Here is a 144,179-nt window from a genome sequence, read left to right as displayed (position 1 = left end):
GAAGAAGGGTGTCTGCAAAAGGCTCACGGGCTGAAAATAATGTTTCTGGCTTAAAAATTCAGGAGATTTAAAATAAAGTCTACCTTTGGGGTTTTAAGAGTTTTAGGATATGGTCAATTTATATTTTCAGGAGAGCTAGAAACTTACTTTAAGGTAAGTAAATAAAAGAATGAAAGCTAGGATTTTCTCATAATTATTGCCTCTAGCAGCCTGGCCACTAGAAATGAAACTCTGGCTCCGGGACTGGCTGGGATAAAAGGATCACAGCCTGCCAGGAAGGAACAAGGCAGAGAACTCACTTTTGTGAGTCTCTCACCCCACTTGAGTGTTCCTTCAGAGCTTCTGGGGGATGCAGATCCCCAAAGAGAGACTGAGGGCTGCCTGGAAGAGCTGCTCCTGGGACAGAAGAAGGACCACACGAGGTGCTCGAGGTCCTCCAAGGTGTATCAGGCAGCTGGAGCTTCCCAGGCATTTCCTTTTCCTCTCCTCTAGAAGGGTTGTCCATTTGACCAGGAGGACTTCAAATCCCCTAAATCTTCTAAAATGGAAGGACTCTAAATCTTTGTCCAGGGTTTTCAGACCCCTAGTACACCCAGACCCATTGGTCAGGCTTCCTACCTGGATGCACAGCACCACGCTGATGTCCTTCTGCTCAGAAATCTCCAGGAAAAAACAACACTTTCCTAAGGCACCTCCACTCCTCCAGCTGGAGCCAAGTGATGGCAGCGCTGTGCCCCCCATCTGCACGCCTTACCCACTCGAAGCCTGAGGGCTGCAGGTCAGGAGCTGTTTCCTGCTGGGTATTCAAGCCTCTGAGCAGCAATGCCTTCCTCCTCGGTGCTGGCAGGAGCAACGCATTGGCCAGGCTGCAAGTATGTGCAGCAGATGTGAGAAATCAGAATTCACTCACTGGCTACCTCCGCTGGGTCATTTTCCCCCGTAGCAAGGTGCGAGTCCTCATTTCTTCCCTTTATGAATGGGGAACTGAGGCGCAGATGATGAGTTTGACACTGGTGTTGGTTCAAGCTCCTTCCCATCAAGATTTCCTTCCCCTCCTGGGGCAGAAGAAAAGCTCTGGTTTCTGGTCAGGAGAGGACAATGCCTGGGTTGTTATCTTCACCCTTAAATGCTCCCAGATAATCCAAGGTGGTGTCGCCTCCATGACACAAAAGCAAATCCGATGTTGTGGATGGAAATGCTGAAAACCTGAAAAGCAAAGAATTCAAGGCTTTATTCATGAGGAAAGATGAGCATGAGACTAAAAGACATCCCCCTGAGTTCGCAGGTAGCCTGAGGAGATGGGTTTCAGATGTTTCAGCTCACAAGTTGGTCTTGACACCGTGGGTGCTCTTCAGGACTTTGTTCTTCACCTGTAATGCCTGTGTGGGCAGAAGTGATGGAGATTTGACAGGGCCCTGCAGAATATTTGGGGAAAAGGAGAAGGCAGATTGCAGAGTGTCTGCTACTCCAGCCTGCTGAACCCCTCCTGATGCCTCCTCCTCCTCATTACTCCACCATGGACTCCAGTAAATAACAATCAGCTGCTGGGGCTCATCCCTTGCTGGTAGAAAATGGTTAAAAGTACCCAAATGGAGCTTAAAAAAGCATCCTGTAATAATAGCATACCTTCTGTAAGCTGCTTCCCTCAACTGCTTCCAGCATAACCATACAAATCATCCTACAAACACTTCTGAAGCTGCTAGTAAGGCATGCACAGCCTCAACTGATGCCATGTGCTGGAGGGTAATTCATCCTTCCCTGGGCTTCAGCAGGCATCACTGCATCAGGCAGGAGCAGTTGTGGGGGAAAGAGGAGACCCAACAGACTCAAAATCCTGCTGGGATGGGTATTTGAACATCAAACCAAAATCCAAGTGCCTCCAAAAGGGAAGAGAAACCAAGCTCTCAATCCCCCCGCTGCCTTCATACCCATTGAGACGGCTGAGCCCAGAGGACAGGGAGGTGGTTTGGGGTTCTCCCACTTCTCCTAGATGAGGATGTGTTGGCTACGGGATGCTGGGAGGGACTGGGGAGCTGACAGCCAGTGCCACTTCCAACAGCTGCTATTGCATATCATTCCCATGGTCAGGAGCCCAGATCTGGCCCAGATTTACCCCAAAGTAGCTGCAGATGGGCATGATGGAAACCTCATCGGCTAGAGCTGCTGCCCCGATGAAAGAAGCCATTCCACGAGCTGCAGGACACGTGGAAGCTGGTGTTATTTCATGTCTCATAAACCCCAAACTCTGCTGAAAGTTTTCCCATCACAGGCATCTCCAAAATAGCTTTTTTAATGTGGATCCTCTGGGTTCTTGAAATACAGTTGTGCTCAAGTCTTTGCTCTGTTACAGAAACTCTCTTCTACCAGTCTTTTGCAGAATTTGCACAAACTTCACATCTCTGAGCCCTCTTTTGTTCTGCTGGACAAAATGACAAGGGTTTTCAAAGCTCTGCAGGGGGACACAAGTATACCCACACATTGTATGATCAGATAAACATTGTTTCTTTTGGAAAGCAGGCTGAAAATTAAATCCAGAGCTCAGGACCGCTGCATTTCACTTTCCTTCTTCTGCTGCAGATTTCTGAAAATGATAGTTTCTAATAAAGTCTATCCTTAATTAAGCTGTTTAAAATTGTCCATGTGGAAGCTGAGCCTCTGGCTGAAATATTGTTTTCTCATCTTAAGCTTCATCAAGAGAAACGAAATTACAAAATTAGCTGGTTTTACATCAGCACTTCCTAGATCTTGACTTTACAACTGCGAAGTTCCCTGGATGTGGTGTTAGTCGTAATGAACACCAAAGAGAATATGAATTCAGGAATGACCTTACTGGGACAGATCAAAGGGGCTGTCTGTCCCTGCAACTCACTTCTGACACTGGCCCATGCTGAGGAAAAGGGTGTTGGAAATCAGGGGTCCTTCCCCTGGCCATACTTACAGACTTTCTCAGCTTGAGGTTGCATCCAGAATATTGTCTTTAATATCTAACCGTGGACCTGCTCTCCATGGGGTCTTATTCTCACAAAGGCACAGTGAAAACCCATGATTTTTTTTTTATTTTTTTTTTCTGGAAACACATACATCTCCAATCCCAAAAGCGGTTGGTGCAAGACATAATAAATCATCGAGGTTAGACAGCTGGGGCTGGGATTACAAATTATCCGAGGCAAACTTACAAGGTTTTACTTCTCACTCGGCTTTCAGGTTGCAAATATGTTTTCCTTCAACCTACAACGTACAGGCACACTCAGAGTTTTATTGGGAAAGGCTTGAAGTAAATCTCTTTATTATTAAGGAGAGAGTGGGACTCGGGGCTTTGGATGGGGGAGATTTATTTCGGTTCCTGCTCCGCTCCCATCCATCTCTGGAATGCCCCCGCAGTTGCAATGCGAGGAAGAGCAGCTTCATCTCCTATTTCTTCATGACAAATGGCAAATTGCTCCAAGGGCCGAGGAGGTGAAAGAGATGATAAAAGTCCCTGTTTAAAATAAGAAGGGGACTAGGTGATAAATTATTGTTGTTAATAACGCCAGCTCGCAGATCCAAGGCCTCTTCAATCCTACAAAGCTTTAGCAACTTAAATTGACATAGAGAAATCACCCCGTTCAGCAGTGAAGTGCACCTCTAGCGATGCTTATTAGATGAGAACTTATGGAGAGAGGTTGGTGATCCAGGCTGGGGAAGTTTCTCTCCTGGCTTCCTCCTGCCCCGAGGGCTGTATTTGGGTCCAGCTTCTCAAACATGTCCTGAAACTTCTCCTGTGTCTGCTGCAGTCCTGGCTCTTTCTGGAATTTCTCAAAAGTGGTTTTATCTCACCAGAAAGGGCCCACGGGCAGCAGAGCAGAGACCACCAGGGAGAGGGCTGCTCTTCCACACTGTGTAGGACGTACAAGCCATGATCATGACCTGAAGCCTGCCTCCAGCTAGGTCCAGAACAAGCATTTCCAGGGGAAAAAAAAGGCAAGAAATATTGCAATAGTTTGCCCATAACATCTTTCTAAACCACAGTTTATTTCTAGTGTTCTTATATCTGAATATTAATAAGACCAAATTATTTCAGCCACACATCTGGGAACCGGCTATGACTGCTAACTGATTCCAGAAAAAGATAGGCTATGCTGCAAAGCCAGCCCTCAAAAAAAAAAAAAAAAAAAAAAAAAAAAAAAAAAAAAAAAAACAATGTCTCTGCCCCTTTTCTCCCCCTAGGAACATCAATAGCAGGAGGCTCCAGGCACCAAGGGAGCACTGGCCCACCACACCACCGTGGATTCTTCTTGAAGACCTTTTGACAGCTCTCTGCTTATCCCTCACACATCACAGGCACCCACCACCCAGCTGATCTGGTGTTGGTTTTCCTGGCAGGAGCAATTCTGCCTGCAGCTCCAGCTTTGCTGTAGACTTTGCACATGAGCTTCAGCAAGAGATTTAGCTGATGTGTTTTCAGAAAGGAATAACAACACCTACTTGGGCTATTCAGTCCAACACAAGCTATATTTGCTTGCACAGAAGTCAATATAAATGGAGTTTTGTCTGTTCTTCCTGAAGAAGGCTTTACAGAACACAAACGATATGATTAATTTCCTCTTTTTTTTTTTTCTTCTTTTTTTTTGCAATGTTTCAAAACATGAAGAGTAGTGCAGTAGTGCATTTTTGCAAAAAAAAAAAAAAAGGCAAGGGTTTTTTCTTGTTTTGCTTTTTCAAAAGCCTAACAGGCCCTGTTAGACATGAAATCCCAGCACATAAATGAACACCCTTGTCTGAACTCTGCTGTTGGGTCTGCTTTACATTCATCATAAACAGACAGTCTGAGCAAATGCAGTAAGAAGATATGCTCTCAGCACATTAAACTCACTCACTTTTATCACCCACATATGACTGTTTCCCCTGGGAAAATCTCTTTGAATATCTGTAGATTCAGATCTACAAACCGAGCCCTCAGTCTGCATGAATCCACCCTCCATGGCTGTGAATTTTCACCACTCCGAGGTGAGACGTAGGGTCACTTGCGAACAACTCAATTTTCAAAAAGTCTAAATAAAAGTCAGAGACTTCATTTGCAGAGTTCTCAATCAGCCTGAAAGGTTTACACAAATAGAGTAAAAGTTTGGACAAAGTCTCAATCCCAGCCATAAATCAGCGCGATATTAAAGCACCACATGGGTCTTTAGATCTTGCCCCAGGTTGGATGACGTCTTGAAACTGCGTGGAGTCTTCTGTGCCATTAAGGTTGTGTAGCCCAGCTGATCGAGTAGGAGGTGGTGAACATTTCCAAAGGATGCCACCACTGCCCTTACAGCAGTCCTTTCAAGGTTGTGGCTGATGAACCAGAGGATAGGTCAAAGAAATAAGGTAGAGAGTTGTATTAGCAAGAATCTAATTAAGTTCAAGTAAGGAAAATTTGATTCTCTGCATTCGGTATCTGGGGTGGAATAATCCCATGTGGCAGCACAGGTTGGGACCATCTGGGTAGACCTGGGGGTCCTGGTGGACTACAAGGTCCCCACAAGCCAGCAGTGTGCCCTTGCAGCACAGGAAGACCACATCCAGGGCTGGATTAGCAAGGCTGTGGGTTATGGTTCTTCTCTTCTGCTCAGGACCTGAAACCACCTCTGGGTCTAGTCTGAGTCAGGTGAATTGTGACAGGCAGGAATGAACCCAGCAGGGCCACCAAGACGTTGGGAGTGGCGCTCTGCATGAAGACCTAGGGAGATTTTACTGCTGGCTGCAGTAAAATCCTTTCTTAAGGAGGGTGCACAGAGACAGATGAGAGACAGCTCTCGCAGTTACAGCAAGGGAACTTCTAATTCAACAGAAGTGAACAAAAGCTTCCCCAGGAGGGTAGTCAAATCCCCTACACATGAGGTTGCAGAGGTCTCGGGACACACAGGCATCTCAGAAAGCTGTATCTTGAAAAAGCATGTCAAAGGAAGCTTGAATCTGATGAAAGATGGAGATATCAGACCAACCAGTATACAGCCAGTATCTTGCATAAATAGCACTAAAATAAACCATTTATTTAATAGTTCATCTTTTGTTTCTTGGTTACAAAGCAGTACAGCAGCGACTGCTGTAGGACAAATCACACTTCATGTAGGTTAAACTGCAAGGAGGTGAAGTACATCCTATGCTTGATAGTGCAAGTGCCCATCAGCAGCAAGGATGCATCAGAAGCATTAGCTGTCTACCAACCATGACTGGCCTTTTGGAGCAAAAAATATCCTTGTAGCTGCAAACAGACAAGCACAACGTTGTCCAATTCTGCATGATGACTCACGAGGTTTATAAATATCTGAAGCGGCTGCACTAGGGACACAGTGGGCAGTTACCTGTTTGGCTTTATCCTGTGCTTCTCTTAATGAGCATGAAAAAATGAAACATTATCTTGGGTGAGAACCATGTGATATATTCCTGCAGTAAGGAAAAGAACGGAAGCACGCAGAGATAATAACTCTTCCAACATGAAGGAAAGGAAAAACTCCAGCAATGATATACAGCCTTTAACCCCATCGTCCTCTCCCTTGCATAAATGTAGGTTTTGGAATGGTTTCTCCCGCTGAAAGTTGTTTTTCCTCCAGTCCTCTAATCCCCACTCTCTCCTCCACCTCTGCTATCACTTCCTTTGTCTTGGATCATCCGTGGCTGCTGCTATTTAGATGAGCAACGGCGTCCCACCACGTGCAGCGGCAAGGCTCCAGCCAGCACGCAGCTCTGAGATGCTGCAATTAGCTCCCAATCTGCTCCAATTTACCCAAGCTCTGGCATGTCTGACAGGCACGCTTTTATTCACTGTTGTCCATTCTGTTGCCAATGTCAAGCCTGATCCAAAGCCCCAAGTCAACAGGAGTCTCTCGCTGTCAAAATCTGCTTTGATCACCCAGCGCTGCTTACAGGATTTTCAGTCTCTCGAAAAACTTCCTGACATTTATTATTTTAATTTAATGCATTGTAAAAATGAATTATGAATTCCGATATATTTTGGAGAAACTCTGCAAAACATATGAAGTCACCAACTGAGACGTAAATCACGGGTCCTTTGTTGTTGCTTTCAAAATAAGATTTTATCTATGCGCTTATTAGCTTCTTCCAGGCCAAACTGTGCTTTCACAGTGCTTACTCATGTGAGCGATTGGAGAGATGTCAGTCCAGCTCTTTCTGGGAGCAGCAGCTTGCCAGTGCACACCAATCATTTCCAATTGGGCCTTAATTAGTAAAGCATTAGTCTTTTTGTTGTTGGTGGTGTTATTTTTAGTTTTATTTTTAAACACATATACAGATTGTGCAAACCTGAACCATGAGGGTAAAATCCGCTCTTCCAAGACCTGCTTTTGTCTTCAAGACCTGCTCTGAAATGTGAGATGTAGAGCCATGAGGGTCATTTACATGTATAGCTTTGGACAATGTCATGATTGGAGATTGGATGTTCTCTCCCTTTTTCCAGTTTTTCTTATTCTCCTCTCTCCCTTCTCCTTCATCAGCTTCCAATTCTTACCTGTCAGCTTGGACATTTCTCCCTCTCCAGACCAGGACTTCCTCACCATCACTGCTCCCCTACATCTCTTAGCATTTCAGTCCCTTGATGCTTCCCACCTTGGGGAAGCTGTGACCTTTCTAAAACACAGCATTTACAGTGAGTTGGTGGAATAAGGATCCAAATGGGGAGAAAACAGACTGTGGGAGCTTAGAAAACACCAAAGAGCTTTTGTTGGTATTTATTCTCATCCCATGATTGTGTGTCCATGCTCCCCTGCTCCTGAAGATGGATTGCGTTTCCTCTTTGGATGCAAGATGGATCCAGGTGGGGTTGTCTTCAAAAGCCAAAACCTTTCTATGCTCACCACTTCTTCAGTTTGTCTCTGCCTCACTATCTCCACCAGATTTCATTTTCCATTTTTTTTCCCCAAAAGTATGTAAAAATTGCTCCCCTCTCCATGACCATTGGAGGGAAGGCTCTGCTGCATGAGTTCTCCAGACTGAAATATCTCTGGCTCTCCATCAGAGGACTTCAGTGTCCTGCTAATCCAAGTAACTCAAAGTGACTGCCAGCAGTCAGGCACTGCTAGGCTGTGTCTTCCAAGCACTACTGACTTAATCTGTTTCTCCTTGTCCCCAGCCATAACTGATAGGAGAAGACTGTGAGCAGCATCTGGCCCACAAGCAATGGGTTAGGACCACTCAACAGAAAGGTTTGATGTTCATGGTGCTACTAGTAAAGAGGTCCCAACAACTGTTACAGGCAGAATGGCTCCAAGTCATTCTTGGTTGTTTTTGAGAGAATTGCACATGAAACTAATTTGACTCCAGGACTCCAAATCATATGCACTTAATTTTCTTGAGTCAGGTTCTCTTCTATGTCTCCTCTGCAGTCATGGCTCTGACACTGCAGCCAAGTTTCTAAGGCAGGGGAAAGTCCATGTTTTCTCCTGAATTTAACAGACCTGCTTACAGAGTGAAATTTCAGGCATCCATAGTGGGATGTGGGAAATAACAAGGTTTATCTCCAACTCCTTAACAACTGTATGTGTGCATGAACACGTACATACATCTGGAGATTACCCATTTGTTATTTCTTCATTTCAGACCCATAGCTGCACATCACAGTTCATTCACCCCCTTAGTACCTTGCTTCCATTAAATATAGGTGCACGTGTCCACCAAAACATGCTGAGCCCAGGACTGTGTGGTGGTATCTCATGGTATCAACATCAAGCCCCTGAGTTCCAGCCCCTTTCCTAACAATAGTCAGTACCTCTGTGGAGATTATCAAAGCTATAAAGGTAATTCTCTTTATTTGCCATTCAATTAAGACTTCTTGGAGTACTGGTTAATGCTTAGATGTGTCTTCTATAGGTGCTAAAACTCTGGTTTATAAATGCATGCCTACTTTATGTAGTTCTTAAATATTAAGCTTTAACAGAAACATTGGCTGTGGGTAACGTAAGATAATTGTTATTATTTCCTCTGGGGGTGATGTTTTACTGCCTTGGAGACAGTCAGCATTTGCATTAGATATAGATCATAAAGATACACGCACAGCAATTTCTATTGTTTACGGTTACAGCTCAGGCATTTCCTTCAGCATCGTTTCGCAAAGGACCCCGCCACTTTCCCAGCGAGGTGCCTGACGAATTGCAGCCCCACGGAGCCGACGTTAATGGGAATGATGTCACTGCTTACCCGGCTCACCAGACCAGAAAGTGTTCCCTGGACCAACGCTGAGAGCATCCCACTCCGATCCATTCCTGGTGCGCGCCGAGCCAGGCTGAGGGGAACAAGGAGCACTGGGAAAAAAAAAAAAAAAAAAAAAAAAAAAAAAAAAAAAAGAGAGAGAGAGAAAAAAAAGGAAAACCTTCAACCAAAACACTCCTGCATTCCCACCCACTTGACAGCTCCCCGTTTTACACTGATAAGGTAGACAGCCGGCTGTACCCCTGTAGCCATAAAACAACATTTGACAACTGTTTCAAATTTAAGCGTTAGCAGCAGGCGGATGAGAAGGGTGGGGAAGCCTTGCAGGGGCTGCGGGGTAGGGTTCAGCCCACCTATAAATACTCCAAAATGATGCACTGCTCTGCTTGTTGCTCCAGTCCCATGGGACAGGACCCATGTTGCAAAACCAGCCCACCGTTTGGCACTGCCGAGCGGTGTTAATCTCCCCTCCTCTGCAGGGGTCCGGGACTGAGCTAGTGTCTGTCTCTTGGAAAGGAACAAGAGACGTGCTCTGCTTCTGATCCAAACCTAGTTGGGGGTGACAGAACGAGTGGGGCACGTGGAGGGGGTGCAAGAGAGAGGCACATCTTGTCTTTCCATTTAAGAGATCGCTTTTCCCCCTGTGTTGCTGTCCCCTCGTGCTCCTGTGGCTCAGTGCTGAGAGAGTGAGTTTATGATGTTGGGTGCATTCATAAGATTTTATGAGAAATGAGCTGTTGCAATTCCAGGCTAGCAAGCGGAGAGGAGCTGCTTTAGGGATGCATGCAGCCCACTTGTTAGAAAGAAGAGGGCTCATGCTACGACCAAAGCCTTTCAGCATAAGCAAAAGCAAGGCTTATAACCACCACTTGTACCTGGAGAGTAAGCCTGGGGCTTATAAAACCTGCTCATTACTGACCTGTGAGGGTAGAGATGGGCAGAGCAGGCCTTTAGTTGCCATTCCAGGTGTTGCTTAACCAAGAGGTGTTGCTAACCCAGGGGAAAACAAAAAATAAAAGTAGGTTGTTATTACTGAGGTTGGTAAAACAAGCAGGAAAATGACAGAAGCTGCTGCAGCCTGGACAAAGACATCAGCAAAGAGCAGAAACCCTTCCTGCATGCCTTGCATGGGGAGATGAGGTTTTGGTGCACAAAGGGTGAGGGGACAGGATTCAACCTGTGGTTTAGGATGTCCCATCCACCGCTGGAAGGTGAAGTCAGTGAGGCGTTGTCTTTGACAACAGCAGCCACTCCCAATGTGGATGTGCTTCCACCTGGTTGCCTTTACCCCAGAAGCATCCCATCAGTATGGTCATTACACCAGGTGATCCCAACCATGGGACAGCTTCTCCAGTTCGCTGTGCTGCCAGGAGTAGATGTTCCTCCAGCCCATCCATCCATGTCTGCCCATGGAGAAGCTCATCTAGGTGCTCACTAAGCCTTTACCAACTCAAGTTCTGCAGCTCTCTACATCTCCAAGCATGATAGCTCTGCCATCTAAAGGTCGTAGCATAGACACAGCTTCTGAGAGTGCAGGATCTTGGTAAACCTCCAGCCTTGCACATTTAGGTGCACAGGTCCAACACCAAAGGTCTGTGACAGAAAAGCAATTAATGGTTCTTTCTGTAGTATATAAAAACTCTTACTCTCCTCCTCACACACAAGTCCCATGCTGAAGACCACATCCAAAGCATTAAGAAGCTCAATAAAATCTGAAGTCCTGCCCAGTGGGTGAGAAATGGAGTTGATTCTCCACCCCAAGACCACCAGGGGAAGAAGAGGCAACCAGCTCCTGATGACCACAATCTGGCCCCGTGTGCTGGCAGCCCCGAAAGCCAAGTGAGCCCTGGGTTGCAGCAGCAGCAGCGTGGCAGCAGGGCGAGGGAGGGGATTGTCCCTCTGGGCCCCCCCTGCAGCGCTGCGTTCAGCTCTGGGCCCAGCACAAGGACATGGAGCTGCTGGAGCGGGCCTGGAGGAGGCCGCGAGGATGCTCAGGGGCTGGAGCAGCTCTGCTGTGGGGCCAGGATGAGGGGCAGCGGCTGGAGCCTGGCAGGGGGGAGGCTTCGGGAAGAAATTGGGAAGAAATTCTGCCCTCTGAGGGCGCTGAGGCCCTGGCCCAGGCTGCCCGGCGGAGCTGGGGGTGCCCCAGCCCTGGCAGTGCCCAAGGCCAGGCTGGGGGGACATGTCCCTGCCCATTGGGAACTGGGTGGTCTTTAAGGTCCCTTCCAGCCCAAACCATTCAATAATTCTATGATTAGCCGATATGTGGTATATGCATTTTAAAGTGTTACAAGCTTTATACAGAGTCATGCCTTGGAGGGTCAATTTACACCCTTGCAGGTGGCATATTTTTCAGCTGTGCAGGCAGCCTTTCCCCTCTAGCTAACTTTTTCAACAAATTTCCATTTACAGGCCCTGCAGATTTCCAGTTATGAAATCTGCTGCTTCAGGACTTCTGTAAGACAAAAAATAAAAAAATAAAAAAATAAAAATAAAAAAAGTCATCAGCACAGACTTTAAAGTGCAGATTTCATCTCTACCACATGAGGTTATTCCTTCCAGCAGAGAGTAAAGGGGAGCTAAACGCGGTGCTATTAGGATTCCTGATTTGTGCAATGCCTTTCACACACTCTTTCCAGCTGAAAAGCTAATGAGACACTGAAAGCAAAGCACAAAGTCCAGCCCATCCCAGGCCCTGGTTTTAAATGGCTTGCCAGCACCAAGGTTAAAGAGGAGAGATGTGAGCCTCAGCTGTCCCTCTACCTGCAAATAGCATGGGACACGACTTCACAAAATCACAGAATCACAGAATTTCTAGGCCCAAGAGGTCTGTGGAGTAGGAGATATAGGAAATATATTTGACGGGAGGCAGAGAGAAAGCTTTGGTCATGTCAAGGGGACATGTACAAGCAGAGCTAACCCTCACTGTCACACTTGTGACATTAAAAACTCCAGTTAAAAAGCTCAAGAACTGCAAATACTTTGTTCTGTTCAAATTTCATGGAGCCTTTTGTGCAAACTAGCTGGCAACGTGTGAATGGGATAGCTTGGGAGAGCTGGAGTCATCAAATATTTGGGCTGAGGGGTGGTTGATGGTCTGCGGTGCTCCTTGCAAACTAATCTGAGGGATGCCTTAGATCTTCAGACTATCCAGTGCGGGGAAAGCCGTGACCCACTGCCGCTTTCATTTCTGTCCTAATGCACTTTGCATATTTGGCTTTGTCTCACTTGGGTGTGATCCAGGCACACATCCTTCAAATGAAACAAACCCACTCTGTCTGAGGGTCCCTCCGCTCTTGGACGGGAGCTGGAAGCCCACTCCGCTCAGTGTGTCCTTCCAGAAAGAGCGCCCAAGGATTTTTAACTTCTTTACAGCTCAAAGCGGGCATTAAAAAGGAGGCTGGAGCGAGTGGAATCCGTTTGAAGGAGATGCCAGCGTTGCCCCACTCGGCAAACAGGCTGCCCACGAAGACAGCCCGTCCTCCAGCTCCCGCTGAGCGGGGTGGGCCAGGCTCCATCTGCGTGCTCAAGGGGATCTTTCATATAGGCTCCGGGAGAAAAGCAAAGTGTCACCTCCTCTGCGGGGAATTAGTATTCAAATTATACAGGGCTCCTCGCACTGAAGGGGCTGCAACACTGGCTGGCAGCCGTTCCTCCCTCCGTGGTGACCTCTCCGCTGCAAGTATGTGCCCGCCGTGCCAAGTGTTGTCACTTGTGGCTTCCCACTGCTGGAGTCATTCAGACTGCAGGCATCCATCCCTGTTGCACAAACACTGCAGCTGGCATGAGTGCTAATACATGCATTGAGATATAACAGGTCATGGGTGCAGAGCACCCTCCTCAGCCCCTGGGGGGGTTGAGCAGGGCTCCTTCCCATTGCATTTGTGCACAGCAAAGACTCTCTTCTCTCCCTACTGCCAGCACACCTCAGTTCAGGTCCCATCCCTTCTGAATGCACATGGAAAAGCTTGATATTTTGTCTTCCTACTGCAACATCTAAGTATTTGCTGAGGTTTCTCCCAGCAGAAGGCACCAAAAGCCCCTGCGAAGGAGCTAAACTCTTCTTTGTAGTTTGGACCTGCCAGCATTCCTGCCTGACCTCCAGAGGTGGCTCTGAGGACCTAGCAGCAGCTCTCCCACCTTAACCAAATCTTTGACAACTTAACATGGGAAGCCCCAAATTCCCAACTGGCTGGTGGTATCAGGCAGCTGCTGGTCCCTGTGGTGCCAGCCCTGCTCCAGCAGGGCCACCCCTAGCAGGGGGCCCAGCCCCACGTCCAGGCGGCTGCTGGAGATCCCCAAGGAGGAGCCCCCAGCCCCTCTCTGGGCAGCCAGTGCCAGTGCAAGGACCCTTTTCACATCTTAATTAAATCCATAGTGATTGGATTCCCATCCCATACCCTACCCATAGGGTATTCCTCTGACTCCCTTCCCACTACTCTTGTTGGGACAGGCACAGGGGAGCGGGGGGTGAAGAGGAGTTTCGGTATTGGTGAGCAGATGGCCAAGCAGAGTCCCCAAGGACTGATTTCCTTGGACCATGGACCACAGATGCAGTTTTGGGGCACATCTGGCAGAATATCCCAAAATGTTTTCTGCTAAAAAAGGCAGATTGCTGCTGTGAGGCCATGCTTTGTGCTGCTGGAGGAGCCTGATGACTGCAGAAGGAGCTTGAGGAGATGACGTTAGATCCTCACACGCTGGATGAGACCACAGTACATCTTTGAATGATGGACACTGAGGGAGCTGTTTACAGTAGCCAATATGGGCTAGTTCCCTCTCCTTTTTTCTCCCTCTTCTCCTTGGGGTTTTGATTAGGCAATTACCCATGAAGCCTGGAGGAGGCATTTCCCAGCTCTCCTGGTGAAAGCCGAGTTACAAATAGTGAGGGAGAAGCAAAACAGTGTAACGCCTTCTTCAAAAAAGAATAAAATAAAATAAAAAGGAAACCAAGCCAACACCACCCGTTACACAAGGTGATTAAGAGAAATTGTGGACTAACTGCTTATCCTTGTATATTGCTGGTTTATCCATCAGATCACAACACGGAGGGGAAGGCAGCAGGAGGGGAGAGAGATTACTTGTCTCGGCTCCTCTGGCAGCCACCGGCTGCCGTTTACAAAGCCCTGGAAATGTACAATGAGCTTACAAGGCACACATGCTGAAGGCTCTGGGTTTGGGGGGGTCTATGGGTGTGGATCCTACTGCTCTTACACTGCTTTATCTACGGGACACCTGGAAATCAGTCTCAATAGCTGCAGAGCGTACGAGCTGCGGATCACGGACCCATCCCTGCAGCAGAGAGGGAAAGAGTAAAAATGTCAGGAGCTCATTAAAAATATAGAAGCCTAGGGAGTGTGAATGCAAAGAGTCTGTAGGAAGTATTTTAGTTCGAGTTACTGAATCCAAGAGCTGCTCTGTAAGCAAACAATTGCTTCATAACCCATGTTTCAGTGGAGAGAGGTGGAAACCTTCACATCATCAGCTCTGAAACCTTGTATGAGGATGGACTGAGGACCCAGACTGAACATCTGAAGCAGGAGCAAGCTTGTAGGAGATGGTTAACTGCCAAAAGCTCAGGCAAGTTCATGAGCAGGCTGATTTTCACCTTCAGCCTTCAGACTGGAGAAAGCCTACAGGGTGCACACAGCACCCCAGCTAGGACAAAACCTGGAGAGACACCAAGACCAAAAAAAAATAAATAAAAAATAAAAATAAAACATTACCAGAGAAAATATTCCCAATCCCATTCTTCCCAGAGGGGCTGGGGGCTCCTCCTTGGGGATCTCCAGCAGCCGCCTGGACGTGGGGCTGGGCCCCCTGCTCGGGGTGGCCCTGCTGGAGCAGCGCTGCCTCCACAGGGACCCGCAGCTGCCTTTAAATCTAAACCATTCTTCGATTCTGAGTATGCCTCAGGGCCAAGCATAAGACTCAAATCCTTCCCTTTTGAGGCCATTTGGGCATGAAGCTTCCATTCAGGACCCTCGTCTCAGGGTAGGATTTGTCCTTTCCGGCCCTTCCCTCTGCAGAAAACATTTTGGGTTGTGGCTGGCACTGCATCAAACGTTTCCAGCACCTGATCTGAAGTAAAACATTAAGAATCGGATACAACCAGACTTGAAACAACACCAGCATTATTACAAGAAAAAAAAAAAAATCCCCCTGGTGGCATTAATGAGTTCTTTGAAGGGGGCTACCAGCAAGATAATCCCTCCATGCCCTGCAGACAGCAAGCCAGCCAGAGAGGGGAGATGCAAAACGTTGCAGTTTCTCCAAAACTTGCAGCAATTTTCTGCTGAAGAAATGTGACCACAGGCAAGGATGGGGGCTGAACCCACCGCCGCATTTTCCACCCGTCCCTTCTCGTGTGATAATTCACGTTTCCTCAGGCGACGATTTCGACACAGCACATTTTTGTTGTCGCTGGCGTTCAAGGGCCTCCAGAAGAGGGGATTACAGGATGGGATAAGGCCTGCCTGCCCGTCTGATAAAGCCTAACTGGAGATAAGGGCTCCTTACAGGTCTAATTTTAAAACTGGCCCCCATGCCCTTTGCTTCTCTTAATTCAGAGCCGATCAGTGCAGCCTGCATAAAAGCAAAGAAATGGGTGAAGGGGCTGGGGAAGGCAGGGAGTCTGCATCCTTCTGTCCTCTCCCTTCCACCCCAGGCACACAACGACTCCCTGTGGCTTAAAGCATTTGGGATGTCATCCTTTTTCATTTGAAGAGCCAGGGGAGCAGAAAACTCTCCTCCTAACACGATGCCCACCCACAGCACCAATTTCTGGCAAGCTGAAGGAGCTGTGGGCACACACACAAAGCACACAGATGGATGGATGGAGCTGGACTCACCTCCTCTCCTGTCCCAGCATCAGGCTACCAATCCTCCAGGCTTCCCCATGACTTAATTTAGCTCGTGGTGGAGCTCCAGGCTCTGCTCTCCCATCCTAGCACAAGCAAGCAGTGCTTGGCCTTGACCTGGGGTGGACTGGGGCTGCCTCCACCCCAAGCTTGTCTGTGCAAGCCTCCAGGTTTGCCATTTATTTATCCACTCCTCATTTTAAGTGTCCTTAACAGAGGGCCAGCTTGTCATCCTCAGGCAAAGACACGTCCCCAGTGACCAGCTTCAGAGCCAGAAAGGTTCATCCCACCATCTCTGTCCTCACATTTTCACTACCCAGAGGCATTGCATCACTCCTGAGAGTTATTGCACTGAAACGAGAGAGATTGCCACCTGCTGCAAGCCCCACTGATGGCAATGGAAGTCCTGATTTACCCACAGGTGATGACAGTCATCTGGTTTAAAGTTTTTGAGGTCCTCCTGTCTGCTCCATGGTTCTCTTTTGCTTCTCATTTTTGTGAGAAGGGAAGGGAAGGGAAGGGAAGGGAAGGGAAGGGAAAGGTGAAAAGAACAGGGAAAAAAAAAAAAAAAAAAAAAAAAAAAAAAAGAGAGAAAGAAACTTAAAAAGAAAAGTACGTGCAAGCTTAATTGAGGCATAATAAAGCCTGGAGTGCGTATATGGTATAGTCTGGAGAGTGTGTATATGGTGCAGTCTGGAGAACCCAGCAATGAACCCACTGTATATAAATCCCAGTGTGCCTGGCTCCTTGTGCTTTGATCATTGAACAAGATCACTAAAACATGCAAGCCTCAGACACTGACCCCCGGCTACTTCACGCCCCACAATAAAACTGTGTTCTGAAACCAAGTTAATCTCTTGTCTGGAAACAAAGGGAACAGAGGAAACCGTTTACCCTCAGAAGGTGCCAGGGCTGCCCCAGGGACACATCATGGGCTCTCCTGGGTTGTGATGCCTCCTTGGGCTCATGGAGATGGGTGATTGATCTGAAGATGGAGCATGTAGGGGATCAAGGCAATGTTGAGGAGCTGAGATGGAAACCATGAAGGGGCATGGGATAAATCCCATTTCCAAATTTTTGCACAAATCAGGAACAGGGCAAGAGACTTTAACAGGCTGCTGTGCCTTTATAATCACATCCAGCCTTTGTGCCCTGCAGTGGGACACCAAGCCCGCACCCGGCAGCCTGGCACACATGCATTCAATCACCAGCACAGCCACTTGCTGTCCCTGCCAGGAGGGTTTTTATCCCAAGATATGCCGGTCCAAAAAGATCTTTTCAGTCATATTCACACAATTTCACGTAAACTGTCTCCAGAGAAACAGAGAAAATGCATCCACATTAGCAGAGGACACGCAAAGTAATGTATTCACATCGGCAGCAGAAACTCATTGATCTGAAATTATGCCTTCCACTATAACTTTCCCCTGCAAGCTTTTGAAAGGCAGCTGCTGGGCTGCAGAGAACCATAACAAACCTTTCAAGAGCTGACAGGTATCCAAAAATGTGTCTGCCTCTCCAAACGATTCAACCAACTTGGTCTTGAAAAAAAATAAATTAAAAGAAAGGGTATTTCAGCAACAGTTGTGCCACAATTTCCCATCTCTGGGCACAAACACAAGACTCACCCTCCGACAATTTCGGATCCTTCTCTTGTACTGTTTGAAAAGCAAGCCCAAAAATGACTGTCATCTCACGTGGCCCTTTGCAAAGTCGGTCTCAGACTTGTCCTTCAGGGAATAGAGTTTTGCCTCCTCTGGTTCCTGCTGTCAAGTTTTCTTTGTTTCATATTTCAATCAGCCCTCCAAATTCGCTGTGCGGCATTCAACGAGGTCAATAGAAAGTTGCCTTTGACTGGTGAACAAAGTGGCGTTTGTGCACGAGAAAGAAACTCCGTGGGTTGCTGCAGGGTTGAGGAGATTAGAGGAGGCCAAAATTAATTATCAATTAATATGATGGAGCCAAACCCAGGGTCCTTCCATATCCCTCTGGTTTTCCCTTGGCATACCCTTAGGATGGTCATTTTGTCCTCTATCATACTTGCAGAACCTCCTAGGACGATTTCATTTGGCTTTCTTTTTTTGGTTGGCATCCCCATACCTCTTCTACCCCAGCACTCTTTCTGTCAGTGTTCACCACCACAAATTCCCCCTCCTCTGCCCGAATAAGAGCTGGATCCAATTGTCTGGGGGCTAACAGCAAGGAGTGAGGGCTGACACCCCCGTAACCTCAAAGCCAACAGAGCTTGGTACAGCTTTTTATGAGAATGCCATAGATCTGTGACACAGATTTTTATGCAGAGAAGACTTCTTTCCCCAAGCAAAGGCTTTTCATGGTCACCACTGTATCCAGGGTTAGCAGTGGTGGGTGGAACCACGTCAATGGGCACACGTTTGTCTTGTTAACACTAAAAAACAATAAAGTCTGTCTTTGCTTCAGCAGCCTTGACCCTGGGGCGTTCAACGCCAAGCCATAACAGAAGGAAACAGGCAGGGGACCTGGGACAGCTGGACCATGCCCAAAAAGCTAGGGAAAATCACCCGTTTCAAACCCAGGAATGGGATTTGCCCAACGCCTATCCTAACCTACCCAAAAGAAGCAGGCTCGGTATTTCGGATCGGGCATCTGACTTTGAGTTTCTTTCCACACCTAAGGGGCTCGATTGGTTTCCCAGCCATTGACACCACCGTGTTCGTCTGTTTCAAAAGCCACGCATGAAAAGGCAAGCTGAAAAGAATTCCCCAAAAAGCACCTCGGGGAACGTCCCTTTGTTTTTAAAAGATGTCATGGCAGAGAAAGAGAAAATATACCGTAAGGAGCAATCCTGCCTCAGCAAGATAAATGAAACGAAATTCTCATAAGTTCTTTTCAGCTCTCACTGAGGAGAAACTTGAGCCTAGACCCCAGATGCTTTATAGCTCTTGGTGTATTTCATGCCATGGAGACACATAGATCTATTCTGGTTGAAGATTTGAGCCTCATGTTGGAGCCAGAGAGGAGCAAGTGCAGATCCTTGCAGACAGCTGATTGCATTTATTTACACGGAGGCTGGTGTGAGCTCATTGATCCTGAGTTTCACTGATGTGAGCCAGGAGGAGGGGAAAAACACACAAGATATAGAGCTAAATGCCAGCAAAACTGTACTTTGACCCTTATGGGTCCTGTCCTGAATGACTTCCACTGCCCTTATCTCCAATTCAGCTTGACATAAAGGAGCATTTTAAGGATTTTAAGGATATAAGGAAGAAATTATTCACTATGAGGGTGGTGAGGCACTGGAACAGGTTGCCCAGAGAAGCTGTGGATGCCCCATCCCTAGAAGTGTTCAAGGCCAGGTTGGTTGAGGTTTGAGCAACCTGACTTCGTGGGTTGACTTGGAAATAGGTGATATTTAAGGTCCCTTCCAACACAAACCATCCTGTGATTCTGTGATTTTGATGCAAACATGGAACTTCAGACCTGTTTCTCCCTTCATGTGGTTGCCTTCTGTACCAATGTGAAGCTGTGAGGCTGAACTAATCCTGACGTGCCCCACCAGAGGGAAGAATTGCTTCAGGCTCATTGAGTTTATGTGTTTCCCTCTAAAGCAACTCACAACGCACTTGTGTCACGGGTTTGGGACAGCTCTTGTCTTTGGGATGCTGAGCTCCATACCAGACACTTACCAGACACTACCAGACACTTACTGTCCTCAGTAAAATCTTTCTGAGTCTCATTTCCTTCCTTCAATGTGTTAATTATGCATTTCCAGCCCCACCACACTGGAAGGAGGAGGAAGGATATGGCACCTTGTGCAGTCACCTGAAGTGGGAATTTCATTGGCAATCCCCAGAGTTGAAGAGATGGGCAAGCTGAATGTGGTCTGACTCAAATGGCACAAAACTATCCTGAAAGCGGCCAGAGGAGGAAGAGCTCGTTGTGTTTTATTTGAGACACCACAATGCAACATGAGGCCCTGTCTCAAGGAGCTCTGTGACTTCTGCACTACATTTACCTGACCCTGCCTATGCCAGATAGAGCAGTCATTTCTTATCAAGGTCCTCAAATCCAACGTCTTCTCTGGGTCACCAGGTTAAACTGTGTATTTCATTACCACCAAGCACAGGGATGCTAAAAATTACAGGTGTTCAGCTGTAGGACCCTAATTAATACCCCACAACTCAATGTGGTGGACGCATTGCCTTGCATATATGGGCTCAAACCTTGGCCTACATTCATCTCCCCATACCAAGGCTGTATTCGACCTCCCACAGCTGCTATTTACCAATTATCTTCATGGTTTGGGGAGCAGGGGCTTTTTTTCATGTCCAGTCCAGGAACACAAAGAGCTCCGTGGATATGTTTCAGTATGGCTCATTCCATATTTTCTGTGTGCAAGCACAGGAACGACCTGCAGCCCACAGCTAAGCTCCAACCAGCACTCAAACGATGGGAAACAAATCACTCATATGTGTGGGACATGCAATTTCCTCACAGAGAAATTAGCATTGACCTTCTGCAAAACCGTCAGAGGGTCTTTTGTTTAGCTTTCTCCAGATGAAGAGCATTAAGTAAGGGGCATAGGCAGCGGATATTTTTCTCAGAAGAATTTCAAGGTGGGTGTCTCATGCTCATCCTCTGCAGTGAGCTCTCAGGGTGTCCAGTCCACTTCTTTTTCCAACTCGACTTTGTGATTGCACATGTGTTTCTGCTCTGGAGCACCAACAGGATGGAAGAGGATGGTGCTGAAAGATGTGGCAGAAATAGCCCATGAAACTGGGTGTTAGAAATGCTGGATTCCTTTCTGGCAACTGTTTATAAATGCTTGCCTCGAGCTTCTGCTGTGTAGACTTGAGAGCACGCAGATGGGATGAGGTGGTGCCCAGTCCAGCCACTGGCACCAGCCAGGTGGTCTGGCACGAAGCAAATGGGGACAAGATCTCACAATCCATCCATGAGCTCTGTGGATTGAGCACAGCCAGAGCTCTCCTTCACATTTCTACCCACCTTACTCTAGCAGAACCCTGTTTTGGCCTCCTCTCCATGCCGTGCAAAGTGTGTTTAAGCAGGGGGGGCTGCCAGCTTGGACCAGACCCCTGAGCAATCCCGTGTCCTGTCTCAGACTCTGGCAAGGAATAAATATGTCAGAAGAACTGCAAGAAAATCCAGAATAAGCAAACGTGGATCAATAGCAGGAATCTCTTTCTAACTTCCAGCAAATATTGATTTAAACCCCCAGAGCAGACATGGACAAATATTGTCTCATCAAACCTTTTCGGGAGGTTAAAAGTGTCTTTTCAATGGAAAAAGAAAATCTGCACTGTTTTTGTTTGGTTTTATTTCAATGTTCTGCTTTTTTTTTTTTTTTTTTTTTTTTTCTTCTGAAAAGAAAGCTCAAGTATTTTAATTTTTTGGACTCTGTGTTCAGAAATACTCCCACCATTCTCTAAGAAAACCCACCCTGAAACATTAAAAGGAAATCAACATTCCCTGTAGAAAGCAATTGGAGTATTACATCAGAGTTGCACTGGAGAAAGAAGATTAACCTCCCTTAAGAAATTCTAATTTTCTTTGTAACACAAAAACTAATTATTATTTTTTTTTGATGCTTTAGCCACTGTCATGGGAAGAATGTGCCAAAGTCATGGACATTATTAAAGTGTTTTTAATTTCTTCCTGAGGCTGATAATCTCCCAAATAGCCAGTCTTGATGTTTAAGCAGGGAGGTATTCATGGCAAGAAACTGAAACACATCCAACACCAAAGCTAGCTGAATAAACAGAGCAAAGCAAAAACTTCTTGAAGTGCAAGAAGGAAAAGGCTGAAACAGAGAGAGGTGCTGGGAGGAGGTTTCAACCAATAACTTTTACATCTGTGACAACTACCTGTAATACCAGATCGTCCAACTGCAAAAGTGCTATAACAATGCAAAGCCGAGGCTGGCAAAGCCATCATCTCACGGCTATTCAGTTCTCCTATCCCTGGGCTACTGCTAGAAAATGAGTATAGCCTGGTCTTTAACTTGCCTGCATCCACTGTGGGCTCTCAGCACCATGTGGGTATGCTGTTTTCTTCCCCATTCCCTGCTCCATAATGTGCATTTTCGCTCCTTTAAGCAGATTTCCCTCTGCAGGATGTTGTGATGTGAGTGTTGGTCTGGTGGCATAAACCAAAGACTATTCGCCTATGTGTGTCTTGTTGAATTTGATAGCCAAACTCTCGAAGACTTCGATGAGAGAAGTCAGGCCCGGTACACAGGAATGCAAGTTCATATATGTTTATAGAACCACAGGATCATTCAGGTTGTAAAAGGCCTCTAAGATCATCTAGTCCAACCCTTAACTCCCTTCCCCTGCAGCTCCATCGTGCAGGAGGTCTCTGGGTCACAGGGTAGATGAAGTTAATGGCTTACTGGGTGCTGCTGGTCCCGGCTGGAGAAGGGCTCCAGGGTTACTGGTGGGAACTGGTACCATGGTTGCCTGGGTCCACCCTTATCTTTTTAGAGAACAGCAGGGACAGATCCCAGATAATCCCTGTGGGAAAGCAGCTCCTGACCCCAGCCTCTACAGAGTTCACTCTCTCCTATTAAATATCCACTGGTCACAACCAACGACGTGGTCCTGGGGTTTCTCAGGTGCCTCCCTATCAGGGCTTGGGACCATTTAACTGACTTGCACTGATGCTTTGTGAAACACCAGGATGTCAACCTGTTCCAGTTCAGAACATCTACTCCTTCTCCTTTCCTACTCTCCTCTTACCAGTCCTCCTCACCCCTTGCTCATGGTCTGCTGCCTCATTCTCTTCTTCATCAGCACAGGCCACTTCTGTGGGACCCTCTGCCCCAGTCCTTCTCTAAGCACTAAAAGCCTCAGAGGATTTAACCTACGGAATCAAACTTCAGTCACAATATCCTAAATAATCCAAGTAAGAATCTAATCGACAAGTAGCCACAGAGACGTGTCTCTGAGCACCACCCTGGGGGAAGGAATTTCCAAAGATATTTCAAACATTTAAATTCTGCCTCTTTTTTTCCCTTCCCCTCTAATTCCAAGATCTCAACAAAGTTCAGAGGTGAGTGGCTGTCTCCTCAAAGAGATCATCAAGGTTTTGAAACAGATAGAGCTCTTCATGCCTGGGAGCTACAAACCATCTCAGACTTGCTGGGTCTTCATGGAGTGGGTGAGTCCCATACCTATAGGGTTTCTTACATGTTCCTTGGGATTATTCAGTGGTGACCACTGTCAAAGACAATATGTTGTGGGTCAGCGTAACACAGCAATGTCTCCAGTCCTAGATAAGTTTGGCACTGGTTTTGGTCATCTTTTCTAGATCCTCACCTTCTCAGAGATGTAAGTTCTTCTCTCCAGTCTGTGATGATCAAAGATCCCAGTCCCAGAAAACCTCATTCAAGATCTTTTGGGATGATATCACCCAAGCCTCAACTCCCTTCACATAACAGACCCCATAAAGGTTTGCTGCCAGTTCCCAAATAAATCCTGCTTCCAGCTGTGCTCATGGGCTGCTGAATTGCACCTGCAGAGCTGGCAGGGTGACAGGACAGATGGGGTGATGTGCCAGAGAGCATGTGTGACACCCACACATGGGCAGTCATACAACCCTGCAGATGACATTTTTGTATAAAGATGTCATCTTTATAGATATTTTTATATGTATAAAGAGATCATCTTTACAGATATTTTATACATATAAAGATGTCATCTTTATATATATATATTTTATACATTTTTTATACATATTTTGTACTTTTTTTGTACATATACACATTTTTTATACATTTTTTGTACAAAGCAAGATAAAAGCCTTCATACCCAGCTTTGCTGTAAGGTTGTCTCCTGCTGGGGACTGAGATTTGTGCTAGGGAGCTTATCTGCCATCACACCAATCTGGTATTGCTTAGTAGACAAGGTTTCCATCACACCAGGCCTTCTCCAGGTCTGAAATAGAAGCAACAAAATGAAGTGGTGGTTACACTCTGCAAGCAAGTCCTTGGAGTTGAAGTAGGGGAAAAATAAAATAGCATTAGCTGTTTAGTAAGGAAAGGAAGAGGTGGCAATATCTTCAAAGAAGGGCAACAAAGCTGGTGAAGACTCTAGAAAACAAGTTTTGGGAGGAGAAGCTGAGGGAGGAGGTTGTAATGAGGTGGGGATTGGGCTCTTCTCCCAAGCACCAAGTGATGAGACAAAGGGAAATGGCCTCAAGTTGCACCAGGGGAGGTTTATGTTGGATTTTAAGAGAAATTTCTTTACTGAAAGTGTTATACAGAATTGGAATAGGCTGCCCAGGGAAATGGTTGAGTCACCATCCCCGGAGGTCTTCAAGAAATGTGTAGATGTAGAACTTAGAGATACGGTTTTGTGGTGGACTTTAGGGCTAGATAAAGGTTGGACCAGATGATATTAGAGGTCTTTTCCAACCTGAATGATTCTATGATTCTCAATTGTGTGCTTTCTGATACTCTTCCAGATAATTACTCTATTAAAATTAACGTAGTCAGAAGGGATTTCTTTTAACAGCATTTGTAGGACTTATCACATGAATCCCAGGTAGCTGCCAAGGGTCTGGGGGAGCAATACCATCCACCTGCTGCTTCCCCACCCCACTCTGTCTTTATTTATGGTAAACTTCCAGGAGCTGGGCTGAAACCGAGCACCAGGCAGATACCTGACACCAGGACTGAGCCAGACTGTGGCCTGATTTACGTGGGGGAACAAGGCCAAAGCGAAATACAACTGCACGAAGGGAAGGAGTTGGCACTGCGGAGTATGGATGTGTGCGCGCAGCCAACACCTGAGGTAGTCAGAGCAATAATTTTGCTCCTCCTGTACTTTTTTTTGTTTTCCTTATTTTCACATAAAAACCTCCTATGGACACTTAGCCGTTACTTCGCATTTCTTAAGGTCATTTACACCCAAAATGTGAAAGATTAGATCACTGCCTCCAGGCTTGGATCTTGGTTATGCAACTGTAGACCTCGAGCCACACCAGCCATCTCTGCGGGGTTGTCCCCACAGCAGATTCTGGTCCGTGCAGGCATTAAATAGGCCTGTGTGTGGCCAAACAAGATGTAGAGCCCAAATATGTGTAATAGTTTTCAGATTTCATCTCACTCCCACGGAACTCTGTGCCCTGCATCTGTGCCATTAACCCCTGAACTCTCCATGAACGTAACACCCACGCTGGTACAAATACAGCCATGGCCAACCTGGATACCTTGGCATCACCACCACAGTACTGAGGTCTAGGAAAACCTTCAACTATGATTTAAATGGCATAAACTATGATTTAAATGGCATGATTTGTATAGTTAGCTGCCTGATATTTGGCTTTTGCAATAGCTGTAGGCTGTGAAAGGTTTTGACTTTTGCATATGGGGAAGTGTTTAAAAAGCTTGCAGCTCCCATCACTGCTTTTAAAGGATGATAACACAGCTCTGTATAGTTCTGAGAGGTATTTTAATACACTTTTTTATCAGGAACTTCCATTGTTTTGCGTTGCTGGTCGTTGGGGGTAGGAGGTTGGTTGAGGGGAGCTAACATTGCTGGCACAGAAGGCTGCAGCTGTTTGGTCTGGGACTGGAAAGGCTGAATCACTCTTTGGGGTGAAGTCCAAAACTTCCCACGAATTGGTCCCACCCCAGCAGGGGATGGAGCTTCATGTATGAAAAATCCCAAAGACGAGCGGGAGGAGAAACAAATTTGGTTTATCAAAGCTTTTTTCCTTCCACAAACTGGGGGCTAAGAAGAAATAATAAGACGGTGATTATTATGGTCACCAGATGGGTCAGCCACATCAGCCCATCCACTCCTCAGAGGGACCAAGCAAAAAGAAAGGAAGGATTTGATCTGTTGGTATTAACCTGAGGTAATACGGATGCACAGTGGTAACAGGAAATATCTTCCACAATACAGGGACAGGCTGCTGGATGCTCTGCCCAAGCTGCAGGTAAGGCCAACCAGGCAGCAGCAGATATGAAGCCTGGCAGAAAATGCAGATCTCAGCTGTGAAGGTATTTTGAGGTTCCTTGAAGTCATGACAGACTTCACCACTATCTATATAATCTACATTTTCAGAACCATCAGGAGTGCAGGATTGCATTAATGTCAAACTGCATTGGACCTGCTCATCAGCTGGGAAATCAGTGTGGCTCTGTGCTTTGCTTGTGGTGTTCTACACCTAAAATACTCCTCCCATGATCCAGGTGGTTTATATGAAGAAGTCACCTGAGGTATCAAACTGTTGCACTTGCAAAGCACAAGCACTTGCTGGAAAGCCTGAAATGATGCAGGAAGCTAAAGCATCATGGAGTTTATTCTGGTAAGTTAATGTTCAGATGGCCAGAGCATGGTACTGCAGCACCGTCAGGATGGCAAGGTGTATTTGTTGGACCTCCAGATTAATCAATGCGCTGTGAAATGCACGGTGGCGGTGCTGAACACTGATCCTCAGCAGACACAGCGTGATATTCTGTTGGTGAAGCCACTCTAATTTCAGCCTGGCTGAGATGGACAGTCCCTAGTGTCTGCTTCATAGAGTGAAAGCAAAAAGCCATGGGAAAAGAAAAAAAAAAAAAAAGAAGAATAAAAAATGATCAGACCTCTTGCCCACCACCCCTGCAGCCCACCCCACAATCATCTTTTCTGTCTCCAGGGGTGACTTTCAAATTCTGCTGAACCTCTTCCTTTCATTTTAAAAATGATTAATCTCCATTCTTTCCCAACAAAAGGACCTACAGCCAGCCTCGCATTCAGCAAGGAGAACCAAGGAAAAGAGTGAGCAACCTTTCATTTTAGGCACCATCAGTCATGGGTTACTGGGTTTCGGTAGAGGAGCTGACAGGCAATTGTGCCAGGCTCAGAAGGGAACTAGATGTAGGCACAGCTTGTTAGAAATGACCCGGGAGCTGTGAAAACTTGCCTCCTTTGAAACACGCCACGGGTACGAAACAGTTTGATTTTGTGCTCCATTTAATGCGGGCTCAGCATGAGCTGGAGATGGGTGCCAAAGCGAAGCCAAGCAAAAATCACTCAGCCGAGCCTTCCCAATGCCTCTGCTGCCTGCCAGGGCATTTGGTTACAGAAGCGTGAGTTTCTCGTGCTCGTGCCAAATATATTGCTACTGGATGAGTAATTTTACCTTTATAAATTGAGCCGTCACTGGGGGCAGACAGATGGTAACGCAGAATTGAGCACACTTCTCACAGTCCCACCCGGCTATCTCTGGAGCGATCTGAGGTTAGTATTGCTCCAAGCACTTTCATTTTAAAGATGGATCTGGATTCAACAATAGTCCCTAAATTGTGTTTTTCAAGAGTTGGAAATTATTTTGTTTTTAAGCCCAGCTCTTTGCTCTGGGGTGGAGAAATGTGATTTTACAGATTCCAAAACTGGTACTTGACAAAGTCAATTGAGTTGCTCAAGTTTCCCACAGAGATGAATTGGTTGAATAATGGCACTTATGGTTAACTTTTTCTATTCACATTTTAGAACGTGAAAAATGAGTATAAAAAGTGGGAGTCTTTTTTTTTTTTTTCCATAGCATTAAAGACGTTTGCAAAGTAACCAGCATGACTGAGGATTGGTTCCAAAACCATTTCTATTGTATCATATCAGATCTTTTTTACATCTACTTTGTCAGTTCCATCTTCCATCAAATGTGAGGCAGAAGAAACCAGACAGCTCCTAATTTCTGCTCTGTTCTGCTTAAAACTCAAGTTAGGCATGTTTATTACAACTCAGTAATTCACTTCTATTTTCTTAATGGGAAAACCTAAATCTTTCCCTGATTGCTGTTCTGAAAACAGTGCAAAATCAGTTCGAGAATACACAGCTGGGATGGAGAAAGTCTTTTCTTCTTAATCTTAAATGGTAAAAGAAATATTAATACTTTAAATGGTTTAAGTGATCAGAGCAGGTAGAAAAGGAGAATAAGCACTGAAGATATGGGTCATAACTTCAGGGGAATATCAACCGCTGCTCTTTCTCTATGCTGGGATTTTAGTTGGATGATTATCTGTAACTGGACTTTTTCCTCCATCTGCTATTATGCTGTTATGATTATCATTTCAGAGGCCAACAATATTTTAGCAAACATCAGTTTGGCAGTGGGGAGAGGCTAAATACTAACTGTTGTCTTTTTAATGAAGAGTGAATTCGTATGCAATAGGATGCCAAGACTTAGTGATGGAAGGGACCATCCTGGTATTGTACTTCAAGTAAGTGCAAGACACTTTCTTCCTCAGAGATGTATCAGATTTTCAGATAAAGTATTTGAACTCTTCCATGAAAACTGTGTGCCTCTGTGCCTTTTTCATTGCTAATACTAGATATATAAGGAGGATGACGGTGTGCCATTGGGAGGGAAAACCTTTGAGGCTGAGATGGCTCTTCAGGCTGTTCCTGAAGACAAACTGTGCCTCACACAGCTAATATTCCCACTGAAACCCAATAAGATGAGTAAAATGGGATTCAAAAATCCACAGCTTGAATAATACTCCCCTCCTATCAAGCTCTCTGTTTTTACAGCGCTGTTACTGTTATATTTGGACGCAGCAACCCACATTTCCTGCTAAAACTCATTGCCATGATAATTTATAGCCCTGTTTCTACGACGGGTTGAAGGTTCCTTGGACTGCAATAGCAAACATGCTTATCTTGCTGGTGGAGGTCCAGTGGTCATCTGCCTGAGGGGCTGGAGGCTCATCCATCGGGGAGAGCGCGTTGTTCGGCAGAGGACCTGCGATGCTCCTTGCTGATGGATGATTATTTTCATGCAGGAGGCATTCTCCTCTCTGGAGGCTGCTCCACAAGTCAGGGAAGAGGTGCTAAAAGCAGCTTTCACAGGGATGAGCTGGGAGATGTCTGCAGTCTTCACGTGCCCTGTTCTGTCTGTTACAAGGTTTGATTTATTTTCTAGCCCAGACCTGTGAAAACTCCAGGAAACAACTGAATTAGTTATGAGGCTGACTGCGATACACGTTTGAACTTGCATGGAAAAGTCTAAACTGTAATTTGATTTATGCCTGTAACAACACTCGTGTTTATAGTAATAAAGGGAAAACATATATGATAACTGCCCATAAAGAGCGGTTATCTGGCTCTGCTCTGAAAATGGACCGGAGAACCCCAGATAAGACCACGTTCAAAGTGACAGCACCATCTCCCCTTATTTGTCTGTGTCTAAAACACTAACAAATGTGTCCAAGGAATGGAAAATGGACCTCTCATGCAAGTCCTTTCAGAGAGCATTGGATGGAGCAACAAATGGAGTTCAGAGCTGGGATCCCCTTCCAATGAACCCCAAGATCTGCATGTGCACCAGTGCTCACACATCTCAGCTACCTTGGATTAACAAAACTCCTGTCTTACTCTTATAATAAATGTGCTATGGTTTTGTTTTGTTTTCTGTGCAATTTATCTTATTAGCCCAGGAAATAGTCTCCTATTAATGTAATCTTGTTAACAGATGAAATAGAGACCTGAATGCCAACAGAACCCACTTCTAATCTGAGTGCCCTGTCTCCAGTCCTGGTCTCACTAGTGCTCCAGCACCTCAGGACACTGGAACTGGGGAAAATCTGGGTGGAAGTGAGCTGCTGAAAAGCATAGGGAGGCAAAGAGAGGTTCCAGAAATCGAGATCTATTCTGTTGGTCCCTTTTCCATTTTATCGAAAGCTCATAGCTGGCAGGCAGGCAAACTTTTTTCCATTCCCAATTCTGTCAAAAGCTCTCAGTACGGCTGTGAGCAAACCTCTGTGACCCAGCAATGCCTGGCCCATTAGGTGTCTACTGGGCTGGACATGGGGCTGGATGCTGCATGAATGACCTGGTTCTTCTAGGCAGAGTCTGCAAATATTTTTTATTTCAATATGTCTCATATTTTGCAAAACATTTTGGCACATCGAGCCCACAAGATGGGTTTACCACATTATGCAGGTTCCTCAAAATGCAGAGAGGCCTCACAGGATTTTCAAAAGTGTCTAGGCTTTGGCTTAACAGGTTGAAGCATTCTCTGGGAGCTTTAGAAAATCCCAGCATCATCACCCTGAATCTTTAGGCTTGCTTTACTTTCTCCAGGACAGAGCCTGTTTTCTGCTACATTTTCTGATGGCTCAAACCTATTTGTCATTACCAGAAGGTTACCCTGGTAGTTAGAATTTCTTTTTCTAGGCTACGGAGGAGATTGCTTTACACAATGCCTTTCATCTTCCCTAATATGCTCCATACTATCCCCTTGATTTCTTCCATCTGGGCAAATCTTTTGTTGACCTCACCTGAAATCTAAAACCTTTCAAAATAAGCCCTTGCACTTCTCTCCTCTGATCCAGTAATGGTGGATGTGACTGGGAGGTCAGGAGGCTGAGATTAGTTGTGACCTCACTCTTGGGCTCCACGCTGGCAGCAGGTTAGAGGCTTTGAACTTGGCATCCTGACAAATTGTTATTACTCCATAGCAAAAATCAGCTAACCCTCGTGCTGGTGGGAGGGTGGGGGGTGAGAAGACAAGGAGATGGATTCCTTCAGAGAGCAAAGCTGTCCCACCCAGCATGACACCGAGACGGGAAGGTTTAACCCAAGAACCCCAAGGTAAAACCTTGACAGACACTAACTCCTAAAATACAGCCTAGAAATGCTCTTAATTGAATCCTAACCAGTTCAGATGATGTGGGCAGTGAACACGTCTTGAGCTTTTATTTTTAGAAGGTGAGCTGCCAACCCCTCATGAAAACTGAGCAGGGACCAGATTTCTGCACTGAATGACTCTCACATTCTAGAAATCCAAGAATAAATAGAGTCAGACTGACACGAATATTTAGTCTGTAACTTCGAAAGACACGACAAGATCTTTGGAGCCATCTAACTCAATGCCCCACTATCAGAGGCAACCGCTTTGACTAAGGACATTCTTGAGCGTATCCACCTCCATCTTAAGAAACACATTTTAATTTCGTTTAATGCTAACCTTTACTACCCTCTATTTTTAGCCTGAAGAACACGAAGCTATTGCAACATCCTCTCTGCCAGAATGTGGTTGTGTGCGTGCTCATCTGTCCATTCCCTCCATTGGAGCATCTGACTGCGTTGGCCAAACTCAACCACACTTTTTGGAAAGTAGAGGCTGAAGAGACTTTGCTTGGCATCCCCACGAGAGCAAGACTTTCTAGCCAGTCAAGAAAAGAGAGGCAGACCCATAACCACACCAAAGCCAGACAAATTCGGCTTGGAAATAAAGTCTGTGTTTTTAACAGCACGCCTGTTAAATGAGAAAAACTTCAATCATATTTCGTGTCTTCTTAGGCAGCTAAGTCAGTTAGCCTCAAGACACAAATCCAGAGGAAACCTGGCTCCTTTCGATCCAGAACTACCTGTTACATAGATTTTAAAGTCACAGTGGGCCATAAGATCATCTATTCTGAGCTCCATATAATATGGACCATAAAATTGCATACTCCAATAAGGAACCCAATAACTTGTGCTTGGCTAAAACCTCTGTTCCAGCAGGCATCTGCTCACAATTTGAAAATATCTGAAGAGGAAGAATCTACTGCTTTCATTGGTATTTTGTCTCAACACTTAATCATTCCCACTGTTAAAGCACTGGGCCTCATTTTGAAATGAAATATGTCTGCTTTTAGGTTCCAGCCTTGGACCTCTGGTAGACTACAAGGCTCTGTTGCCTCTGGGTGTTTTCTCCTGAGAAAGAACTTCTAACCCTCTTGAGCTTTCTTCTGTCCTTCTCCTGGTGAGGGAAGCAGGTGGAGATCTACTATGAGCCATGTTTTTCCTTGACTTTTGAACTTTTTTGTAACTTTTCACATTTCTTGGGGGGAGTTTTTCAAAAAATGATGACATAACAATAGTTTGGACAACGTACAAACCATGTTTTTATTGGTACAGTCAATGCACTGGAGGGGACCTAAGCAGGGAGAAGGGTGAAGAGGCAAGAATTCAAAGAACCCAAGAGTCTCGTTTCTTAGTCTGATGTGGGCCCTTGACAGTGTTAAAATGTTCATGTTGTTTGATAACATCATCTCATCTCCTGAAACTGTTAAGGCAGGAACTAGCTTTCCAGAGAAAGTCAGAGGAAGAAGCAGGGACACATTCAGGACTCGTAAGAGGCTTCCACTAATGATGGGGAAGGGCTGGTGAAGACACAGAACTGAGAACGTGATATCCTCACGGCTTGCTGCACATGTCTCAGAGACAGCTCTTGGGTGATGCCACACAGACCAAGCGGGCAACAAGACTTCAGGTCAAGGCATATTCAGGCATGGACCTGCTTTGCAGTTTCAGATAATTGTTTGGGGTGTGTGGACATTTCTCTTACAAGGTCCTGGATGGGGTCAGGGAGAGGGGTGTCATCATAATGAACAAGAACACATCCTGTTTCCCTTTTCTTCAGCTGGACAAGAGAACACAATGCATAATTCACTCTTCTCCAAGCTGCAAGAGCAACTTGTCCATTGCCATTGCTGCATTATCCAATACCTAGAAGGAAAGGATGCGTGGATGTGTATTTTCACATATGCACGGGCACCTATGTAACTGGTGGCTCATGCAGTTTCCCTTCTGGGGTTCTTCTGGCACAGCCTGGTCTCATCTCCTGTTCTAAAGAATGTCCAAATATAACTGCAGTAGACAGGCGAGTATGGAGGATGTTCAGTCAACCTGTGAGTTCACAGAGGGTGAAAAGCAGAACTTGCATATCTGTGCAGACTTATTTCAGCTCTGAAGGCTCTCAGTGCTGAGCCCAATGGTAACTCGGCCCATAAATCTCTGCTTACATAGTTCTCATTCTTAAGTTTTCCTTTAAAACAGAAAACTTGCATCTGGTGGAAGAATAAGCCAAGTACAACAATGGCTCGTGGGGCGTGGTGGTAAAGCAAAGTGTCTCAGTGTGGGTGAAGAACCGCACCTTCTTCTGGATTCAGGACACTGACCACCCACAGCTGCCTCCTTGTCGTGGGTCATCAGTGGATGGGTCCTGGACTGCACAAGCCAGTACTGGTGCCTTCAGCTCAGGACCAGCCTGTGGTATCCAGTGATCTTCAGCCCAGCCCTGTGGGAATGCAGCAGCTAATGCGCATGCAGTTACCCATTGTAGTCATCAGCAGAAAGCAAGCTGAACCTTAAAATGGAAAAATGTGAGTCAGAAAAGGGAAATTAGCTAAAATTGCTTTTAGTTGCAGTCTACAAGGATGCAGCATGCCCTTCACTTAACACAATGGTTTTATTTTCCTGTTTTGATTTTTTTTTCCAGAAGAGTTGAAGTGTTGCTGACCTGCCAAGTGCATGTCTATCTTCACGTTTGTTGTTGAGAGGGCAATGTACCTTTTCATATGCAGAGAAAAGAGGGATCTGGCCAGCACTTTGTGGCAGGCAGATATTACTGCCTCACTAACATATACCAAAGGAGGTAGGAGTACTTGTGCTGTAGATACTTTTTTTTTTTTGGATCCTTCTCCACTTCATCGAACCAGAGATTTTGTGGTCATGGGTCTGCTGAGATGAGATACCCACACATCTCCCAGACTTAAAGCATGGGAGATCCAAAAGGAAGAGAAAATTGGATTTTATGGGACTTTGGCCAAGGAACACTCCTGTGTGCAATGGCCCTGAGCTGTGTGAAGTGTGTGAAACAGCACTAACAAGGAGAGGAAGAGGGTTTAACCTTTGTTCCAGAAGCCATAAATCACCATCCAGAGGGTGAAAAATGAGTAGCAACTCTATGGCCGTAAAATCCACGTGCTATGCTGGGCTGAGGAAACAGCAACATTGGAAGTAGCAAATTTCCAGAGCCCGAAAGGAGCTCAACTGCTTTCCAAAGGCATTAAAGTGTCCCCAAAGCCTCTTTGGCAACTTTGGTGAGCTGCCTGAATTTTGTCCCATAGGTTTTCCCCATCGTGTCCCTATTGCTGCGAGCACAGGGGAAGGCGGAGGCTTCAGCCCAGATCCTCTCCATGTGGACAAACTGAGGGACTGGGAGGGCCATGGATTTGCTCCTACCCTAAGGATATGATGCCCATTGTGATCAGCACAATGACACTTTATTCAGAGCTCAGCTAGAGGTCTCTCTTGATTCTTAGTCACAAGACCATGCTGTCATCTTGGGTGTCTCTGCTAAATTTATTAAAGAATCATATAACGGTTTGGGTTGGAAGGGACCTTAGAAGTCATCTAATTCCAGCCCCATGCCAGGTGCCATGCCTGGGCACTGCCATGGCTGGGGCACCCCCAGCTCCTCTGGGCAGCCTGGGCCAGGCCCTCAGTGCCCTCAGAGGGCAGAATTTCTTCCCAGTTTCTTCCCGAAGCCTCCCCCCTGCCAGGCTCCAGCCGCTGCCCCTCGTCGTGGCCCCACAGCAGAGCTGCTCCAGCCCCTGAGCATCCTTGCGGCCTCCTCCGGGCCCGCTCCAGCAGCTCCGTGTCCTTGTGCTGGGCCCAGAGCTGAACGCAGCGCTGCAGGGGGGGCCCAGAGGAACAATCACAGAATCACAGAATTTTCTAGGTTGGAAGAGACCTCAAGGTCATCGAGTCCAACCTCCAACCTAACGCTAACAGCCCTCCACTAAACCATATCCCTAAGCTCTACATCTAAACGTCTTTTGAAGACTTCCAGGGATGGTGACTCCACCACTACAATCCCCTCCCTCACCCTGCTGCCACGCTGCTGCTACTGCAGCCCAGGGCACACTTGGCTTTTGAGACTGCCAGCATCCAGCCAGTCCTTTACCCACTGAGTGACCCATCTGTCAAATCCACGTCTCTCCAATTTAGAGACAAGGATATATGGGACCATGTCTAATGCTTTGCACAAGTCCAGGTAGACAACATCAGTTGCTTTTCCTCTACCCACCAATGCTGTAACCCTCTCACAGAAGGCCACCAGATTTGCCAGGCATGATCTACCCTTAGTGAAGCCATGCTGCCTGTCACCAATTACCTCCTTAATTGAATAGCGGTCCATGATTTAATACCATCACTGGAAACCGCAGTACTTTACCAACCTTGATGCAGTTTTTTTAACAAGGGCCAATGTGGTTCACATTGCAATTCCCAATCTGTTGCTTGAAGCTTGTGTGAAAACAGCAGACCAGCCTTTCCTACAGCAGCAGAGTGCTCTGATAGATCCCCAGATTTTGCTTGACAAGGATGCTTTTGCTGGAGCTGAACTTTGGGCTGGAGCTCAAGAGAGAAGAGAGAAGAATAGTCAGAAGGTGCCGAAACACTTCAGGAGTGGTTTCACTGGGGTGACAAGAAGTTCTTCACTTCATGAACACTTGGATGCTGGCCTGAGGTATGAAGGAGAGGAAGAAACCCTGCTTTACTGGGTTTGTTCCCTGAGATATGGATGAGATATTGCAAAGGTTTGTAAATTGTTCACATCTGGATCATCCTAGATGGAGTTCACTAAAGAAATGAAGGCTTTAAGCTATTCTCGAAGAATGTGCTGTAGAGACATCCAAACTGGGTGCAAAGGGAGCAGACATTTCTTCAGCACCTTCTTCATATGCTACTGCAACACAAAGGCATTGAAACTCTTCAGGCTTCTGCCAAATGTCTCTGGGGCTATCCCATACAGTGTCTCTGGGTCCATCCCAGTTTAACTGGTTGCAGTTAGCAAGCCAGTTCCCTGACAGTGGGACACAGATCTCTCCTGTGCCAGCTGTTTTGTGAGCATCACCACTGTGAGATGGAAGTTTTATCCACTCCAAGTGATGGCACAGCCATCTCACCAAAAAACAACCACCCAACCCAGCTTTTGCTCCACCAAAGGAAGCCAGAAGTTCCCACTCCTGGAAGCAGGAGTATCTCAGCACAACCTTTCCCAGCTGCCTGGGGACAGCATTTTCCCCAGTTCTGGAGACTTTCCTAGGATAAGCAAAGCCTCCAAGAGGTGATAGCACAAGAACCAAGATCTCCAGCAGCTGCCTGGATGTGGGGCTGGGACCCCTGATCGGGGTGGTCCTGCTGGAGCAGGGCTGGCACTACAGGGACCCGCAGCTGCCCGGCACCACCAGACACTCTGTGATCCTGGGATCCTATGAACCAGTCCCCAGGTGCATGTCAAGGACTCAGGAAAAGGATCTCAGCATCAGCCAGGCTCCGCATCTCTCATCTGCACTGATTTAATGACGATTTTGTTCTCCTAGGAAGACACTTGTGCCAGCACCTCCCCGCACATTTCATGCTATGTTTTTATTAGTCAAGGCACGTGCATACATTCTTCTTTTTTTTTTTTTTAAAAAAAAAAAAAAAAAAAAAAAAAAAAAAAAAAAAAAGATCCCTGTCCTACATGTTTTTGAACCTGAAAGGGAAAGACTTCTTGGCTTTACAGGTTTGGATTTGTTCCTCTGGATTTAGGACCGTATCTCGTAACAAAAACAAAATGCTGGAGTCCAATCTGTCAAATTAAAGCAAAGATTTACCAAAGGAAAATATGCTTACAAAGTAAATATAAATTAATTTAATTGGTTCCTATTATCACTTCTATTGGAGCCTGCAAGTATAATCTGGTGCTGAAGTAATTAATTGGGTGTGAAGTAGCTACTGTGCCAAAACTCACTTGTAGGGAATGAAACTCGCAGACTTCTTGGCCTGGCTGTTACCTGCAGCGTCTTGGCTTTGTTATTTTGCAGAGCGGAGCGAATTGCAGTGCAGAGCTTTGCAATCAAATGCTCAGATAAATGCCTGGCTTTATGTTTTTGGAGGGGGATGGTCACGACCACAGGCGTTTTCCCACCTGGGTCAGGTTGAGATGGGTTTCGGGGAGGAAGTCAGCGGACAGGTTGAGCGCGGCTGGGATTGCAGGCACTTATTTTTGTGGTTTTCCATGGCTGAATATAGTCTCGTCTTTAATGGTGCTGTGTTTCCCCTCCCTGCTCTGGCCTTGCAATAAAGGAGCTTTGTCTGGTGCTTTGCGGAGGGGCCGGGACGAGGCTGTGATGGCACAAACCTGCTTCCAGCAGCAGCAGCAGTGATCAGTCACCGCCCCAGGCCTTTCATCCTCCTCTCTCCATTTTCCCAGGCCAGTTGCTTGTGAAACTGAGAAATTAGCTCAGACAGCCCAACTGGATCAAAAATAACCCAGGCTCAGGGAACACAGAGATTTCAACATCCTGAGATGCCCTGAGATGATGCTCTGCTTCCTTCACACTTACATTTCAATGGGATTTTGTCTGATGGGAGCAAGCAGGATTGATGCTTCATCTCACCTCCTTCTTTTCTTTCCTGCCCTTGCTTCTCTGCAGCATCCCAGGGCACTTTCTGGACCCTGCTGCTTCAGGGCAGTCCCTTTTCCTTGTGGCAGCATCAGTGTGTAGGGCTGGGCACTGCTCTCCCCTTTATCACTCACCCCAGCTTGCAGCATCTCTAAGAGGAGGAAACCACATCTCACAATTATTCTTCATTCCCAAAACCCCTTCCTCCCTGCACTGGGGGCTGCTCGCACACACAAACAAAGGCATCAGAGGGGCGAGACAACACCAAAATTGCAAGGACTTTGGGGTCCTCCCTGGGACTGGAAATTGGCTGTGGCAAGTACAAGCCTTTCCATGCTGGGACACCAGTTCTGCTTCCCGGAGTCTGCAGTGAAAACAGCCAAGACAAAAGAAGTGCTGCTATTATTAGAGCGAATAAAAATGTTGATAAAATGCTTCAGACACACATACACAAAAAAAAAAAAAAAAAAGGGCTTTCTGAGCAAGAGCCCAACCTTTGTAGGAACAGCCTGATCACTATTTTCCAACCTTTTCCCTCCAGGAAAAGCACAGAGCAGCCTTATCTTATGTCTTTTTAAAGTAGCATCAGTGTTCTGGTTTTTATTAAAAGATTTGATTTGTTTAAAATTGTGCAGTTTTTGCTTTGTGAAGCTTCTTGCTTTCCACCTCTTTCACTCTCTCGTGCTGTATAAATATTTACATGTGCATTTAACCAAAAATTTATTCTTAAATACAGATTTCAACAAGAGCCAACATTCTCTTAAGGTGTCTGAAGATTTTTGCTCAATTCCCAGCCCTGCCAAGGCCTCATTTGTGCATCCTTGCATTTCTCATTCTCGGTTTTACGGATTTGGCTATCGCAACCCCGCTCTGTTGGCAGGACAGAGTTGCAGCAATTGCTGCCCACCAGCCACGGCGACTCTCTGGATGTCAGTGGCCCAGGACGAGACAGTCCTGTAGGAACCACGATCCTGGTCCTGTCTTATTTTGGGGAAACCCCTTGGGCATGGAGGAGGATCCAAGCCCACCCAGGATGGCGCAGATGGAGGTTGTTTGGCTCTGCACGCCCAGGGTTGCATTAATATTTTTGCAGACTCCATCCCGTGTCTCCCCACAGGTTTGGGGTGCAGCCTGGGTGGCAGAAGGACATCACAGTGATGGGGTGGGGGGCACGAAGCTACCCTGGAGAAATGGTTCTGGACCTGCTAAGCCCCGATGGACCATGGGGTTGGAAAACCCCAGGCAGCCTCGCCATGAACTGCTAGGGCTGGGAATGATTGCAGCCTGGGAACCTCATAAATCATGTGGAAGTGTGGAGTTAGGAGTTTCCTCGGACAAACAGGGCTAATTGCAGAGCTCTGATTGCTGCTGCAAGGCCACGTAACATGCTTAGATGCTGTCAAACCCGGAGCATGGAGGGGGGACATTGGCCTTGGGGGCAGACGGACTAAACCCCAGTAAGGAGCTGGACAGCTCGGATGAACCTAACTCTGCCCCGGGATCCTACCTCATTGTGCAAACCCAGAGCCCTACAAGTTGTCTGGAAGTGCCCAGGTTTGCTCTTTTCCACGTCAGGATTTAGAGAAAAGCAGCTCAAATTGCGAGGGAAGGTGGGCTTGGGGCAGGCATCAGCGGGAGCTCAGTGCTGCGAATGCTCCGGGCTTTGTGGTAGAGCGATCCTTGGGTTCACTCCCTGCCCGAGCCGAGTGACTCAGAGTAAAAATAATTAAATATGTTAATAATTATCAGGGGCCCCTTTGATTAAAACAAATAAAGCTTGTGGTGTGTAAGCAAGGAGGAATGTGGGGGTTTGCAGGGCTCGGCTCGCAACCAGGAGCCAGCAGCAGGCGCGGCTGCGCCGCCTGCATCGGGCAACGGGGAAGGAGCATGGGGAGAAGCTCAAGAGCAACCCAACTGGAGATCCCAAAAGTGCCCAGGGCCCTGCTGTAGCATTCGACCCATCCTTGATCCCAATGGGTAATCCCATTGTGTCTCCAGGCCTCAGCACCCAGCAGGTTTGGGTCCAGGAATTGGCATCACACAAGCCACTGGGGGAAGCTGGCAGGCAACACGGCGAGGCAAAGATATTAAATATCGTTAATTGCAGTCTGAAAGGTGTTCAGTCAGTAGTCCTGGGCACCCAAAGGATGGAGAAGGGCACCCCTGAAGGGCGATTTGGGTCTCATGGGGCTTTAGGTAGGTTGCTACTTAGCACAGAGCCTGTAGGGTGAAGCTGTGCTGCTGAAGGGATTTCTGTGCTTTCCCTTGCCCAAATGCTGGTCCTACTTGAGGTGGGATGTGATGGGAGCTGTGCCGAGCTTGGAGAGCAATTGCAAAAGGAATTTGGAAGAGGTAGGCATGTCCCTTCTCTCCAAAGGCAGCATCTGTACCCGCTGGGCTTTCAGGGCAGTGGCGATCTGCACTTTTGGCTAAGGGAGGAGTGAGTGCTGGCACAGAGCAGCACGAGGCACCTCTCCTGCACTGGAAGAAACCTTTCCCATGGCTCTTTTGATCCCTCAAGCTTACAGGTGATAAGAATCAGGCCCTGACCCCATGGGGAGGGCATTTACAGGCAGAGCGAAACGCCCCTGTGGGGCAGGAGGGGGAGTTGGCACCGTATCGCTCCGGGGATCGGCGATGCTCTAGGGAATTAATACCAAAAACCTCCTGGCAAGGAGTGTGCCCAAAGGGGTGCTTACACACCGTGGCCGTGCTCCCCAGCCTTAGCTTCACTAAAGCATCAAAGGCAAGCTGAATGTGATGCCTCCACCACCCCCCTCTGCCATGCGGTCTGGGTCTGGTATTTTGGATCCTGCCACCCCTCCAGTAAAATAACTGATGTCCTTGTGGTGCTTTCCAGGGGGAAACAGAAAATGCTTTTGATGTTGTTTTTTTTTTCTTTTTCTTTTTCTTTTTCTTTTTAAGCCCTGTATGAAAAAAGGAGAGGGAAGGGATCTCTGCAAGCAACACTCTTGCTAATAGCAGAGCACAGTGTCCTTGGTTGCTCATTTTTGTCCCACATAGCTTCATTTATTCCCTGGGAAGGGGAAAAAAAAAAAAAAAAAAAAAAAAAAGGAGGTTAGGTGATGCAGCTATAGAGTATAAAGCAGCAGCTCCTGAACACACGGTAGTTGTCGTGCAGCTGGGGAGAGGACATGTATTTGGGGAGGATACCTGGCCGGGGTGCAGCCAGCTGTGGGCTGATATTCGGGGTAACTGCGCCACCTCATGGTCCCCAGAGCCAAACGGTGCAGAAATGGGGCTGGGACTTCAAAAGTGGTGTGGGATTCGGCGGAAAGCATCCTTCAAGAGCTGCAGCAGCTTTATTCACCCCTTCTAGTAGAGCCAGGTGGGGATTTTCTCTGCTGGTTACTGCCTTATTTTGACAGTAGCCCCTGTAGTCTCCAAATGAACCACAATTCCTTCGAAAACAATGACCAAAATAAGAGCTAGGGATACAGACTGTATGGGATACAATCCCATACAGACTCTGGGATTGTTCTCTAGAGGGTACGCACCGCTTCTTCCTCTGGTCCTGCTTTTAAAGTCCTGCTCCCTGGGGTTCCTGCTGCCCCCCTGCAGACGTGAGCTTCCATCCCATTACATCGGGTCCTGGAGAAGGGCTGTCCCACATTATCACGTCCTGCTTCCCTTTCCTTTGATCCACTCCACGTAATCTCTCTGGCTTGGCACCCCAGGCAGCCCTTCTTTCAGCCTCCTGTTCTCACCCTGCTCACACTCGCAGCTGATTGTGGCCCTTACGAGCTGTCACTCGGGCAGTCACGCCTGGATTTTCCCCTGTTTTCTTTTTTTTTTTTTCCTCCATTGGAGGGCTGGATTTTTTTTTCACTGACTTGAGACTAGTACAAGATAGTCACCTAGTGCTCTCCCACAGTGAAAAGGGAGAGAGGGGCATCACAGGGGCTAAGCAAGCCCACCCCAGAGGTGGACATCTCCCCATCTCCCCTCTGGATGGATATCTGCCCTCTGGAAATACGTCTCTTGCCATTAGCACAGAGAAGGGCCTGTTCCTATGCCTATTAAAAGCCCTTAGATAGACAAAGCTGACCTGAATCCCAGATTAATGCATCCTATCTGCCTCCTGGTGTCCTCAGTGATGAGCACCCGCACCTTTTCCACTCCCCTTCATCTTTCTGGTGCTTCTTTCATGCTGCAGAGACAGCTTCCACTTGCCAAGCTGATGCAGGAGCAGTCCTTGTCTGCAGGGAGATAACCATAAAGGTCACTGGTTATTTATGACAAAGTTACACACGCTGTGTGCCCATCGCTGGCTCTTCCTGGCATGGGTAGTGCCTGGCACTGTAAAACCCATTTTATTTAAAGTGCAGGCAGAATAACAAACACCTTAGAGATTTACTGCATCCTAAATCCAGATACAGCTATTATTTTGTAAACCTTCCCCTCCAGCATCTGTTCTTAAAAGAAGGGCTTTGGGGAGAAGCTGGGATTTGCACCAGAAGGAATTTTGCAATGGGCTCGGAGCCCTTTATCATCTTTCTGCCTCATTTTCCCCATCCCCTTTCCCCATCTCCCCTTTTTCTGCTGGTGCCTGTCTGCTTTCAGGGAGCACCGTGGCTCAGGGGGAGCTGGATGCTGGGCTCAGATGTGATGCTGCAGATCTCCAGGGGTGCAAGGAAAGGGATTTCCCTTAGGGAAAGGGATTTTTTCCTGTTTTGTCTGGAAATGCTGTCCCAGCAATCAGCAGGTAAGAAGCTCTTCCTAACAGGGCAGATTATTAAAAGATGGGGTGTACTTGTGGTCTGGAAATCTGATCTCTGGCTTGCCCCAAAACGTGGTACAGAACCAGAACAAAATCCTAACAAAGTAGCTTTCCTTCTGTACAAACAGTGTACGAGGAAAAGGATGGATGAGTTGGGGAAACAACTGAAACGCAGCCAAGGGAAATTATTTTGTGCCATTGAAGAAAAATCTCTTTTGCATCCTCGCCTTCAGCATGCACCCTGGGTAGGATCTCCTGCTTTGAGTTCAGCGGTTCTGCCTGGAGCAAAGAATTAGGGAAAATTGTAAAGCAGAGAGGAGTGACTGATGGCTTGGCTGCTGCCAAGCTGCTTGACTTCATGCTTCGGTGAAGCCGTGGGATGCAGGGCGTCTTTGGAAAGCTGCAGACATCAGCCTGGGTGAAAGTGATCCGCTAAAAGCTGCTCTGTTCCCTCCCCATCTCTTGCCCTGCCAGCCCGAGGATCAAGCTTTGTGTGTGACAAGGGACAGAGCTGAATGAACCCACGGAAAGCTAAAATGTTGTGATCTGTGCTACTCATCGTACCAGAACACCTGGAGCAGACACTTCACTATCTCAGCTTTTTCCATGCCAGCAGAACGATCACTGCCAATGCCTCTTCCCTGGCTCCATGGCCAGGCAAGAAGGAAGGGTCTGTACCAAACATCACTCAAAACAAGCAAATAAAAAACAATCAAACCCACAAAACCAGCTTGGTTGCACCCCCTTTTCCCTTTACACTATTATTATTGGCCTTTTTAGAGCAATTATGACTGTCAATGAGCATCAGAGCATCCCACATGGAGTCCACATCTGTCTGCTGTCCGTGGGGGGATGGCAGCTGCTGGATGGGTGACCAACAGGGACAAGTAAAAGGCTGTGACACGTCCCCATTTGGGTCTCAGTGTTCCCCCCTGCCTTAATTTAATGAAGTAACGAGCTAATTTGGTTTCTTTATACCTGTGGCTTTAATACCTGGGCTCCATCCATGATGCAAGTGGTCCAGGCACTGCAGGTTTTGGAGCATCTTCTAAGAACCACTGAATAAAAGCCAGCAATCTGCATGATGAATTAATCAGGCTAGATAATTAAGCTAGACACATCTAGCCTTCAAAAGGAAAAAGTCCCCACATAACACCTTTTAAATTCTAGGGTAATTATCAACTCACAACGGCAAATCCCAGATAATGTCATTAATGTCAGTAGTTACAACCATAAGCTGTCTTTTTTTCTTTTTTCTCTTTTCTCTTTTCTTTTTTTTTTTCTTTTTTTTTTCATTTTTTTTCCATTTTTTCCTTTATTTCTTTCTTTTTTTCTTTTTTCTTCTTTCTTTTTTTTTCATTTTTTTCTTCTTTCTTTCTTCTTTCTTCTTCTTTCTCATTTATTTCTTTTTTTCCTTTTTTTCTTTTTTCTTTTTCATTTTTTTCTTCTTTCTTTTTTCTTTTCTTTTTTTTTTTCTTTTTTTTTTCTGTTTTCTTTTCTCTTTTCTCTCTCTCTCTCTTTTTATTTTATTTTTTGTTGTTGTTGTTGTTATGAGATTGACTATGTAATTTCTGGGAATAGTCTCCATGCTGGCACATGATCTGCACCCACAACCTTACTAGTTCTCTTCTTCAGTGTGCCACAGGACCTCATGCAGCTCAGCATCCCATCCCCCAGGACTTACCACACATTTAAATATCCCAATCCCTTTCAGTCAATATTGATATTCTGTTTTAAGACGGTCGAACAGAAGAACAGGGATGCTAAGTGTGTCCCCTGCATCACATGGCAGCTTGATGGCAGAGTGGAAGTGAACCCTTTTGCAACTCAGAACGGCACTCAATATTATACCTTTTTTTTTCTTTTTTTTTCCTTTTTTTTTTCCTGACTTTAATCATAAAAGGCAAAAGAAGAAAGTGAATTTGGACTCAAAACCACACCAGTTTTAGGTACAGCTTGTCTTTTAGTGGGAGTAGATGAAGAGAAGGAAGAGGCACGCCAGCTCCCTTTCTCAGGTCTGTTATTCAGAGCTATGATATCAGACTCGGGGACCAGCCCAAGCTCTGGATCCCACCTTCTTTTCCTGCAGTCACGGGTTTTAAACTCAGATTTAACGTGTTGTGTCAGCTCAGGAGATACACCGACCACATCTGCCAGCCCCAGAGCTGATATCCCACGGTTGTTTGGCAAAGCCCCACCTATCCCGTGCAGCACTTCCCTTCTGATAACAGCTGCAGATACACGGAGCAAAATAATGGAAAGGGGGCAAAGCTCCCTAATTCTCACCATTATCTCAAGGGCAGCCTGTCAAAACAGGAGTTTGCTGATATCTTCTCCCAAGCTCCTCCCCTGAGATACGCCGCGGAGCATCCTTGGAATTTCCCTGCACTTGGCCACTGTCGTGGGAACAGGGTGAAATTGGGAAGGTGTTGTTTGGGTGGAAAGCTCCCTAGCTTGGTCAGGAAGGAATGGAAATGCAGAGCTGTCAGCTGAAAAAAAAAAAAAAAAAAAAAAAAAAAAAAAAAAAAAAAGAAGGAAAAATGATGAGGATTTGTTGAAGCCCTTTGCTGAGCTTATTGTAATGGTGGAGATTGTAGCCCTGAGACTTCAAGTTCCCCCACAAAGCTTATGCTTTGCATAAGCCTGCTCCTGCCTGTCCTGGGGGGGAGAAGGACTCTTAGGGCAGGAACTAGTCCCTATAGTGATATCAGTGGAGGAAAAAAAGCCATTTTGGACCAGTTTTCAAATCTTGAGCACAGGAGCTTGGAGCCAACACCTTCCCCAGTCATACAAGCAGTTCCTATGACATTCCTTATCTGTTTGCACCTAACAAAAGGGTGCCTTGCTCGGACACCCTGAGCTCTATACGACATCCTACAGCCCTTTGTGCTGGCTACAAGATGCTTTGAAAGAAATGCTGCCCTTAGTCCACAGCACATGTTAAGTGTGCATGAGATCCAAGGAGAACAACCCCCTGGAAAAAAAAAAAAGCCAAGAGACAAACAGGGAAATGGGAAGGGGATGAGAGTCAAAACATCAGAGTAAGCAACAAATGCTCCAAAATAGGAGCAAGGATGGATGCCAGCATGTGTTTTATTCCCACTCTAACAGCTGAAAAAAGGGAGATAGCTGAGAAAGTTCACCTGGACTTACAACACGAGGACTACCTCTGTCTTCCAACAAGACATATTATTAATGAGAACCAAAACCCTACAAACTACAGTGACAAGCAGGTTTGGTCACAGCTTGATTTCCACCTCGGTCTCTCTCCGACTCATGCAGTGCACTGTGAAGCCAGCAGAGACATCTAGTGGCAAAAATAACACAAAGATGTGCAGGGGAAAGTACGGGAGCGCTTGCTTCATCTCACCGACAGCTCGATTATCGCCAGCTTTCCAGGACACATAAAAAAGACCGGTTGAGGGCTGAAGGTTGTATTTTTAACTGATCTGTTGAAAAATGTATTGGAACGATACTTTCCTAATTCTCCCAAACCCCAACTTTATGGAGATAAAACACCTCTACAACTACTGTGCTTCCTGTCTGTCCTCAGTCTCCCAGAACATTGCTCGCCCCCATCCTCTCTTGTTTTTGGAGGAGCTTGGAGCTATGGTGTCTGGTTCTGGTTATGTTCTTTGCTCATGTGTGAAGGTTTCTGTATGCCATTGCTGCTGGGCTGATTGATGTGATCTTGTTATCCCTTCGCAGAACAATTTTTTTTCCATCTGTTCTTCGCAAATATGTTTTTTGTTAAGAGCTTTTCAGATTTTGGCTTTGATGGCACTGGGTTTTGTTTAAAGACTCACATTACCTATTATGTTGAACATCTTTGTGCAGCTGTTCCATTTAGTCCCAGTCTGTTCTGCACTGGACACAAACCAGCCACTATTCAGCTATGGCAACTTAAAAAAAAAAAAATAGGAAAAAAAAAGAACAAAAAGGAACATTATGAGTATAATAAGCAATGGCAAAATTCAACTTCTTAGTGGAACAGGTATTACAGCCAATTTACCTGCACTGAAAATGTGGCCAATCTTCATGAAAGCCTGTGGTCCTTAGTCTAGATTTATTTTACAGGCACAGAAAATGGATTAAAACATAAGGCTGCAAACTAAAGATGAAAGTCATGAATGTAACCTGCCAGTCTAGGTATAAATTTCAAGTTTTATGGTGAATTTGCATATTTCAGGTACATCTCATGAAAGACATTTGGCCAATGACAGGAGATCGTTGCTGTGACAGTAAAACAAGACGAGAAAATCAGGACCCTGATGTTTATGGATATGCAGCCGTGTTCCTACAGTGCCTGGAGGATTTAGGAACATCAGAGAGTGAGGATGTGACTGTAAGCATCCAAGAGCTAAAGGAATCAACCTAGCAGCTTGCTTAGCAAACCCCTGCTCATCACCTGGGCTCCAGCACCCAACCATGCGTGTGGTCCTTCCCCGACCCATGTACAGAGTTTCAGGTCTTAGCTCATCGAATGCCAATCACCTGCAGGCTCTCCCACGAGTAAATCAGTTTTGAAAAGCAAATTCAGGCTCTGAAGTCAATTAGGCATCACGAAGTCAGACTCTGCAACACCTAATCTCCTGCTGGTTGGGCCAAAGGGGGAGTTAGGGATCTCCAAAGTAGTTGAGACCAGATATTTGATTTGATTCCATACCAGCTGTGAAACATTAGAAGGTTTGGAGGATTCAGTGGAAAATGAAGGCAAAATGAGATTTTTTATTTTTTTTTGAGTTACCCTTTCAACTTTGGTAGCAATTTTTTTGGAGGCTGGGGTGGCTATTTTTGGTAGTGGTTGCTGACACGTTAAGTTTCAAAGAAAAGCATCACTTTTACAAGTAGCATCCACATCAAATCCACAAAGCAAATGATGGAGACCATTTTAAAATCACTTGAAAGCTTTCAGCCACGCTCACAGGTATTCTATCAAATATTCTGATCTAGTAAACCACTGCATGGACACTGCTGCCTTCCCCATCAAGTCCTTGTCCCCAAGCCTGCTAATTCCAGCAGCATTTCTCCGTAGGCTGTAATCCAAGAACAGGGTCTCTGCAGCTCAGAGCCACACACTATTGATGCCTACATCTCTTCTAGTAGCTGAGATGATTCAGCAACTGTTTTCTGGCCTGGAAAAGCATTTACACAGCACAGTCCATCTCCAAGCACCCAAATACTCACCAAAACACGGTGGTTTCAACTATGCCAGCCTAGAAAGTGTCAGAAAGTAGAGACAAAACCACACTGCCCTCCATCCCAGGAGCAGAGACCCTGCTTGTACAAGTTTTTTCCCACTCTGAGCCTGCTTGCATCTCATCATGCCAGCCTGCCTCCAGCTGCTTGCTGTATTTCTTTGCATTTAGAGACTGTTTGCACAGCAAAAACAAGGGTTGGTTTGTTATTGTGGGTCTTTTGTTTGTTTGGTTTGGTTTGTTAAGCTACCTTTGGGTTAGGCACGTGCCAAAAATACAAATAAAGAACCAGTGTCACAACCCTTTCTAATGCTAAGCTGTAAAATTGCCATTCAGGGACAAATTTAGAGAAATTCAGTGCTATTCCTAATGCATTAATCTGGAACCAGCTTTAGCAATCAATCCCTAAAGACAGGCAAAGAGAGAACCGACAGACAATCTCTGAACCTTCAAAATCAGGACATTTCTCTAAGGATTTAGATTTGGGTACCAAAGCACACAATCACTCATTGAACAGCGAGAAAGCGATAATTTTATTCTCATTTCTAACCCAGTAAACCCCACTACTACTATCCTTAAGCCCCTTTGGGGGTGTCCCAGTGCTGTGATTTCTCAGAATGGCTGGAATCCTCAGAAATCTGAAAACACATGAAAACAAAACAAAACAAAAAAAAACAAACAAACAAACAAAAAAAAACACATTTTGATGGCAAACAATTTCAAAGGCAGTAGCCACGAACGTCTAGAGAGAAAACCTTTCTGCAAGGGCTGCAGAACAACCAGCTGAAATCCGAGGCATCCACGATCAGCAGGCTCATTAGAAAATCTGGATGCATTTGCCTGTGGCAGATGCTGTCCTTCCTGGCTTGCCGAGAGCATCCCCACTGCTGCTGAGCACATTTCGATTAATGCAAAGAAGGTGAATGTGTGTAACTGCAGGTGGCTCTCTGTGGTAGGCAGACAGCTCCGCGGAGCCACGCTGAAGGCTGCCAAGGAGGAATTCGGAGTTGTCTCTGTTTGCACAGAAGGCCCTCAGTGACTTGGAAAGTGTAGTAGAAGGAAATGTTTTCCCCGTGACATACAAGGGGCTGCCTACGAGCAGCATCCTTCCAGCAGCTGGGCTTGAGACACGTTGTCAGCAGCCTGGGAGTCCTGTTGGGCTCCCAGCATCCAGAGTGAATTTGGAGCAAGAAGGCAGGGACAAAGAGCCCTGTACCTCTGGTCATGCCTCAGTGAGTCCTCGTGTAACTGGGTTGGATGACTGAATCCTTTAGAATATATTTAATTTGAGCTGCTTATTGCAAATAATAATGCTACTTTCGGAGAAATATAGTGAGAGAAGACAGCGCTGGGTTCCCAGGTTGACATTTCCACCGTGCTGGGACATTGGGAATGAATTTGCTTTTCAGTATTGCCACGTTCAGGCAACATGAAGGGGTGGCTTGGAGGTGCTGCAGGACACACGAGGCTCTTTCCAGTGTTCCCATCGTTCACAAAACCCACCTAAGGGGGGATCTGAGCCTTCTTTTTGAACCAAAGCTTTAAAAGCAGTTTGTTTTGGCCTCCTCAAGAGCCGCAGGCCAAGCGAGCTACAGGCGTTTGTTCCGAATCCATAAATCTCACAAGCCATAAAGTGGTTTCCTAATCCTTTTATTTTACAGGGCACACATTTTCCCCGCGAGCTGTGCCCCTTCTTAGCTGCGATTTGGGGGAAATCTGCAGAAGGAAACCGTTCCAGCTGTTGGAGCTGGCTTTCTCCAGCTGCTGCATTTTCCTCGTTTTCTGGGCAGCCTGCTTGCACAAATGAGGTGCTCCAACCTGTCACAGCTACCCTGCAGGGGGAAAAAAAAAAAAAAAAAAAAAAAAAAAAAAGCATCAGCAGCACCACAATTGAGTCAATATTGGAGCCAAATAAAACCTGCTGTGGAAATTCATTTGACAAATCTTTCTCCTTAAAAAAAAAAAAAAAAAAAAAAAAAAAAGTCTGAGAAATGAAGCGTTTTGTGGAGAAAAAAAAAGGGGGAGAGGGGACACACCTGAGCAAACAGCTTTTAAGATCCGTGGGTCATCTTCCCAGTAGGCAGGATCAAAGTGACTCTGTTGGAGTGCCTGATGGAAAAGCCACACATAAAATGGGATCCTGGAGGTTTAGGAAATAAAAAAAGAGAAAAACAGGGAAGGGCTCTGCTGAAGTTCCCTGTGACCATCACTACTGCAGCAAAATCTTGCCCTTACCCAACTAACTAAAGCCCTATCTCCCTTCCCATTTCTTCCCCTGACCCCGTGTGATGACACTTTGTAAAGAAAAAGGGACCCACCAGTAATTCTTATCCACAAGGGGATACGGGGAACACTTACTCCATGAAGTAAAAGCAAACAGATCCAAGAAAGAGCTGGAAAGGAGCCTGCTAAACACAGCACTGCCTGCTTTGCCCTCGATTGCCACAGCTGTGTAGTGCCCGGAGTACTTTAAAGCACTGCAAAACTTTAAAAGTTGCTGCAAAATTGGTGTCCTTTTGAAACATTTGTAGAAGCAAACGGTCTTGATCACTACAACGTCTTTTGTAACGCAGTGAGGGCTTTATTTTAATAATTCCCTACCCTGCAGTGTGAGTTTGCATGTTCAGGAACAGCCAAATCTTTGAGCTGAATCATCTATTAGGAAGTGGCAATGAAATAACACCACACAATGAAGATACGCACATCGTTTTTATGCAGCAGACACGAGCATAGCAAAGTGCTGAGAGCACAGAAAAAAAGTTGCCGTTTCCCACCCGGCTCTGCTGATTTGCATCCCCTTGTACAGAACCCGAAACGTGGTGTAACTTTACAGAAAGACTTTCAGGGTTTAATTGCAGCATCTGGAATGTCTGTGCAGAAACACGTTCGTTTCAAGGACTCCAGGAAATCTGCACACACAACCACTTGGTGTTTACCTTGGACCTCACCTGCGTGGGAAGCAAAGCTCATTCGCCCGTTGCACTCCTACTGAGAAATTGTTGTTGCCCTCTTTTTTCCTAATACACAATTTTCCTTCTTTGCTTTTTTAATATAGGAACGAAATATAAGAATGTCAGGTCTAAGGTGACTGCTCTGTAATAAAACACGTGCTTTTATTCCACGTGGAAAAGGAAGGCCAAGTTGTCCAAGTACCAACAAATGGTCTTCCCCGCACCCTGATGCAGTAACATTCAGAACTGTAGGATCACAGAAAGGTTTGGGTTGGAAGGGACCTTAAAGAAGGGACTTTCAAACTAATTCCAACCCCCTGCCACGGGCAGGGACATGTCCCCTCAGCGCAGGCCCTTGGGCACTGCCAGGGTTGGGGCACCCCCAGCTCCTCTGGGCAGCCTGGGCCAGGCCCTCAGAGGGCAGAATTTCTTCCCAAGGCCTCCCTGAAGCCTCCCCCCTGCAAGGCTCCAGCCGCTGCCCCTCGTCCTGTCCCCCCAGCCCTGACCAAGAGTCCCTCAATCCCACTGGCCATGTCTCTGACAAAGATATTAAACAGCGCCAGTTCCAACACCAACCCCTGAGGAACAGCACTTGTCACTGGTCTCCACTTGGACATCAAGCCATCAACTCTTTGAGTGCACCTGTCCAGCCAATTCCTTATCCAACAAGTGCCCCATCCATCATTTGTAACATATTTATGAATAAACTACGCCAAAAGAAAAGAAAAACCCAACCTCAGACAAAAGATTTGCTCACTGCTCTGCCATGCACTGCCTCTAATAAGATGAGCAGTCTAATAAGTTGAAAAGGAAAACAACATGAAAGTAAGCTTGTCTTCATCTTTACAAACATCTTTAATTTTTTTTTTGGGCCCCTCACTCCCAGAAGGACATAGAGGCCCTGGAGCATGGCCAGAGAAGGGCTCCGAAGCTGGGGAAGGGCCTGGGACACAAGTCCTGTGAGGAGCAGCTGAGGGACCTGGGGGGGTTTGGGCTGGAGAAGAGGAGGCTCAGGGCAGAGCTTATTGCTCTCTGCAACTGCCTGAAAGGAAGGGGTGGGGAGCTGGGGGGCGGCCTCTGCTCACAGGGAACCAGGGCCAGGAGCAGAGGGAACGGCCTCGAGTTGTGCCAGGGGAGGCTCAGGTTGGCAATGAGGAGACATTTCTGCTCAGCAAGAGCGGTCAGGCCTTGGGACGGGTTGCCCAGGGAGGTGGGGGAGTCCCCGTCCCTGGGGGTGTTCAAGGAGAGCTTGGACGTGGTGCCTGGGGAGAGGGCTTGGTGGTGACATTGGTGGTAGGGGGGTGGTTGGAGCAGGTGATCCTGGAGGGCTCTTCCAACCTTCATGATTCTGTGGTTTCATTATCATGTGATTTCATTTCTTTCTCATTATGAAAATGAGGTGGATTTGGGCAGTACAGACATGATTTTACACCATATTCATCCAAGGTTTTCAGCTGAAACTTTCAGTGAACTTGGAAAATGATCTGTGAACTGCTGTGTTTTCCTGAACGGTTCACGTATAAATGAAACTCAATGCTTTTAAGCTGAATTATTTTATTTTGATTATATCCAACCACACAAGTTTGTTCTAATATGCCTTCAATTTAATCTTGATAGAGCTAAAAATTATAAAATGATGTTTCACACTAGATTACGACTGTTTATTTAAAAGACAGCATTTTTAATTATTCAGGGTTATTCTAGAATCAGAAGTATGGATTATGTTATAGCTTTGTTCTTAAACTTTCTGTCAGCCCAGAAGACATCACTCTGTGATGGCTATGATAAAGTCAGATACCCCTAAATAATAAAAATAAAAAATAAAAAAAAAAAAGAGAGAGAAGAAACTGCAGACTTGTAACTCTTTGTGTCTTTAGCACATTCAAACATCTACCATGCAGCAGCTCTGGGACGAGCAAGGAATGCAAGACATATTTTTATCTAACCTAGCACAACTCTTACATGTAATAAGATATTACCAGCATGTCTGTAAATGAAAATCCTTGTGGAGTTACGCTTAGCTCAAGGAAAGTATCACAATACTTCAGGAAATGCTGATTTGCTGAAAATGAAGAAAAGACCATATTAATTTTTTTGTAATTAGATAAACACAGGAGGTAGGTTTCTGAGGCAGCTGTGGATATTGAGTGTTTTGAATGGATTTTACCAACCCGTGCTCCTTTCCTACACACATTTTCCTGTCTCTAACCTGTTCCCACCTTCATTTTGGCAGAGATGCTCAGTTTTAGGATGAGAGTGTCAGTGCAGTGAGGAAGATGTGAAGTGGAAACATTCATAAACCGCTGTCACTGTAAGAGGAGACAGTCACAGGAGGCAAAGATGCTTACGTAACCAAAACCACATGGAGAAAGTTTGAAAGATTCATCCTCTGCTGGTGATCCTTCCTTGTCCTACACTGAGTGTGAATCCAAAATGATACTCATGTTAGAAGGGATTGTCATCTTTTATGAATAACATGGATTGTACGTTCATTTACCCCAAACTAATTCCCCTGCTGCGCTTTCTGCTTTATACTTCATGTCTTGTTTTCACTGTCTCTCATCATGTCATATCTGTAAGCCTCCTGGACTAGAGACATTTATTATGGCACTAGTCAGGACTTAGGGAAACCTTAATTTCATGTCCTGATTCACTGACATTTTTTCACGTGACAAAGATGTAGACAATAATAACTTCAGGTATCTGATAATTGGGCTTTATATCCTAGGGATTTTATGCAAATAAATAGCTCAATGAAATTAAAAATATTTCAGGAATGGAAGTTGCATGAATATCCATGACTATGTGCATATGGCTTTTTGTACACAAAAGAAAATGAGTTCACCTGTGTCTCCAGCCAACCAGCAGTCCTGGAGCTTCCTGATTTCCAGTTTGCTCGGAGCGTGGGCAGAGCACGGGGTGAAACCTGCCCACAAAGACCAGAGACCTGCACAAGACTGCAGGCCAAGCACTGTGAGATTCACAATTTATGCAGATGAGTAGGAGGAGGAATGTGATGACAAATCAACATTGTAGAAGTTGAGAGTCAGCATGGACATGACGACGTGCAAAAAGCAAAGTGTATGGATCCATAGGATCTGATATGTAACCCAAATCCTCATTGCTGGAATACCACGTTGACTGTGTGACCAGAGTGGTCAATACTCTGCAACACCTCATAACATTGTTGATCTTTGAGCAAAGAAGCAGAGAAATGGAGCAACTAAAATGTTGCTAAATGGCTAAAAAGACATTTGTGAGGGTTTGCTATGTCTTTAATTTAAACAACAGGTAATTACAAACAACATGGTGGTAAACCCAAGAAGCAGCAAACAAAATAACTAAGTGCTCCATGTACATCCAGGCTGAACAGGTTGCCACAGTCAGTGGGCAAAGCATTCCTTGGGTTTATACCATTTAGGATTGTAGTTTACTAATTAACATATAATACTTTCCTGTACTCACAGCAGAGGATTCACACAGGACACATTCCAGTGTAAAGCCTAGAAGCTTTATTCATCAGTCCTGGTTGTTTGAAGGGCACCTTCTCCCATAGGACTGTAAGAGTTATTCTCTTGGCTGGCTTCCCTGCATAGCCAAGGTACAGAAGGAAAGCACAAATCTTTACAGCTGGTATTGGAAGAAGAATGAAGAGGAACTTGCTGCTTTTCTAAAAGCGTGATCTGTAAAAGCAGTGGTTTAGGATGGGGAAAAAACAGGAGGCTAAGTGAGAAAATAGGTTATTTTGTTTGTTTAAAAAGTGACTCTAACCAGAATTTTCACAACTGGAAAGAAATGAGAGCACATTCAAGCACTAAAGATGAGGAGTACTAAATGCCTGCCTCTTCTGGGAAGTCTATAACATCTCATAAAGCCAAGCTGAAAGGACATAATAGCACTTACTAAAAGCCAGCACTAGAAATATGTAGTGTTTTCAACAAGCAGTGCAATTCCCAGCTACACAACTTAAGAGTTGACCACAAGACTTGTTCTGACAGGGCTGAACATGGTTGCTGTGGAGAGAGACACAACAGGACCTGGAGCAAGGGAGTTTTCTTGTAGATTTTGGTCATATCACTTCCTCTTGAAGTTGCATGTACATTTTTAAGGATACTGTTTGTTGGAGATTCAACTACTTTTTCATCTCCCTTCCTAGTTACCAGCCATATCCAAGAGATCCAAGAAATGTGTTTATATCTCTTTAGTTGTTAGCAGCTCATCTAGCAACCATCATGAAGTAAATACACCCTCTATATAAAAAAAAAAAAACTACAAAAACTTATTGATTGCTCATCAACTTGCAATTTTATCATGGTTAGAATAAAAGAGTTCAGTAAAGATCAGAAGCAACTTGAATTAGAATTGAGAAGAGAATGCAACTTTGTGGACAAAAAGCATGAAGGACTGTTGGGCTGCATTTGGGAAGGACAAAGTAATTGAAGTAAGAATAAAAGAAATAACTGAAGAAAAGTAAATATAGTAAATGAAGAAAAAAATAGCACATTCAATATTTAATATCAAAAATGGAATTCAGTGGAGTTCTTCTATTCTCCAAACCATAATTAAAATGGGAAGATGTATTAAAAAATATCAAATTTTGGGGGAAAGATATTGTCTACTTTATTATCTACTGAAAACCACATGGGAAATCCAACATAATACCAAGATAGCAAAACAAATACAGACCCAGCGCTCTCCTCAGCTGTTGAATTTTCTTCCTATACCAAGATTCTCAAAATCTGTGCGTTTCGGTGCCTTGAACTGCATCTGGCCAGCTTGAAGCTTTAAAGCTTCTTTTCACAGAGCAGGGTAATGCTAACCACATTCTAAAAATCACAGCCTCGAGTTGAGAAATCTAAAGCACAGGCATGCAAGAACTCACTTTTGAAAAGCATGGCTTTAAAGGATAGCAGTGGAGGCCTAAAACCACGGGCTACATGGGCAGAAAAATTGCAGCTGGCTCTGGAGAGACCTGTCCTCCTTGCAGCTCTTTGCATATCAGTGTTGGGAGGAAAGAAGCGTGGTACCTTAAGCATTCCTTGCAGAAGCAAATAATGCAGGAAATGGCTGTGTCAGCATTCGTCTTGCCCTTGAAGAGCTTCGCAGGAGCAATGGTGTGCTCCCAGCTGGGCCGTTACATCCAGGTTCTTTTTTGTCCTGCCTGAAAGGTGCAAAGACTCAGGATCAGAGCTGCGAATCTGCTCCATTATTCCCTTTTTTTTTTACAAGGAGAACGTGAAATACTCTGGAAAGTGCAGGAATACCTGAAGTCAAATTATACATGTTACAAGTACTTTCCAAATCCAACTTTTATAGTACTGTAGAAGGGCACTTTTACGTACATTAAAAACCACACTGAAACCACGGGTTTCTCAATAAACACATCTACAGTGATGATACACTTGTGGGATTAAAGTTTATACCAACAGCTAAATGGGGAGAGCTCTGCTCACCTGCCAAGGAGCAATTCCTTCAAGCTTACTGCCGTCTCTGCTGACATTGAACAGAGCAACCTGCCTTAGGCATGACATTTGGAAGGTGTAGCTCTGCATGGCGTACCTGAAAACATAGTCATTGCTCACTTCATCTCTTCCATCAGCGCGGAAACTATGTGATAATTAACGTTTAGGTTCATGTGTTTTGCTAATTGTTGTCTGCTCAGCTCTTAGGGTACAGGGTTCAGGAGGAGCTGTGCAGTGTGGACAAAGCCTTGCAGGAATGAGGTGTGAGCACTTCACTGTGGGCTTGCTTCTTCTTAATCATAGCTGCTCAACAACGTTGACATCTGCAAGACAAATGAGTAACTTCTTTACATCTGGCTTTGTATATTTTAGATACATATATATATAGAGAGACAAAAATGAACCCAAAAATGACTTAGAAGTGCTTATTCATTAGGCAAAGTTCTCCAGGGTGCAAAGACTCTTTTCTCAGCGAGGTTCCTGGCACTCTGTGGCTTTCTGTTACTTTTTTATTATTAAAAAAAAGGAATTAAAACCATATTTTTCTCATTTCAATAAGTACCTTTATGATGTCCAAGCAACTCCAACAATGATATCATCTGTCTCTTTCCTCAGGAGAGGAATTCAGGCCAGACCGTGATATTCCTGCTTATTTCTGGAGCACAGAGCCTTACACCGAAGCAAAGGCAGCAAGCCTCAATCCTTGGAGGGGAAATGCATGTCACAGCACCGTCCGCTTAATACCGTGCCTCCTAGAGATCCCTCCCTCTTCTGGAGAGCTGTTCAACGCTATAAATTAAGAGCTAAGGCCTGAATCCTGTTAAGCTGATCTGTGCGGGCAGATACCCAAGGCTGTTCTTCAGCGGGACGTGCTTACCAGTAAGGATCAGCCCATATGGATCCCATTTCTCCACGAATATTCCTTTCAGGATATGTACAACATGTGGCATAATTGGGCTGCGGTCCTTGAAGTGGCCTCCGAGTTAATAAAACAGATGATTCACCTTCAACTTGTTAAGTCCCCCAGCTTAGGTCAAGTGTGCCTTCGGCTGGCTGCCTGCACGATGGTGGATCCACGGGGATGTAGTAAGGGTTTAAGTTCTCCAGGTTTAACTGCTCCAGCACCGTCAGCCTCCTCATGGCCGCTTGCCTCCAGCGTGCTTTGTGTGAGGGAGCTTTCCAAAGCTCTCCGGCCCAGTTCTGGGCTGCCTGATGCCACTGTGGGCTGGTGGATGGGGATGGAGAAGGCCAGGACCTCATCTGGCCTTGTGTAGTGCTCCAAGCCTGCGTGGCATACACCAACTAACCCATACCCTTGATCAGCTCTCCCACGTACTAACCCCTCTCCTGCTTTCTCCACGACCCAAAACCAATTCTCCCTCCTCCCCAATAGCTCATAAACATCTTTCCTCACCACCAGCAGTCCACCTCCCTTTACACTAGAAGGTAAGGGACTGCAAAGCCAGTTTCCCAAGCAGCTTCTCTTTCCTGAAGGCACTGCCTGTTTAGCTGTGGTCCCTTCCTCCTGCCCTTTCCCCTCTAGACATGCTGTCTTGAGGATGCCCTTGCACGCTGAATCCTGGATTAGGCTGAATTTTGCCCATGCCCATTGTTGTTCCTGGTGTATGGCTTCTGTGTAGGGGAGAGAAAGCAGAAAAAGCCACCAAGAACCTTCAAGATACAAATCAGAGCTTCCAGCATCAACACGGCAAGTAGTTTTGCCATCCCATCTCCCAAATTTGGTAAATGTAAAGATGATATAAAAAGAAAGTAACAAGGATGCCTGCAAGAACATTCGCCTGATGGGGTACAAGAAAGACATGGTTTCCCCATTTCCCTCCTCATTACATGCTCCCACCCATCGTTACGCTAATCACAGCCTCGGCTGCTGTCTGAGAGGCTCCAGACTGGGAATTTGACCAAATAACCACCAAATGAGGGCTTGAGCCAACTCATCCCTGATCCCTCCTACCCCTGGATGTCCCTAAGGACGTCTCTCAGGCCCAGCCACTTTGGCCAAGAGCTCTTCCTTAATCCCCCTTGGGTGTCGTTACAGGCCTGATGCTTCGGGGTCTGGTGAGCGCTGCCGTCAGCCTCCGAGCAGCCAGAGCTGGGCTTTTTCTACCAGGTTTTAACTGTGGGAGAAAAGACAGGGGTCGGTTCTGCCTGGAGCCTCAAGACACAGTGTCCTATTCCCCAAACCAGCCCTTCCCAAAGAGAGACAGAAGAAACGTACCTTCAGACCACTGACCTGAAGAGGTTTTTGATAGGAACCAGCTCCTGGATGCATCCTGCAAGCATCTGACGCTGGATTTGAGGGATACAGAATAAAAATTGAGGTGACTCAATTACACAAGGAGCATTTTCTATCAGGTGTGCCTCCACCAGGTGATGAGGGGAAGAGACCACTGGGGGGTGACCTTGTATTGGTACCTCCCATCTTTATTTCTCAGAAATAAATGCCTCCTTGGAGATGTTGGAAAGCCACCTAGACACAGCCCTGGACAACCTGCTCTAGGCAGGATGGATCAGATGGACCCAGAGGTGCCTTCCCATCCCAACCATTCTGTGATAATGATCATCTGGGAAATCTTTACATACAAATAAAGATGTTTCCTTGTTCCTCCAGCCTCCTTCCAACATCCTTATCAGTCTGAGCACGGTACTAAGGGAGATGGGTCAGTGCAGCCAGTTGTATGCCAAGAAGTAGGCAGTCTCCATCTGACAGATTTTGGGGAAGAATTCAGGAAAAAGTACGCAGGGCTCTGAGACGTGTCCTTAAAGGGCAAGGTGTGCCTGACAAAGATGAAATTCACCTGAAGGCGAAGTGCAGTCCACAGTCATGACAGAAAGCACCCCAAGTAGCTGTTAGGGAGAAAGACAATGATAGAAATTCTCACTGGATGGAAGAATCCTGTTGCTCCACCAGGATCCAGCCATGAAGCTTGAAATTCCTCGGTGCTGGAAATCAGAGGGGACAAAAAAGCAAGCTGCTGGTGTTACATTCTTCACCCTCAAATGCCACGTCCCATCGATGGTAGATGCTGAGGTCTCCTAGCAGCCAGAATCTACCTACCAGAAAATCTCACTGAGGTTCTGGGGCCGTGCCAGGGGTCTCATCTCACCGAGCTGCCCTTCTGGGTGTTCTGCCAGGAGAATTTAAGTCCTTTCAATTAAGTCCTTTCCCAGATCCGGAGATATTTGCTGGCTGAAGCAGCAGTGATAGAAGTTGGGTTTTTAGTAAAAAACAACCTTTGCCATCCCTGCAAATTTTTATGTGGCTCATGGAGCATATGGCAGCTCTGAGACCATCCTGCAGTCCATACCCCAAGTACCATGAAGTGGCTGGGAACCTTTTGCAGAACAGTTGCCTCTGCAACACAAGAGCATCGACATTTACTGTCAGACCACTTGGGCATTCACACTGCCAGCTTACTCAATGACTCGTTTAACTTTGGGACACAGCAAAAGAGAGGAATAGGGTGCTATCACCCAATAAATCCTACTAGCACCTTCCTACGAGGGCACTTCCAGAGGTCACCATGTTATCAGCTAAAACAGAAGACGCACAAGCTTGCTACATGAAAATAAATAATAGAAGAAACGGACAACTAGGGCAATAAAGCAGCAAACAATTACTGTGCTGTGGAACAAGCCCATAGACTTCCCTTTGATTAACACAACCTTATTGCGCACAACAAGGGCAGCTTACAATGAACACACACGTATTTTATAACTGCTGTAGGTGTCTCCAGTAATTTCCAGCTCTATTATTTGTGCTGATGCCTCACTGCATATGTACACGCACAACAGCGGGGAGAATGCTATTCTGTATGTTGTTTTTTTTTTTTTTTTCTTAGGGAAGCTAGGGAGCATTAAAGGCCTGGCTATTATTGAATGCTAAGCCTACTTTGGGATAACACCTATTGTTATGCTAGGTTAGGAACCGTTTCCTGAAAGCGATCCAGCAAGGAGATTTATTTTCATCTTTTCAGGGTAATTTGGATGTTTCTGGCAACGCTGAGATTTGCAGGGTTTCACAGAAACAGGGTGCAGGGGGAACAGGATAGCTGCATCCAGAATCATTAAGCGGTTCTGGTCCTCTGCTTCCTCCCAGCAAAACCTTGGCAGCCAGACAAGAAGTTACAGGGTTTCTACAGCCAGCAATAGAAAAAGCACTGCAGGAGACAAAGCTACATGCGACTTTTCAAAGCTATAGTACAGGAATTTTGTGCATGGGAAAAGGAAAGAATGTATAGTCTTAAGACAAGCGTTGCTTTCACAAAACACCATCAGCTGAGGAAAATCCACTTTCACTAAAACCTATCAGTCTCTGAGGAAGGATACTTAAAATAATTTAAAGCAGACACACTGCCTCATCACATGGAATATTCCAAAAAGCAAGGTCAAAGCAAAGTAAGTACCTCGGGTGCATCTTGGAAATACACACTGCCCTGTATTGGTAGGATTATTTAAGAGGACAATTCCATCTGTCTCAAAAATCTGTTACAAAATGGAACCAAAAATTACTTTCAGTGATTATTTTTCCCATTTGCAGATACATCTCTATCAACCTCTGGCCTCTTCTAGCATCAATGTTGTCTTTCAAATCATTAGTGGATTCTCGTTGGGTCATAACCTTTATTTGCACCCTCAGCAATAAGGTGGGAGCCACTGTATTTTTGGTAGATGGTTTTCTTCCACGCAATTCTCCTAAATAAGGGGGGGTACCTACCACTGCAATCTGCTAGCCCTGTGCACCATGCAAAGCCATCACTATTCAGACTTCCTGCTACAGGTTAACTGATGCACTGAAATGCCTAAAAAAAAAGGAAAAAGAGAAAAAAAGAGGCATTCTACAGCAAAGGGACAATTCAAACAGCCTAAGTAAGGAGCTTTTGATTGATTACAGCAGGATCTCTGTGAAAGGCAGTGCAATGATCAAGCACAGCAAGCAATCGAGGCGCTCGGAGCCAGCTAATTAGCAAAGCTAGCCACAATTCAGCTCCAGAAGATTCTGGTAGCTAAAGGGGCATTTTACAGCATTTCTCTTCAATTTGTCTCAGTGCATCAGTCAAAAGATCCCATTTACATAGAGTCTTCAGCTCCTTTGGCCGAGTAGATGGCACTGGGTATCAATTTTCCTTCTCTGACTACACCTAAATCTGAACTCATCCAACCTAACTGTGCCAGCTGCACTGCAGTATTTGTTCTCTCTGCATCATCAGCGATGAAAAGTAGACAAACTGGAACAAACAATCAGAACAAACCAGAGAGCACCCTTAGAGAGGGCTGATGAGGCTCACCATCTCGTATCTCAGAGGCCACCACCATCTCACATTGCTGTGTTCATTCAGCAGAGGAACTCAAACACTCCCAGGGTGGAAAAGCTTTTTTTTTTTTTTTCATAATTTTAATTAAAATTGTAATTGAGATGTTCTTTAAAATAAAATTAAAAAAAAAAAAACACATATTTGTCTGAATTCTAATATTAAATTTTCTTTTTAATAGAAAAAGATTTTGTCTATTTTCATATAGCCAAAGGAAAAGAACAAGCTATTAGTTAGGACACTATTTACTGGTTGAGGCAACAATTGCATTAGCAGGAAAGCATGGTAGTTAGAAAGCAAATACAAATAGCAGGGGAAGAAAAGATAAACGTTTTAAAAGAGTAATTTTTAACTACTCCCATGTAAATAAAAGCTCCTGAAAGCATTAAGACGCACACAGCCACTTTAATATCTAAGTCTGTTGTAACTCAAGTGTTTTGTTTTCTTTTCTTCAAATTTATTCTTATTGTTTGACTGTGCTAAAACCCTGAGAGTTGTATTTTATCCAAGTCTCTACAAGCAGTTTTCTGTTGCTGGAGTTTTTCTCCACTGTAACAGGAAAGCGAGTACATAAAAGGACAACTAAGTGATAAAATTGGCATGCATCAGGATAGCTGCAAAACTGCTAACTTCTCAGCCATTTCAAACGTAAGCCATTTCCACCTGTCAGTGTTTCAGTTGGACAAAGTTTCCACAATTAAAAGCTCTGTATTTAGAACCATCTCAAAATAGTTTAAAAAAAAACCTTCAGCAGAACCAACAGACCATAAGCACTATTACACATTTTTTTCTCGTGTCTTAAGACAATGCCACTCACTAGGATTGTGAAAACAACAATAAAAACTAAAAGGTACCTTACAAAAGCGTAGGCATTCTTAAAGAGGCACTACTTTACTAATAAATTCAATACTACATAAAAAGCAATTCACATTTTATTTAAATTGCATTAAACTGTACAAAAATGTTTTATTCTTGCCAAAAATATCAGCAGTATTTTCAATCTTACTTCTAGACAAACAGCAAACTTTTATTTTATTCTTTCCAGGGTGAGTTTACAAGTAAACAAATAATAAGATGCAAATTTTTTGCGTTGAACAAACAGACTTCAATGTGGGTTTTTTTTGGAATAATCTTGATTTTTAGTGTCTTTAAGGAATTTCATTACTCCTGCCATGCCTGTTAAAAGCCTAAAGAAAAAGGTTGTGTGTCTCACACAAAGGAATGTAAACAGTCAAGAGATTAAAGAGGTTGACTCTTCCAGTGAAACCTTAAACGTACCTCTGTACCACCAACATTCGCTTTACGCAAAGACCAGTCCACAGCATGAGGCTTGTGCGGTTGCTGGATTCACTCTCCAAAATGCCAACTGAATGCACATCAGTTAAAGACAAGTTTACGAAAAAAAATCTCTAAGTAACAGAAGTGAAATGGATTATACCCTTAACATTTTCAGTTTTTTTTCTTACCCTAATTCATGAGCAAATATGTAACAGCCCCATCAGATCTACATCACCACAACGTTCTTTTGCCAAGATGCAACAAAGTAAGTACCTAGTTAAGTCGATCAGATGCAGAAAGCACTTCTGCTAAGAGCATGGGCTTATTTTCAGGCTTGTTTGTTCACATCACATATTTAATGCAGACTAACAAAACGTGATTTGGGTCACGGACCACACCTTCTTAAATCTGAGACCTAAAATGGAAATACATTTGCAGTAATTTATTTATTTGTGTGTTTATTTATTGGGATTTCAAAGTCATTTTTTCCTTCAGCCTTGAAACCCAGCGAGCAAAAAGCTGTTTCACCAGGCTGGCTAGAGCTTAAAAAATTAAGCATCTTTTGTTACTTCGGAGTTGTTTGAGGGAATAAAGTCTTCTTGAAATTCAACTTTATCTGGATAGAGTTTAATGTAGGTGTCCACCATTAAATCTAGGTCGTGTTTTATATCAAAGTTTATGTTTAACAAAGCTAGGTTGCTGGACCTTTGCTCTGTCAAGGTGTTTTTCAGGTACGCCTTTAAGCGCTTCCGTCCTACTTCGTATTTCTCGTTCTCCACCTTCATCACTGGAAGTATGGACAAGACTTTAAGCAACGCGTAAACGTTAGGGAAAAACTTTATGTCAGGCAGGTGAAGTGCTTCATAAATAGTAGATGGAAGTTCAATATCTTTCCCTCGGTGCTTCCACTTGATTCTCCAACAATGAAGCTCAGCAGAGAGAGTGTCCGGATTAGGCAAGTCATTTTTGTACATGTCAGCGTGATGCTCCTCAGACGTATTGAATTTGAGCTGACCCATGACTGAGGGCACTAATGATAAACATTTAAGAGCTTTTAAATGTTGTTCTGAGAATATATCTTTTAATTCTTGAATTATATGTTCCAACGTGGGGATACTAAGGACCTCCTTGTAGTAATTCTCTGATGTTATCTCAGAGTCCAAGTTACCCTGTTGTGCTCTGCGAAATTTTCCAGGGAGTTTAATTTGTACATCCAGTTTTGTAGCCAAATTTGTTGCTTCCTCAAACCAAAACTCATGGTAAACGTCAACATTCTCCACCACTTCGTTCAGAGAATGCAACACCGCCGTTAGGCTGCTAGCTGCAAAGAACACATCTGACGTTTGCCCCTGGAGATTTCTTCCAAATGCTCTCGTAAAAGACAGAGCATGTTTCAGAATTACAATAGTCACAATGAAGTCAAAATCCGTTATTGCGCTTGAAAGTACAAATGCTCGACCGGCAATGAAGTTGTTCCACCTCACAGACGTGTCACTGTTTACCGCATCCAAACACAGCACCAAGGCTTGTATGAGGTCCACTAACACCTCAAAAGTATCGTGCCTGCCTGTCCAGTGAGAACGGCAGATCTCCTTCAGCTCATTGCTCTTCTCCTTATTGTTCTGAAAAAGAACAGAAATTGTATTGTCCAGTTCTTCCAACAACTGCGGGGACTGCCGAAAAAGACAGCAAACTTCCTCGATTGTTCCCAGTGCCGTGGAAACTCCAACAACAGGAACGGATTTTGCCAACCAGACGTTTAAGGCACAAGAGGAACACAGCGTATAAACGGCTTGCGGATACTTCTCCAAGAGTCTTGTAGCCACAACTTTCATTTTAGAAGCAAACCCGCTGGAGACAATGTAGGCTTGACCTCGACAGTACTCCATGTTTAGTCCCCATTTTTCAGTAATAGTCGTATGGAACTTAACAGCTAAAATGTCAGGATCAGCCTCATAAGGTAAAAACCCAATGAATTCTTCTCGTAGATTGTGAGAATCATCAACAAATCTCACCAAGACTGGCAAGTGTTCCTCTCCTGCTATGTCTACCACTTCGTCAGTAACAATAGAAAAGAAGTGCGAGTCTCTTACTTCCCTCAGTGTCTCTTCTCTGATACAGCTCTCACAGATCTCAAGCATTTGTTTCTGCTGAGTTTTTGAACAATACTCCAGATTGACCGCAGTCATCTCAAACCGTTTCCTCAGAACTTCATCTCCAGAATTTATTCTACATTCCAGCAGAGCCTGAAAGTTATCTGAGGCAAAAATACCTTCTGGAAGCTCATCAGCATTATGGCCATCCAGGGGAATATTTTGTTTCCCCATTAGGATCAAAATTTCAAACAAAGATTTAAGGTAGTCTTTGTTTTCTCTTTCTTCCAGTGTTAAAGGAGTGGCTTCTTCTTCTTGCTCTTCCCCGCCTTCCTCTGAGACAGTGTTTTGTGCATTGCTTTCATTCAGCTCTTGGGTTGCCTGTTCCCGTTCAAAAGCTTCATCAACTACAAAACGTAAAATACTGTGTTAAGATAACATGACTAAAACATAATATTTGCTTTTCCCTACTATCCCCATTACCATTAAGTTACTGGAGTTGAGACAATGTTTCCACTTGAAAAGTGAATGAGTTGGAATGAGTTTAGACTGGCTACTTGAATCAAGCAGCAACTCAATTATCCTCCTGCTATACATCAACTTAAAGTTACATTTTTTACGTTACCTTATTAGCCTTAAATTTTTCAACATAAAGTTTTTCAAACAATTATTTTGCCCACTTACTCTTTTGCTGCTTCAGTGTTCTTATTTCATCTTCACTCTTAAAAAAAATAAAATAAAATTGATGTCAATGTCTACCACATGACCTTAAGATACTAAAACACATCAAAGATACGAATATTGTAGATGAAACCATATTGAGATTTTTAATAGTTAAAAAGTGCTAGAAGGTCTAAGAGAAGGAGGTTCTTTAGGTAGTTTATTGCTGTCACAACATAACTACTAACAACAAAGGAATACTTTGTTGCTACTACTAAGGTTCCCATACTTGTATTAGGAGTTTGTTGAATCTGAATTATGAGCAAATTCATTTCATTAAGGAATTCTGTTTCAGTAGGAACACGCACTATGCCAACAGAAAGAACTGTCTTAATCGTTTCCTAAGATTCAGTTAAACAACAGACTTATTAAACTCATGAAGAAATATTTAAAAATCATATTTCTGACATACAAGCTGAGTTTAGGAGTTGAATTCCTCATAATTTTCAATATACTTAAATCCAGAGATCCATAGACATTTTGTGTAAATGACACAAAAGAGCCATTGACAAGTCACAATTACACGAGAAACTGCTTGATCTTGGTTTTACACATGATCATCTTTTGAAAACAATAAGCTAAAACATGCACATCTGAATTACTGCAGACTTCAGAGGAGAATCAGGTGAATTGAAGATGAGAGTCATCACATAGCCAGAATTTCAGGGTAGCATGCCTAAGTTGTATTCAGTTAGCGCTGCATTAACAAGTAAAAGGAAGTTATACGCTTGCTTTCGAAGACAGGATCAGTTCTCATCTTCCAAATTATTTTATTAAATTTTTCTGAGTAGGTAAGAGTTCTACCAGTGCAATACTTGGGTATTTAACTTACTATCAGCAAAATTACACCAGAATAGCAGCACAGAAACTGCAAACACCCAAGTGCTACGTATTATTAGACATTATATAGTTTCATATGAACTTCCTTGCCTTCACTTTTATAACATAAAACAAAAAACCTTACATAAAAAAACTTACCAGCTCTTTTATCCTTTTTCTGTGTCTGCTGTGGGGATTGTTCAGGTGACTTGTAAGATCAAATATAGTTGGCACGGCATTATCCCGTAAAACTGTTCTGTAAGGACTCTGTGAAGAGACATCTAGATTAGCGATGCCTTTAGGAAATGAGCATGGCCTCTGAAATTGTGTTTTTCAGGCAGCATGGACAAAAAAATCCATGGCCTCTGTGTAATTTCATGTTTTTTGTGATGTGCGTACAAAGAGCCTATAAAATTTGGTCGGTACACAGAATTTTTTTCCTGTTTATTATTTTCACTTTCTGATGCATCAGAACAAATAGGAAGTTGTGCTATGCAATTCGCATTTCAGGGATTTCATGGGAACACTGAAAACTAGAAGAGATTTAAAAAAAATGAAGACAAAGCACTACTACTTTTTCTTCCCCTTTATATTCACATCACAGATTCCCAGTGCCATAATTCCAATTTACATGAATATTAAGACTTTCTAAAAAAATAAATATTCTGGACATACAGACACCTATGCCTCAGAAAGCAAACTGTTTCTTACTAGTGCTTTGTTTATCATCACTTGTTTCACAGTTCTAGAAACAATCACACAAACATTTTCACAATGAAAATGTTCATCTCCTTTACGTCAAATTATGCATATCCACAAGAAACTCCAGTGAATGACCATACTGAAGGAAAACACATCTGTCAAATGAGTAGGAGGAAGGCTTCTATGTGGTCATGTAAATGTTTCTAGCAGTTAAAAGTGTTTTAAATAACATGTATTTGAATATGCTGTGAACTTGTGTCATCTAAACTGGACCATTTCCGTCAAGCACAGACCTTTGACTGATCGTGTTTCTACATGTCATTAGACTGAAGTGGGTTTCAAACAGAGTTTCACAAAGCTTCATTTCACATTCAGAATTTCTTCCAATATTCATCTGTTGGTTTGTTTCTGGGAAGCTGCCTAATCAGAGACCCTGTCACGTGTAATACCAACGGGGGCTCCAAGTTTGACCTACGTATTTTAATTACCCCACAGAACCGACTTTGTGTCTTTCAGCCTAGAAATCAAGACTTGGTACAAAGCCACAAATCCATCGGTTCCTACTGCTAAGCAAATTATTAAAATCAGCATCAGTTTAACAAGAAGAATTGAAAGCTATTATTTCATTAACAGGAAACAGTAACATGATTTAACTGGATAGAATACAGCAGGAACCAGAAGCCTGACAAACATACAGTGTGTGTAAACCTCATGGTCACAGCCGAGTGCAATTTAACTGAATTACACCACATACTCACTTCGGTAACAGCACATTAGTGATTTTAAGTAATTAGGGGTATGCAAGCTTACATTCTTACACGGAATACATTATATAATGTTGTAACGTCTAGTGACAGTAAACAAAATAAGCATGGTTTTGCAAGAGGAAAGAACTGCAATGAAGGCCACAAACAGATTAAATCAGCTGAAGCAGTTTCTCTTCCCAAACTGCTCATTTCCACCTCATCCTTTGTGCCAGTACAAACATCTGTGAGTCTGTGCGGTGCCCTGGACCATGACAAGGATGTCAATTAAGACAAGGAGATTCATTTTCCCAGGGACCACGTACCCAAGGGACCAAAGATTAAAATGCAGCATACTGATTAAAAACCTTAATTACATTTTGCAAGGTGCAATAAACAAATGCTTGGTTTTACTCACACTTCTGCATATCATAGAAGTCTCAAAATGTTTAGCGCACAGTCTGTAGTGCTTGTTGAGTTGATCTGGAGTTTTATCTTCCAAATCTGCCCTTCGACAGTTCTCCACCCATCTTTGACATCTGCAAGTAAGCAAAAAGAAAAAATTAGTTTTCAGTTTAAATAAAATCCCTTTCAATTTCAAAACTTACTCACAACTGGAGTGCAGCAATCCCTGCCCTCCACGCAGGGCTGAGGAAAGCTCTGTGCACCTTCTCCTGGAAAGTACCATGACATCTTTTTTAAAATCTGTTTTTCTCCTTTTGTTCACCATTTAACAGCAAAGTCATGAATCTTTTCCCTCTTGCCTTTGTCTCATACATACAACATGGCAATGCAATTGCTCACAAAGCCCAACCATCTAATTCTGAACAAGAATTATATTCAAAAAAAAGCTTGTAGACTACAAACAGCCATGGATACAGCCATGGTTTTTCAAACCACTATGAAAATAGTAATATTCTCTGCCTACCTTTAAAAAAAAAAAAAAGAATTTTTCCTTATCTATTCTGATCACCTGGGAATTTAGAGTTGAATTTCAGAAGGTGAAATAATAAAAATTCAAAAGCTACCATTCCACAGACAGCGAAGCCTGAAGTAAGTTTTCATTAGATTTTTATGACATTTATTTCTGCTTTAGATTAGTTCTCCGAGATAACAACACAAAGCTAAAGAAACATTTTACCAAGTAATAGCGTTCCTTTTAGATATCCAAGATAATTTTTCCTCTGGTGAGTAAACGACTTTCAGTAATTGATGCAAGTGTATTAGCCAGCTTGTATTGCCCCCAAGGGGGTCTGCACAGTTACCTCTGAGCAACACCACGCACAGACTGACTCTGTACAGCTACTCCAGTACAACCCATCTATTTTATCTGTGCAGTAAATATACACATATAAATTAACGAGATTCCAGCAGCCATTAATATCTCAGTATTTAAAAGATAAACCCAATCACTTCCGTCCTGCAAAAATCATTCCCTGAAGCATTATTGTCATGTACACGCACCTTGTGGCATCACAGATCGACCACAACAGCACATGAGGAAATACAGCTGAAAACACAGATGATTAAAACCTTCACATGAATGTAGCTGATGATTTGATCATTGTTCTAACTACGTAATGAGGTTGCAGAAGCTCCCGGTCCTTCTAGGCTAAATCTCCCCCCTGTCAAACACAAGAAGGCCAGGGACAGCTACATGGTAAGGAATCCTGATGCTATCACAGTAATGCTACATGAAAAGTGAGGAATTTTCATTATATTCTTACTGTACTTTACAACACATCTCTCAGCTACATACTTTTCAGCTTTTCAACTCAAATTTCTTAGCTAATAAATTGCTAGAAGCTATAAGTAAATCTATTATTCTTTTTCACTACAAAAATGAAATTATTGCTCACAGGAGCAAGGAAGGAGAACAATAATGAGCGATTTTTCAATAATTTAGGGATGACAGTTGTTTCTCCAGGTGTTTTGGTGGGCGACCTAAATGAAGAAACCCACAGCTCTGTGTGGATTCCCCACCACATCTACTTTAACTGAGTACCTAAAGGACAACTGTGCAAGTGAAAAAGGAATCTTGGATCCTGCTCCCTGCACTGTCTGTGCATTGTAACTTTAGCTCATGCAAAACGTAAAAATAACACTGGCAACAAGTACCATAAAACAGGGATAACTTCTACCCGATTGTTATTGTAGATCTATACATAATATCCTGAATTATGGCTTAAAAGAAAAATATCTTCTCTTGCTCAGCCTTTTGGCAGCACGGACCTTGCACTCTTGCGTTCTTCGTTTCACCAAGCAGCATAAACACAGACCTCTCACATGGGACACCTTTAATGTGCAGATTATACTGAATCTGGCTTTAGTACTTTGAGCAGTTGCTCCAGTTACGAGCCAGTTAATTAAAAGTAATCACATCGGGCTGCCACACAGGCTGATGAACCTTCCTATTGCGGTGAGGGCTTCAGTCCAGAGCAAGAGCTTGACCTTGGCAGATTTTTTACCTGCCTCTCTCCAAGGACTCAAGGAAGCTGTCGAAGACCACCACGGAGGAAAGTCAAAGCTCCTCATGTTACTACTCCTCTGAATCACCTCCTGGCAAACCCACGGCAACAAACTGGTGGCAGCAATAATGTGTCTGCAGCACACGTCCCAGAACTACCCCATAGTTGTTGTGGACAAAGTCAGCCTGAATCCCTTTACCTCTGATGTTGCCATCCAGAAAACAAGTTAAGAAGATGGTAGCAGCAGCTAGGCACCAGATCAAGAAAGATACCAAAAGCTCCTCAGAGGGGTCTCAGGAAATGAGTTTCACAAAGATAAAATCAACCTCCAAATACACCTCTCCCTTCCTGACTTCTCTCCCAGTTATATTAGAGCAGCTGCTGCCTTCTGGGCTGGTCAACTCTGAGCACAGAGTCCCAAAGAAGCCTTAGCACGTACAGCCTGAGTTTGTGGATCCTGATCAGGCACAGGCACCAGGCTCCTCAACCTGCTGGAGCAGAAGATCAGTAAATGGAGCTCCAGATGTCTAGGAAACTTTACTGGCAAAGGCTGGAGTGCTGATGTTTTCTCAGGTAGCCACAGGATAAAAGGGAGATGGTGGAGGTTAAATGACTGGACCCAAGCTCTTGGATACAAACTCCATCTGAGACTGCAATTGGCACCTCAGTCCATCTATGAGTTTGGCTCCTCAACAAATTCACTCCAAAGAATGAGCAGAAGAACAAAGAAAAAAGAGGTCAGATGCCTGAAAACACACAGCGTAGCTGTGCTGCTTGGATAACACCATGCAATTAGAAAGATTTTAGAATAAAATTAGGTACAAAACTTTCTTTGCTGTTTAAGCGTTCAACTAACTCACACTGTACACTGTGGTGCAAGTGCTTCAGTTGCAAAATATTCAGCAAAAATTAAAACGCATTGCAGTACAGTATTTTGCACCACTGTTTAGATGCCATTCATCAAGTTTTAAGGAGGTTTCCTTCAATCACAGATTTAACATTTTATTCAGAGATCTGCTGACACCTGATAGAAGCTCAAATGGCATTTTATTTAGGTGCCGATAGAGAAAATCACTTCTATTACCTCAGCATTGGTCAACGAAAGAACAGTATCTCTGTTGTGTTAAAGTATCTTACATTTTGTTCCAAATACACCTCACCCTGCCACCATGAAGAGTCAGAAGCACAGGTGGTGGTTAAACACACAGATCCTACTGTCTGCCTGGGCTGCATGAAATGATAAAATACCCTTCCTTACTGGCATAACAGAGGCTGCTTACTTACTTACACTCATGTTTGATGTGAAAATGCTAGACACAATCCATTACATTCGATTGGTTCTTTTCCAAAGCCTAACCTGTGCACCTGCTCTTGCTTTTCTCAGATAGCAACAAGCAGTGAAGCCAGTCTTAAAGTTGTGCCAGGGGAGGCTCAGGTTGGCAATGAGGAGACATTTCTGCTCAGCAAGAGCGGTCAGGCCTTGGGACGGGTTGCCCAGGGAGGTGGGGGAGTCCCCGTCCCTGGGGGTGTTCAAGGAGAGGTTGGACGTGGTGCTTGGGGACAGGGCTTGGTGGTGACATTGGTGGTAGGGGGTGGTTGGAGCAAGTGATCTTGGAGGGCTTTTCCAACCTTAATGACTCTAAGATTAGAGCTCTTAGCACTGAATTGGAAAAAAGTAAAGGCAATTACTCAGTTATTGTAGAAAACCTGAAAGCAGTAAGGTTGTACAGACAATTCACCTAGAATTATGTATTTCTCAATGATTTTTTTTAATTAAAAGTTTCCAAGACTCACTCTAATTCTGTTAGCTGCCAAGAACAAACCACATTTTTGGCACGAACAACTTTGCTCCCCATTCCCATTTGACCTACGAGGGTAAGAGGTCTCTATGACAGCAAGCAGCACTGCAAGGCCACAGCAGTAACATCGCCTGACATCTACAGTTACTTGCAGAGCAGTGCTGCAGTTCATGTTATATTTATTAAATTGAATATACAATCATTTTGGACATTTTGCTACAGGTTTGGATATAAAAAGTAGAAGGTATTAGGGAAAAAAACATAGCTAGCATTGTAACTGCATGTTTTTAAGAGCACAGCAGACAAAAAACGCTAGAAAGAGCTCAGGTATAGGCTCTCCTTCCTCTGGAAAGAAACTGCCTAGATCATCCTTCAGGGTTGATTTTACCTATTTTCTGCTACTCCCTTAGAGGAATGTTAATCATTTTAGCCTGAACTACTTCACGGGGATTATGAAGTAGTCATGAAAAGAAAAAGCTCGCCTACCAGTGCCTTTGTAGACACGTAAGCCAGTACACCCTGCCTAAAACCACGTCCTTGATCTACTTCTATGGATGTTTCAGTAATTTATGTTGTTTAACTTAATGTAGATGATGCACGTTTTTGGATATATTTCTGTCATATATTTCTGTGTATTTCTTTCAGATATGTCAAGCACCTGGAGGAAACCAGCAGGTGTCACGTGTCCATCGCTGGAAGTTCAGCCTTAACTGCCTGCTGTTAGAACTGCCACTGCTCTAGGGATGACACCTTCGAAAAGTGCGAGGAGCGAGTGAAGTCAAGAGGTGGCAGCTAGACACGGTGAGCTTCTACATAGGAATTTCTACACCTAAACGCAGGATTTATTTCTTGCACATGTCCCACTCCTCACCCATTGTCCCAGCCCACCTCACGTGGACTGTCCAAGGGGCTTCCACCACCTGACGCAGTGCTGGCCCTGTTCCTGCACCCCTTCGCACCCCCCCACACACGTGCGTCCCCCCAGACCCCATGTCCAGGCACCCCCTGACACCCTCAGCCCCCCCAAATCCCAGCTTCCCCCTACACCTCCCCACAGAGCCTCAGCTCCCCCCAGACAACCCCCCTCACACTCTCAGGTCCCACCCCCCAGCCTCAGCTCCCCCCAAGACCTACACACACACACACACACCCTCTGCTCTCCCCCCAAAAAAACAACTCAGCTCCCCCTACACCCCCACACACACCCTCAGCTCCCCCCTCACACTCTCAACTCCTCCCAGGCCCCCCCTTCAACACCATCAGCCTCCCCCAAATCCCAGCTCCCCTACACTCCCCTCACAGAGACTCAACTCCTCCCAGACCTCCCCCTTCACAACCTCAGCTCCCCCCAGGACCCCTCCTCATCCTCTCAGCTCCCCCCCAACACCCTCATCTCCCCCAGGACCCCCCCCTCACAGCCTCAGCTCCCTCCATGCCCCCCCCCACCCACACCCTCAACTCCCTCCCCCAGCCTCACCTCCCCCTTATACCTCAGCTCCCCCTACACCCCCCCCTCACAGCCTCAGCTTCCTCCCAGCCCCCCCCAGCCTCAGCTCCCCCTGGACCCTCCCCTTTACACACTCAGCTCCCCCCCAGGCCCCCACCTCATCCTCTCAGCTCCCCCTCCAACACCCTCATCTCCCCCAGGCCCCCCCTCATAACCTCAGCACCCCCCAAGCCCCCTCCTCATACCCTCAGCTGCCCCCTACACATACACAGAGCCTCAACTCTCCCCCAGACACCCCCTCATACCCTCAGCTCCCCCCTAGGCCCCCTCCTTATACTCTCAGCTCCCCCCCAACACCCTCAGCTTCCCCCAGACCCCTCCTCAAACCCTCAGCTCCCTCCCCCTGCCTCAGTGTCCCCCACACCCCCCTCACAACCTCAGCTCCCCCCTGAGGCCCCCACCTCATACTCTCAGCTCCCCCCAACACCCTCATCTCCCCCAGACCTCCCCCCACAGCCTCAGCTCCCTCCACGTCTCCCTCCTCACACCCTTAGCTCCCCCCAACCCCCCCCCCCCATACCCTCAGTTCGCCCCACACACACAGAGCCTCAACTCTCCCCCAGACCCCCCCTTCACACCCTCATCTCCCCCCAAAACCCCTCCTCATACTCTCAGCTCCACCCAACAACCTCATCTCCCCCCAGACCCCCACACACACCCTCAGCTCCCCCAGGCCCCCCCTCACATCCTCAGCTCCCCCTAGACCCCCCCCAAAGACCCTCAGCTCCCTCTCCGGTCCCTCATCTCCCCCACACACCCCCTCACCCCCTCCAAATCCCCTCTCCCCCATCTCCCCCCTCACCCCTTTATCTCCCCTCATCCCCTCACTGCGGGGGGGGGGGCACCCAACGGCCGTCCCGGCGCATGCGCAGCCGCCCTCCCCCTTCCCCCCCTCAGGCCGGGGGGTCCCGCAGCGCCCCGCCCCGGGCACCACACGGCGGGCGGCCTCCACCGGGAGCCCACAGCTGCTCACAACCCCTTTTATTTTTTTATTTATTCCCTTAACGTTCCCCCTTCCCCATTTTTCCCCCTTTTAGGATGAGGCCGAGCTGCTAGCGAGGTGTGGGGGTAAAAAAATAAGAAAATAAAGGAGGTGAAGCCGCCCCCCCCCCCCCCACTTCAAATCCCCATCCCCTCACCTGACGGGGTCGCGGGGGAAGCGGAAGAAGGCGAGGTCGGACTGCGTGCTCTTGCGGGTGCAGTTGGGGGCCGCGCAGAAGTTCGGCATGGCCACAAAAAATTAAAAAAATAATTAAAAAATAAAATAAATAAAGCCCTCCCCCTCCCCCCACGCCGATAGAGGAGGAGGAGGAGGAGGGAAGCGGCCCCTTTAAATCCGAAAGGGGGGGGGGGACAGGGGGGGCGGAGGAGGAAGAGGAGGAGGAGGAAGATGAAGAGGGGGGCGGTTGGGGGGGGGGGGGGGAGCGGCTCCACAGTGCTGTGAGCGGCCGGGAGGATTCACCGCCGGGACGGGGCGCGCGCCGGGGCCGCCTCCTTCCCACAAGGCGCCGCGCGCCGGCGGGGGCGCTTCCCGCCGAGCCGCGCGCCTGCGCGGTAATGGGTAAAGGGGGGGGATGTTGCGCGGGAAGATGCGCGGCGCATGCGCGGAGAGGAAGGGTGAAGGCAAAGTGGGGGTGGGGGGGTGAGGGCAAGGCCTAGGGGTGTTAATAAGGGGTTAAATCCCTAATTAAATCCCTTCGTTAATCAATAATTAAGGCTTTAGGCTGCTTGTAGATGCTCTGTAGGCTGAGGAAGAGCAAAGACTAACGTGGCAACCCCCTCCAATGGGTTAATTCCTCATGGCCAATAAATTCAGGCTCCTGAGGTTTTATCACCGAATCACAGAATTTCTAGGTTGGAAGAGACCTCAAGATCATCGAGTCCAACCTCTGACCTAACGCTAGCAGTCCCCACTAAACCATATCCCTAAGCTCTACATCTAAACGTCTTTTGAAGACTTCCAGGGATGGTGACTCCACCACTTCCCTGGGCAGCCTGTTCCAGTGCCTCACAACCCTTTCGGTAAAGAAGTTCTTCCTAACATCTAACCTAAAACTCCCCTGGCACAACTTAAACCCATTCCCCCTCGTCCTGTCCCCAGGCACGTGGGAGAACAGACCAACCCCCACCTCGCTACAGCCTCCCTTGAGGTACCTATAGAGAGCGATAAGGTCGCCCCTGAGCCTCCTTTTCTCCAGGCTCATCACGCCCTGAAGTTTATCTCACTAATGAAACTCATCCATTAAAGCCATAAAAATTACTCTTAATACCTTTTTTTTAATAAAAAATAAGTATTGCTGGTGGTCAGTTAGTTAATCCTGGTCACTCTTGGTTCCCAGCTCCTTCCATTGGCTGGCACAGCCTGCTTTCCCTGGGAGGCAATTTAATTAATTAATTTCTCTATCCACTTAATTGTGGTGCCTTCAAGAATCACAGTGCTTAAAATCAATAAATTGATACTAGATAAACTTGATACTAGATAAACAAGCTGATTTATTATAGTTTTAGCTTGTTTATAGTTTGCAAACACAAACTGTACAGACAATATAATAAACAATATGAATAATGTTCAAGTATGTGTTATATTGATTAAGTTTACCCTAAAAAATGAACTTAAGTTGCAGAATGAGGTCATGACCTTTTTATCTGGTGTATCCTGTTTACTCTTTTAGGGAAGTGTTAATTCACAGCCTGGACAGATATCGAGACAAGCCAAGGGCTGAAAAAGAGTATTATAAGTAATAGGGTAAATAAAGCAGGGAGTATACCTACTGTGAAGACTTCATCAGCTCTATCATAGGCAAAAATAAAACAGAGCTTAGAGGGAAAAAATAATAATAATAATACATAAAAAAAATAGGAAATAGAAAAGTAGATAGTTAGAAGAAGAGGCTCATTCACCAAGAATGGCCTGCTGGTAATTTGAGGAATTAGACCCAGCAGCTCTGAAATGTATAAATGGTGATGTCAAACAAGAATTGTTTCAGATACAGTAGCACTGTTGTGCAAGAGTTTAGCTTTGATGTAGACATCTCTTACATACCTTTAAAGTCATGGGAGAAGAATCCTGACAAGGAGACTTAGCGGGATTATGGAAACATAATCTATATATATGAAACGGGCAAAGAATGTGTCTTTCAAAACAGTGAATAAAGTTGTTTGTTTGTTTGTTTTTTAAAGAAAAAAAATGTGGAAAAAAAAATTGATTCCTTTTGGACAGCTTCAAAACTTTTCAGCTTATTTTGTTAGTGTGAGTTGGAGGAAAATTGTCTTTTAGGTAAGGAAACCTTCAAAATGCCCTTCAAACTAGTAATATAAAAACATATCTTGTTGGACTCATTTCAGTAGCATGAATTTATTGGCATGTTAATTCTTTGCCAGAATTCTAGCTCAGCTCTGATCATTCCTTTTGAGTAGTTTTGAGTAGTCAATTTAAACTGATGCTAAAGATACATTTAGCTGCAACTAATTGCTCTTGCTTCTCTAGACGATCACAATATGCATATACATTGAACATTGTTAAGAGAGTTAATCAGGTGAGAAGTAACTTTTTAAAATACACTAATTTATCTTTGAAAGGTCAGTTCTAATTCAGGTAAATTTGTTCTTTGATTTCCTATGCAGATTGCATGAATGTTCATGCTCATGCAGGAGAGAGCAGGATCATTTTTGGTTGAAGAAATAGTTGAGGAGCATGAATGTATAATGTTAAGGTGAAGCTCCGTAATTTAAAAACACTTTTGAAACCTGATTCAGCGTGAAAAAATAATTCTTCACCCTTAATTAATAACAAAATTGTTAGTTTATTTTATCCAAGAGCAAAGGGCCTTTTTCCCTCCAAATTGATTCATCAAACAGAGGAATTGTGTGTAGAACCTACTTCTGAGGATTCTGAAAAGCTGAACAAGAAGATTATAATGGCTGCATTAAAAAGAAATTAATCCTGGCACGTATTTCTAAATGGCTACTTCTCGTCAAAACTTCAGTTCATATTCTATCGTTTCAATCACCATAGAAGCATGTTGTAGCTGTTACGTTCTGGATGTGTATATATATGTATATAGGATTTCCTAATTAAGTGGGTGGAATGGCTTATGCTTAAAGTTAATTTACTGAAGTTTGCTGGATGGTACTTTTATAAGGAGAGCAATTTTTTAAATGATTTCCATTGAACGGAAACAAAAATCAATTGTTTTAAAAAAAAATATTACTCAAAGTATGTTCTCTTAAAATCAAATTAGTTTACATTACTACTTAGACGGAAGTTCCAAAAATTAGCTTCTGTTGTGGAGTACAGACATCATTGACACCTTTTCTGTGTAGCCTCTGAAAACTGCATGCATAATTTGTATGTTGATTTAAAAAAAAAAAAAAAAAACTTTAGATTATTCAAGTATTGTTCACAATTACATTTCCAAACTTATCTCTATATTCTCTTCACATTTAATAGAGATTACGTACTGTAGTAGTAGTGTTGTGCAAGTCATCTGTATAAATTATTAAAGGAATTGTGTGTGTTCATACAGATTTTTAATTGCTTCATTTCTCCCCTCTTAAAGTTATCTGTCTCTTAAATCCTGGACTCTGTGTAACATTACAGTGGTTGCAAAAGAATCTCTTTAATGTATTTCTGGAAATGAGCTGGGTGTCTCTTTGACAAGGCGAAGCTTAGTATGCCTTCATTTTCTAATAATACCATTCAAGTGTGATTGTGGTGTTCTGGAGGCTTCCTGTTAATAAAACTTTAAAAATGCTTTACAACAGAATATTTGTAGTCTAATTTGCTGTAATGATTCTTTGTTACATAATCTGTCACAAGCCCTACAGCCGCATTGTTGGTGGGATGACCTGTGTGTAGGAACTGAAGAGACATCAGGTTTATCCCACAGATGTATCTGTGCTCCCCTTCGAGACAGGCTGAAATTTGTGATGGCAGGATGAAAAACAAGATCCTCGTGTCTAGGGCTTGCTTATGATTTTGGAGAACTGGAAGGCAAAGGTGGGGAATAACCAATTCTTACGTACAAGAGGACCTCTGAGACCATGCTGGTGATGTACACACAACATAACTGCAACTGTAAATTGGAGTAATGCAGAATCCTGGCACCATCATCACAGTTAGCTTTTTGCAAATGATAGTTACAATATCTAGGATGACATTTTAGGTCATCAGACCCATCTCCCATCGCATTTTCCCTGTTTTACTGGAATCTGTTTCATGGAAGTCGTGGCTGATTCAAAGAACACTGGGTTTTGAAGGTTTAGTATCACGTCTTCGATACAGGAAAACACAGAGGGTGATTGGCTTTGTGCCACTCAACTTTTAAGCAAGGGTGCAGTCTGTCAGTGAGGGTCTGCCAAAATAATGTGATTTTGTGTGCTGCCATAGGTTTCCAGATGACCTGTACTGAGCTATTTACTCCAAGCTGCCTGTATTCTGGACTACAGCTCTTCATCCCCACGTAGGATGCAGCCTTCTCAGTTATGCTCTGTGCTCAGTCTTCACTTCCACCTCAGCTGCTGCAATTTCTGAAGCGTTCCTCCAGCCAAAGCAGATGATTGCAACGTTCTGTGCTGCTCTGTGGGCAGCGCATGCTGGCGGAGCCGTATCTAGCTTCCTGGCAGAGATGCACAAAGCAGCAACCAAGCAAATTCCTGCCCATCTGCCCCTGTGTGCAGGCGTTCATTTTTAATTGTTGATGCTAACCTTAATTTACAGCCCTTTATTTTCCTCAATACCTTGTCTTTATTGCACAATATATTGATATGAGTACATAGAGACAGAAAAACTTCCAAAACAAATAGTAGCTAATCAGGCACTGTTGGATGTGTGTTTAATACGTGTGCCACAAGGTATGTTGCCATTTGGCCAAGTTCTTTTCTATATCTTCATCAATCCATTCTGCAGACTCTGCACCAATGTGTTTTTCTTTTCCATGGGTGTTTTCATCTTGCCTCAATACCGTGTGTTTAAGTAAATTTTCACTTGGAAGGTGTTCTGGCATGGAATCCTCCAAAATCAGCTGGACGTAAACAGTTTATAAGTGATCATATTGCTAGGAAAAATACGGACAGTGGCTGTCCAGATAGGGAAATGCCTGGTGTCATCAGCCATTAGGTATTGCAGTCTTTAACCATTTCTCCTACGGTCAATGGAGCTGCTTTAGTTGTGCAGTCTCTGTAACGTGATCGAATATATCCTTTACAGTGGATACAATCCCTTGCTTCTCCAGAATTCATTTTTAGTGCATCCAGCCTTGTAAAAATATTTATGTCTAAACTGGGAACAAGTCATTCAATCACGAGTTGACTTCAGCTTAGAAGCAATGCCAAGTGTGCTGGGTGAAAAGTGCAGCTGGAGAGAAGGTGCAAGCTTACCTAAAATACAACACGGATCAGTTGCTATAGTGGCTAAATTCTGCTGCATGCTAATCTGGGTTAAATGCCCTAAATTGCAGCCGTGTTACCCACAGTTTGCAGTACATGTATGTGGCCACAGGAAAGGACATGAGTTACAGTGTACCAATATCTTTAATTATTTTATTTTTTCCATGCTTTCTCTCTTGAGAAGTGCCTTTGCTCCTTTATACATTCTTAACACATATTGAATGCTACAATGAGAATGGAAATAAGCATCCATCTCTCTAGATTGCAGAGGGCACTGACTTTAATCTGCTCTTCGACATGCTGCAGAGTGACACGATGAAGTTTTTTTTTAATATTATTTTAGGTTATATAATCAAGTTTTTTGCCTCAGTGTAGCGAAGTGTTTAAATGGGTGCTTAACTTGACGCAAGGTGGCGTTTGGATGGGTTTAAATCTTGCTGAATTTGGCTGCTTTCAGCACTGAAGTTCTTAAGATTTGCAAAATAAACATATGCATTGAATACAGCGTGTCTTGCTCAAAACAGGCAAAAACCTCTATTAACTGGCAATGCACAACTACCTTCAGGGAAAGAAGGTGAAATACTGTTATGGATTTAAGTACATCTAGTCCTGGGCCCACAGTGACAATCCCTGCATCTGACAAGGCTGTGTATAAAAGGGCTCCTCTGGCAAGCTGCCAGCGCCTGAATGTTGCTGAGGCTTCTGTTCTTATCTTAGCCGGGAGAAAAATGTGACAGGAAAGGGTTTAGGGAAGAAGAAAGAGCTTAGGAGTCTAAGGGTGGCAGAATAAAACTAAAATGGAGATGCTTATGTCAGGAAAATGTATCGAGCCACTGAATAATCTCTTAAGAGAAGTGTGAACTGTTGGCTAGGCCAAGAAAATTGACCAAGAAAGGATTTCACTTTTGTTAGAACCTGGGCTGACTGTTCCTCTCCTATACAAAATATAGAAGATATTTTAATAATAAATTTTAATAATAATATTTTAAAATATCTTTAAATTCCCTAAAATTTTAAATTGTCCATGATGTTGCATTTATCTTAATATAAGAGTGTAGTGGGAATTTGGTTGCTAGCAGTCTGATAAAACCATTTTCTTGATTTTCCAATTTTACTTTTGAACTTACCAGTGTGAAACTGGAAAGTTGAAAATTTACAATTTACAGCAGAAAAGCAGCAGCTGCAATAGCTGCGCATGTTCGCCCTGTAGTAGCGAGCTGATTTTATTTCTGCTCTACCCTCAGAAGACTGTTCTGAAGAAAAGGGGTATTTCGGGGTTTGTAGCAGTCCAGTTCTAGCTTGGATCAATGCAAGTCTGTCAGCTGGGTGCCACAACGAGAATGGAGTTCGTAGTGGCGTGAGTCGAGGTGTAGTTAATAATCCAGCATGAGCTGCAGTGAGGCTGCTGTGCTCGTTTCGTACGAGCCCCCAAAGAGCTGAGAGGAACAGCTTTGCTGCTGGTGACCTGGGCTGCATACAAATTGCATTCTCCAAGTGAAAATCACCGCTTCTCCCCTGAGCTGTGCCATCTCACTGCTGGGTCCGAAACTACAGCGCGTTGTCTTCTCCCTTCCATCGCCTTGCATGCTAGAGGGAAGCGTAGTGAAACACGGATTATTATGTAGGCTCCCAGAAAGTCTGTAATTAATTAGAGCAGTGCCTGTAATTGATGAGAATCAAATTTGTTAAACTAATAGGGGATCTGAGGTTGGAGAATATGAAACAAAGTAGGAGTTGTTGGTGGTCACTATATTTCTTACTGGGACTGTTTCTTCACGGGGAAAAATTATCCTTAAGTACATATAATTGTGCAATTTCTTTAAAAGATGAGCAGTTTGCTGTTATCAATGATAATGCATGGCTCTTGTATATCAGTCTGCCATTAGGCTTTTAAATTCTTTATAATAGTGGGAAACAGAGGCACAAGAAAGGTGAAACAACTTGTCGGTGGGTCCCCGTCAGATGAAGAATCCTCCAGGTCCCAATGAGCTCCAGTTTTATCTGTGTCAGTCGGCTGTAATAGGAAAGAAAACAGCAAGCTGTTGTTGACACGTTTATACCTAAGGAACCAGTTTGTATGACCAGCTCCTGAGTCACTTGTTGAATTTGGTTGGACTGTCAGTAGATTTACTGCTTATCCTGGGGCAGAACTGGCAGGCAGCACAGTTGCATGAGCCTTGCTCATGGAAATAAGGTGAAACGGAGCTGCTGTCAACAAGTTTCTCTCTTGTTTTCCTTTTGGAAAAGTCAGAAAGCGCACTGTAATTTTGGGTCTCCTTAACTGGTGACTCAGTCAGTAACGGAGGATGTAGGTAATGAGAGCTAAGCAAGTGATTCATGGAACAGATCATCTTTATGGAACAGGTCATCTTGAGTGCAATCACACAACGTGTGCAAGATAACCAAGGGATCCAGCCCAGCCAGCAGGGGTTCATGAAAGGCAAGTCCTCCCTGACCAACATCATCTCCTTCTGTGAACGGGTGACTCTTCTATGAACAATGAGGGAAAGGCTGTTGATGTAGTCTACCTAGACTTCAGCAAGGCCTTTGACACAGTCTCCTACAGTATTCTCCTGGAGAAGCCGGCAGCCCATGGCTTGGACAGGTACACGCTTGGCTGGGTTAAAAATTGGCTGGACAGCTGGGCCCAGGGAGTGGTGGTGAACAGAGTGAAATCCAGCTGGTGACAGGTCACCAGTGGTGTTCTCCAGGGGTTGGTGTTGGGGCCCAGCCTTTTTAATATCTTTATTGATGACTTGCATGAGGGAATTGAGTGCACCCTCAGTAAGTTTACAGATGACACCAGGTTGGTGGGACATGTTGATCTGCCAGAGTGTAGGAAGACCCTGCAGAGAGAGCTGGACAGGATGGGTTGATGGGTAGAGGGCTGAGGTCCAACATGGCCAAGTGATGGGTCCTGCATTACTGATTGATGATCTCCTGAACATGAGCCAGCAGGGTGCCCAGGTGGCCAAGAAGGCCAACAGCATCCTGGCTTGTGTCAGGAGCAGTGGGGCCAGCAGGGCCAGGGAGGTGCTCGTCCCCCTGGGCTCTGCTCTCTGAGGCCGCCCCTCGAGTGCTGGGTTCAGCTTTGGGCCCCTCACTGCCAGAAGGACATCGAGGCCCTGGAGCCTCTGCTCACAGGGAAGCAGGGCCAGGAGCAGAGGGAACGGCCTCGAGTTGTGCCAGGGGAGGCTCAGGTTGGCAATGAGGAGACATTTCTGCTCAGCAAGAGCGGTCAGGCCTTGGGACGGGTTGCCCAGGGAGGTGGGGGAGTCCCCGTCCCTGGGGGTGTTCAAGGAGAGGTTGGACATAGTGCTTGGGGACAGGGCTTGGTGGTGACATTGGTGGTAGGGGGTGGTTGGAGCAGGTGATCTTGGAGGGCTTTTCCAAACCTAATAGTTCTATGATTAACCTTTGGAAGGCAACTAAGAATATATATATAAAAAAAGCTAGCATTTTCACATTCTGCATTTTCTTCTTTTACCCACAATGAATCAGTCTATTTCATATGAATTTGCTGAGAAAATTTCACCCATGAGACATTTAGCCATGTTTCTGTGCTAATGAAGTCTAAACCACCCTGTCTTTATTTTCATTTTTTTAGTATATAATTGGAAGACTCTTGACATTTTGTTCATCGGACGTAAAGAAATTCTGTCAAGTATTGGCCTCATTTGGGCAGCCTCCCTGGATTGCTAAAATACCCTATGCAGTCATTCTGAGTCAGGGTAGCCTCTTATGCTTTTCAGGATTCATTATTTATGTTTTCTTTTCTTCCTTGTCCACAGTATCTCGGCCTCCCCATTGTTACAGGTAATGGACAATTGATTGTAGCTGAGTAGGTGGGTCTGAAGTAAATGGCAACTGTGCTGCTGTAACTACAGGCAGAATTTGGCCTTCAGACTTTCTGGACCTCTCCTGCATACTTCTCTGTCTGGGTCTTTATTCTTAATGAAAATAAGAAGTATTCTTGGAAATCGTGTTATGACATCTGCGAAAACACGGCAGTCACAGCTTCAAGCAGTTCATACATAACTGGCTCAGCTTTTACCTCTCTTTTGTTCTGTGCACAGAAGGAAATGAAGCGTGTATGATTTTCCTGAGCACATACATATGTATTCATGTGAGTGTTGCTGTGCATTTGTCATACCTCGCCTGGAATAACCTGATCCCATTGGCCAGTTTAGTCCTCATCTGGAAGAAAATCAAAGATCTAAAAAAAAAAAAAAAAAAAATTACCTAAGCAATCTCATTAAGTTTAATGAAACTGCTGATCCAGGCTGAGAAAACACATTATTAATGCTTTCTCTGAGAAAAGGTGAGCTGTGTTGTTAGCAGAGATTTCACTGGAGAGTGTGTATGAGGACAGAGTGCATTCATCAACACACAAACTTCAAGAAAACATTCATCTTACAACTTAGATATATTTTGTTTCTAAAAAAAAAAAAAAAAAGTTGAAGTAGTTTCTTGCTCAGGGAACAATTTACTCTACAAACTTAAGGGACAGCTGTTAAACACCTCATGCAATAAAAATGATTCTCTGCTAGAGCATCACAGTTATGACTGATGACTAGACCTCAAAAGGGCTATATTATTCTGTTAAGCACTGCTCATATTGAACAGGATAATTGTACTAAAAGTCACATTTCCAGGCAGGTTTGCAGTGGAGCCTCTGATCTGCAAAGGAAAGGTGCAAGTTCTGGCACCATCCTTGTCTGCCTCTTCCTCAGCTCTGTGCAAAGCTTATGGCATTTGGTTTTGTTAGGCAATATTATGCAGGGATGATACTATTTGCCCTCAGCCACTTCTTATTTAAGAAGGCATTGAAAAAGAAAAAAAAAGGAAAATTGTGCTAGCTCTTCTGTACCATTCAGCATAATTATTTTCAGGTACTTGAGATTTATACCGCTGTGGAGAACAATAGGAAATTGCAAGTGAGAAAACATTCATCAATGATCACAGGGAAGAAACATTTTTATTTTTTTTTCTGTAGTTAGGTGGAAATAATAGCACTTGCAGATCTGAAAATAGGTGTTGCTGATCAAAGCGCACCATTCGCCTTGTCTTCACCTCAAAAAGCTTCCAGCTGTTTCTGGCCTTCTGAAAGGAAACTATAAAATGAGATTTTATTTCCTCGCTGCAAATTGTGGGCAAAATTTAGATTTGGGCTGCGCCTTAGAGATTGCTCATTTCTAAGATTTTTTTTTTTATTATTATTTATTTTTTCCTGGAGAACTATGGAAGACACCGTAGCCAGCATTTACCTTGTGGCCACTGACATCGAGAATCCTTCCTTGCAGTGCTGTGAAGCATATCAATGAGCCCTCTCTCGAGCAAGCCACCAGCTTCCCGAGCACTGCATTATACACTTCCCCAGTAAAACGTCTAGACGGGAACAAAGGGAGTTTCTCCTGCTAGCATTTCCAGCAGAAGCCTCCGCACACTGGAGCTTTCAAATTATATAGGTGGAAAAAAAAGAAAAAAAGGCTCGATTCCTTTCGTTTTATGTGATTTCCTGTTAAAAGACACGCCGCGGGTGAGGCAGCTGGTAATGAATTTCCGTAAGGCAATCAGGGCACGGGTGTGTTTAGTGCAGGTGTGGACCCAAAAGCAGGAGATTTATGCAAGCTGGAACACCCATGGGATGGGTGCCACGAGGCGGGACACCTTCCCTCCTCTTCATCCAGCCCCAGGGTGCACATTTCCTTCGTAAAATCAGAAAAGCCGCGAGACGAAGGGCGGAAAAAACAAGTGCACATGGCAAAAATGAAGCCCTGGGGGCCAAAGCTTGTCCCGGTGGTGTGTTTTTTCAGCAATTGCTTCACAGAAAGTTTTGTGACCAGGCTTTTTTTGTTTGTTTTCTTGTTGTTTTACCAATAGGCTTTTTTTCTTCTTTCTTGCCGTGACACGGCAGCCACAAACTGACACCACATCACCTTCAAGCCTCAGCTGTACCCCGGAGATGGTTTCTTTTCCTATTTCTAATCTGATCTAAGGACTGTTTAGAAGATATAATTTATTGTGTTTTGTTTTGTTTTATTTTGTTTTGTTTTTCTGTGAAAACCACGGATGAACCACCCGTGGGTGCTACCAAGCCCAGACCTCCGGATCCATCCCTCACAGCTTTTGGGCTGCGGGGCGGGTGAAACGAAGCCGTGTTTTGGGTGCTTTTGGGGCACGCACTTTATTACCACTTTATTACCACTTTATTTGCACAGAATCGGGCTGACTGATCGCCACAGCGAACCGGTGGCGATTTTACGCCAGAAAACGGCCGGACAGCCTCCACCTCGCCACATTTCCTCGCACAAACAGCGGTCGGCGGTTAAAACCCGAGCTCTGCGGGGCGTGACGAGCCCGCAGCCCGCCGCCTCGGGCTCCCTCAGCGCCTCAGCAACGCGCGCGGGCTTTTTGTCCCCTCTCGCCACCCGTCCCCAGCCGCCGGGCAATGGCGGGACGGCCAGCAGCGCGTCCACAACAGCGTGTGTGCGGCGAAAGACTACAACTCCCATGAACACCCCGCGGCGGAGCGCATGCGCACAAACACCCTGTGTCCATCTCACACCCCGCGCTTCTCCCATCTCAGCCGGGGAAGGGAGGGGAGCGAGGGGACTACAACTCCCAGCGTGCCCCGCGGCGGTAGCGCATGAGCAGTGCGGCGCGCCGCCATCTTGGTCCTGTGAAGCGGTGCTGCCGCCGCCGCCGCCAAACAAACCGGAGCGCGGCACCGGGAGGAGGGGGAGGGGAAGGGAGGAAGAGGAGGAGGAGGAGGAGGAGGAGGAGGCAGCCGAGGCCGGGCCCTGCCTCTGAGGAGCCCCCTTCGATGTACCGGGCACGGCCGGGCAGGTGGGTCCTGCTCGCCGAGGCTTCGCGCTCCCCGCGGCTCCCGGTGCCTTCCTCCGCCGCCTCACCTCAGGGCCCGGCCCGGCGGCAGCGCCACGGTCCCAGGCCGCCCGTTGCTCGCTGAGGGGGTCCCCTCAGGGCTCTTTTGCCCTTTTTCCCTTCCTAACCCTCTTTTTCCAGCCCCTCCGGTTCTCCTCCACCACCCCCCGGTACCGGGGAAAGGTGGGCGGGGGGCTCCCGGTGGCGGCTGCCCCCTGAGGGGAGCCAGCAAGGCGCTGGGAGCTGCGGTGGAGCCGGGGCTTTTGTTCCCGGTGCCCGCCTCCCGCCGTGCTGGCAGCTTCCCCCCCCCCTTCCCTTCCTCCCGCTCTCCTCCGGTCCTTTTTTCCCGTTTATTTTCCCCGTTATAACGAGGAGATGCCCCCCCTTTCCTTCCCCTTTCCTTCCCCGAAACCTCGCCGCCATGCAGTGGGGAAAGGGGGTGTTCCCGTTTTGGGGGGGAAGGCGAATTTCACCGTGTTTTTGCTTTGCTGGCATAGGAGAGGCTCGTGCTAAATGTGTTCCCCGAGGGGAAAGGTGGTGGTGGTGGTGTGGGGGGGGCGTGCGGTTAGCTGGAAGAGTTCCTATAATAGGTGCTCTGTGCATAAAGGGAGGGAGGAGACTGGAGAGCATCGATTCGGGGAGCGTTTCGGCGTGAAAAAAAAAAAAAAAAAAGGGCTTGAGGAGGAGATGGGAAACTCGGGAGAAAGGCTCAGCTGGTGGATCAGAGGAAGGGAGGATAAGAAGCCCGTGCCCTTGCAGAGCCGCTGGATTCCTGCACGGTAACACATGCCAGCACAAAAGCTGGAGCCGGAATGGCAGCGAATGTGTTGGTGGAGTTGTGAGCAGACAGTGGAGTTTGCGTTCATCAGCCTGGGAGCTGGATAAATGGTGGCCTCGCGCTGACTGCATTTCTGTTCCTTTTCAGCCAGGCCGAGCTCTGGGGGAGCACAGAGGCGAGGGAAAGATGCCTGTGGTGTGGCCAACTCTCCTGGATCTCAGCAGAGATGAATGCAAGAGGATCCTTCGCAAACTGGGTACAGTAAGATAACAGTCTGTGGGTCTGTATGTTTGCCCTTCCCAGATCTGCCTGCCCGCTGCTTTCGTGAAACACTTTAATGCGTCTACAGGCAACTTACAAGTCATTTCCTGCCTTTTGCATGTGTCATTGGTTTGACAGCCTGGGCTTAAAATGATGGTTGGCAGATGCTCTGCCTGAGCAAAAGGAGTAGAACGGAATTGGTTTGGTTTGGGTGAATCTCTCACGGACGTCCTGGTCCATCTCTGCCTTGAAGTTGCAGTGCTGTATTTTTCATGGCTATTAAGGTGTGAGAGGTCTTCGTTTGCTTTTCAATTCTTTATTTGTACCCCAAAATCATGGAATCCTACTTTGTTTGATGCAGCGAGATTGAGCACAAGTAGCAAAGGTTCTGGTGTAAAGATCTGAAACAAGAACCCAACAACCCGTGTGATAAGTTGTGATTTTTCAGTCTTCGGGTACATGGATTGTCAGGGAAATGTGAAAACAGCGTTATCACCTCACTACAATAAGCAGCAGGAGCTTTTGGCATTGTTTCAAATCTAGCTCAACATCTGGGTACCTTGCCCAACAGGAAAATAAATATATTGTGAGATTTTTCACGTTCCATTGTTGTAAATATATGAGTACAAGGAGATACAGCACTGTCTATATAATAAAAATATTTGCTGTTTCCAACACACACACACACACACACACCTTTGGGTGTCACAGGGGAGGAGATCTTTTGTTAGATCAATGATCTGACAAAGCAACGTGCTTCTTGTATTCTTCAGGAACTGAATTTTTGTATTTAGTTAGTTTTTTTTCCCCCAGTTAAATGATGCATAGGATTAGAAGGAAAGGCTGTCCTCTGAGGAGCATAATGTAGGAGATGATGTCAGGAAGAAAGCTGAGACTGCCACAAACTTCCTGTGACAGTTGAGTCACTTAGCTCCTTGTTTGTATTTTACTTGGAACTTAAAAGCTTGTGTGCTGTGCTCCTTGGCTGTGCAAAGGTTCTCAGACGTTATGAAGCCACTGACTTTATTTTCTGAGAACTGAGAAGTTATTTTTTCTTGATTTCCTCTTTATTTCTCTTCTCGGGAATCTGGGATTCGCGTTCTGTTGAAACAGACAGTGTCACAGACGTTGTGCACAGCACCAAAACGAAGCTGTACGTCCGTTGAGGTGACAGCTCTATGTCTTAAGCAAGGCTCAAGAAGTACAAAAACTAGGAGAAAGTGCGGGATGCCAAAAAATTCAGACCGGATCTGTGCTACTGAATTATGTTCACGTAGATCTGCTGGCTAGAAGCGTGGAAAAAGGAGAAAAAAAAAAACAAAAAAAACAAAAAAAACAACTTCCACCCCAGCTGATGGCGGTGTGCTGGCAGAACCCTGCTGGTGCAGCTGAGCCAAACAGAACTGCAGCTACACCTCCTTCAATGACATAACCTAGGCTGACAGGAAAAAAAAAAATAAAAAAAAAAAAGCTTTTTTTTTTTTTTTTTCTTTGCTGGCATGAGCTGTGTCCCCACAAGGGGGCCCTGCCAGCGTAACAGAGGATCGCAGCTTGTAGCAGCCGTGGCTCTTGGAGGGTAGGTAGGAAAGCTCTGGGTTTATCCAGACACAGCAGGAGGCTGCAGGGGGAAGGAGCAGGGGCAGGGGGAGCGAAGATCTGTCTGCCAGCCGTGCACCAGATCGATATTGCTGGATGCAGAGCCCTGCCTCGCCAGCTCCACACAGCTCCACGAGTGAAATGCCACGGTGTAGGTGAGGCTGAAACGCATCTCCCAGGCGTGCAGTACCTAGCGGTGTCCTGGGTTCGTAACCTTGCACCTGAAATAATGCTATTTACTTGTAAAAGCCAATTTTTGAAGCTTTTTTTTTTGCCTCTTTGACGTGTTTCATCTTGAAAAGAGAGCTCACCGGTTCGTGACCCCTATATAAGACAGAAGGGTGAGGAAGCTGGTCGTAGCTGCTCTGTAATTTACTTAGCTTACCAACTTCCCAAAAGCTGCAATGTGCATTTAAAAACCTTCGTGTGAAGCATCTCCATTGAAATTGCAAAAAGGAGAAGAAAAAAAAAAATCTGTCCTTGCTAAGTAATTATATGGTTGTATGTGGGGATTACTTTACGTTGTTAACAGAGGAAAATAATTAGTTTCTTAAATATTGTAACACGGTTGTCTAAATAAATGTTGATATTAGTAATAACCATTGCGTTAATTAGCAAATGTTTTATAACCGAAGCTGTAAATGCTTCTCTAGGTCACTCGGCATCCCTGTGCAGGCTGCTTAGCCAAAGCGACTCTGCTTTGGGTTTTGTCTGCTTAATCAGGACAGGAGAGCAGGGCTTCTTTTCAACACAATTCCTCAATTTGATTTGTAAATGAGCCCTTTGGAATCCTAATCTGGAAGCTTTTCAGAGCAGCATCCTCTTCTTTATTGTGCAGGAAAGTTCCAATGTGGTTTTGGGCCCTTGTTAGCTTGTGGCCTGCCCCTTTGATTTGTGTTTTTGGTTAACCTGGGATCTGTTGTGGGGTTGGGTCGGTTTGCTGCAGAAAAGGGGTGCTGAATGAAAGTCATCTGCAGAAGCAGTGAAAGAATTTGTCCTGCTGGCTCACAGCGTGGTTCCCAGGAACATTTTCTTAAAACATTAACGCTAAGCCTAGAACAGCAAGTCATTCTTTGGGAATCTGGCAGGCTCCAACATCACTTGCACTAGGTGTGTTTTCACCCTTCCCAATAGGACAAAATCCAGAAATTCCAGTAGGCTTTAGAACTATTATTTTTTTGAAAACACTGATGGAATATTTCCATGAATCACCTGGTGTAATCGATTTGTTCCGTCAGAGTTATGTTTTTGCGTGCTGATCCTCACGATGCTTCTACGTTTAAGAGTAGCTGGATTGTTTCTTTCATGCTCTGGACAGGTTTAATTCACTCGCAGTGCATTGTTTTCAGATTCGAGCTGTTGTACGTATCAAATAAATGGGCATAAAAGATAATGGTGAGCATATTTAACAAAGCAGAGCTTATGTTCTCCATGCTAATGAAGGAACAGTGTTAGGAAAAAATCATTTGCTCTCTTGGTAGTGTATTTCCTCTGCAAGCCAGGCACTTCATGGAACTGTTAATAATAAGTTAATTCATTAAGTTTCTTCTTCTATTGTTTCTAGAGAATTCTAAGGTACCGTCCGGGTTCAGGGACTGTTTCTTCAAGGTCCCTGACTTGAACTGCCAGCTCAGAGCTCGAGATGTTCAGTTGGGTGTATAAACTAGATAATCCTCTGTGATGATAGAATTGTTTCATAGAAAAGCTGTCCACTGCGGCGTAATTGACTGAGAGAGTTCTAAACCATCAATCTCTTTTGAAAAGCACTAAATAATTGAAAGACGTGTTCCTTTTAATGACTTTGAAAATTAATGGAAAACTGTCAGTAATACTGAAAATAATGTTCTTCCTTTGCTGCGAGCGTTAAATAGAAATACCATTTGCTCTAATTCCTCAGAACTGGAGGCATATGCAGGTGTCATCAGTGCCTTACGTGCACAAGGAGACCTTACGAAAGAGAAGAAGGATCTTCTTGGAGAGCTCTCGAAAGTGCTTAGGTAATCCTGACCTTTTTAAAATAAGAACAAGCGGCCCGTTCTCTTTGAAGGTAGTACGTGCTTTTTCTATCACTCACATCCTAAAGCAAATCTTCATTTAGAGAAGTAATTCTCCATCTTGTGGAGCTTTGATTCCAGTTTGGCTTTGAATAAAGAAAACAACTGTTCCTCTCTAGTTGAAGATTTGCTGTTTGTTGATGGTTTTGGAGATATCTAGCATTAGAAGCATCACAGCTAGCTCGTGAGTGCATGCTGGCTCGGATTTTATTACAGGTAGGATTTGAAGATCTTCAGGCTCAGGATGCAGCAAGGAAGAACGCTGCATGTTTGCTGCAATTTTTTCTACCATGTACTTTAAATTTATTGCACTGTTTTGCAGTGGTACCCAGTGAACAGTAATGTTCTCTTCATTCTTCAGTAATACTTTGTGAACAATAACACATTCATTCTTTCTCTCTATGATAGCAAAAATTAAGTGACAATCTCTTAAATGTAACTGCCTGTTCCCTTTCGTCTCCCTGACTGGATTATTCATAAGTTTCATTTTAGCTGGAAGTTTTAGATAAATGTTCATGTCTCCCTCTGACTAAAATATATTGACTTTTTTTTTTTTCTTTTTAACAGTATCTCAACGGAGAGACATCGCGCTGAAGTTCGGAGAGCAGTAAATGATGAACGACTCACGACTATTGCACACAAGTAAGTTCTAGGTTATTTTCTACATGATTTCCAAAGGTGCCCATTATGCTATTAGCTGAATGATACAACTTTCAAAATTGATGGCAGTTTAAAGAACAGTAGTTAAAACAGTATATGGCCAAAGGAGTTACTGTATCTGATTGAGATCAGGGTGCTGGAAAGGATTATTTTAGTACTCGTTACTCTCATTTGCTGCACAAGCACAACTTAGGAGACAGTCCTTTGTCATGAGGAGCTTTCCATAAAATAAACAGAAGAAACAGAATAGAGGGAAAACAAACAGCATGAACAGCTTCTTGTGTACAAATTTCATCTTTGTTTTATAGTTGTTTTTAAAATTTAATTTTATTTATATCCATTCGAAAACGTTATTTTAAAAGAGACTTAACTGTAGAAAGACAAAGGGAAGGGAAGAGGTGGGAGAGAGCAGTGGAAAACAGTCATATCAGCATAGAGGGGGGAAAAATGGTCAGAGTGGAGAGAAAAAAAAAAAAAAAACAACACCCTGCAGCAAGCTGTCTGATGACATCAGTGTCCACTGTTCCCGGCTTGATGCAGCTGCTCTGCTAGCATCAGCTGGGCTCGTTCCTCCTTGCGTTTGCTTTCCCAAGCTTCATGTGATTTTGAGAGGTGGAGAGGAGCAAGGGGGCAAGAGCTTACGTATCTCTGGAGGTAGTTAATAACCTGACCTTTAAGAAACATGCTTGAAAAGTGATGGATTTTAAGTGTGTTTTTTTTTTTTTTTTTCCCATATTTTTTTCTGTGTTATAACCATCGATTTTGAATTTGACTCATGTAGCTTAGGTGTTATGGGGAGGGGAAAAAAGGAAATTGGGCAGGTAGCAGGCTGCTTGGAGTTAGCAGTTGTCAGAACTGAGACTTGCCAAAATCAGCATGCCTCTGTAGCGCTACAGAAGGACATTTTAGTATTTTAATGCTTATGTTTAAAGAGTTACAACTTGCTGTTTACCAAACAAAATCCCACCAACTTCTTTAGCGAAAGAGAAAAAATAATAACTCAGTATTTAATTGTCAAATCTGGATTATTTTCTTGAACCAAGTATCCTTTTTAAGTAGTAGTTCTGTTTTTAGCATTTTACAGAACAAGCGTACAGTTTGTCCTGATGTATCGAACTTCAAACGGATGAGATATTATAATCCAGACAAGGTGCAACTATAAAGTGCTGCATCTCTTTATTTTTCCTCTGGTAAATTCTTTGTAAGTGATGGTTGGTAATACAGTATTTGATTTAAATAATTCGCTAACTCACTAGGAAAGCAGTCTTTGCTAGCTTTGCTATGTGCAACATTTGTAGTCTTGTTTTTGATTTAAAAAAATGTATTTTTACCTCAGCTGATGCAGCTCTGCTTATACGATGTGAATATGTATGAAGAATGCTGAAGCATATCAGAATTTAACAATGGAGCAGATCCTCTGCATTTTACGAACTAATTTGTGGTAGATTTTGCTGCAACTTGCTTGCAATAGTTCATGTGGGAAGTTGGTTTTCAGAATATATTAATACATTAAACGGGTTGGTTTGTTTAAGAACGACATAACAGCATTGAAAAATAATCTGTAATTCGAGTTTTGCTGATTTAACAAATGACTGGTGTAAAACAGTCGGAAACAAACACCTCTCGATCTAGATGAGAACAGCATTTTTGGGAAGCATTCTAGTTTGTGTGTAAGTACTCAGGTTAAGAGAAAATCAGAGCAGCAGGTTGGTTTCTCTTGAAGAAGTCGCACAGGTACCTAAGTCATTTCATGTCCTTTTACTTTGGGACTACATGAATAAGTCTGAGAAACTTCTGCTGAGGTAAAACAAGATCTGCATTAGAAGCTGAGGGTTTTCTCCTGTAATGTGATCAGTTTGTGTAAAATTTTATGAAATCTATTGGATATCTATGTATTGTCATTTAGAAATAGTATATTAATTCTACCTGAATAGTAGATAATCTGGTGTGGGGGGGGTTTGAACATGACATCCACAGATCTCTGGCCCGTTAAGGGCTGTTTGTAAAACAACATTACAAATAAAAGAAGCAGCAGCCCTCAGGTTTGCTATGGGAGGATTTTGACAAATGGGGAAAAATGTATAAGTGCTTTCAAGAAATGAGGAAGGTTTTAGATGATTTCTCTAGTATGGCTTTAGTAACAGCCTTTTAAGTTTTCATTGTTGCAAAAAGGAAGTTAAATAAGAGTACTTAAGCGTTTTGGAAAGTCAGCAGAATACTTAAAGAATGTGCATTTCTGTTTAGTATGTCTGGACCAAATAGCTCTTCGGAATGGTCTATAGAAGGTCGTCGACTGGTGCCGCTGATGCCACGACTCGTTCCGCAAACAGCTTTTACTGTTACTGCCAATGCTGTTGCCAATGCAGCTGTTCAGCACAACGCATCTCTTCCAGTTCCTGCAGAAACTGGAAACAAAGAAGGTGAGAGAACGCCGAGATTCTAGCACAAACTGTGGGAATATAAAAATAATGTCACAGTATAAATTGTTTTCTTAGTGTTAGGTACTGAAGAAAAAAATGAATCTTTTTTATTGCACAATGTTTGTAGAAATATATATATATTTTTCTTTTAAATATACCTTTGTAGTGTGTGTAGTGTAAATCTGAGAGCTTTGTGTTAGTAGTGAGTATACAAGGAACTGGAAGTGGAAAAAAAAAAAATGGAAAAAAGCCACGAAGTGAGGAAATTCACTGCTTAACTTGTTAAGTTCTGTAAAGTATAAAACCTTAGATTGATGGTTGAAGGCTCTGTAAAGTTCTGTAAGTCCAGAGTATTTTGTTTTAAGAAGGTAGGTATAGATCTCTGTAGGTCTTGATGCAAGTCAAGGAAATTTTGTTGGCTTTCTTTTTATTTTTTAAAAATGGATCAAGTTAAAAGATTGATTTCCACTTTTCCTGTGGCTTGAAATAATGCTAGTACACATTCCATCTGATTTGGCTGGATGGGCTTGAAAGCAACTAGCGAGTGTGTAACACTTCTTGAAATAGGCTGCTTTTTTTCCTGTTTTTCTGAGAACTGTTGGACCACTGTGCTATTACTTGTAAGCAACATTTAAAAAAAAAAAAAAAGCCAATTGTTCATTATTCAAGGAATGTTTTAGTTCCTTAATGGTACATCAGTTGAAGAAGAGGAACAAACTATTTTCTATCAGTTAACAGTCTAGATAAGCATTGTAGGTCATTTATAGAAAAGCAGATACTGAGTTAAGAATAATTTTTAAAATACATCAAGCTGGAAAGTAAAACATCTGATTATGATAAAGAAAAAGAAGAAAGCATACCATAGAATTGGCAGCACAAATTTCTGGGCATGGGAGAAGAGAAGGTTAGATTTCTACCTTTGAAGGCAGTTAATTCCATGGCCATGCTGAAGTCAAACCCAGGACTTTCAGCAGTAACAGGATTGCAGAGGCAGAGATGTGGATAATGACACAGTAAGTCTTTGGCTTCTGTTTCAGTTGCTAAGCTAGTGATAGAATTACAGGATCCTGCACTTCAGTTATATGGAAGGTGTCTTTTCTCCTCTTCAGTGGTGGTTTGCTATTCCTACACAAGTACCACTTCAACCCCAACATCTACCCCTGTTCCAAGTGGCAGTGTAGCAACAGTGAAGTCCCCCAGACCCGCCAGTCCAGCCTCCAATGTAGTCGCCTTGCCAAGTGGAAGTACTCTTTACGTCAAAAGTAAGTGATGCTAGTAACTGATTAACAAAAGGGAAAGAAAAGGACAACCTTGTGGCTGAAGCATGGAGCGAGTTAGATGCTCTGGCCTGTGGCGAGTCATTTAATGCCTTTATGCCTTAGTTCAGTCTCAGGACTGAATAAATTGATTCCCTTTCTCGGAGAAATTGTGTTCAGGATAAATCCACTGACTGTAAAATGCTGCAGGGAGCAGTAGTGGCAAGGATAGCAAGACTGGAAAGTATTTTGAAAGTAAAACATAGTCGTTGCTATATTTTCAGTGGATTTCTAATCCAGCTTGGTCAGGAGTTGCCTCCAAGGTGGCACTGCATGCTGTTCTTCAGAGGACTCCCTTCTTCCCTCTCCTGCTTAAGTAATGCATGGTTGTCATTTAGTTGAGTTAGAAAAGATCCCTCCTTCCCCCTTTCACTGTTGACCTAGACCTTTTCAGAACACAGTAGTTTGGAAACTATGCATGCCCTTATTTTAATTAGAGATTCAGGTATTGCGCTGTTCCCCAGGTGGTCAAATCTAGCCTTGTGCTGGGTAAGGATTTGGCTCTTTGCATACTATATGCAGCTAGAAGCTTGAGAGAATACAGAGATTTCTGAGTTGTGTTTGAACAAATTACAATATTTATAAGTCGAGTCATTTTGTGATTTATTTTGAAGCGGATTTTAGTGAAGTTTGCATACCTAGGCAATTATGAAAATCCCATCAGATATGAAATCCCATCAGTTACCCATCTTCACATATTTTTTATTTACTAGGTTTGGAAACCCAGGGTGTAATGTTTAGAATCAGTCTTTCTTCACGTTGTTTTGTTTGATTTTTTTTTTAATTTCTTGTCTAATAAATCAGCTAGTTCCAAAAGCAGAGTATGTCCTCATAAATATGTTCAGCTCATCCAAGATAGTTTTATCTAATAATTAAAAATGCATTAATCTGTCCTTATTTGAATTTTGGTGCCTATTAAAATGCAAATGATTTTTAAAAAGATTAATAGTGAAGTTGATCAGAAGTGCTATTTGCTGTTTTTGTGGATGTTGAAGACAGTTAATATTTAAAATTATAAATATTATTATTATTAAAATTATAAATATTATTATTATTATTATTATTAAATATATCTTAGTGCTATATGTGCATGTTTGTATAAACTTCTGGCTAGCCAGAAGTGTCAAATTGAACATAAACCCAATGTTAACTGCAAGCCATCATCTGTATCGGCTGTATCAACCCACAGAAGCCATTACGTTCAGATTTTTCATTTTTCTGATTTATTGCACTAATCACTTTGGCTTTAGTTTGAAGATTCGGGGGAAAATGTTCTTAACCTCTTAAAAATTTAATTTAGACTTCTGTTGAATGATTACATGGTAATGAGTATAAAACCAGTCTAGACGCACAATAGAGGGATGAAAGGTTCTCATTTTTATTCCATCCATTCCTAGATTTTTATCCCTCCCCACACACACTTGAAGTGCTTTATTCTATTTTTTTTAACGTAATTGTGCATCTTCCAGAGCATGTTGTTACCAGTCACATTTTAACCGATTTGGTTAAGAGCAAACCCAGGAGGCCTGAGTTAGGTTTAGGTTTGTTGTTTTACCTCATTCATGTCACAGTCTGATGGAGCTATTAACCCCTCCGTGCCTCTGCTTCCTTGCAGCGTGAGTTACAGCCCAGCTCTGTTACCTTTTAGCTAAGGGCTTGTGAAATATTTGGCTCAAGCACAATTTCTGCCATGAAATTACAGGAACAGCATCCTTACAAAACCCCAGCAGTGAAAACAAGGAATGAAACGAGCTGTACCTAAGAACAAAAGATAAATATTCAGCTAGCTTAATTTGCTGCTCCTTTCCTTTTGTGGAAGGGGACGCCTACAAATACTTCTTACCTCCAGTATTTCTTTGTAACCCACCGAAGTACCAGCCAAGTTGCACGTGGATTTGTGATTCAGGTGGATACTTGGATGCTTTTTGAAGCTGAAAGCAAGCTCAAAGTAGAGCCTTGGCTTTTCTGTAGTTCAGTTTCATGATGCAACCTCCAGCCTCTGAAGTGTACCTGCAGATGAGCTGTTCCTAGACTAACGCAGAACGCCAAGTTATAAAATTGTCATTTTTCACATGCTGTGCCACTAGGCCTTCTCTTGTCCATATTAATTCCTGCACTTTTACTTTCTGAATACCAGAATATTTAGTTATTTTAATTAGAGATTGACCGTAATTAGATCCTGACCCTAATTAGAAGCTGACTGCCAACCAAGTTTGCTTGGGTTACCAGCAAGACTGTTTTTTACCATCATTTTCTGTCTGTAAGCCACAGGCATACAAAAGGAGGTCTTCAGTCTTGTTCTGTATAGGGGAACTGAGTCTTTCCTGCATATCTTTTGTGTTTGTTTTTTTTTTTTAATTGTTTATCCCTAGGTGATGGTAAACATAATGCTTCCTTAATAATTGTAAGAGATTTTCAAGGTAGCTATACTGTGTCTTTTTCTAATGCATAACAATTAATGAACCCCTTGCTTGCTTAGGAAAGTTTAGTAGGAATTTAAGATCCCTAGATCGTGCTTTCTAAAGAGGTGTCTGTTGCTCAGCTGAGTGTTAAAACAGATTTGTTTCTACATGTGCAGAAGTTGATTGTGGGGATGAATGAACTACTTAAAGGCCAGACTCGCCTTGTTTTCCACAATTTGATGTTAGGTGATGTCTTACTGCTCCACACAATGCACCAAACAAAGCAGAAGCTTATAAAGTGAGGCTTGACCTTCACAGCTGTATGTTATGAAAAAAAATTAGATCTCAAGATGCTGCATTGAGGTGAAAAGGAGGTTACTGTAACAATAAGCACGGCATGGAAGTAGGTGCAAAGGTTGAAATCAGAGAAAACTGTAGGAGGATAAACTTTAGTTGTCCAGTAAAACATAATCAATAACTGCAGGGTAGGGTAAAGTTTTAAACTGAAACATGCATGACATTATGCCAAATGTAGTGTTTAGTTTCATTAGACAAACTTCTGGGGACAGAATGAAACTCGTGTGCTGGCTCTAGTGTTCTTTTAATATCTTAAAAAGAACAAAGTAACCCAGTGGCTGACTAGCTTGGGTTCTGAGGGGTTGTTTCTTTGCTTTCTGGCACTGTAAGTGTGGTCTATATTAAGGACTAAGACCATCTGTGGTGTGTTATGGGTTAGTTGTGACCATAAGATGTAATTTATATATTTTTTTTTTCTCTTACTTTAAAGTGTGTGCAGGACTCAGCAAGTCTGAAGTGTTTTAGAAAGCACTGGGAACTGCAGAGGGGGAAAATATAATTTAGCAAAGCACTTCTCTTCCAGGTGTCAGCTGCTCGGACGATGACGAAAAGCCCCGCAAAAGACGGCGAACTAATTCTTCTAGTTCTTCCCCTGTTCTCCTGAAAGAAGTCCCGAAGGCAGTAACTCCTGTCACTAAAACTATCACAGTGCCTGTAAGTGGCAGCCCCAAGATGAGTAATATAATGCAGAGCATTGCCAACTCCTTACCACCACACATGTCGCCTGTGAAAATAACCTTCACTAAGCCCTCAACACAGACAACAAACACGACAACACAGAAGGTATGTGGGGGAAGCTGCCAAATGTTCCTTTATTCTGGTTTTATCAATGAATAAGATGTGATGTTTGACTCTTCCTTTCTGTGAACTGTCTAGCTGTTTTTTTAAGGATTGCGCTGGGGATAAGGTAATCCCTCTGTAAAAAGAACAAAGAGAAAACCGAAGTCTTGTATGAATTTAGTTCACCTGTGTGTGAAGGGACCTGGATTGACAGCCGTGGAGACTGAAGCCCTCTTTTTATCCACAGAACAGGTACAGCACAGGCAGCGGGAGTGCAAGCTTCCCCCAGACTGCCCCACCAATGTGCCTCAACCCTGACCTGAAGGGACCACTTCTAGGGATGAGAGGGGATTCAGTCTCCATGCTCATTCAATTCTTGGCCTCTCTGGTGAGACTGCCAACAAGGTTGCCAGTTAGTACCATTTGTGGTGTTGGGTTTTGTGATATGGACACTAGTCCACTGAGAACTGGATCACATAGGCCACTGAACAGCCTTCAGATGGTAACAACTATTGGTCAAAGGTAATCTTTCTTATTTCTATTTTCCTTATTTATAATTATTCTTTGCAGTAGTAGAATTCCAGGAGAGGTGGCATGGACCTTCCCTTGTCATTCCTTTTGTCTAGAGACTACTTCCTGGGGGTCTGTAAGGCTTATTCTCGGAGCTGATCAAAGACAGGGGGTGGGTTTTATTTTCCTTTCAGTTCTAGTGTGCCATTTCTCATTCTACATCAACAGTATTATTGTGGTCAAAATCAACTTCATGAGCTCAGTGTGCCCAGGCTTCATGAGAATGCAGAGTACAGTTTGTGGAAGAGGTTTTCCATAGTGAAATTTTGTTCTGGACTCGGATTTTATGTGCCTGATCTATGGCACGGCTGTTTTCCCATGCTTTACAATGCACTTCAGATGTCTCTGCTTTTTTGTCCTTGAGGTTTAAAAAAGATTAATGCGTCAGACCAAGTTAGTTCTTGGGGCAGTTATTAATTAAGGCAGACTTGGGAGAGGAAAAAAAATGAATTTGGCGTTGATACCGACAGACTGATTGTAGGCTGGCTGCTAACAAGCATTTTTTCCCAACCGTGAGAGTTAGACTCTTGAGCTCAAACCTTCACACACTGTTTGTTCTATTAGTCTTGTTAATTGTTTTATGGCTCTGTTTGGATCAGCGGAGTTCCAATGTCCTGATTTGGGAAAGTTGAAAGACAAGGAGAGGATTTACCTGAAGTAATGTGCAACAAAGAGGTTGCTTTCTGGCCTCTTCCCACTTCAGAGCTCTTTGTTTTCATTTGATTCACTGTGCTTTAACAGAGTCCTTAATCAAAACTCAGAACACACGCATAGAGGTTTGTCATGGAGCACACATCATCAACTAAAATGTCCTGCAAACACACAGCTGGGTTAGAGTTTCACCTCCCTAGCCTGTTGCTCTTCGTAGCCTCATCTTCTGTGCAAGAAGACTTTTTTTTGCCTTAAATGTCTGTAGTGTTATACTAACTATGCATGTTGTATATTGTGGTAGTTAAAGGTGGAGAGTGCTAAAGCTGTAAAAGGAAGAGAATGGAGTGTTAGTAGGGCCTTCTGCAGTTGTGCCTCTGCTTGTTCTGATATGGAGATTTTAGGTTTTGGTTTGTGTAGTATTTGACTCTCTTGCTAATCTCCTGATAGGAAAATCGTTTTGTTTCATTAGGGAGCCATAATAGCGTTTGTCTGAACTTGTCACACTGCCCTCTTTCGTTGTATTTAGGTATGGTAAAATACGTCACCGGATAATTTTGGTGAGCAAGATCCCTCTTAGGAGTTTCAAATTAAATGACAGACTTGTTAGACTCAAATTGGAAACGTACTATTTTAAAGAAGTGCAGTTGGGTATGAGTGAAGATCTTGGATGTGAATGTAATTCTTAGTTTCTGCATGCCAGCTTTCAGAATTGTTTTGACATCTCAGTAGGCTGGAGGAAGATTTGTCGTAACAACTAATAATGTCACAGCTCCAATTTCTGGATCCTCCTAAAATAAAGCCCTCTGTCTGGGACTCAGAAGGAAACTAATTGAAGCTTCTGGCCATGTAGTGTGTTTATTTCTCCAGAAACTAGGTTTTGATATTTCTCAAAATAGAGTTGGTGGGACAAACCTCAGTGTATGTAAGGGATTTATTTTTTTATTTATTTTTTATTTTTAACTTAACAGTTAAAATCAACAACAAAAAAGACAACTTGCTATTAAGACACTAGCCAGTCTTTTTGCTGTGGAAAGGTGTGATGCAGTTTTCGTACCTCTGACAAGTTCACTTCTAATTTTTTTGACTTGAAAATAGTATTTCAAAAATGTAATTGTGACTTGAGCTTAAATGTTTGTAAATTTTTCATCAGAAAATTCTGCTTTCTGGATATGCTTCACATGTGAAGATCACTAATTTTTATTCCATTTCTTCTCTAAAAATGAATATAACAGATCATACCGATCCCAACCTGCTCAGTCACAGGATAGCAATCAGTGTTGAACTATAATTCTTTACCAGCTTTTCTCCTTAAGTGGTTAAACAAAGTGTTATTAAGTGATAATTTCAAACTGGATGGTTTACCTCTGGCTTTGAATGAAGAACAAAGCTGGTCAGGAGCTGTGATGATGCCCAGAGGCATCCTGCGTATCTGTACTTAGGGGAGATGCTGAAGTTGTCCTGTTGCACTGAGTTTTGTAGGAAGGTTGGCGTGAGTAATCTGCCTTTTTTACAGTAAACTGCAACTCGTCCTTTGTATTCCTCAATCACTGATCCCAGGTGGAATGGAGCTGGCCCTAAAATTCAAAAACTTGGAAGTATTTCTAGTGTTAAGTGACCATGTAAGACACAGAATGAAACTTCAGAGGCACATCCCAGGATCTTTTCACCTGCAGGATTAGTACCAGATTGGAGCTGTGCACTGCTCAGCTTGTGTGTTTGGCCATAGCCTAAGAGCAATTTCGGAAGTGTTTTGATTAAATCAAGCTTAGGCAGGAGGCAAAAAGAAGAGTGACACAGCAGAAATGTTCTCCCAGGAGAAAGCAATAAAGTGGTAGAGCAGCAGCTACGGAAACCTTGTCCTTCAGGCAGTGGTGAGGTGTGGTCAGCCTCCTGTTATTCATGGAGGTAATAAAGTTTTGGTTTTCCTCAGATCAAGATGTGAAAGGCTCAGCTAAGTGGCAGGTCCATAAAACTGGGCACAGCAGGAAGAAAGGGGAGACACAGGCAACCATGGTGGTGAAATTTGCTGCTTTTATTCCATCCATGTGGTTATCTTTTTTTTTTAATTTTATTTTTTTAAACAAAACTTAAACTCCTAATCTCTTCCTGTTTGGTTTATCACTTAAGTCTATTTCTGGTCCCATTATCACATTATTTCTTTTCTGTGTCAGGCAGCATTTCTGTAGTCCTGGGTAGTAGTGTAAGATTTTCAATTGGAGCTGACCAAGCTTTTCTTTCTTCCTTATGTAATCTTTTTTTTTTTTCTCTATTTGATTTTGTTATGTGGAATCGTGAATAGGTTTTGAAGTTCTAGGATTTTACTAAACGACACTTTTATTGGGATAATCGCATTACTGAAACCATTTCTTCAAGTTCTTGCGTGGTAAACTGAATGTGTTGTATTTCTCTCCAGTGTCCTTTTCATTTTAACTGTGTTTGTAAGTACGAGGAGGTACGTGTAAACAGAATAAAGCAAACCTCCTTACATAAGCAGTCCCTGTATTAAAAATGTAGGAAATGGTTAGCTTTCTAGGTCAGTTGTGTAAGAGCAGACTTGTTCCAACGTTATAATGGATTCTATGTATTTCAATGTCAAATCAGATTCATGGGGTTGGAATTGTAACTCGCACTAGGAGTAACGTTCATTGTCTTCAGACAAATGTTTCTCAGACAGATAGGAAAGAATTTCTGTTACTGAGAGCACTAATTGAAGCAGAAATTGTTTCTGAGCCTAAACCAGGCTTTTCGCTGATGAAATATTGTTGTTTACAGCATTATGGATCAAAAATATTGCCCATTACTGACTCAGCAACTGTTTGTTAAAGAGAAAAAGACATCTCTATTCTCTTCATTGCTGTTTCTTGATATAAGTGCAGGGTTTGGGAGAATGGTGTTTAAAACTTGCTTTAAACCCCTGCTGTGCTGTTGTTGTTGGTTTTGTTTTCAAAATGGGCTTCAGGCTACCTGGCCCAGTTAAATGAATCCAAGCAGTTCATTCCTGTCTGTTTGTCTTCGAACATGAGATAATTCTACTTTAATTAATAGCAATTGTGTTTTTAAAAAGACTTGTAATTTTATGGAAATGTTTATTAGCTTTTTTCAAACCAAGGGAATTTTTTTATTGCCAGCAAACATTTGCCAGTCTCAAATGGTCATGAAAAGCATATATCCGTAAAACTAAACACTCATACACCGATATGTTGCTGCAATTTTATGCTTTGAAACAAGTGCAAAGAACAAATGAATTTCTTGTTGTTTTTCTTTTCTCCTTTCAGGTGATAATAGTAACCACCTCTCCAAGCTCAACTTTTGTACCCAACATCCTTTCCAAGTCCCACAACTATGCAGCGGTTACGAAACTTGTCCCGACGTCAGTCATTGCCTCAACTACTCAGAAGCAACCGGTGGTTATAACTGCTTCTCAGTCCTCTTTGGTCAGTAGCAGCAGCAGTAGCAGCAGCTGTTCCACTCCCTCCTGTACTGCAAGTACTATTGCAGTGACTGCTGTAGTATCATCAACGCCATCTGTCGTTATGTCAACAGTAGCACAAGGTATGGCAGTAACTGTGTGTGTGTAAAAGCTCTTTCACTGCTGAGTTAGACTTGGAGAACAGCGTAGAGACGTGCTTTGTGTTTACATGTGCTGAGTAAAGAACAGGATACATGAAAAAAGTCTGAGGAAATAAATCCAAAGTACTCCACAAAACGTGTTGTTGGACACGGCTCTTTCCCTCCTCAACAACTGATGTGCAAATCCAGTTCTTAAAGAGAATCTGAGATAGCGTGGCACAGCTTTTTGTTTAGTTTGAAAAAAAAAAAAAAAAAAAAACCTTCTTGTGGCATTAAAACATTAAAAAAATGGCTTTTGAGAACTTTATCTGATGCACAAAGGATGATCATTTCCAATATCATTTGGAAATTATTGTTTCCCTCAATGCCCAATTTATAGAAATATACAAAATTAACACCAGCTCACTGAAACTAACACTTGACATGCCTAATCTTAGGATACTTCTTGTGGTAACTAGTCTTGATGACAATTCTGAAATGTAGAGAAGTACTTACACCTTTTTATCTGTGTATTTTCTCAGCATCTTAACTTTCAGGTCCTTAAAATTAATACCTGAGTGAGCCTGAATTTAAAATTCCTGGTTTTCTAATTTCTAACTTCATCTATGTGCTAGCTTGACTGATTCAGCTGTAGAACCTCCAGCTGTTTGGCTGGGAAACTGTGGAAAAATGAAAGGACCTCAGCGACCAGCACTTACTGTGCCTAAAAATGACAAGTGTTACACACCAATTTTTCCTGGTCCGTTATTTTCTATTCTTGTTCCATTCCACAAAAAATTGGGCAACTCAGGAGGTATTCCACATTCCCTATTACTTTTACTTATTAGGTCCCAAAGGTAGCCCATCAGTTTACAGAGCATAAAAGCATACAATAGAACTTCAAATAATATGAACTGTGGATTTTTAGTTGGATTTAATCTTGGAAGAGACAGCTACAGTTCTAAAGTAACCCATGCAGTTAAAGATTCAATGTCATTACAGAAAATACTGATGAACCATTGTAACAAACGAATAATCATTTCCCCTGTGAAGCAAGTGAAATTTGTGAATGTAAACAGCTGAGCAAGAAAATTGAGAATCTGTCTTAAGTGATGTAGTGAGAAGAAGGCTGCTTATTTAGATTGCCAGAATTGTAGCTTATTATGGCTGTTAGCAGTGTCACTGCCATCTATAAATATAGAGAAGTAAAAGAGGAGATTTTCTTTCAATGTTCCCCTTAGGCAGTTTTTAACCAAGCCCTTGCCAGTGTAAGACATACTTTGTCTTTTTTGGTGCTTATGGATGGGAAGCTTAGATAAAGCCAAAATTAGTTGGAAATGTTGTGACAACAGTGCAAGACCTAAGTATTTATGTATGTGGGAGCTTTGTTTTTGTATCCTATTGCTTTTCTTTATTACTTGTAAGATTGTTTAACCTATCAGCATAAAAAAGTGTTCCACAATTTTCTACGTAACATGATTACTTGATTCATTCCTGTATGGTAACATTGTGTTCACTAAGGGATACTCCCTTATATTGATGGATTTGACATTTGTCATCCCTAAGCTTGTTGCAGTCTTCGTTGTTTTTTTTCTTACTATAAATATTTTGCTTTATTGAAGATTAAAGTCTGGCTTTGCAAAGATTAGTGGAGTTATTTGTATTACAAAAAGTGCAGGAAGGAGACTAAGACTATTGAGTCTTTGCATTAGCTGCCGTAATATGTTTTACTGTCACGCTGAAAATCTGCATAAAGCTCCCTTGACTCTGTACAGAGCGTTTCTGATACAAGTAGGAGCTTTTTTAAGTAGGAGTTTTTTTTTAATGTATATTTATTTGCACCTTTCAATAGTAGAGGCAGTTTAAATGCAAAAGTATACAAGAAATTGTAATTTTATATCACATAATTCAATCTTAAACTATTTGCTCTTTTACAGGTGTGTCTACGTCGGCGATTAAAGTTGCCTCTACCAGACTACCTTCCCCCAAAGGTTTGGTTGGGAATCCAACACAGATCTTAGCACAGTTCCCCAAACAGCATCAGCAGTCCCCCAAACAGCAGCTGCACCAAATACAGCAGGCTCAGCAGCAGCAGCAACAGCAGCAGCAACAACAACAGCAGCAGCAGCAGCAGCAACAGCAGCAGCAGCAGCTGGCACAGTCTTCTGTAGCTCAACAGCAGCCACAGCAATCTCAGTTGCCACCTGGCATCAAGCCCACCATTCAGATCAAGCAGGAATCAGGTAGTTGGAGTTAATCTTTGGTTGTATTGCTGATTGATGAGGTCTAACCCCACACCTCAAGAAAGCAGGGCTGAATTCTGTCGTGAATGTACATGGGGAGCTGTCATTAAGGCACAAGTACCTGTGTACTGGATTGTGCATTAAACACAAAAATAGGTAGTAAAGGATATCTTAATGTTTTCAGCTAAAAATAACTGAAGAATTAGGTTCTGTCATTCTTCTTGCTTGACTCAGGTATTGCAGACTATGCTTTAGGAATTAATGTTTTTATCTTTAGACATTTAAAGGTATGTAAATATCTTCAAAAGTAACTTGGTTGGCAACTTGAAGACACCAGTTTCCTGAAGATCCAAGAGCTGTTCAACTGTATCGACTGGAAAAAAAAAAAAAAAGTTAATCTGCGCTTTAATTATTTTCTTGTGTCCAGAAATTGAAATCTATTTCTGAGATATTTGTCACAGCAAAAATGCAATTAGATCTGAGACTGGGAGTTGGACTTGATTCTTTTTATAACATTGATCCGTTCAGTTGGCTTTGGGCAAGTCGCGTAATCTTTCTGCCTTGGCTTTACTCTGCTGTAAAGTGCAGTTCTTAGTGAGATGTGGTAAGAACTGATGCTTGCAAAGTTACCAAATTCTAAAGCAAGAAGTGCTATAAAAGTGCAAAGTATTTTTATGTCCATATTTTTAGATTAGTCATGTGGTCAGTATTTGATTATTTTGTTTGTATTATCAGGCCATAGAATGGGGAAAAAAACAACAAAGCAAAGCAAAACAAACAAACAAAGAAAACAACCTTACCCCTATCCTTTAATAAACTTCCTCTTGGATTATAGCACCATTGCCTGGGAAAAAAATATCCACTAATGAGGAAACATAGGAGGCCTCCATCCTCCTGTTACTGGTCAATACTTGAGCAATAAGAGCTTCACTCTGTGCATTCTACTATAGTTTTAGGCTCAGAGTGTTTTTTAGTTAAAGTATCTTTGGAAATAACCATTTGATACCTACTCTGTGAAAGATGTGAGCTGATTTTCATGGAGACTTGGCTTTTTGCACTGTTCAGACAAACTGGATAAAGGCTTTGGTCTTCCCAGCTTCATTATGACACTTAAGTTTGGAGCTTACTTGCTTTGTACTGCTTTTATGGTCAACGTAGAAAGAAGCAAATATCTCTGGAAGATGTTTCATGTCCTGAATGGACAAAATTGTTCGCCTAGAAATAATTGTACAAATATAAATGTCTGCATTTAGATGGGCTTATTTCAGCCTGGGTGTTTCATGACATTTGCCCAACACAATTCAATTCATTTATCTCAACATGAAACACCGCTTGAGATGCAAGTGGCCTGGGGGTACTTCTGAAAAGTCAACGTGAATTGTGGTTTGCAACTGAGAAGTGAATCTCCCACGTACACTACTCCTCTACACAAACTGAGAGAAAGCGAGCAGAATCCTTGCCATAATAAGGTGTCCCCATCCTTTTGTTCTTGCTGCTTCTACTTAGTTTATTTCATCCCAATTCCTTTGCAACTTCAAGATAACCAATAAATCAAGAGGAGAGATGATAGTTCACTGAAAGCAACCTTGTGTAGCCAGTGTCACAGTTGCTTCCTTATGCACATCAGTACTCGGTGTGCAGGAAGCTTTTGGTTTCACAGGGATGAAATTCAACTATGCTCTTAAAGGCGTATTAAAATTTACAGGCTAAATATGTGAAGAACTACTTCATTTTTAGATCCTTCACTGTATACAATCCAATTTGGTATTGGTTGTAACCTGTTGGTTCCTGGGAAATGTGTTGTTCTACTTTTTGAGTCATGAAAAAAATTGATATCCAGAAAAGATCAATAAAACAAATCAATGATGGAATGGAATCCCATGCCTCAGTGGGAGTAGCTAGGAATTGAAACAGGCACGTGAAAGGCAAAGATGATGATTGTCTTGTTATTTGCAAAGAAATCTGAAAAGAAAAAAAAAAAAACAACAACAACAAAAACCATTTTTTTCAGGATCAAGAATACTTGGTCTCAGAATAAAAGCCTCGTGAGGCTACTTGCCCACTAGGGCTTGGTCTGAGAAAACATTTCAGAAAGTAACTTTTCGTGCCTGTATTTTAACAGTGACCTTTCTCCTTTCCTAGGTGTTAAAATAATCACTCAACAGGTGCAGCCCAGTAAAATCCTTCCCAAACCAGTTACAGCGACCTTGCCCAGCAGTAGCAATTCACCTATTATGGTGGTTAGCAGTAATGGGACTATCATGACAACTAAACTGGTCACTACTCCCACTGGTAAGTTATGGTTCTGAGAAGGGAAGGGAGGGTAAACCCAGACATGCAAATAATAAAAAACAAGGTTTACTAGGGTTAAAAAAAAAAAAAAAAAAAGCACTTCTCTCTTGTAAACAGTGAGCACAACAGTGCATTCACAAACGTTGATAATTGTTCTAGATTAGGATTTGTAGCATTGAGTGCTCTTTTATTCCCTTATGATCCCTTTAAATTGATTCACAAAAGCATGAAAATTCCATCGCCATTGAGTTTGTTTTAAAGGAAGTTTTCTTGCAATTTACACCAATACTTTGCACTTCTGTAGTATCTTGTATTACATAATTTACATTAATTATTTTTTTTTTTAGGTGCCTTAAGTAGATAGGTCATCGTCATTCCTAGTTTACATATGTGGAGTTTAGAAGACAGATGACTTGCTCATAGTCTCGCAGTGAACTTAAAAAAAAAAAAAAAAAAAAAAAAGCCTATAAATTGAATTTTAAACTCAGTGTTTTTCTGGGGATCTAATTGTATTTGTGTCTTATTGATTGAGGATCAGAAATAATACAGAAATAAATAAGTAAAACTTGTGTGAGGAAAATTTGCAAGGCAGCTTTATCCCAGTTTTCTGAAAACTCAAATTAATTTGCATGCTGAATTTTTACCATGAGTTGGGGATAGTAGTATAAACTAACAGTTAATGTTCTTTTTTTAAACTTTACCTCTTAAAATACTTCACACAGGCATTTCAAAGCATATAAAAGTTGTAGCAGTTCTGTAGTTCATTTAATTGGTAAAACCTGTATTCTGCTCCGTTGGATCTGAACATGTGGTTTTCCTGTTGAAGCAAGTTGTTTTGCTGTGTGATTGGTAGCAATTAATATCTGTAGAGAGTTATCTGCAGCCGTACAAGCAGAATGGAATTGCAGTGTTAGTGTAAGTGTTGACTCCTGTTATTATTTTGAGCAAGTTTTTTTTGTGGACTCAAATCTCTTTCCATTCTGAGGAACAGAGATTTAAAAAAAATAGTAGGTAGGACTTATACAACTACTAAACCTGTAAAATTACGTTGTCATTGTAAAATTGCACTTTTCACTTAGAGATATATTTAGATCAGTCATTGTCAGCGTTCTTAAATGATTTGTCTCATGGGTAAAGTGAGAGTATAGGTATCCTTTGAGAGAGAGGGATCCATTCTGGTAGTTTCATCAGAGAATTCTTGGGCATCTGACAGAGCAAGAGGCAAACATACAGGTAGAATCTATGTAGCTATTGAACAGTTTTAAAAAAAAGCACAAAGCCTTTGGGACAAGGATATGAATTAAAAAGTAGCAGTTATAAAATACAATATAATATTTTACAAAACTCTTAGACTATTTTAAAGCAGGCATATACTTGAATATTTCTCTGCAGGTTTAAAAACTGCCTGTGGGATCGTAAGGGGTAGTGATAAATTTCAGCGTAGGAGCTCTTGGAATAAATTCTAGTGCTTTGTCTAGACTAACTTATTTTTCTCCATAAATACTAGTGGGGAATTATGTTCTAACAACAAACTTTATTGTTTTCTCTTCCAAACAGGAACTCAAGCAACATATACGCGGCCAACAGTTAGCCCCTCCATAGGGGCCCGGATGGCTGGAACCCCAGGGGCTGCAACATATGTGAAAACCACAAGTGGCAGCATCATTACGGTAGTGCCAAAATCACTGGCTACGCTGGGAGGCAAGATTATCAGCAGTAATATTGTTTCTGGTAGGCATATGTGTTGTTTGATATTTAAAGTTTTGTCACAAGCAAGTTTTTACTTGCTTTAATTGGACTTTTCTGTGGGTTACGTGCTTAAATAAATTTTAGGGCTTTATTGGAGAAGTTAACTCAGAAGAAAAATAGCTGAGGATAAAAATGAAAATAGCAGGTGGAAGGTATGGAAGAAAAGTACTCCTGTGGATTGCAGTGATTCTCATATTTAACATGGAAGCATCTAATGTGAGGGAAGCCTGAAAGAAAAGAGAAATGTGGAGAAAAACTGCTATATTGTCTCTTGTTAGAGGGCTGGAAGGTCATAAAACTGTCCAGTTCAAAACATTCGGTAATGTGGATGGTGCTATTTTTCTTCCACTGCACAGCCAAAAAAAAAAAAGAATAAAATTTAATTTCGTAGCTTGTAGAGTTAGCTACGCAGTCTCCTCTTTCCCTCTCTTTTTTAATAGTGTCAGCCTGTCTTTCCCTTACCATCCTTACATCTTCCTTCCCAGCTTTGTGCAGATCCAGCTGCTTGTCTTTGTCAGTCTGCTGACCACCCTCTACGTTCTCTGTCCATGTAACCACAGTACATAGGGTCTCCTTAGGGTCAGGACCAAGCATACTTGCACCAGTTGCAGTTCTCAGTGTCTGTTTTGGACTTTGACAGTGCTTATGAAGAGAAGGTCTGCCTCATTTTCCTAGCTGGGTGCAGGTGTGAAGCAGGATTTGCTGGGTCTGTGCTTCCTGTCTCCGAATTACTCAGAACTCCCACTGTTGCTGATTAACAGAGACCCAGCCTGCCACCAGCCAGCTCCTGGCACAGGCAGTTTGGTAAACCCACCCTGGAGCGTAGTCTGGTCGAGAGACTTCAATTTTTCACATCCTAATTTCTACAAAATAGTGTCTGGGATTAATAGAGTGGCTTTGTTGGGAACAAGGGACTTTTTCAGCCTGTTGCAGGTATGGTGAGTGGTGGGGTGATTTCCAACACAAGTTTGGAAAGGATATCTGCTTTTTTTTTAACTGCTGTTGATTCATACTCTTTTTTTTTTTTTTTTTTCCCAGCTGTGGGTGCAGTTTCCTAGCCATCTAGATAATTCCTGTCACTAAAACTTGATGATGGTCTTGTCCAAACAAATCTTCCCTTTCTCAGAATTAATACAACTATTAATCAGAAATACCTAATGAAGTATCAGCAGATATGACTAGTGGGTAGAAGGTAGTGAGAGGAATCCTTGGGATTGCAGCTATATTGACAGAGGAGTACATTCTGCAGGGAGAAAGTGAAAGGGATGGTAAAAAGCTGCCTGAGTACATCTTTGGAATGGCAGTCTGATAACATTAATTACTTAAATGTGAGCATGTGTACTCTTGTAGATTGTGGAAGGTTGTCTAAATTTATCTCTTGCTGTAGGTAGATAACCTGATGCGGGGAATGGAATTTAATAAAAATTGGGAAAGGAAGAGAAATATTCAACACAGCACTTAAAAACAAATAAAAATAAAAACACTTACATACTCAACTTTCAAGAACTGCTTTTTAAAACAATAGCTTTTTTTTTTTTTTTTTTTCCAGTACACTGTTGGTCATTTATATTGCAACAGTTCAGTTCTGGAAAGTGAAGGCTTTTCTCTATCTCAGTACATAAGCTCTCCTGCAGAGGTTATCTGTGTGCTCTGAAGTCATCTCAGTCAACTTATCTGTGCAAATAGGACCTTGACTTGAGTATTAGTGTTGCCCTTATCTCTCCTAACACGAGCCTTTGAAAAGTTAGACGTGTTAGATTGAGAAACTTGCATTAGTCTGGTCTGTAATTCATGAGAAGGGGCAGACTGCACTAACACAGAATGAATTACTCCTGTCCTGCACATGCGTTTTGACTGTAGAAGAAAGGTTCTTAAACTGATCTTTATATGTTGAGTTGGCAACACGTACAACAGGAATGTATGCTACCCTTTGTTTTGTTGTGCTGTCACATTTAAATACCCTTGTGCAGCTCACCAACTTCTGAAATGAAAGGAAATATACACGTGAGAAACTTCACACTGCTTCTTTTCCCTTTAAAATTAAGGAACTACAACCAAAATCACTACGATTCCAATGACATCCAAACCCAATGTGATTGTTGTGCAAAAGACTACTGGGAAAGGAACTACAATTCAAGGGCTTCCAGGCAAAAATGTTGTCACAACGTTGTTGAATGCTGGGGTAAGTAAGAATTTTGAGTTTAAAGTCTATGGCCAAGTGACAGGATGTGTTAGCTGCTGTGTTCTTTATGCTAACATGCCAATTAAAAGCAAATTGTGCATGAGCTCAGTAACAGATACAGCATGCTTTAATGTTTGGGGTGTTTGGAGAGTGAGTATGTTTTATAGGATATGAAAGATCTTTAAAACAAGCTGGAAGTGTTCCCAGAGTTAAATGAAAATAAAAACTTTTGTGCTTACCCTTCTTCCACTATTAAATGTTTTGTAATCTTGAAGGGGTTAAGCACAAGAAAATAAGTAAAATTTTACCCTGTTAGTGGTCTAATGAGAACCCCAGTCCTGTTATAAGCTTGCATATCCACCTGTGTATCTTTTGGGCAGAAATAAGCTGTCCCTTCACACCTTTGATTGCCTGTTCAAGAGTCCTGTATAATGCTAAATTAGTTTTTGAATAACGTGATGTGTAGAAAGAACAAAGTCAAGTTTCCAGCTTCAGCTGGGTTTTCCTTCAAATGCTAGCAAAAATGATGAACCTGCTTTACATTCCTAGCTAAAACTGTGAGATGTAATGCTTTAATCATGGAATCTTTTAAAGTCTACTTGGCTAGCAGAGCTCAGTAGGATTTTTTTTTTTGAAACCTGATAGGAAACTTTTTTTTGAAAATTTCTGCTTTTGTAGTTTAAATAAGAAAAAAAACTAAAGCCATGCTTTCACAAAAATGGGAATCTTGTGATGTTACACAGTAAGAAACATGAGAATGTGATGATATTTCTGAAACAACTATGGCTCTTGGGATTTCCAGCTACTTGACGGGAATTAGTAGGAGTGCTGTGAGAACTGCCAACTAACGTAGTTCCTCGTATGGTTTGTTACTGTGCAGAACTAAAAAAGCATGCTCAATTTCTTTGCTCTTCTTAAGCTATCAAGAGTCTAGTCATGTGTCAGAACTATTCCAGAATCAAATGTTTCCCATGAAACAGCTGTGAATCTGCATTTTCTTTTTAATAAATGAAATTTTACTTAGGAAAAAGAAGTCCAGACATAATTAATGTCTTGGTCATGAGGATAATACAAAGATCTCTAATTTATTTTTAGAATCTCAATTCAGGTTTTATAGATGTTGTGCCAAAATTAGCGTAAATAGAAACAAGAAGTTTTAAAACAACATTCGCAAAGGATTTGAAGAAAGTTCCAATTTAGGTGAATTCTTTGAAGCAATTTCAAAAACTTCTCAGTGTCATTTAGTTATTCTTTTTACTGAGTCTTTCAGAGCAGCTCAAAAGGTAAAGCAATGGAAAAGGGGATTTTGGTAGCTTTTCCATTCAAAGCCATAGGGTTTTTTGTTCTTGGTCTTTAAATGTTCTTTGTGTTAAATACATCTAGTTCTAACAGCAGCAGGTTGATTTTGTGGTACACACACTCACCAATAACTGTGTATTTTTGTAGAGAAGTGGGTCTCGCTGAACAATTTCACTCAGTTAACTTGTAAACTTTGGCTTCTCTACAGGGGGAGAAAACTATTCAGGCAGTGCCAGCAGGAGCAAAACCTGCTATCATCACTGCCACAAGACCCATCACAAAAATGATTGTTACACAGCCAAAAGGAATAGGGTCCACGGTCCAGCCAGCCACCAAAATCATCCCAACTAAAATTGTTTATGGTCAGCAAGGGAAAACGCAGGTACAGTGAGGACCCATTTCTGTTTTGAAATGTACCCCTAAATTTTAACGGGAAATAGATCATTTTTTCACTGTGTTGCCACATCTGTTGCAAGATGAATATATGCAGAATGTGTCTCTGGGGAACGAGACTTAGGGAGGTATTGAGGTGGCCTTGATTCTGGCTTCTTGAGCGCCGTGTTGGTGTTCGTTAGCTGTTCTTGGAGGCCTCGACCAAGCCGAAAGGAATTGCTAAATCTGTTACATAGCTGAAATTTAAGCTATCTGGCAATGGCTCTGGATGCCTCTTAAATGTTAAAGCTAATGATCAGATTGTTAAAGGTAAAGATGTGGAGACTGGACGTAGGCCATGCGTCAAATGTGAGAGCCTTATTGGAGCTGCTCTATCACTGATGTATGTTCAGGTTGTCCCTGTAGCCTTGTATTGTTGGTGGGGCTATAGATAGAGAATCTGGCTTGTTTCTGGACACTGTCAGTTAAGACTTTTTTTTCTGGTTGCACTTTGTATGTAAAAAAAACCTAAAGTTACATCAGGTATAATATTTCATGTCTTGATCATTCGAGACTATTGTGGGCTAAGGAAGAGAGGTGCTTGTCTTTATCAATCCAGTGCATGTTCCAGCTCACTCGTGTAGCTTTTCCCTTGTCCACGCCATTGTGTCAAGCCATGAGGAATGACTGTTTAGTGCTTCATTGTGTTAAGTGCTCCAAATTACTGAGATGTGCATTCTTGTGCACTGCCGTTTACTGGTTTCATAATCAGAGCTGCTGAATTTACAGGTAGATTTCTTTTATCGAGTTACCACTATTATACGAGTCTTGCACCTTGATCTTTTTGTGGCACGCTGTTCTCTGATTGCTCGGATCTGTTTTCTTGAGTCCTCTTACTGTACGCAATCTGTCTTTCTAACTAGGTCCTCATAAAACCAAAGCCAGTGACATTTCAAGCGACAGTTGTGAGTGAACAAACTAGGCAGTTGGTAACTGAAACGTTGCAGCAGGCATCAAGGGTAGCAGACACAGGAAATTCGTCTCTCCCAGAAGTGAAAGAAGAACCACAAAGTTACACTGATAGCAGTTCTTCTTCCACAGAGTCCTCCCAGAGCTCTCAAGGTATGTATTCGTGTTTCATAGCATATGAATGGTCTTTCTCTCAAACATGCCAGCAAGATTCATATATTTCAGTGCATCTCTTTAGCACAGTTCTTCACCCAGTCTTTTAGCAGTGAGCGTCAGCATTTGCTGCCCTTGTGAGCTTATTTAACTTCTATGAGTTGTTTACTACACGCAACATTTTCCTGTGCAAAAAGTGGGAATAATGTTTTCTTCCCGGCTTCCAGCTTGCTCGTCTGTGCAACTTCTCATGTGATAGAGGAGAATAAATAGATTTATCTATAAATTAACACCCAGCCTTTGGTCAGGAGTGGCCATAAGGTATATCACTGTGTTTAAAAACAAAACAAACAAAAAAGCAAACAAGCAAATGACTCTCAGTAAAACACGTGCACTTATTTATGTGCTATCAGTCACTTTCTATAATAATTCCTATCTGTTGGTCTGTACTACCATTTTAAGTAGCTTTTAAAAAATGTCAAAGATTCAGCAAACTTAACAAAATATATGATGTGTAAATTGAGAATGCTGAATACATGTTGATGATCTGAACCACTAAAACTTGTTGAAAAGCTTCAAGGTGAATTCAGCATACAAAGAAACCTACTGAACTTTGACTGTTCAAACCAAAGCTTTTATAAAGAACTGAAAAACAGGATCTTTTTGTTGGAAACCTGATAACATTAGCTGTGTTTTACTTCGAATCACTTATAATTAAAACTAAACAAGAGAACTGAAGAATGAGATGATGCATCCTTGTCAAAGTTCAACCTGATTTAATTTTGAACCCTACCTCTGCTTTGAGCACGAGGTTGGATGAGAGACCTCCAACCCAATTGATTCTATGTCAACCTGATATGCTGTTGTTCTCTTTTGAACAGATTCTCAGCCTGTAGTCCATGTGATTGCGTCAAGAAGTCAAGATTGGTCAGAACACGAAATAGCCGTGGACACAAGCCCTACAATAATTTACCAGGATGTATCCAACGAGTCTCAGTCAGCTACTTCCACGATAAAAGCTTTGCTAGAACTTCAGCAGACAACAGGTGTGAAAACGCATGTGGTTGTTTAAGATCACTTCAAAGCACTCAGCTGCCACCTGTTTTAGCAGCAATTTATGATATCTTCTATAATCACCTTAATTCCTGTAAAAGTCCATCTGAAACAATTACATAATATTCACAGTGTATTTAATTAAGCCATTGCATTTGTGTCGGAGATGTGTTTTAATGAATTCTGCTTTTCTTCTAAAGCAGTGAAGGAGAAGTTAGAATCGAAGCCAAGGCAGCCCACCATCGACTTGAGCCAAATGGCTGTCCCAATCCAGATGACCCAAGAAAAGAGGCATTCTCCAGAAAGCCCTTCAATTGCTGTAGTGGAGTCGGAATTAGTTGCCGAATATATCACAACTGGTAAGTGACTTAAGGTAGCATGATTGTGGGTTTGCAGTTGAAGTCTGGGGACTTCATTTGAAGTTTTCTTACTCTGGAGTTGTCTTTCACTTATTTCCTCTATTAAGGATTAGAGTGAAACGAATTCTCTTCCATTCCTGAATGGAATTGAATTTTCTTCCATTCTTGAAGTCCTGTGCAGAAAGGGGCAGAAACTGCATCTGCTTTTCTAGGGCATGCTGGAGAACGTCTCAAACTGAAACAATTGGTTGTTGCTTTAGGGCATCCTAGTGGAACAGATATTCTGTCCTCTGATCTGTTGGTGAGGAAAGGCAGCTCCACTTGTCCTTAGGGAAAATGTCTAGTAAGGAAAAAGTAAAAATGAAGTTCATAGAATCATAGAATATCCCGAGCTGGAAGGGACCCGTAAGGATCATTGAGTCCAAGTTACAGGAACTGCACCAATTGTTTTGAGAGAAGGCAGATTTTGAGTTATTTTCATCCATAATTGCAAAATGTTACTTGAGTGCAAGCATTAACTAGGTTGTTCAGACAGGTGGGCATTTAGTGTGGTAGCGTAGATCTCAGCTTCATTGTTTGCTGAGAGGATCTGCTAAATTTGCACTTTTAAAACAATTATTTAAACTGGAATTATGGTTGGGAATCAACCCTTTTTTTTTTTTTTTTTTAAACTCTTGAATTCTCCTATCTGGTTATCCTTTTTTGTCTCACCCAATGAATCCCTTCCACTGGACAGCTCTCTAATTGTATCATGCATCTCTGATGCTCTCTGCTACCCCCAGAACTCCAGTTATGAGCTACCTTTCATATATACTTGAAAGGATCAAATTATGTGTTTCCTGTTTTAATTTCTTAACTCCACATTATTGGTCTCCCGATTTACTTTATTAGGAAAAAAGTGTGTTGAAAATATGCATTGAAAAAGAGGAATAAGTACCTGTCCATAACTTCAGTGTTCTCAGTGTTAAATGTCCAATCTGATCTTTTTCTTTTTTTTTCATTTTACTGTTCTCACCTCCTCCCCTTGCTCTCATCCCTTGTATAATCTAATTTTAAGCACTGTGGAACTGGGGGTGGAGGACTAGTGTTATTCTAAATAGCACTTACTGTATCTGGCTTCAGCTTTGAATGTTTGAGTCATGCTCCCTTGGATCCCTGTTTAAAGAGACTCCAAAGTACCATAAATAATGTTAAACTGATCTTCAATTAACAAGTCAGTCATGTTCACTGACATTCAAGGTTCTAGTTTTTGCCAGATCTTCTTGTAAAAGCTCATGCAAACTAGGGGGAGAAGAAGGAATTCCAGGCAGTATCTCTGTAGGTTTGAGTCTTTTCCTGCAGCCCAGAAGCCATACGGAGTATAAAAGTTGAAAGCTTCCCCAAACTGTGATTACTGCTTGAAATGGTGTTTTGGTTTTTTATTTTTTTAAACTTTGAGGTGATTTAGAGGAATCTACCAGGGAAGTGCAGGCTACTGTGGGTTGACTAACAACAGTCTCTGTTAGAGCACAAAACTGGTTATTTTGCTCTCAGGTTTCTGCCCCTTCCCTTTCACTCAGGTTAAGTGCACCCTGGCAGGGCATGCAGGTAATGCAGTGTTTCCTTTTGTTTTAATTTGTGCTTCCCAGGATTCATCAGTAATCCACGGAGGTGTATTTTCTGCTAAAATTCAGTCGTGAGATAGCCTACAAGCTAGAATCTGTTGTGAAATCTCCTGCATGTGCTTAGACCGAAGGATTTAGATACCTTTGAATCTGTTTGGGAGCTGGGATTCAACATGTGCTTCCGAGTGAGATGAGGGGAGCAGTTCACACGTCTTAGTGTCACTATTTTTGTCTGTCTGCAGACTCAGGAAGACAACACTGTATTGGTTCACATTCGGAAGAATATCTACACAACCATATAGGTTAGAAACTTTACTTCTAAATGAAGCTTTAAATTGTGCAGGAACTGTTGCGGGATATCCACGACGGACCTGGCACAGCATGCAGGCTGGTACTGATATAATCCAACTCCTCTCCTGGAGTGGGAAAGTAAAATTGTCATATTAATTCAAAAATAGACCTTTCTTAACACTCTCAGCAAGGTCTTTAGTATCTTCTAACTTTCAGTTATTTTGTATCTGGGTATAAACTACTACTTATCCTTTGTTTTTTCAGTATTGTATGACTAAAAAGTTAATTAAAGCAAATATTTACATATTGGTATGGCCAGGCGTATAATTTGGATTCTTATCTTATCAGTGACTGCAATATAGAATGGTTGTTTTTTTTTCTCACCAGAATATCATTACTCTGTCAATCCACTGTTTAATTAACAGAGCCCTAACTGTAGCTCCAGAACTTAGCTGTAACTGCTCTAACAAGAGTCACAGACCCAAGACAAGGTCTCCACTTTTTGCCTGTGATTTCTTATCAACCTTGCTCGTTTTCTTTAATACCAGAGCATTTTCCAATTGCTAATCTTGCAAATTTAGCCTATGCTCTGGAGCATTTCTTGTGATTTATCAGTGATAGAAATTCAGTGAGCAAGGCTTGCTGTTCTTAATTGCAGTCAATTGTGCAGGTGCTTTTAGCACCTGTAAAGATTACAGAATAATTTGTAGTAATTGTACACTGTAATTTGCTGTGTGCTGTTGTGCTGGTTATATAAAATGAACCTAGCTGAAATTATAGATCCTGTATGCAAGGTTGTTGTGTTGGGAGAGGGAAACCAGAGAGATTTGGACCAAGCATGATTACTTAGGAATTAAAGACAAAAGCAAAACCCCTGAGATGCTATTTTAAGAGGCTTCTCAGAATAGCTGTGCACTTAAAGGTTGAAGCTAGCATGCAGTAAAAGATGCATTTCAAACGCACATTTTTATTTCACTCATGCTTTCAGCTGAAGGTTAAATAGAAAGCAAGTAATTAAGTTCTTCAGTCAGTTCTGGAGAAGTGCCACTCACCTCTTTACTTTCAGTTAGCCATCGGTCCCAGCCCCACCAGCAGTCATCCCAGCCCCAGAGGACTCTGCTGCAGCACGTGGCGCAGTCACAGACAGCAACGCAGACTTCTGTTGTGGTGAAATCTATCCCCGCATCCTCCACAGGCGCAATTACCCATATCATGCAGCAGGTTGTACCCTTTCTTTTCCGAGCAGTCTATAAACAGTGAATTTTGTATGGGACCAGGGCTTGTTGAGCATGAGCATGTTGGTGCCACTGAAAATGCCGAGTCTGAGGGCAAATTCATAACTTCAGTTTAACGTTGCCTGTTTTGGTGGGGAAGGTGGTGATTATTTTCCCTATTAAAAGGGAAGCAGTTAATGAGATGACTTGAGAGTGTTAAGCAAGAGGTATCCACAGCCACCATGGAAAAGACTTTCCTAGCTCAGTTCTTGCTGTCTGTGTGACACCTCTTTGACAGCAACAAGCTATTTCTTTCTAAATGTTGTGTTTTAGGGGTTTGTGTTCGTCAGATTACATTGGTGTTAGTGTAGGGAAAGAGGAAGCAGAATCTGAGCAGTCCACAGAGCACAAGCGGCTTTTGGATTCAAGGTCTTTAGTTTATGAATTATATGAAAATTTCTCTTCTTGCTGAATCAAAAAACAAGATTATATTTAGACATTTATGGTAAGGATCCCAAACAATTGTGTAGCTTATCCCAAGCTGGGGAGCTTCTGGAGAAATATTACTGAAGCCATGCTGCTGCCTTCATTCAAAAACTGATGGTTTTTGTCAGTCAAGTACAATCGATTCCCACCCAGTGAATGCATGCTGCTCAACTCCGTGATGCTTTAACCTCTGGCAGCCTCAGCTGTGGCCCAGGGCAGTGCCACGTTAGGGTTATAAACCCCCCCTGCAAAGAGGACGTTGTCACTGATGTTTGTGTAGGCTGCTTCTTCCTGCTGGAGTCACTAACTAGTATGTCTGTACCATGGTTTACAAAGCACAGTAACTCTTGCTCCATCAGAAAAATTAAACAATGTTTGTGTGATGCCCAAGAAAAATTGTAATAAAATTTTGAGGAGGGAAAGAAAAAGCAGGACTTGTACTGAAATAGAAAGGATAGATAGATAGGTACATGGTGAGCTGCAGCAGAAATCATGGAGTAGGTAGCAAGGCTTTCAAGAGGCATAGTAAGAATTTGTGTAGATGTTCTGGTTTTGTGTAGATGTTCTGGTTGTGAGTAGCTACTGATTCAACCACCTGCTAATCCCTGTGCCTTCCTGCTCAACTGCCATGCAGTTCTAGTGGTTTTGAACCTTTGTCTGATGCAAGCAAGGGCTACCCAATCTCCATTGAGGATTAGTTATGTAGTTAATGTTGTCACTTGGGGACTTGCCACGTTTTAAGGTGTTAAAAAATAGCTGTTGATTGCATAGAAACAATGAATTCTGCATAAGGGTATACATGAGTTGTTAAATAAGTTGAAGTAGTACAGCTGAAGAATTAAAATTGTTCTTAGATTGTGTGGCCTTATAATTTGGATTTCTCTTTACTAACTCACTCTTCACTTCTTCTTCCTAAGGCCTTAAGCAGTCACACTGCGTTCACCAAACACAGTGAACAACTTGGAACGGAGGAGGGAGAAGTGGAAGAGATGGACACCTTAGATCCTCAGACCGGCCTGTTCTACAGATCTGCCCTGACACAATCGCAGGCACAAAAACAGCAAAAACTGAGTCAGCCGCAGCTGGAACAGACTCAACTGCAAGTGAAAACTCTGCAGTGTTTCCAGACTAAACAGAAGCAGACAATCCACCTGCAGGCCGATCAAATCCAGCACAAACTCCCACAAATGCCCCAGCTTTCCATAAGGCATCAAAAGCTAACCCCCCTGCAGCAAGAGCAAGCACAGACCAAACCAGATGCACAGCACCCCCCCCACCACATGATGGCCAAAGAAAGGCAACTCCCTACCTTAGTGGCACAGCCACAGCAAACTGTAGTACAGGTGCTTGCAGTAAAAACCACGCAGCAGCTGCCCAAACTGCAACAGGCACCAACGGCACAAAAAATCTACGTGCAACCCCAACCCCCCCAGAGTCAAATGCAGCTACCTGCCTCTTCAGAGAAACAGCCAGCGAGCCAGGTAACGGAATATTGATAGCATGCAAAATACACGTCGCTATTCAAGGAAAAAATCAAAACACCAACCCTGTCGCTGTAGCAGTGTTTTGTCCTGGCAAGAGAGAACTCCTCATTCCGCTGGTGTTAATTACCCCCATCAGAAGGTTGACACTAGGAAAGAGAAGCACATGTTATAGGGGAAAAAAAATCCATAGAGCTCACAAACGTGTTTTGTTGGACAGTTTTTATGAATTTCTGCCACCATTGGTGCATGGAATTTGTCCCTAATTATTTTCTTTTATTTTTTTAGATATGACACGTTATTAATTTCCGTTCCCGTAGCACTTTTTATTTCTGTGGAAATAAAGATGAATACACTGCAGTCTCCTAAGGCTCCATTGTACGTCTTCCTTTGTAGTTTACATCTTCCTGAAGTTAAATGTCTTTCATGTACAGGAGTAATTTGATTTTCCTTGGGAGGGGAAAACAAAAAGACTAAGAAACATGGAGAAAAAAATTAACTCCAGAATTTTTTTTAGCCCTTTCAGGAGTACATGTGAAAACAACAGGGTTAACAAACATCACAAGGGGATGTAAATCCCAAAGGAAAACGAGGCTGCTGTGGTATTATACTGCTACAATCCTTATGTAGCAGCCCAAAGAGCTGCTTTCCCCCAGGCTTCAATTATCTGTTACCATATCATTGCTAATTCCTTTGTTAAAACACTGAGTTTCAACTGTCTTCCTAAGAGCAAGTATGTTGTTTGTGCCATACTGTCCTTGGAAATGATGATTAGATTTTTCAATAAAAAAAAAAAAAGTCTAGCTGTAACATGCACAACAAAAATTTGATTTTCAGGTGCAGCATCCAATTATAACGCAAGGATCCACAGTTACAAAGATAACTTTTGAGGGGCATCAGCCTCCTTCTGTTTCAAAGGTAGCAGGTGGCAGTTCCGTGCCCCAGCTGGCACTGCCGGTCACGAGCCTATTTCCCACGCAGGCATCCACGAAGACAGCAGTAGCAGACGTTTTGAGAATGTCTGTGGTGGAAGGTGATACAAACGTAGAAACTGTGATAGTGGAGCCCCCCAGCAAGGCCACGTCCACTAGCACACCTGCTAGCGAAGCAGAGGCGTCACCTTGTACCCAGGTGCCGAGGGTGGCTGCAGTAGGGATGACGGCAACTTCCACCCCCCAGCAACAGCCGTGTAAAGAATCCAGTTCAAGTCCTCCTGCTGCTGGTCCTTCTGTAACAGAGAGGAAACTCGATGCACAAGGAATGCCTACAACAAAGCAATTTATACACATTCAGAATATATCACAAAAGAAAGCCGAAGAGAGCTCATCAGAAATTGTTATCCAGGTAAGCGAAGACCAGAGCAAATGAGACAAAGGTTGAGCAGAGCAAACTCGCTTTGTCTAATGTGATGATAGCAACTGAACAATGTTCGAGTATTTTTTTTCTTCAGTTTTTGTGTTTTTTCACTCCTATGCTTGCAATGGATTGCTACTTCAAAGCAGGTAGCTCTTGTTAAAATGAGTTTCTCCGGCACTATGTCATTCACGGTGTTCCTAGTGTCTTCCTTTGTTTTTCTGTTGAGAAAACAAAACAAGCTCATCTCTTACAAACCTCCCTTTGAAACGGTTAAAAGTGTGACCATCACCGCTTACTATGGAACTGTCATCTAGAATTTTTTGATACCTTTTAGAATTACCTCCGAGTATAATAATTAGGGCAAAAAAAAATGAAGTAGTGGGTTTTGGTTTATGTGGGTGGGAGAGTTCAGCAAATATGGTCTGGATTCACAAGAAAGTTTGTTAACTTTGCATATGAAATCTTGCCACTTTGGAGATAAAATGACTATAAATGCTTTGAATCGTTGCCTACCTGATGAATATTTTTAATTGGTTCTGTTGTCTTTGATATGATGTTTTATGATGTAATACGTGGTCAAAATGTCAACTGGTGAAGTATTTAAGTCATCTGAGGACTCGGTGTTATAGGATGAATCTTTGTAGACAAGTTGGCACTGTATATGTTTACAGAAATGGTGTGGATTGAAATGGTTTTGTTGTGTATCGTGTTACAGTGAAATGCTTTTGACGGGGAAAAAATAATTGTGTACAGAACTTTCAAATTTTTCATATTACTTTGTCAAAATCTTTATTGCAGCTAACTTTTTGCTTTTGTAGAAATCGTTTTTGTACTAATTCTTAGTCCTCATTTCCCTAAATAGACGAAGGTAGATTTCTATTTTACTTCAAAACTGTGTATTTTGAGAATCTGTATCGTTTACCGTTGTGGCATGCTACAAGCTTTTCCAAACCAAAATACTGCCCAGAACCTTGAATTGTATAAAGATGTAGAGTTAATTCCTAGAACCAACAACAGCATAAGCAGAAATAAATAGCTTAGATCCATTTTGTTTCCTCAGCCTCTGTGCTACTGCAGCTCTGAAGCAGGGTCAGAGCTGGTATCGTATCATGTACAGGAAATACAGCTAGTCCTTAAAACTGAAAGTCAAGTCTGAAACAAAATTAGAAAAAGTTAAGACCGATGAGAGTATTCTCTCTGCTTTGCATGTGGGGAGTGATGGGTGGTGGATATCGGTAGTTTAGCTGCTGGAAATCTGTCACAGACCTGTAGTGAAGATCCAAGCCCAAGAGCAGTGCCTTACCAGCAAGAGCATTCAGGTTTTTATCTTTTTATCCTGTGAAAGGGTGCTCTGAAGCTTTGGCTAATGTAGTGTGAGATGCAACGGGCCTTAGCTAGGGAGGAGTGCTCTTGGAAACCAAATTGCCCCTTTCCATGAGTACCTGCACTTGCACAGACGCCTTTACCTGCAAAAGCTGTGCAAATTAAAACTTAAATCTCTTTCTTTCTTTCAGACCATCCCACAATATTCCATCCCTTGTCACTCCAGCTCCAATGTGGTAGTGGAACCCAGCGGGCTCCTTGAACTCAACAACTTCACCAGTCAGCGCCTCGACGACGAGGAGACGGCGATGGAGCAAGATGTGGACAGTAGCACCGAGGACGGCACCGAGCCCAGCCCCTCACAAAGTTCTGCTGAACAATCCTAAGGAATTGGGACACGGGAGTGCACTTTAAAATATCTTGGGATTCGAGTCTCCAAGATGCCCTCGTATTGTGATGTCTTAGAGCACTTTGCCTATTAGAGTCGTTCATTGGACCCTTGAAGCATCAGTGTGTTTTAACAAGACAGTATTGCAAAAGCTGCATCTTAAAAATCGTTTCCAAAAAAAAAAAAAAAAAGAAAAAAAAAGATGTAGTTACTGAGATATAGTAAACCTGTGACAGTGGAATGTACTCCTGTTAACAAGCAAATCTGCAGCGAAATCTACAGCTCGTGCTATCGAAGCCTTTGCCCAGGTACTGAAAGAGCTTTCAGTGAAAAGGGATCCTTATTTTGCTGTGTCTTTTTGTTAGCTGTTGAGCAAAACACCATCAAAAAAAAAAAAAAAAAAAAGATGTTTAATAAATATTTGTATTTTTAAATAGCATGTGAGAGAAAAAGTGTCTCTGACAGTGCTGGAAAAGCCCCAGGAATTTTGGAATTGGTTAGCTTTCTTGCACTTGTGCTCACTTAGAGTTAAGATTTTTTCATAAGCCGAAAAATATAGTTTATTTTTTTAAAATTCTTGTTGGTGAATGTTTGGAAATAAGCAAAATCAATAACTGATAGCAATGTGGCTTTGCTAGTGGATTTTTGTTTTCATGCTTTACAAGAATTAGGGTAACAGTGTATGAGGTGTTTCTCTGTGCCATAAGCACGTGAAATGCTCATCTACTCTAGTTAATCTGTGATTATTTATTTAAATATGAAACTTAAAGTGAGGCCAAGTTGTTTAAAAAGTTCCTGTTAAACAGGCAGGTGTGTAAATTCTAGTACAAAAGAGGTGCGGGGGATGTATTTTGTTATAAATCCATTTTTCAAAATTGGGGGATAAGCGGTTCAGCATCTTTCAAAGCTGAACCCCCGAATTTAGAAGTGAGCTAAGGCTTTTACAAATCTGTATTTTACTCTTACATGCTGTTTTTAAAGTGACCATTTTGGGGAGTTTAAAAGCTGAAATCGGTGATGCAGCGGTAGGTTTCGGAAATTAGCCTTATGACTTGGCTTGTCGAAGCAATACATTGGGTTTTTTGTGATAGTTACAAGCCGCAGAGAGAGGTTTGGGTTCGGATGGGATAACAGAACCGATTTTAATACATTCTGCTAATGAAGACGATACTTTTTTTTTTTTTTTTCTCAAATGTATATAAAAACACGTTTTTAACTGTTTTGTATAGATTTCATTATAAATAACTAAGCATTTTAAGACTTTGACATATCATTTAATTGTATATACATCTATCAGCCTAACTGCCCACTTTTTGGTGCTGAAGTACTACTGTAAGTAGATTTCATCCAAAGTCTAATACAGTTTTTGCGTCAGTCTTTTTTTAAGCTGTGATTTTACTGTTGATCTTGTAGTTAGACTAAATTCCACCTTGAGTAACTCTCCAACTAAAAATACAAAACCTAAAAAAAAAAATATTCATCTTACTTGTGCTGAGTATCCAGCTGCATAAGAGCATGCAGTATCCCCTAGATGGTGCTGTTCCTTTATAAAATAACCCAAGTTAGATGAAAAAGCAAGCTCCTGTGACTTTCATGCAGATTTTTTTCCTTCTGTTTTCTCTTCCATTAATATCACAGAGTCATCTAGGTTGGAAGAGACCTCCAAGATCACCTAGTCCAACCTCTGACCTAATGCTAACAAGTCCTCCACTAAAACATATCACTTAGCTCTACATCTAAACGTCTTTTAAAGACCTTTTAAAGATTAGTTCTAAAATCATGCAGTTTATTATGTGGAGAGGTATCCTGATAAATACAACATGAGGAAATGGTGGAGTGGGAAACTATTTTTTGTATTACCTTTATGTTGGAATAGGTACTGATTTGATTTCTGTGCTACTTAGGATGGAAGAGGATATATATGAAGTGAAACACAGCTTAGGTATTCACCTAGTTAAAACAAAATCACCCTACCTGTATGCTGCTGTAGGTGGGTCAGGTTGTGGTAGCTATTTGGGAGCTGTTACCCTTGTTTTAGGGAAATAAGCAACAAGAGGGACTAAGTTTTGATCCAAAAGTTCCCTGATACTATAGAATGACAAAAAGCTATTAAATACAGATTCGGCTGCCAGTGAGATTGGGCAAGTAGCCTGTTAGGCTTTGCAGGTGCCAGCATAAGGCATCCTCTGTAGTTTTCCATACACGGTTCCTCTGGCTTGGATCAAGTTTTCATCGTCACCTTGGATCTTGTTCCATTTTGAGCATGATGTTTTATGCAAGGATTTTGTTTGCACCTTTAACGATGACTTTACAGCAAAGGCACGAGCGGATCTGCAGTGGAATATTTGACAGTTCCTTGAAGACAGCAAAATCCTGAAAAACAAGTAGGCTTTTAGCGTTGCCATGAGAGGTAATTGTTGTGTAAATTGGCAAATTGAAGCACTCTGGGGGGGGTATCTAAGGATTGTGTAAGGCATTCAGGAAAAGGACTGTTGAAATCAATGTATTCATGTTACCTTGAAATTCCTCTCTCCATTCTTTCACAGAGGAGATGTTTCAGATTCCCTTACTTTGTTGTTCTAGCACTTAAAACCACATAAATAACTTTAGTAATGAGGAATGTATGAGATGAGCTAAGCGTTAGGGTCAAGTTGTTAATTTTTTCCTAGTTACTTGATTTCTGAGAACAGCTGTAACAAGACATGATGATGCTCGGGGCTTTTGGCCTTCTCTGCATGGATTTCGGGCACTCATCCTGCCCTGCAGATGTGCAGAGTTTTCATACCTGTCCCTGAAGTCCTTCCTTCATCCCCCTGCAGCCTTGCATCCGTTCTCCACAGCCTCATAAATATCACCGAGCTGCTAAAAATAAAAGATCAGCGCGCACAGTAACATTTGCATATCCCTTATCCCTAATAAGCCGCATCGTCCTTCCTGAAATAAATTTGATGACCGTCCTTGGAACAGAATAAAGGTGAGCTACGATGATGATCATAGTCGGTGCTCCTGGGAATTGGCAGGTAATAGGCTTGTAGCTCAGCGGGAAGCTGGGGGTGAGTTGGAGAGCAAGTGAAAAAGGACTGAAGAGTTGCCTTGAATTCAACATTTTAACAAATGTGCCCTGGCACTGCAATAGTACATATGTAAATCAATAAAATCTGATGCAGTAAAAGTTGGAGGAAGTAGTGAAATAAGGGAGAGGTTTAAGGATGTCATGGAGAGCTATGTTTCCTGGAAAGATTTGACCATCGGGATAAATGCATGTTCAGTCTTTCTACTGACAAAATGGGATTTTGAAATTTGAGAGCAAAATGGAAAACCAGAAGCTGCTTGAAGAAGTAAGGAATGTCATCTTACGTGTGGAGGACCCTTTGAACAGAATGCTTGAGTAAATAGGATTTAAAAACAAAACAAAACCAAAGATCTTTAGAAAAATCAAAGTCAGGAAAATTTGAGACTGTACTTTTTTCCCTGGGTGTGTGAATAGCTGTGAAATCTAAGACGTGTTTCAGAGATGAAACACCAGTTTTGGATTCCCCACAGGGGCACAGAAAAGGCAGACAGTTTCAGCTTGGCAGTGTTCAATCCTGAAAAGGCCGTTCACAATTTTTAGGGTGCTGAGCTAGAAGAATCACACTACTCAAAGGTTTGTCTGTGTTGGCCGTGGTCTGTTTAGTGCCCATCTGGCCATACCAGGCTTGGGACTTGCTCCCTTCCCTAGGTTCAAGGTAAGCCATTAGTGCTAAAGAACAGCCTCTGCAGTTTTCTCCAGGCCACGGGACTTTGTTTTCCCCTCCACCAAAGCCTGTCCTAAAGCCATACCGCAATTTGTGAGTCTCGTTTCTTCACGTAGGAATGCAAGACTTAGCTTATGGTAAGTTCAGAGGTCGATATGATGAGCTTAACAAAGAGAAAGCTAGGCAAGAAGTGCTTTGAGATGTATTTGTGGGTTCCCGAAAGAAGAGAAAGAAAGAGAAAAAAAGAAGAAATTTTCTGCAGTGGCTCCTTAGTCTGGTAGGCATGCATGGAGATAGAAACCTGCAAAAATCGTTTGGGCTCTCCCAGCAAACACGGGCTGCAGGCTGAAATCCAGAGACCTCTTCTGGACATCTGCACTGGCATCCTGAAGCTTTAAACGATGGAAATTCATTGTTGGGTGACACGTTTTGGAACTCAAGGCATGTGTGGCTGGAAATGAAGGTAATTGGTGAGTTTGGGTGGGTTGTGGCAGAGGTGGTCGTTCCTATGGCACTGGGCTGGAGTGTTGGAAATGAGTACCTGAGAACTTGGTGGTTGTCCAGCAGAGCATTTCTAGAGAAAAGAGTCTGAATTATTTGGGGTTGGGACGATATAAGCACTGGAGGCTATTTGAAGAACAGTAGTGTAGCCTCGAATCATTTTTGGAGAATGAGACTCTTAGTTGTCAATAAATATTAGATCAGTTCCTACTTAAAATTGCATACAACTTTGGCTTTGCACAGTAGTTGGCCACTTCTGATAAATCTGATCATTTCTTTAATGACAAATATCTCAATATTTTTCTCAGCTTTTTGTTTGTCCGTAAACTTCCCTTAGTATTGTGGAAATTTCCTGGGATCCCATTTTCTGTAGCCACGTTTAAGTTGGGTTTTGTTGTTTAAGAAATAAAAGAAAACCTCATATTGCTTAACTGGGGTGAGTAATTAGGACTTTGGGGTTACCAAAAAACCCTTCAGAGGGCAGCAGGGCACATCAGCACGTCTCTCATGGATATTGTGTGGGACTTAGAAGAGGTTTTGTCAGTCGGGTGCCCAAATTACATTGCCTCCTCTCTGATGGAGCCTTGGCTAAAACTTTGACAGTTCTTAGTGGGCAAACCTGCCTCATTTACTGCTCGTTACAGCAAATCCTGTTCAGGAACTGCTGTGCCTCGTTACAAGCCCAGCTTTTTGCAGCTGTTGGCCAGAACAGTCCTGGATGCTCGTAGGGCCCCAGGACTTTGGGACTTCACATCAGTCTCTACCAGAGACCAATTGAAGGCTCTGAAAGTCTCTTTGCAGAGGCGTTTATTTGCTATTAAGGATTTATTATTTATTTTTAATGCATACACAGTGCAGAACAGGCTGGTTTTCTCTACGTATGATAGTGTCATTGCCACACTGAAGTTGTCACCATGGCCACTGTCTCCAGCAGTGTAAACCCTTTGAGACGAATGTTTCATCCGGCCAGGCTTTCCCAGCAGATTAATTAATCCTTAAACGTCAATAATTAATCCTTAAAATGCTATTTGGCATTGCAGCCTTTTCTCAAAGCAAAGCAAGCCAACACATAAATGTCTTCTGGTTGCTTCAGGTCTCTCCTAATTCTCTGAGTTTGTTTGTAGGTAGATGCTCTCCCTCCAAGTTTAGTTCACAGCAGTGATTTGTGCCAGCTCCTCTTTTTGCAGGAAAATCAACTTCTTGCAAGTTTATCTGCTCCAGCCCTGTGCTCAAAGCAGGGCCAGCTGGGGCAGGCTGCTCAGGACCAGAGCCAAGCTGGGTTTTGGAAGTTTCCAAGGATCCAAACTTGATGACTTGCTCCAGTGCTCAGCCACCCTTACGTGACACGATGGGAGGATTTCAACTGCGTGATACAAAATCCCCTGCTCTCAGGGCTCTGGGAAATAAAGGCAGTTATAACCTGGAGGGATGATAGCCATGGGTTTTGGGAAGTGTGAAAATGATACCAGGGAATAGTTTGAAATTATACTGAGAAATGATGGAATAAATTTTTCCTGCCATGTGTCATATGGAGAAAGTCTGCCTCCTCCAGCATCAGGCTCAGGCAGTTTCTACAGGGTATGTACATGTCCCAAGGGCTGGAAACCAGGACTTTGTTCAAGGCTACGAATTTATCCAGAAATGATTTTCTCCCAGAGATACCAGAACTCATTATCTTTTTTTTTTCTTTTTTTTTTTTTTTCTTTGTATCTTTTTTGTTTGTTTGTTTCCTGTCAAGATTTCTTTCTTTGTTTGAACTAAATGTCACAGCGAGATGTTGTAGCGAGCTGGGGCTATTTATAGTGGAAAGCAGCAGTACCTCGACTTTCAAAGTCTCTAGCGCTGAATTAAAAGCACAGCTTTTCTGGTCAGGAAATGGCAAAGGTTTGTTTTGAAATCAGCAGTAAAAACAGAGCCCGTAGGATAAACAGCTACTTTGGGGTACTGTGAGGGAGGGAAGAGCCTTTTTGGACAGCGGGACTGTGTAAAGAAGTAAGGATCCTGAGCCAAAAGCGAGGAACTGCTGTTGGGATTGCCCTTCTGCTTGTCCTGTGACTGAAGAAAGTGCTCTTCCCATGCTAGTGGCACCTTTTGGGATCTCTTCTCTTTTTCTCAGTTTTAAACCCTTCTCGTGGTCCTGCAGGAGGATATCACCATGGATGACATGGGAATCCAACACAAGGGGTCAAGAAGAAGCTCCTCAATAGCTCTTAAAATCTTTACTCTTCACACCTTGCTTCACAAGTTCTCAAAGCACATAGGATGCAACCCCCTTCTCATCCCATCTGGGCATTTTTCTTAATATGAGGTTGTAGTAACAAGGTAGGAAAAGTCACCTTTAAAACAGCGAGAAATTCAGCTGATTTTTTTTTTTCCAAAGCTGTCCGTTTTGTTATTTAACAGGAAAATAGAGCCTACGCTTTATTTAGAGGCACCACAGTGCTGCTTTTGTAATAAGCTAAAATAGGAACATGTGAACTCATTAGGGGGGAAAAAAAAAAAAAGACCTAAATTGTGGTTAAAATCCTTTTGGGAATGAAAAGGTTTCTGTTCAATTGTTTTTCATATGTGCTGTGTTTTCTGTTTTTTCCTTAGTTTGTTTTGGACATGAAATAGAAATACTATATTGGGTTGAGAAGAGGTTAAAAACAGCCTGAGAACAAACCACAAGAAGTAGGAAGTAGCACAAGTTTAGTGAGAACAAAGTTTTGTAGCTCCAGCGTTCCCAGAAATAGGGATATTTGTTTTCCTCTCCAGACTCTTACTTGTGCATACACCCTGCAGTCACATTTGGACTACGGTGACGCAAGGAACTAATGCAGCTTTGTAGTGATCTCCTACTTTCTAGCATCCTTAATATTAAAAAATAAGTGTCCGGACAAGGATTTGGGCCCTCAGAAATGTGTTCTCAATTGCATCAATCTACAACCGGGTGCAGCAGTTGTTAGCGAGCACCACACATCTTCCTCTTTTTATGTGAAAATACAAAATATAGATCCACGGGTGACCACAACATGGTTTTATGGCATGATTTATGGCTTTTGCGCTACCCTACTATGTAAACGCACAACACGCAAGCCTGTATGTGTGAATTTGAGAGTGCCTCCCCTGTAAAGCAGTGATTTTGGTCAAAGTGAAGCCTGGCTGGCTTTGTCTTGAGGCCATATGAACTCATTTGGTTGCTGATACTGCTTCAGTGCCTCCTGTGAATTCATCCTGAGGGATAGACAAGTTTTCCTCCAATAGATGGGGTTGCAGAGACCAAAATCATGATAAAGATCTGCAAAAGTGTCTAAAGACAAAGAACTACAAAACAGAGTTGGTTGAGTACAGAGAGCACATAATAGGGCTTAATGACAAATTATTATTGAGTTGGAGATCAATTTCCTAATCTGATCAGATGCTCTACTCTGTATGTACCGTGGGGCTTAGAGTTGCTTCTGTTACTATAAATGTCGGTACAGATGCTCTATAGAACAATATTGTGGGCGAGTCTCGAAATAAAATAGGAATAAAATAAGAATAAAATAGGAACCTGAAGCTGAAATAAACTGGGGCTGGGAGCCAGGCAGTTGCAGACATTGAATCTGAGGGTAAACATAACCTTGGCCATTTGAATCTTCTCAAGCAAGGTACAAGAAGACACACGGACAACTCTGACCCCAAAGCTTTGCAAGAGTTGAGCAGAAAGAGTGATCTGGACACTTGCTTGCCTTGTGGTGCTTGCCAAGTGGCGAGTGGGATGTGGGAAACAATGGAGTGAAGATGCCAGCAGGACAACTGGAGGGGAATGGCTAAAATCCCTGTTATAGTGAGACACGGTTAGTCCTGGTTTGTACTCAGATGGGCAACTTGGTGGTGGCACGCTTGTTTGCAAAGCTTACAGTAGCTCTCAAAGTAAAACAAAGATATCAAATTCCTGACTGAGGTGAGCTAAGCACTCCATTACCTCATTCCTCCTCACCTTCCACCCCTAGAAAATAAATTTTCTGAAGTTTTTAAAGCCACTGAGAATCACTTTTCCTGTCTGACAACTTTCTTAAGAGAGTGAGCTTTATTTTCATCCTGAATCACACCCTGGTTCTTGGTTCTGGCAGAAAGGATGTCCTTTGTGTGCCTGCCAAGGGACTTCACAGTTACCTTTTTCCCTTCTTCTCTCCATTTTCTTCCTGGACGTCATGTTCATGCTGCAATAATTTCTACAGCACAGAGATTAGCACAGAGATTATGTAATGAATGGAGGTTTTCAGGTTGAGTCTGGGTGAGATTCCCATTGGAAATCACCAAAAAGTTTTGTAGACTGCTAAGATGGCTGCAGAAAAGCATGAGGCCACCTCCTCACCAGAGGTCAAACAGACCTGGACCCAATGCCTCAGAGAAGAGAGGCTGCTCTGGGATGGGATTTTAGGCAGGAGTGTGCGTGGCACACTGCTTGCACAGCTCAAAGCAAGACATTGTGTTGCACACGTGCATTGTCTTTGGAGACATAAACTGTCCCACAGGTAGGTAAAGGCCCCCAAATGGGGCTGGTGAGAGACAGAGGAGTCATCTACGGACCTCTTTTTGTAGCCCAGGACTGGTGAGCTCAGCAGGTCAATGCCACCAAGAGGTGTGATGACACCAACTTTGCAATTACTGCCACAAACTTAGAGTCTCCTGCAAGCAACCTAAGATCCCTTCTTCCTTTGCTTCACGTTTTTGTGGCTCTTTGTCAATACCATACAGTTCCCTGCAAATGAATGAGCCCATCCTACAAAAATATTCACCTTCCCTGGACAGCCTAGTGGCTACAATGTCCCATGGATATGTTCATTAAAGTAATGACAGCTTCTTTGTTGTTTTTTGAGATCATTGGTGATCCCTGGAAGACAACAAGCAGTGAGGAAGTAGGGATGCACTTGGGTAGCCCAAGTTCTGTTTCTGTGGAAAATGATGATTGTTTCTCCTGGAGACTTAGAATTTTTGTCCTTTTTTTTTTCTTTTTTTTTTTTTTTTTTTTAATTTTCTTTTATTTATTTATTTTTTTTTCTTTTGGTTGATTTATCAAAATTCAAATGCTTGTAATTTGAGTCCTCCATTTATTATGTTCCGCTCATTTTATCGTACTCATTCTTCTAGAGAGTTCATCCCTCATTGTCAAGAAAATACTGAAAAAAAAAGTCAAGCGAAATGGGGCAGCCTTGTTCCTGCAATTCACGCTGTCTGGTGTGTCTTGTCGAGCAGACTTGTCTTCTGCTTCCCTTGGCCAGACACGTTGCGTATTGCAGTGCAGTAAGTAGTAACTTATGTTAACATAACACTATTGCTGCCGTTGGAGTCCTGCCAAAAATATTGTTAGGTTTATTTGTCAGATTTTAATACCAAAACATAAATAATCCAACCCAAGAGGACTTAGTGTAGATACCTTCTGGTTGGCTTGGCAGGGACCCAGCGGAGCTGTGTTGTTGCAACAAGCTCCATGCTGAGCATGGTGTCCCGGCTACGGCCTTGCTCCTCCCAATTTGTGACCGTGGTGTCCTGACTGTGGTGTCGTGGTGTGTACAAATTCATCCTGTCCTTCCACACACTATTTGTTTTTGAAAAGTTTTTTTTTGTAATGTCATGTGCTGATCCGTCTTCATGGATGGATCAAACCTCATGAGGTTCACCAAGGCCCAGTGCAAGGACCTGAAGTAGGGCCAGGGCAATGCCAAGCCCAAATCTGGGATGGGCAGAGGATGGCTGGAGAGCAGCCCTGAGGAGAAGGAGCTGGGGGTGGTGGGGGGTGAGAAGCTGGACCCTGCTGTGCGGCCAGGCTGAGAGAGCTGGGGGTGGTGGGCCTGGGGAAGAGAAGGCCCCAGGGGCAGGAAAGCTGGGGAGGGACTCTTGGTCAGGGCTGGGGGGCCAGGACGAGGGGCAGCGGCTGGAGCCTGTCAGGGGGGAGGCTTCGGGGAGAAATTGGGAAGAAATTCTGCCCTCTGAGGGCGCTGAGGGCCTGGCCCAGGCTGCCCAGAGGAGCTGGGGGTACCCCAGCCCTGGCAGTGCCCAAGGCCAGCTGGAAGAGGCTCTGGGCAACCTGACCTAGTGGCAGGGGTTGGAATAAGATGACCTTTAAGGCCCATTCCAACCCAAACCATTCTGTGCTTCTGTGAGGAGTGACCATGGTGAGTTCTTCAGTGATGGGGCAGGACTGCAAATTGTCCAGAGAGTGTATCATCTGGTAGGCATCAAAGAAGGTGCAAAATGACCCAAGGAATTATCAGAAGCTGCCTGCAGAAGAACATGGGGGAGAATCCATGTGCTGAATGAGCAGAGTTCAGACAATGAGCACAGGATATTTCTGGTAGAAGGGCTTGGTTTTAGGAAGCTCGGTGTCTGGGATATCGGTGGCATCATTCCTGGCAGACTCTCCAAATCTGAAGCATCAAGGTTTTTTGGATGTTTACCAAAGGATGCTCTAGTTTCTCCTCACCTTGGGTTGTGGTGGAGCAGTGGGGAGGGCTGAAATAGGATGGGAAATAGTCATGGGGAGAATGACTCTGGGACTTGTTCCTGTTTCTTCTCCCTTACAGCCTTGTACTAGCACACAATTTTAATTTCCGTTACTATTTAGGTGATGCCACTCTCTTCCGAATTATGTAGGATACTGCTGGATTGTGGTAAGAAGAAAGTAAGGAGTCCACGAGATTTCTGACGTCCCTGACAGTGAGGAACATGTAATATGAATGGGTTAATCTGAGGAACTAAAGGCCAGTGTTACTTTAGATTGTCATGGGCTTATGTGACATTGCTCCAAGTTCTGTTTTCTTTTAGATTCAGCTGCTGAGCATTTATTGTTCCATTGAAAATAAAATTGTTTTCTCAAAATAATAGAACTTGATTATAATGGGAGAGGAGAAAGGTTGCTACTTGGGAAAGACTGACTCGTTTAATTGGATGCTTCAATTCTGAAACATGAGCACATAATTATTTTTTTCTTTCTACTATGGCCTTGTATTTGGATGCTGAAGGGCTGAGCTGGCAGATGACTTACGTGAGTTTTGTCTCAAACATATGATTCGGGGGGAAGGACGGACCTAAGAGCATATACTTATTGACGTAAAAGACAAATCAAAGGCTCAGGTGTCTCTATCAGATGCCACCTGCATGAAGCCCTGTAGGAATCAAGCCATGTTTGTCCAGCCATGCTGTGAGCTCTCTGCTGTTTTGCAGGAGCATAAACAACCCTATGCAGATGTTTCACATTGAACTCAAACCAGAACAGCACAAGCTGTTTACAGTGGGATGCAGAGTTTCCTGCAAAGAACAATAATATTTAATCACTCTTTTATTTTGCACTTTGAGCTTGGTAGCAGGCTGGTCTCCTTCATGATCACATGACAAAGGAAATGGCTCTAAAACGAAACAATACAAATTACTACCAGAAAAACCCCAAATCCTCTACTCTGGTCATGCCATGTACCATGGCATTATGGACATGAATCCTTCACTTCTTTCCCAGACTCAGCTGGAAGAGAAGTGATGCTTTTTACCAATCTGCCTTTATTTTCTCATCCTTCTCTTCATTCCTTGACATTTGAAATGATGTCTAAGAGTGACTGAAAGGTGCAGGCCCAGTTTAGTTCTTTATGTGTTTTCTGCAACTCTTAATGGGTGACATTATATAAGCGATTTACATAAGAATAGAAAAGCTATTAGTTGAAAAGAAGCATCTTGAACAGAATGTTCTCAGAAGTCCAGAACTGAAGAAACTGTGATGGATTAAAATATTTGTGGGAAATCCTCCGTTATTTGTCCTTTTGAGAAGGAGGAAGGATAGCTGTTTCCTGTAATGGAATAATGTGCTTATGTTAACCACTAAAGGCTGTGTGGAAAACACGTGTAAGAGAAACAAATGAGGGTTGGAGAGAATGAGAGCAGTAATTTATTCTCTGAAATCATAATTAAATTTTGTCTCTATACAGCCATCATGCAAGTAAACTTTGCTTAGGATGGCAGCTCTCCTGGAGAACCTTACAGGATTTTCTTTGAGAAATGGAACTGAGCAAAGATGATATTTCTGGATATGTCCAATGCTTTTTTCTGTTATGTTCTCATGGTCTCTAGGAACAGGTGGTGGAAACTGTAATGGAGTCTTGGAGATGGCAAAACTGGAGCATCCATCAGGGTCCCAAACACCAACTTACTGTGAGTCACAGAGCTGACACGGTTGGTGCCTTGGTGTTCATGACATTTCCAGGGCTTCAACCCAGCTTCCATTTCAGAGGGCAATGTAGAAACCTCATGGAAGAGAAAATTAACAGCTCCCAGTTCTGGAGAAGCAGAGATGAACACACAGCTGGAGTGGAGGAAGAGAAATTCTGATTTGTGCAGAGATGACCTGTCTCCTGGACTCTGCTCATCCAAGTGGACTTTCATATGAGAGCCTCTGAGCAAGAAAACTGTTTGTTGAAGCAAGGAAGACCATATTGGATCCAAATGACTAGGAGACCATCCAGCACTGAGTGATTTTACAAGTACTGAGTATTAAACAAGGAGTGCTTTTGCACTGGGGAAGATGCATCGCTATCACCACGCTGTTCAGATGGTGGAAGGGACAGCTTGGAAACCTGCAGCCTCCATGTCGGAAAGGATGCAAAAGTCCCTTTTATACAGACTTTGGAAAAATAGATCCATGGTTGTCCATAATCCTTTACCAGGACTTTACCAGGACTTTACCAGCTCTTTCATGAGCTGACCCAAAGGTGCTGTGCAAGGTTAGCTTTTCTCCAGTGTGTGGGCATAGATGGAAATGACACACATGTAATTTTTACCAGTGGAAAAATTCTATAATACTACGGTGATTTGCACGTGTGTGAGAGAAATTGCTGTCCCTTCTCTCTCAGTGTTTTTCTTGTCCTCAGGCCTCTCTTCTCAAATAAACCCCAGCAGGTTGCTGACCAGCTTCCCTCCTTTGGGCAGAGCAAGCCTTTGTGGTGAAAATGGGGCTCTTATCATCTAGGTTAGAGAGTCTCTATGACCCCAGGCAAATAAATCATTTGTTCTGCTCTTTTCTTTCTCTCAAAGAAAAAAAGAAAGAGAGAAATGCATCTTCTGGAGTCTTCCCTCTGGTCCCCAGCCTTCTTCATGTAATTAACCAACTGCTGTGTCTTTCCTCGGGCTAGTTTGCCATCCTGAGCTGCCGATCTCACTGCTCATCTGGTGTCCTCGTTCAGCAGCTTCCCTGCAGGGCCCTGCAACTTCTTTCCTTAATTGGCAACTTTTAATTGACAACTCATCACTTTCTTCTTGCCTGCTGCCTCTCTGCCCTGCAACATCCCCGGGTGGTGCCCGAACAATAAAACACGAATGCTGTCCTCATCCAGAGCTCTCCCCGTGTTATCTGCTCCCCAGAGGAAGCCTGTACCATCGGTGACCAGCAGTGCTCATTTTCAGCCTTATTTTGCTATTATGGATATATGATCTTCATTACCTAAAATCGTTATAGATACATCATCTTTATTACCTAATGTAGTTATAGATATTTCATCTTTACTACCTAATTCCAGGCCAAGAAGATGAGTCTGACTGCAGAGAGCTACACACTCTCGATCAACAATATCTTAGGGGCTGCCAAAATGAACTGCCAAAGCTAGGTGGGTAAATTCTGGACTGTAGCATCCAACTCACCTTCTCCACTGCTGGTTTCAGCTGGGAAGATAGCTCTGCGTGCCATAAATGTTACTGTTTATGGGCTGCATAGCTGACCCAGTGAAATATATTGTTTCTTCCAGAGAGAACCTGTTTCCTGTGCATCCTTAGAGGTCATAGCTGCAACTTTACAAGTATTAATATGTGATGTCCGAGGCTGGTTAGGTTTTCGTGGTTCTGATAGGAGATAAAGTGGTTTTCAGGGCAGAGTTAAGAGCATTTGGCTGGGTTCATATGGTGTGTACATTGATCAGCCCATACTGATGGCAAGAGAGCTACACTACTAGATCTTACCTGCTCAGAAGCCTCAATTCCCATGAATTAGATGTTGATATTCATTTTTCAAATGTAAAGAAAATTACTTGTTGCCTTACATTTTATTGTGCATGTGTATACTCTCTAGGATAATCTGGACTTTTCAAGAAGCCAGAAGCTAGGTAGGCAGCACTCAGAATCACAGAATCATTCAGGTTGGAAAAGACCTTTAAGATCACCTGGTCCAACCTTCAACCTAGTCCTAAAGTCCACCATTAAAACATGTCACCAAGTTCCACATCCACAATTTTCTTGAAGACCTCCAGGGCTGGTGACTCAACCGCTTCCCTGGGCAGCCCGTTCCAATGTCTAACAACCCTTAAAGAAATTTCTCCTAAAATCCAACCTAAATTTCGAGTAACATGCTCATGGAGTACACATCTGCTGGAGGCTGGGTAAGTGTGCTGCTTTCCAAAAGCAAATGTCAGCACGTCCTTCTCCACTGGAACCACCGTGGTTTGTGCAGGTCAGCAACAGATGACGCTGAGGTGCTCTGGGAGCTTTTGCAGCAGTTGTGCTTTGTTAGATGCCAATAGCATTAATTTTCCTTCCTCCTGGCCTCAGCATCAAGGCCATGCTTACACACGCAGCAGGTCAGCCAGAGTCACTCTGCCGAGCCACTTCACTTGGGGTGGAATATGAGACTGTTAACAACAGCCGCACGTTGTAACTTCAGTTTACAAGGGAACAGCAATCTAGGTGTTGACTTTGTACACAAGACACAGCAGCTGGTGCTGTGTGTCCTGCCAAACCTTCTGCTGCTAGAGACTGGGAAACTGCTGACTGTGTTTGCAGCAAGGTAGTTTTTAGAGATCCAGGGTGATTTAATAGGGGGCTGATGTTAAAAGTTGTCTTTTCCCCTATTCCCAAATGATCTTCTCACCACGTAGGAGGTCTGGAGGTACCACTTTGGGGACTATAACAGTACTGAAGGTCACCCTGCTTGCTTAGGTTTCAAAAACCACTTCTGACTTTTCTGCCTCATTCCCTACCGTCCTGGCTTTTGGCAGTACGCATGCTCCCAACAGCTTAATTTCACTGTCTACAACTCTCCCAATAAGCCAGACAGGGTCAGGGTGTCAGGTTCCTGAGGAACATGGTCCAGTGATTGCCCAGACCTGTTGTGTTAGCGCAGCAGTTGCCATCAGAACAAAGCAACGTGAGATATCTGTTCGCAAACTTATGGGTCAGAGGAAATTCCTCCTGGGTGGAAGCAACGGAGCAAAAAAAAAAACCTACAAAACAAACAACAACAACAACAAAAAACACACACAAACAAAACAAAACACACCCAAACATACAAAAAAAAAAAAAAAAAAGGGAAAAAAAAGCAAACCCTTGCTGAAATGTAGTTGTGAATAATAATTTCTTTACAATAGAAATCAAAATCTCTTGTGAAATCAATCTCTTCGTGTTGTTGGGTTCTTTGTTTTAGGCTCTAAATGGTTAACTTCACATCTTAGTTGGTCCTTCTCATCCTTTTGTGGCTGATCAGAGCACACTGCAGTGAAATCCATGTGTTAGATAAGGTTTGTAAGGTAGCTTAGACGTGAACAGTGTTTTATAGATCACAGATAAGACGTACTCCCTGTCTAGGAGACTTTGAAATCTGAAGTAGCTAAACACATGGCAGAGCATGAGAAAATATTTCATGGTAAGGATTATCCGGGGTTACCCATGATTAGAAAAGAGGAGTGCTGAATCGTAAGCAGTGCTTTGAAGAAAAGAGAATGTTTGACAGATGAACAAAGGGAAGGGGCAAAGGCACAAGGCCAAGAATGTGAAGAGACAAAAAAAGAGAAATTAGATGAGAAGATAGAGATAAGCCAGTGTATTTTGAAATGAGGGTCTATCTAAATCTTGGCCCTAACAGGAAAAATGAAGTTTTTTAAAGGCAGGATTGGTGAAGGTAGGAAAGAAGAGGTCTTTGCACAGCTCTGTTTTGAACTTCAAGTGCATGGCTGCATACTGTGCGGGGTCTTGGTCCCCAAAAAAAGGAGGACTCTTCTGTGAGACCCAAAAAAAGGAGGAGGAAAGTGTGGACTTGGGAATCAAAGAAAAGACCAAGTGACATGTTGCAGCAAAGAGAGCAAAGGAGAAAAAAGAGTCAAAGGTGTGGGAGTCGATGGGAGGAGGAGAGGTGGTTCTGGAAGGAAAATGAGTTATTTCCTGGAAAAAAAAAGAAAAAAAAAAAAAGAAAAAAAAAAAAACAATAGTATTTGAGTTGCAGGTCCTAGGCGTGCGGTGGGGTGGGGAGTGCCAGGAGCAGCGCCAGGGTGGAGTGGAGAGGCCAAAGCCTGGTAGAAATACATCAGGAGAGAAGGTGGATGGAAACAAATACAGAGGACCAAAACTGGGAGCCAGTTGAACACCAGTTTTTCTTTTGTAGGGAAAGCAGCGCACAAGGAAAAGCCAGCACACAGCCCAGCTTCACGATGGTATGGATTCAGGAAAGGGTTTGGGGCAGCCACCCAGGTGTGGGACCTGGAAAACAGCCCCCGAGCAGCAGCTGCAGACACATTGAGCCATCCCCAGCAGCACAAAAGCAACAGAGGACGGCTATCAGCAATAGCTGGGGGAGTAGGTGGATGGGTTAAACACAAAAAATAAAGAAACCCAGGAAAAAAAAGTTAAGATAACAGTGTTTTTTTCTGTTTGTCTGTGCTTGGTGCAACAATTCCCAGAAAAAAAAAAAAGAAATAAAAAAAAAGAGTAGCAAAATAACACCCTTCCACAAGCCAAAATTTGATTACGAGTGGAAAAACAAAGTTGTCTTAACAGCAGCTGCTGGTTTATATGTTGGCCATAAAACACTGAGTATTATGAAACATCTAATAATATTTAGCAACTGCAGCAATCTAGTTAATTTTTTTAATAGATATTTCACTGACATCCTGTTTATAAGATGTTCCTGAGCATCTGCAATATTACAAAGATGTATTGTCATGACAATGTGATTAGAAGAGAGATCTGCTTGGGGTGAGGGTGATTAGAGTTTTTTTTTGGTTTAAAGACTAGAAAATAAGTGGAAACAAGATAAAGCTATGGGTGATATTAAGATAGGTCTTCAGCTAGTCCAACTTGGTCTGGGTCATTTAAAGTCTAAACTCTGGTTTGCCTTTCCATGCTCAGTTTTAATCACGCTCATGTAATTTTACTACACCTTGCAATTATTTGCCCATCTGCTTTAAGGTTTTTTTTTATTATTATTATTATTTTATTATTATTATTTTTTATTATTTATAGTAAGTTTTATTTTTCTGATGTTACCCAAAAAACATAGGTTTGGGACTGAACTGGAGTGCTTCTAGAAGAAAAAAAAAAAAAAAGGTCTTTATTCTCAGAGGTCTTGACCAAGAAGTTTGGAGAAAATTGGGCATCCAAATGAAATTAGCCTGTAGTGCCCATGTTCAGTGTTAATTTTCCATTTTATGAAGTTTTCATTAGGAAAAGTTCCCATGCACAGATGCCCTAGGACACATTTGTGCACAACACAGAAATCTCATGCTGCTTGTGGGACTTGGGGTGACTGGAGCATGGCCAAGCACTTACACAACCACTTGAAGGATTGCAGATTTACCATGTGAGCAGGAGAAAGACTCAATTTCTTACTGACCTGAACCCTGATCAGCTTCACTGACTTATCAGATGTGGTAAGAAGGTGTAAGCCATCAACAAATTTGGCAGGGTGGGCAAGGCTTGTTGGTATTTTTGGTGCTGGCACAGCTGATCTCATGGCTTCTTGCAGCAAAAAGCAAACACAGAGCAAGAAGAGAAGCTCAGTCTCACATCACCTGTACCTCTTGGTGGCTGTGTTTTGCAGGTGTAAGGCAGGGATGTGCCTCTCCAGAGCCTCTCCTCTGCAGATAAACAGACAGCTTCTTTCCCAAGACCTTTTTGGCAGCTTCCAACAGCTCCGACTTTTCCAGCAAAGACCCAGTGGAAAAAAAATCCCGCACCCTGATCGGTTTGTACAGCAGTAGCAGTGTTTGCGATAGCAGCCAAACAACCTCTCCTCTTCTGGTGCGTAGGGGTGTGCAGGAGTGAGTCCAAAATCAATAATGCTCAGAAACATAACAACAATTAGCACACATACATAATTAAACCTCCCTGCCTAAAATATCGGCTCAGAGCGCATATTTACCTACTCGGGCTTCCCACTAAAAATAAACAGATTCAAGTCACAAACCTACTGTATGAGTAGGTGGGGGAAAAAACACCGCAAGCAACGCACAGCACATACAGGCTCCCTTCCCATCTCACCCTGCCTTCAGCAGGCTGGGTCGAGTTGCTGGATAATTCCTGCCAACAAATACCAGGTCAGCACATCTGCTTTGTGTCCATGTTGTTATCAAATATCCATAGCTTCTGCAGCCATGTTTCCATGCAAAGTTGTCAGAAGTTATTCTTCTTTTTTACTTGTTTAGTGTTTTTTTTTTTTCCTTTTTTTCCTTTTTTTTTTTTTTTTATTCTACTTTTTCTATTATTTTTTTTTCTTTTCCCTCGATTTTTCATTTCCTTTTAGTATTCAGTTAGAGACAACAGGGTTGTCCCTAGGTTAAGACTCAAATCCTAAATCTATATTCTGGCTTTGCCATTGACTCACTGACTTTGCTGGAAACAGGTTCCACTCATCATATGTGGGGTAACATCTGTGCCCATGAAAGTTTTTTTCCTTTTTTTTTTTTTTTTTTTCTTTTCATCTCAAGCAAAATTACTTGAAACATGTCAGCACTGCTCCTTCGCCTCCTTGGCTGTTGGCTTTATGCAGCCAAGCTGAATCTCTAATCTGGCAAAAAGGGGTGTTTGCACAGCAAAGCAAGGGAAAAGTGGAATGCTGATGGACCTTACGATGTTCTTTGTTTGATGTAAGAAGCAGCAAGCCACTCAACATCTTTTGATGACACCTCCACATTCAACCCAACTAGTTAAAAATGTTGCATTTGCTGTGAATCCTTTACCCAAAGACACGAGAAATAGATTTGGACTGTCTCTATCTTTTGGGTTGAGATTGCACAAGAACTGTCCCTACCAAACATGGTGTCAGAACATCCTGTGCTTTTTCCCAAACTGTGCTTGGTGGCACTTCAGGAGAGGGAGTGATCATCCAGGGCAGGCATGTAGCAGAAATCTCTCTGCAGCACTCACTGATGCTGATATCCAGACTGTGAGCCTCTTCGTGATTATTTTACTAAACTGGATTATGCCTGAAAGAGTAGGCAGGGTTGGATATTACTTTTCACAAGTTATCTGCTCATCTTTTAGAGTCTTCATACTCTATTTTTATTTTTTCACAAAGTCCTTGCCCATTAATTTTGGTCTAGATAATAGACTGTCAATTATTTTGGACCACAAACCTTCAAAGTCCTTGACATTTCATATGGAGCAAGATGTTTCTATTAAGCT

At 43.2% G+C, this 144,179-nt stretch overlaps 2 protein-coding genes across 2 annotated transcripts; one reads left to right on the top strand and one right to left on the bottom strand.

Moving 5' to 3' along the window:
* Positions 1–61,888: 61,888 nt before the first annotated feature.
* THAP12 (THAP domain containing 12) lies at positions 61,889–74,351 on the bottom strand. The gene is made up of 5 exons (XM_032207584.1): positions 74,211–74,351; positions 67,716–67,836; positions 66,012–66,119; positions 64,998–65,034; positions 61,889–64,720 (listed from the first exon to the last, which is right to left on the bottom strand). The coding sequence occupies exons 1-5, from the start codon at positions 74,297–74,299 to the stop codon at positions 62,772–62,774; spliced, it is 2,304 nt and encodes a 767-aa protein (XP_032063475.1). The 5' UTR covers positions 74,300–74,351; the 3' UTR covers positions 61,889–62,771.
* Positions 74,352–86,247: 11,896 nt separating this feature from the next.
* Positions 86,248–124,742, top strand: EMSY (EMSY transcriptional repressor, BRCA2 interacting). Its single transcript, XM_032204822.1, has 22 exons — positions 86,248–86,307; positions 87,269–87,377; positions 90,876–90,975; positions 91,600–91,674; positions 93,937–94,112; positions 95,222–95,374; positions 98,711–98,970; positions 103,464–103,740; positions 105,675–105,817; positions 105,872–105,980; positions 108,123–108,272; positions 109,830–110,003; positions 112,067–112,203; positions 113,711–113,884; positions 114,798–114,996; positions 115,878–116,042; positions 116,253–116,408; positions 118,255–118,314; positions 119,370–119,524; positions 120,921–121,484; positions 122,322–122,828; positions 124,355–124,742. The coding sequence occupies exons 2-22, from the start codon at positions 87,308–87,310 to the stop codon at positions 124,547–124,549; spliced, it is 3,999 nt and encodes a 1,332-aa protein (XP_032060713.1). The 5' UTR covers positions 86,248–86,307; positions 87,269–87,307; the 3' UTR covers positions 124,550–124,742.
* Positions 124,743–144,179: the final 19,437 nt, after the last annotated feature.

The sequence above is a fragment of the Aythya fuligula genome, chromosome 1 (genome assembly GCF_009819795.1).
Source record: "Aythya fuligula isolate bAytFul2 chromosome 1, bAytFul2.pri, whole genome shotgun sequence".
NCBI classification, from domain to species: Eukaryota; Metazoa; Chordata; class Aves; order Anseriformes; family Anatidae; genus Aythya; species Aythya fuligula.
This window is presented reverse-complemented; position numbering and strand designations above follow the sequence as displayed.

Excerpts from the sequence above, each read along its gene's own strand:
- EMSY (XM_032204822.1), top strand. The coding sequence starts at position 87,308 with ATGCCTGTGGTGTGGCCAACTCTCCTGGATCTCAGCAGAGATGAATGC. Across the intron at positions 113,885-114,797 it reads GTCAGCAAGGGAAAACGCAG|GTCCTCATAAAACCAAAGCC; the intron begins GTACAGTGAGGA and ends CTTTCTAACTAG. Across the intron at positions 114,997-115,877 it reads GTCCTCCCAGAGCTCTCAAG|ATTCTCAGCCTGTAGTCCAT; the intron begins GTATGTATTCGT and ends TCTTTTGAACAG.
- THAP12 (XM_032207584.1), bottom strand. The coding sequence starts at position 74,299 with ATGCCGAACTTCTGCGCGGCCCCCAACTGCACCCGCAAGAGCACGCAG. Across the intron at positions 67,837-74,210 it reads TTCCCCCGCGACCCCGTCAG|ATGTCAAAGATGGGTGGAGA; the intron begins GTGAGGGGATGG and ends GCTTACTTGCAG. Across the intron at positions 66,120-67,715 it reads CTTCTATGATATGCAGAAGT|AGTCCTTACAGAACAGTTTT; the intron begins GTGAGTAAAACC and ends GTCTCTTCACAG.